This window comes from Oculina patagonica, chromosome 5 (assembly GCF_052425735.1).
Source record: "Oculina patagonica isolate OP01 chromosome 5, crgOcupat, whole genome shotgun sequence".
Lineage (NCBI taxonomy): Eukaryota > Metazoa > Cnidaria > Anthozoa > Scleractinia > Oculinidae > Oculina > Oculina patagonica.
The window spans coordinates 1,227,194-1,351,447 of record NC_135762.1 but is presented as its reverse complement, the minus strand read 5'-3'; the positions used below and the strand labels follow the sequence as shown (position 1 = coordinate 1,351,447).

The following is a 124,254-nucleotide window of genomic DNA, read 5'->3' as shown; positions in this document are numbered from 1 at the left end:
GGGGGGGGCACCCTGTATATTTTTGGGTGGGGGTGTGCCGCTGGGTATTTGAAGCCCTTGCCCTATACCAGACCATGTTCAGCTGATTTTTCGGGGACACCGTAAATCCCTACCCTATCCCAGACTTGCATTTTTTGAACTGATCACTATCAGTGTTAATGGAAAACCATCTTCAACAACGATGCTGCGATGATTTTATTTACGTTTAGGAAAGCTCTTCTCTCCTGAGTTCTTTCCTATTCTGACTAATTTGTCAAAAGCAGTTTTCCGGCAATGCTACCCTTTTCTAGACAAAACTTTCTGATTTCTATACCCTATCCCAGACTAAACTGCTTGAAAACCATACCCTTCACAGCGGCACATACCATAAGCTCATATTGGGAGTGCCCCCCCCCCCCGGGCTTCGGGACCACAAGTTGGTTTCCGTAATAGAGAAAGTCCGTAGTATCGGGGGTTATTTTCAGTAATTCTTGCTCGCTGGGTCTTCAGCTTCTAGATCTAGTGTCCGTATAATAGCGCTCGAGGACTCGAGGTGTCGTCCGCAAGGCGGGAAATGACTGAAGTCCCGTAAGAGAGTAGGCAGTAGGCTTTGGCTGTATACTCGCGAAGAAACCCGGGAAGTGGGTTGACACGGTGTTCGTCAGAAATTTAGCCTGCAATTTATGGGACCTTCCGGCACTGTAAGCCGATATGACGGCCTTTAACTGATGCGTGAAAGCTTATTGACTTTATAGTGCTAAAACATATGAAAGACACGCTTCTTTGGCCCAAGCGCGAGCAGCCGGTATCCCAGCGGATTTAGACTCCCCTCGATTTGGACCCAAATCCGCTAGGAAATATGGTCGACCCCCCAACAAAAGTAACCATACTTTACTTTCCTACACTTAGGGTCATCAACGAAAAAAAGCAAAGCTGTTTTAATTTCAATGCGGCTTGAACCTGTCTAATCTGGGGAGAGGGGTAGGGTGTGGGTGGGTGGGTTTTTTTTTTACTTATTAAAATGTAAAGAAGGTAGACCTGTGCAGTGGCAGATTTCCTGGGTAACGGAAAGGCGCTGTTATAGAAGCATGATTCGGCATGGGCCGCAAAAGGCACCAACAAAACATTTTTAGCATTGAACGTAAACGGCGTTAAAAGGCGCTCCCGCATATCACTGTAGCATTACATGGTACACTCAATCCTCATCTTAAGTGTAATTCTTTCAAATACCCACCAGAATACGGAGACAAACAACACAACTACTTAATATTGAAGAAAAGCTAGATAGCAAACAGAAACATTTATTTTTTTTCACTGACGTTCTTAATTACACTATTTCACAGACTAAATAAATTACAATCTTGAGTCTGGTTCAAATAAATGCAACTATTATCAAACTTATATTACCAATTGTTTCAATTAGGTTTATTTATTTCCGTGCCAATAAATATGATTTTTTTTATGAAACCTATTTTTTTATATAATAAAAAATGCCCAGTCGGGGAGCCAACTAATCTAAATCTTTTCCTTAATTTTTTTTTTTTTTTTTCAAAACAGATAGCCTGAACACTTTTGTTTTTCGCCTAGTTTACGCGCATTTGGTAAAAGCTACATAAGCGTCGGGTTTGACTTTATAGGTCGAATACAAAAAGATCTTGCGAGTCCAACCAAATTTCTTGCTTGATGGATTATTTACGGGAATTCACGGGCAAAATAATTTTAAGATCTCTTTGAAGGATTATTTTCTGCGGGGCGGAATCTAGTCAGGTTAGCTGTTCTGGTTCCCGCGCTCGAATGAAGGATCATCTGTTATCACAAGTCCATCTTCATTCATTGCCCGAGCTTGGCTAGCTTCAGACAAAGTAGATTAAAAAATGCTGCGACTTGAAACGTAATGAATACGTAAGTAGATTGAGTTAAAACGCATTTTTTTTCGCAAATATCCAATTATAGAAGCAAGGCTCTGTAAATGGTTAAATAGGGGAAATTTATTCTTGCAGAATATCAAGAAAAACCCAAACTTCGAGATGCCATTTGCTTGACTTTTCCTCTGTAACAAAACGATCTTGCATTAACAGCCGTTGAGAGATCTTTTTTATGGTGTCACCCTTTCTTTACCCCTCACCCCCAGAATTCCGATAGAAATAAAATACTGTATATGTTCAGATATTTTGCTCATTGAAGTCATAAAGCCAAATTCTTGTACAGTTTCTACATGCCTTGTGTAAGTAGGCTTGAAACAAAATTTTATAAGCTTCTCACAAAAATTGCTTAATTTTTTATGGGCATGATTGGTGTTGAACTGTAGCGCGAATCCTATAAAAATTGAAACTATCTCAGTGGCCGTTTGTGACCAGATAATAATAATAAGCAGTTTAACAGTCATGCATGCATACCGGACCTACCTACCTATGATTCATGTTCTTATTAGGGTAACTCAAAACAACATGTACTGCGGTGGAACAATTTTAAAGCACAGTACTACATGTCAGCAGCAAATTTTTGTTAAGATTTTAAAGAAAATCAGGGTGTATGAATATTAACAGCAAATCAAGTACTTAATTATTTCTGCACTCAATTTGACAGGGTATTTTAATATTAAAATGACAGTGAGTTAGAAATTATATTGTTCATTATGCTCTCGATCCTGACAGTTCCAATCAAAGGAGAAAAGAACAATTCCTCAGCAGCTCGCTGAGTCAACATTCGTGTGGCAGGAAGTCGAAGAAGTATCTTGGCAAATCGTTCAGGGCTGCATGGATGTTGTTTTTCAACATAAAGCTTGAGAGCGCAGTGTGCCTTTTCTTGGAGCCTTTCAACTTGCTTAGGATTCTTCAGACTCGAGCAATCTGTACGAAAAGACAGATAAGAAAAATGTCAATAACAATGTTAAAAATAAGACAGTTTTTCCCAGGGGGGACTCCCCAATAAAAATGACAGGGGTGCTCGCTGGGAAATTTCAGAAACACTCCTAAAAGGTACCAGAATCTCATTCTATGGGCATGGCCCAAATTCATTTTCAATCTGAAGAGGTACCAATTCTAAAAAAACAAATTAACTGGCACTGACAATTTGATGACTGGAAATTATTTCTCGTTCCTGTCATATTTCAGATCAATGAACTAAAAGGTATTGTGTCAACTCTAGCAGAGGTTACTTTAGGTTTTAACACCCTAAGATGAGAACCAATCCACAAATTTTACCCCTAAAAGGTACGATGAGCACCCTCAACCCTCAACCTGTACAGTTGAATCCTGGACCCCCAATAACTCGAACCTCCCACTAACTTGAACCATTTTTTGATCTCCCTCAAGGCCACTTTTAACTTATTTTACCCTCGATAACTCAAATCCCCAATAGTGCAAGCCAGTTTTTCACTCCCCTTGAAGCTTCAACATATCAGGATTCAAATGTAGGTTACAATGAAGGTAATTGACTACATTCGGGCCTAGAGGCCCATCAGGCCAGAGCTTACCCTGATTTCCATAGCATTATGCAACTACATCTAGAATGCTAGTCCATTGGTTTTTTATTTTACCCCAAATATTAAATGTGCCAGTACCCAACCCTGGGTTGAGGGAGTTGGCACTATGAGAGTTAAGTGTCTTGCCCTACAGTACTTTCAACAAAGATAAAAGAAAGACCACATGATGTGTACATACCGGAATTGAAAAGTACAATTGCCTTGAGTAATGCATACTCCACAGAATCCAACTCAAGCTTCTCAAGACTGAACAACAAGTCCTTCACACTCATTATCCTCTCAAGCATGCTCGGCTCTTTTGGCAACACTGGCGATTTGTGATCTTCGCTGCTCTCACTGCGTTCCATTTGAACTGCGGCAAGTGTCAACAACGGCGACAAGGGGAAAGAACTAGAGCACTGTGCAACTCCAAGCATGAAAAGGTCTGACCATGTACTTTGTAGCAAGACTAGTTGATCTGTATTTTCCAGACTGCGAAAGGCCTGAATGCTTCGTGCCCAATCAACTGTAAGGAACAGAAGACGAGTGGCAATTTCATAAACATATTCCATTGATAAGGAAGACACGCCAAGGGTTGGAGGATTGAGTTTAAACTGGAGATGTTCAGAGCTTATGATGCAATCATACTGGTCTGTGGGAAGAAAACCAGGAAGTGATATGTGAGAAGGGCTTGTCGGGGATGAAACTGACATTCTGTTTGGTGTGAGAGGTTGTACTTCTGGCTTATCCTGGTGAACTGGATAAACAGAATGATGCTGATCAGGAGACAAACTTGCAGCTCTCGGGTGGTTTTCATTTGTGCCATTCTCCATGCGTTTTGTAATAGGCTTTCTTTCACACTGCACAGCTGGGGAAAAGAGAATTAAAGCAAGAACTGAAGACATTGTACAGTTACACTAAACACTAGCTTATATTAGCAAGTCACCACACTATTAAGAGCAAGATGACTCGGGTACTTTAGCAAGGAGTCCTCCTGAGTCACACAAATGGCTTATGGCAAAATATTCATTGCTATCCAGGGCTCGAGACTAACGGTAGCCAACTAGCCAAAGGCTACTAAAATTTAGGTTTTGGCTACCAGGTTTAGCATTCCTACTAGCCATTTGGCTAGTGAAAAACTCGGAAAAGTCAACTGTTCTTGATAGAAATCAATATACCTGACTAGTGAAAAATTACTTTTGGCTAGTAAAATCTGACATGTCACTAGCCAGTAAACCAGTGAGTTAAAAAGTTAGTCTCAAGCCCTGCTATCCATAACCCCTTATATTTTCACTTTTTCTACCAATTAACTATGCTAAATAAAGTGAGACCTGATAATTAAATGCCACTCCATATCCATGTAACTAAGCCCCCCATCCCACAAAACAATTTATAAGTTCGCTGACTTAGCAACCACCGATCTACTGATTGTGTGGTTGACCCAAACATATATAACCTGCCACTCAGAAGGTCACTGGAGATTCCAAGGCAGTGGCCTAGTGTGGGGTCTAAAAGGCCAAAACTTTTTAAGGAAAGTATGAGGCTAAACTGAAATTTCTGGAAGGGTGTGGTGGAGGGCAGTTTCAAACCAAAAACCATTCCGGCTGTGGGGGAACACTCGGAAATTTTCTGGAACAACACATTATTAGCCCCCTGTTGTACATGTAGGGCTTGTGTCTTTTCTTAATTTTATGCGGTATGCTCAGAGACTTATGACATTCATCGTGACTGCATGTGTTTCCTGTTTCATATAATTTGTCATGTTTAGAGATTTGTTCCTTATATTTGCAGCACTCTTACAAGTATGCACATAAAGTTTTTCAGATGCAAAATCCTTTCCTATACAAGCCTGTGCCAAAAATAAGCCAAACAAAAACAATGTTGTGAACAAAATATATAAGCCCCAGGATTTACACCAGATATTACTTTATTCTACCTTGGCTTTTCTCTGTTGAAAAGCACACAACTCTCAATTTTTTGTCATTTTGCTGATTTAAATGAATTACCGTATTTATTCGAATAAACGCTGCATCATAATGAGGTGTTTACTTGAGGGCGGCATTTATTTATATATTTGCGCTAAAATGCAGCCTTTATTCGAGGGCGGCGTTTAATCGAGGGCGGCGTTTATTTAAAATTCAATTTATTTCTTGCAAATAATAGCATGGTATCTGAACATTTGAACTACAAAAAACAGGAACATGTTGTAGTGCTGGTCTCAAAAGTCATTTTCAATTTCTTAAAACATTGTTACAATCAAGGAAAATAATTATTTCAGGCTTGCTCAAGCTTGATAATTACTGGATTTGCTTATTGAGTCTATTATTTGAATAAACGCTGCATCATGATGAGGCGTTATTTGAGGGCGGCATTTATTTATATTTTTGCGCTAAAATGCGGCGTTTATTCGAGGGCAGCTTTTAATCGAGGGCAGCGTTTAATCGAATAAATACGGTATTTCAAAATAACAATTTATTCTCCCCGAGAATTCAGAGAGGGTAGCAAAGGGATTATTAAATTAGACCGTTGTGCATGAAAATAGGCCAAAAATTCAACTGTGACGTGTGAAAATAGCTAGAAAAGACAAGTAATTCGTGAATTCTGCTGTTTCAAGTATACGTGTGCGAGAAACTGGATCACAATCCCCGCTTTGGTACCCACTTCAGAGAAACATAAATTTTTGATACATGCATTGTGCTGCACTTTTCTTTTCAAGAGACTAATAAGACCCTGATGCTTGACCCATTAGCCATCACTTATGCAACTAATAAGCTGCTCTACTCTGAACATCACCTGTCAGTGTTCACCAACACGTGTTGCTTGCATATACATGTAGTTATTTTCATGTACTTATTGTTATGTAACATCTAGTATCAGAGATTGACCTTTCAGTCAACCGCATAAACATTATCCTCCAAAACAGGTGTTTATTTTTATCATGTTGTGTCATTTATGAAACGGTGTAAACAACCCAATGGACGGGATTTAGGAATTGAAGCATAACTGAACTTGGGCAGTTATCACGAAAGTTGGAAATAAAATTATTCAGCTCAGTGTGTGAAACCTAATAGCAAGAAACACATATTTATACAACGAGCCTACAAGATATACCCGTTAATAAATATAGTCATTTCAGTCTTCAATTTTTTTTTTCATTTTAAATTCTCCAAAACAAGCCTTGTTATAATTTATTGACACGTGTTCAGGGATATTGTCACTGTTCCTCAGGCAGAAAAACACATGCAACATGTGAGCAACTGTCATGATGTTTGTGTCTTACATGTGACTGTTATGTAAATTTGGACCCTAGCCTGTAGAACTCTGACTGTTATGTAACATTTAAACCCTGCAGAATTTTGTTTAAATTGCACAAGGCAAAGAGTTTTCTGCAGCAGCACAGAAATTAATTACTGCAGTAAGTTTTAAAAGTAGCCCACAGGCTGATGTCGCTTGGATGGGTTCTTTAAATCTACAACACTTTTCTGTAAGACACTTCTTAGGTTCGTGACTCGCTCGCGCAGAAGAAGAAACACTCACGCAACGCTAACACGTGCGGAAATGTTCTGGGCTTCAAACAAACTTATGGCCTTACACGTGATTATGCAAATTAGCCTATGACACAAAAGTAGTTTTGACAAAACCCGATGAAAATATTCTTCCTTTAAAGCAAAAACGTAAAAACAGCTATAAAACATTTCGCTTTACTCGCTAAATATTGCAATTTTGAAGAGCTATTAATATTTTGAGTCAATAAAAAGAAAATTTCAATGAAAACCTCATGCAAACCGATCAGAACACGTGAATACCTTACCACCGGCCACGAGAATTAGGGCTGTAACATTTCAAAGTTGGCGTGATTTTTTGGCTTTTGAATTTTGATTTACCAAAGAACGTCCTCGGCACGAGGAACGATAGAATCTCAATTCTCGAACCTCAACTTCTCGAATTTCCCGGTAACTCGAACAAAAAGTCGTTTCCATTGACCGCTGCTCTCAGTCAGTCAAACACTAGATTTCCGAAACCTATTTTCGCTTCCCTTGGAGATTCAAAAAATCGGAATTCCACTGTAACAGCCCTATAGATGGTGTTGGCCTGGAAAAATTTGAACTTTTCTCCTTTGAATTACAGTTCTGAATCATGCCAGGCATTATATAAAATTTTTCGACCCTGCGTTCCGTAGTTGAGTGAGTCGTTTCTTGTTAATTTTTGACAATTTACCCTGAAAATAAAATCACTGTCAAACTTCAACTTGTTTCATTTTTCTTATCTTTAACAAAATAAAATGACTATTTACATGTAACGCTTTCTAAGGGCCGAATCGCACGAAAGCCTTCATTAATACTTCAAGAGTTTTTTCGTTCGTCAAACTCAGTCAATCTTTGAGGTCAGGGAATTGTGCCAGTGCTGACGTTGGGCAAAGCAGAAAATACTGTTAATATATAACTCCTTAAATTAAAATCAGTTACCTTCCTTTTTCATGCCCATGGTAAGACATTTGTTCAGTCGACATCTTTGGCACCGATTTCTGTGGATTTTATCAACTGGGCAAGCTTCATTCCCCTGGCAACTGTAGTTCAGATTTTTTCGCACGCTCCTCTTGAAAAAACCCTTGCAGCCTTCACAAGCCACAATGCCGTAATGTTTTCCAGTACCACGGTCTCCACAAACAAGGCAGTCTCCCCATACTTGTTTTAAAGCTGTGTTTGAAAGAACTGGGCTGCGCCGAAAAAAATCACTCCTGAACGACTCTGCATATTAAAAATCAAAACCGAAACGTGAATTTTGTAATTTTACTGATACCTACACGAGTGTGCGGTATAGTATGAGAGAGAGCTGGCGTTGGTGAAAGGCGAACAATTATTTCATTAAATCTTCAAAAGAATCAGGTATATTCATTAGAAAAATTACCCTGAGCTTGAAATTTTCAGTCATTGCATTATTAACGTTTTTACTGTCATGAAACTGTTCACACTGGTGTGAAAATATTTAAGGAAATGGCACAGCATTCCAGTCATCAAGGCAAAACACCAGCGAAAATGTAAACAAGAATCTTTTTTCTGTTACACTACACACATAAACGCGAATTCCAAAATAATAAAAAAATTGGTTTTGAAATAAATTACGAGGAACGTTCGAGGGACAGAAAGGCGAATAATTCGCTGATTATCGTCGCTAAACTTACCGGCGGTCATAGTTCACCAACTCGCTGAAATACGAACTAAATGAATGAATTCCCGCCAACGTTCACTTTCGCCCCACTTCACAACAACGATTGAGGACGATTTGAGGAAATATTCCGCGTGTCGACGCAGCCGGCCAAACAGAAAATTGCTGACGGACGAACTACCTGTGCAACTTTCGTTCACATCTGTTGTCCTTGGCCTTTTGTAGATCGAACACGCTTTTACCTTTCACTGCACTTGAAGGTCATCGCGCGTGAGGACAAAGGCTACAGTTGTTCATTACTATTGAGCGTTCTGATTGGCTGAGTGAAAACAATTCACACCAATCACGAGAGGGTTTAGGTGCGGTCACGGTCGCAGTCACGACATTTCACGGGAAGCTTTAATCGAGAAAACGTGAGTCGACACGTGTTTTGAAACACAGACTCCCGCCAAATACCGCACCGGAAAATTCCGAAAACAATGCAACCCCACCGAAAGAAAGCCCCCACGGCACAATCAGCTTTCAAATGTCGACCGCAAAAAAATCCTTCTAATTGAAAGGGCCCTATAATATTGTTTTGGTCGTTAGAATATATATGCTCTGATTAGGCAAAGAGACAAAATATCTTGATTCAAGTTTACACCCATGGTAAATCAGATCTTTCAAAACTTTTACACACAACAGCCGGATAACACCGGTGTTTTAATATAGACCTGCCGACAAAAGCCGTGCCGCGATCGGCGCCGTGCTAAAGCGAAACTTTCACAAGTCAGTTGAATTTTAATAGTTCCGGAATAGTTCTCACGGCCGTACGGCGTTTGAAACGGGCCAAAGGATGTACAACTGAAATTCGTTCTTGGGCGTCAGGCTTTCTCCGTTAGGGCCAGTAGTGAGTAAGATAAATAGAGGCCTATAATACAGTCAGAGCGCGAACTCGGAGAGCAAAGCGCGGACAAAGAAGTAGTTCAGATGCTTGAGTCCTTGTAGAACTTTCGAGAACTTGTTTTGTGTCTCACTGACCGACATTATCGGTTTAGAAATTTTACTAACCGGTGCGTTATTCAAGTTGTACGCATGTATATCCCTTTCAAACGACAACAAGACTTTCCAACCCGATATTAATAATCCCCTTCATATCCCACAAGAATCAGAACACCAGAAAATCGTTTAAAACAAATATAAGCCCAGTTCTAATAAAACCCGCAAAGGTTCTGGATATCCCGCATGGGTATCTTTTCAGTACTTCTGGATCTAGCCTGTGAGGCTGACGTTTGGGAAATTTACGCGCGGCGAAGAGGCTACAGCGAGCGGCGCCTATCCAGGGTCACCTCCCCGCCGTATCGCCTAGCTCGTGGAAGCGCTCTTCACTTCTCGCGCGTGTGACCGTAGTTGAGCCAGCTCGCAGGCTATCCTGTATCAGGCCCTACTGTCCTTACTTAGTGCCTTGCGTCGACTTGTGCTTTTCAAAAACAAAATATTATGTAGTGTTAATTTTTTTCTCCCGGTTCCCACCATTTTAGACAAACATACACTCGTGGGCAGAACTATTACATAACAGCGTTTTCTTTATTTACGTTGTTCGCCCTACGGCCGCGGTCAAGAGATCTAAATATAGTAAATAAAAATTCCGCGACCGAATATCTGAAAACACCACTGTTTTCATGCACACATTCGTTTCGAAGTGATGACTTCGCATAAAGAGTTGAAAAAAAAAGCTTAGAAAGCGCTCTTCCATTTTGTCACGCATAGGATGTAAGACGCGGAATGGTCAGGTAAGAAATCCCAAGTTGCCAACTCTAGCTAATTCTGATTGACTATCAGGTGCTTACACACGAGGGATATGTTGCAGCGACATGTAGCAGCGTAGCCTGTGAGCAGGCTCTCTTATCTTTTTTCGAGCGCCGAACACGCGAATCCGCGAGTGCCAACCGGGCGCCAGTTTTGGGAGTGAAGTAAGGCGCTGGGCGACCGAAACTCGCGCCTTCGGCGCTCGAAGAGAGATTCACCGTTGCACCCGAATAGAGAGTCTGCTCACAGGCTTAAGTAGCAGCGACAAAAATATGTGTAGTTCACACCATTATCTCTGTTTACACTGTGGAGACATGTAGCGGCCGGGACGTGTAGCGGGGACATGTAGCAGCGACAAAATCACAATATGTACACACAAAAATAAAATGTAGCGGGAACATGTCAAAGGAACGTTAACTTGTCGCAGCGACGCGTACCCTTGTTTGTGCTGATAATTTCATGCAACACGAATTTTGCGGCAATTTTGTTTCTGCGGCATGTTACACAGAGTTCAGTTCGTTCAATTTCGGATCGGAGGGACATGTCGCAAGCACAAAATGTTGCAGGGATTCTCGTGTGGACGGTTTTGCAACATGTCCCTGTAGCAAAATTAAGCAATAACGGCGGCGACACCGATGCAGTAGTTAACATCTAGGAAAAAAATTAATCTAAGTCTATTAAATAAATAATATATTTTTAGTTTAAATGAAAGTTTACTTTTTTACTTTTATTTTTTAACAGTCTTCATCAAAACCGATCAAAAGCGATCTCGGCCATATTTTCAGAGGAAAGATCCACAGAAACTTTTGTCACTGAACAATGATTGGTGACAGTCATAGAAACTGTTACAGAAAGTCAAGGAAGGAAATTGATTTAAAGGAGTTCCACGGTACGCAAGATCGGCCAAAGAGTAGTCGATTAACAAAATAAGATCTATTTCAGTATCAATTTTGCAAAAAGAATTGCTTCATTTTCGTTTTAAAGGTTTTTAAAGATGCAGAGCATATGATAGTCTTTGGTATTTCATTCCAGATGTTAATTATCTTTTCCGGCCCTAGTGGAGTATTTCCCATAGTTTGTTCTGTTAAATGTCTTGTGAAACTGCTTTGATCCTCTAGTATTATAGCTATGCACTTTAGAGTTCTCTATGCAGAAGTCTTCAAAATAAGGTGGATTTGCTAGTAAGGCTGAAACTGATTGAGGCGATAAGTAGATCATTTATTTGGTGTATATTCAAAATATCTAGTTTCTTAAAACGTTGAAGGGATGGTGCAGTGTATGATGAAAAGGTTATTAGTCTTAATATTTTCTTCTGTAATTTAAACAACTTTTCCAACCGCGTTGGATAAGTCAGTAGCCCATACGATGTTTCCATAATAAAGGTATGGGTATATTAAACTATAGTACAACATTCTCAGGAGTGGTTGACTAATGTAAAAGCGAATTCTACAAAACACACCTGTAGTTGTTATGATCTTTTTAGTGACATAATCGATATGGTTTTCCACGTCAGGTGTTGGTCAATTATGATTCCCAGAAATTTGGTGTGTTCAACCCACTGTAGCATCTCGTTGTTTAATTTTAGACTCATATGTTTTTTCAGTTTCCTTTTATGAGATTTGAAAATAATAAAATTTGATTTTTTTACATTTAGAGTTAGTTTATTTAGCATTAGCCATTCTTGGACATGAGCTAATTCCTCATTTAATAACAATTCTAGTTCTTCTAGCAGGTCTTTACCTGAACAAAAAAGATGAGTATCATCAGCAAATAGAATAGTAGATAGTTTACTGGTTGAGTCGGTAAGGTCGTTGATGTATATTAAAAATAGTAACGGTCCAAGAATAGATCCTTGTGGGACCCCACAAGTAATTATCTTTTCTTTTTGACCTTATGTTATTATATTTAACAATTTGTTTTCTGTTGGAAAGATTATCTTTGATCCAAGCATGACATTTGCCACGAATACCATAGAAATAAAGTTTTTTTAGAAGGATATTATGATTTACCGTGTCAAATGCTTTTGATAAATCAAGAAATATCCCTACTGTGAATTCGTTATTTTCAATGGCTTTTGTTATCTTATCGACAAGTTCAATTATCAGAATTATCGCATGATTAGTAGAACTTTTACTTCGAAATCCATACTAACGATCAGTAAATATTCCATTTTTATTTATATAGTCAGTCAGTCTTTTATGCATTAGTTTTTCAAGTATTTCTTAGAAAAAAATGGAAGTACGGAGATCGGTCTATAATTCGAAAATACATTTTTTTCGGATGCCTTATACACTGGTGTTATCAATGCTACTTTAAGATCATTTGGGATTTCACCGGTAGAAAATGTCAGATTAAAAATGTGAGTTAATGGAACAGATACTTAAAGAGCCACATATTTTATAACTTTGCTTCTAATTTCATCAATACCACAACTAGATTCTCATTCTAGTTTATCTATTTTTAAAACGGGCTATTGAAGTTGCTACTTGGGGGTCGATTCATTATGCCAACGATAATATTTTTACATTTTTCATTTAATATTTCAATAAACAGAAATTCAGTATTGCTATTGTTCTCTTCATTGACTAGATCATTTCGTAATTTGATTTTAATATAATCCCTAGTAAAAATACAAATCCCCCCTCCACCTTTATTTTGCCTGTTAACTTTAGTTAAGTTTTACCCAGGGATTTTAAAATTGTCACCATACATATCATTTAACCAAGTTTCAGTACGCGCAATTATTGAGAATTTATGGGTTAACAAATGTAAGTAATTTAACAACGCGTCAAACTTATTTCTTATACTTCTAATATTTAAATGTAAAAAAGATAACTTGTTCTCAGTCAGTTGTCTTTTTGCGACTAAACTATTAAATCAGTCAGGTGATGTGTAGAATTGAGATGTAGAATTTGGTACTATATCTCTGTCATTGATATTCTCCTGGACTTCTAGTAGATCATGTTGATATGGGCTAAACACAATACCGTAGAATTCCGGTTATAAGCCCTGGGCTTATACAACTTCGTAAGGGTTTTTGGGTGGGCTTATAAGCGGAGGGGCTTATATTCGGGAGGGCTTATAAGCGGAAGGAAAAAAACGTTTCGAAACGAGCTTCGGGAGTGTTGTTCGAAATACGTTTTTAAGTTAAAAACGCACAAAAAGCAACATTTAGCCCTGTTCAATACTGTCATCCGGTAGAGGGGGGCTTATATCCGGGGGGGGGGGCTTATAACCGGATGTATTTTTTTGTTTTTCCAGGTTGATGGGCCTATAACCGGGGGAGCTTATAAGCGGGGGGGCTTATAACCGGAATTTTACGGTATTTTCTATCCTGCTTTGGTCAATTAAGTAAAGATATTCCATTTTCGGATGTTTCAAGAAAGCTGTCTATCTGTGCAAGACAGATTTGTTAAACGTAAACAATGCCTATTATTATGATAATAGTTATTGCAGATGTTGCATGCTATCGACCTTTGATCTTGGGTTATTTCGCAATCGCAAAAATTACATGATTTACTCTCGTTAGTAACAGTGATTTAGGTTAAAATATCAAATAATATATACATAACTAAGGTTTTAGTTTGTTAGAATAAGGATCTCTAAATTAAATGACGATTTAATCCAGACTTAGCTTGGTCCAGTGACATTCATCCGATTTAGAATCAACTCTTCGTTGGCTGATGTTCCCCTGTAGCGCTGGCCATTTATATAAAGTTTGTCTTTAATAAGTTTTACAGTGTGTCCTTCATTTTTTGCTTTTTTCATCTTTCCATCACTGCATTAAGTTTTATTTTCCGCCATTCCCAGTAATTATGTTTTACAAATGAGTAAATCCCGACCTAAACGGCAACGCAAGTATCCACTTGCGTCCACTTGCGTCTTGCGTGCATGCACTTGCGTTGACTTGCGTTCACTTTGGTAAAGATCAAATTTGCATTTAAGTTAACGCAATTTTTTCCCCATTTGCCCACCCATCGCAAGTCAACGCATTTTTGTAGTCTATTTCAAATACTAAATTCAGCACTTCATAACATTTTAAATGACTTTTTGCAATCTTGCAACTTAACTTGCGTGTCCGTTTGGCCACCCAACGCAAGTCTGTACGCAAGTTGAACTTGCGGCTACTTGCGTCCACTTGCGTTAGCGTTTGGTCGAGGCTTCTTTACTTAAGGGATGCTATATTGGGAAGTTCAGTCCTCACGAAGAAAACTTGCGTCCACACAGGCGGATATGAGGCAACTGGAGATCACTAGAGTTTTGAGCTTTCGCATTCAACCAAATCTTTCATCCTCAACAACATGATCTTTTTCACTTCTTCAATCCCACACTTTAACTCTTCATCGCCATTGTTGTTCAGACGTGCTCTGATCTGCCCCATAACGGCATCTTTCTTGTTCAAACGAGCGCAAATAACAAAGGGAAAGCCAAACTTCTCTTTGTATAGTCGGGTATAATGTTTCAATTGCTGAATGTCCTTGATGTTCAGTGTTCGGATACCGGCTTCTGTCTGCTCTTTCTGGGATTCACATGATAAAGATTCCCAGCGGACAACCAGATCAAGGTAGCAACGCAAAATCGCTGCTTTTCCATCGTTGGGGAGATTGTCAATAAACTGGCACATCGCTGCCGCGAAACTGGTAAAGGACGAGAAAGGCCTTTTAGTACACACCGCGGCCGCACAAAGCGGTGTCTTCTCAACAACATTGCCAAACGTTAAGATAAAGTCATTATAGTCAAGCTCGTTGACAGCGCGGATTCTAAGTTTAGAAGTCATAGGACTGAAAACGGTGTCTTGTCCAGTGCTAAAACTGTTAATGTAATGGTAGCTATTTGTCGGTTACTACCTGGAAACCTAAGTCCCGTTTCTATCGAAACGAAACTCTTTCAATCTTGCCGCGCATAAAAATAATTTCCAATTACGTGAAGATCAAAATTCGGCCGCTTTTGGTCCCGAGTGTTGGATCTTACACCTGACCTGTTTTGGTCCCTTAGGAATCTCCGTAAGAGTTTGGGTGTCAGTTAGCATCGGATTACATCACACAGATAGCATAAGCATTTTTGTTTACTTTATATTCAAATTTTCAGCGTCGTTAACCGTCAGTTTCATCTTGGTGTTCACCGTATTGTACGAGCGCAGATTTCTGCAGTTTTCGCCTGTTGTTTCTACAGAGTGACATTTCGCAGCCACAGCGCCAGAAAAATGTGAGTATTATGTTTTCGCCTGTTTGCTCGCTACTTGTTAATTTGTGTTTCATAGTTTTTTGTTTATGTTGTTTTTCAGTTTAAACCTCAACCATGATTTCAACCTCAAGTTTGATTAAACTTCTTCGAACTGTTTGAAAGTTTATTATTGCTGTGTCTGGTCGCGAACTGGATACGCGTTCAGAGGCCGCGGAGCGTTTTGAAACGGGGTGCTAAGACTTTCCCAAAACCAAAAATACTATGCAGGTTTTCAGATTTGAAGCAACTCTTTTCCGTTCTAGCAACTTTTTGTTTTCTGGGCAGTTTCTTGACCGAAGATTTCCGAAGATTCTCTGATCGTTGTTCGAAGGCCCTACGAACATTTCCGATCATTTTCCAACTTTTCCGAAGATAAACCAGTTTCCGTCATGTAGTAATTTCAGGAACACCGGAACACCCCGGAACACCCGGAACAGTATGAAAAACCAGGAACACCCCGAAACACCTTCCAGAAAACCCCCGGAACACCTTCCAGAACCTTTACATACCTCAACAAAGCCTAGAACACACCCCCAGCAAGGCGTTATTATCACCATGCTACCATCGACTTACTCAACTAATGTTATATTAATCGAGTACCAATATAATCCGTGAAAAACACCAAAGACATTTTTTTATCAGAGCTTGAGAAAATGAATTTGAAAGTTCACTGGAAAAATTCGTCCTTTGAGCGATTCAGTGGGTATATTGGAGCTTAAAAATTTATTTTCGGTGTTTGGTGTCGTTAGAAATGAGTTTTAAAAAAAACGCAGTTAAAACAGTAACAAGTTTGCAATAAGATGTAAAAAATGCTCAAAGGCCTGGCATAATTGTTCAATGCCGCTTTCGTGAACACAACTTACCTGTTCTTGTCAATTTTTAAATATGTCAAACGCCATATCTTAGAAACGCAAAGCTTTGTGAAAACAAAGCCCGGGGTGGGGGGGGGGGGTACTCCCATATGTGGCCTATATAGGTATGTGCAGCCCGATAGGGTATGGTTTTTGAAGTTCTCGGTCCTTAAATAGGGTATCATTTTTGCCCCTTTTGCCAATGTGTTCCCGCTGTGATCCTTAGATAGGGTACCTTAATTCTATTAGCTAAAATAAACGCCCAGCTAAACGAGAAAAAGATATCTGAAAACTGAATTTTCTCTTCAGGTATTAGTAAAGCGATTTTATAAAGATTTGTGTCTTGCCGTGCACGGTTAGCCGTTATTTAGGTCGTCACGGAACGCCTCTCCTTCCCTTGAATAGGGTGTCATTTTTCGGTTTTGGGCCTTAAAAAGGGTATCAATTTTCGCTTTCTTTATCCTTAAATAGGGTCAGGGTTTAAGAACCTTGACGGCACACCCCTATCCGAAATTTATGGGAGTACTCCCCCCCCCCCCCCGGGAAACAAAGCAATACTGTGTTTGCCACTATTTCTTCAAAAACATCCTGTTAGCCGCTGCATTCAGATTTTAAAAAACAGAGACGGCCAACTAGATGTAATCGTGTGGGGAGTAATCAACGAATAACATCGTCACTAAAAGTGGTGTGGAAACTTACTAGGTAAAGAAACGTTCAAGAAAAAAAAACAACATTCCAAACGTGGTGAGCACAGATGAGAAACTCAACAATATAAACAAGAAACGCGAACTAGATCGGCAGTGCCAGAAGAAAGGGGCTCAGAGCGGAAACGGGTCGCCTAGCTATCCAGTGTCCCAGTCAAATGAATCAAATCTCACTGGCATCGAAACCAAACTCTTGCTCGAGGTAGGTTTTATGGCATTCCGTGAGGGGCAGACTCTTGACTCTTCCCCAGTCGTATTTTGAGTCCGTCTTGAGTCAACTGTTGAACACGGAGGGAATCATCCCAATTTTCGCATAAGAGACGACTGGAGACGAGTCAGGGGCAGACCTACAGGGATTAAAAAAGAGTGCAGAATAAACGAAGGCTCTTGTTTCTGAATACACGCCAGGCGAAGATGGCAGTGTTCATCCGTTTCCCGAGAGGGGGTGCTGAGCAGCCCTGTTCCACGGTTCCTGAATGATCGCCGTTCCTTTCGGGCAACACAAAAATCAAAAGGAGGACTGCAAATCGTTCCTGATGTTGATTAAAGTGACCCTCTGCACCCTTGGCAAACTTTTATGTGGGGGTGCATCTCTTTTAAAAAGAACGGTCTTGCATTGGGCAATGGTTCAGAATGATTTTACGGGTACCCGCTCATCGATAGGTATTCTTGGCTGTTGGTCAACAACAACAAGCTTTATTTGCATGACTGTAAATTTGTTACAATATTGCAAAAGCGTAAACTTATTTAGTAGTAATAATAATAAAAATAATAAAATGATAATATATAGTAAAAAACAAAAATGATTCATATAAAATAAATTACATTGATAGTATTTTGTTACGTAAATCAAAACAAGATGATATAAATTTAATAAATTGAATGGTCACAAAATGATCGGAAGAATTCATTAATTCTAAAATCAAGTCAGGCACTGGTAGTTGGCTGACATTTAAGATGATAGGCTGTATTGTCTTGTAAAAGTTATCTCTTATTGTTGTATATTTGGAGCAATAAAAGAGAAAATGAATTTCATCTTCGGTTTTATTACAATCACAGACCGGGCAGAGCCTATTAAGTCTGGGTGTATTGTTATATCTGCCTAGTTCGATCATTAACTTATGATTACTAATACGTAATTTAGCTAATGTTCTCCTACCAGAAACTCTCCTAGTTAACTCTAGATAATTGGAGGTAGCATATTCGTTCTTAAAAGATCTATAAAATTCTAGTTTTTGGGAATGCTGTAGAGTATGCTGCCAATACGAAATATATTTCTGTTTCATTGACTGCAGAAACATTGTCACTTTTGCGGTGTCTACTAAATCAGGATTAAAATTACCAAAATTAAAATATTCGGATATCTTCATAAGATTAGAGTAAAAACTATTTTTACCAGCGGTGTGAAGTTCTAATGAAATTAAAAAAGACTGTCTAACAAAAGAATCCGGTTGCTTTTCTTGGAGATATATCAAATAGTTGAGGATTCTTTGATTAATGGTGATAAGGAGAGGAAATCGACCAAGCTCAGCTCTACATGCAACATTAGAAGCCTTATTACTTACTTCAAGGTAGCGTTTACAAAACTGTAGATGTGTTCTTTCAATTTGTGAACCATCCCAGGCCTTAAAATCAGATTTTACATAACCACCCCAAATTTCACTATTATAGAGCAGAATTGGAGATATCATTGTATCAAAGATTTTACAGGCAAGAGAAGGTTTCAATCTACTAAAATTTGTGTGTCGTCTCAAACTAAAAAGTGCATGAAGTCCTTTCTCTTTTAGGTGATCAAGTGAGATTTTAAAATTTCCTGTAGAAGATATTTTGGTTCCTAAATAAGTATAATCTTGTACAACATCAATTGTTTGATTTCCTATGTAAAATACATGTTCAGTACATTTTTTCGCACGTTTTTGAAAAATCATTATCTTGGTTTTTTTGGGATTTACGCTCAACATCAACGTGTTGCAGTATGTGTCTAATGTGTTAAGACAGTTTTGCAAACCTGTTTTCGAACGTGATAAAATAATTAAATCGTCGGCATATAATAGAGCGTTTAATTTTGTACCGTTTGGTAGGACAAAAGGATCAGACAGAATATTTTCAAATGAGAACGGTAAATCGTTAATATAAAGGTTGAAAAGTAGTGGACTTAAAACGCAACCTTGTCGTACACCTCTCATATATTGAAAGGGTCGTGTCTGATACTGATCAATTTTTATCGAACAAGAAGACTTAGAATAAAGGCTTTTAATTAAATTGTAGAAGGATCCTCCTAAATTAATTTGCAATAACTTACTTAAAAGCCCATTATGCCAGACTGAGTCGAAAGCTTTTCTAAAATCGACAAAGCAAGCATAAATTTTGCCATTGTGATTATGGACGTACTTGTCTATCAAAGTTCGGAGTGTGAAAACATGGTCTGCTGTTCGATTGTTAGGCATGAAGCCGATCTGTGACTTGTGTAATATATGATTGGTGTTGAAATACTCGAGAAGCCTTTGGTTTAAAATAGAACAAAACAGTTTACCCAGACAACTCGAAACGCAGATACCACGGTAATTTGACGGATCACTTCTTCCACCCGATTTATAAATTGGCGTTATGAGACCACCACACCATGTTTGAGGCATGGAACCTGAATTTAGAACTCCATTGAAAAGTTTGTAATATACGGGCATAAGGTCGTTGATACTTGCTTTAATCATTTCATTTTTAATTTTATCTGAATAAGAAGATTTGTTGTTCTTTAACTTTTTGGCAGCTTTTCGTATTTCAATTTCGGTAATCAAGTGATCTAATGGCCGAAATTGTTTTTTCCGGACTTCTTCTTCTTGAAGTTCGTTACAGATTTTCTCTTGAATGGGATTAAGTCGATCATTGGAGTGAAGAGATTCAAAATATCGCAGCCAATTTTCTTCTGACACTAAAGGAGTATCTTCTTTTTTAATAGTGTCATCCATTGATTTTAAACATTTCCAAAAATTAGCCGCATCTGGATTGTTAACTGCTTCCTCCAAGTTATGCAGCTTGCTATTACAATAGTCGTTCTTTTTAGATTTAAGTAAACTTTTGTATTGCATAAGAACGACGTGGTAATTTTCACGTAAAATTGAGTTCAGGGGGTCTCTGTGTTTTTGGTTTGCCAATTTCCTCAATTCATGTCTTTTTAATCTACATTCCCGATCAAACCATTTTTTGTTTGACGATGACTGGATACGCTTACGCTGTTTTGTAGTTTTAATCTTTAAACATTGTCTTGCAGTTGTGTTAAAAATATTTTCTACTTTATCAAGGGAAGTGTTAGCATCGTCAATATGTGCTCTTTCGTCTATGTAATCTTGTATGAGAGTTTGGATAACTGGAGAGCGTAAAGCATCTTTGAATTTCTGTGTAGAATCGCTTTCCCAAACAAACTGTTTTGATATGCGCGTTAAAGAGTTGATGTTATTATGCGATCCTTTTTGAATACATGTATCAGAATTGGTCGAATTAATATTTAGCCAAGTCACTATAGGGCTATGGTCTGATAATGACGTGGGCTGTTTTACTATAAAATTTGAAACATTTAAGAATAAATCTTGATCGCACAGTGCGTAATCAATTACACTTATACCATTTCTCCCGTGAAAGGTAGCTCTCCCTAAAGAGTCACCACTGACTCTTCCATTCAATATTCTGAGATCGGCGCTTTTACATATTTCAAGAAGTCTTTTTCCGTGATTGTTCACTTCATTGTCAAAGCTATTTCGCTGAGTTGGATTAAGCGAAAGTTCAGATCGGTCATTTGGAATAACTTTCGACCCTTCTTGACAGATACTATCCGAATATTTCCCTGTTCTTGAATTAAAGTCGCCCATAAGAAGAACCGATCCATGGGAGGAAAAAAGTGCAATGTCCGTTTCAAGTTCTTCAAATAATTCATTATCAAAATATCTCGAGTTGTGCGGAGGAATGTAAAGTCCACATGTATATATATCTTTGTTGGTTTTAGTATAATCTTTGTTGATCTTAAACCATAGAAAATTTGGTGATTTTTTCACAATTGAAATCCAATCATGTAATGCATTTTTGTAAAGTAAAACAATACCACCGGAGTTACGACCACCTTTTCTCGAATTAATAGAATCTTGGATTACTGATCTATAACCTGATATTTCAACATCTGTGCATTTCCAAGTCTCGGAGAGAATTATGAAATCAAAATTATTAATCATATTTAAAAAATCTGTGTTCTGTGATTTGTCCCCAATTGATTTAGAAGAAAACCCATTTATATTCCAAGCGAGAAAAGACAATTTGCCTGTGTAATGCAAGCAATTGGCCATCGTCCGCGAAGATCTATCGATTCTTTGCTAATCGGATTATGGCCATTCTGGTAAATAATTTAAAGCTAAATAAACGATTTAATGAATCTAAAAAAGGATATTAGTTCTCTTGGAACTTCTACAGATGAGTCTTTATTCTGAGGATGAACTGAATTGTTTATTACGGGATTGTTCGGTGATTGTCCATATAAGCGGTTCTCTTGCTGTTGAGCCTGTGGAACCATGGGAATGTAAGGTCCTTGTTGATGGCGAGGCATTTCTGTGGGAAAGCCCTTGACTGCGCTGCTGTATGAGGCATATGTTCCAAGAGGTACTGTTCCCGGGATTACTCTGTTTTGTTGACGGGGCGGGGACCTTGTTTGGCTGCTAATTAATCGTGCTGGTTTCGTTCTACCACGAATCGCTTCTACTAGATTGACCGCAAATAAACCAATGTGACGTCTTTGTAAATGTTTATTGTCATATAAGACAGCTGGGCCTTTTGCAAATACGTTTTCATGAGTGACCAGGCGCACATTTGGTAACTTTGAGCATTGAACGCAAATTTTTTCGTTAATGTAAGCAATGTTTTGAGATGAAACATCTGCTCGTGGAAGCAGTGTTGAGTAGATAATATTACTAGAGGGAAATTTTGTTGAGGCTTCTGTAATCATAGTGGTAATTTCAGATATCAGTTCATCCGCTGTGTGTGTCAGTTCTAGATCATTTGTTCCCGTGTGTATGACGATGAGTTGAGGAGAATCAGTAATTTCGTTTTGTATCAAGGCCCGTGCATGCTCAATCTTTGGGCAGCGGAAGTATTGCGCAGTGTATGAGGGTGGGAACATCTTTTTCGTGTTTAAAAATCTACCGTTGGAGTCACACAGGATGACTGCTGTGTTAGCTGCGTTTGGTGGTGTACCATCACTAGCTGGTCTACGAGGCCGTAATTTGTTGTTGTTGTTTTGCCGTGTTTGTGTTGTTCCATCGCGAGTGTTGTTGTCATCAAGATTGGCTCTTACATGACCTGGAGTAACTGTATTTGACTTGTCATCGGAAACATCTCTTGCGTGACTTTCCGGGAGAGGCGGCGGGAGTGTGTTTCTGCTGTTTAACTCTGGGGTTTCTTCTTGCAACAATGAAAACCGGTTCTCTGTGGGCAGATCTACAAGAAGGAGTTCTTGTTCTGCAGTTGCTGGATTCGAGAAGTGCTCTTCCTGAGTTGGTTCCCTTGAATTGTGACAGAGTTGTTTGTCGTCGGCGTCAGAAACCGGAGGGGGTGCCGATTTCTGCCATAAGGCTTTCATTTGATCTTTAAAAAAGGCGACGTCAGTCTCAAACTGGCGGTGTTGTGCCTGTAAAGCCGCATTTGCCTCTAGTAACTTTGAGTTCTTCTTGTGTAGTGCGATATTTTCTTCTTGAAGTTTCTTCATTTGTGTTGAGTGTTGAGTGTTGTTAGCTTGGGGTGAGATCTTTTAGACGTCGAAGGGACGCTTCCCTTTCTACCAGGATTTTTAGGCATGTCAGTTGTTGCTGTGTTAGAAAGTTTTGTGCCCCTCGTTAAGCTAGAGCGTGATTGTTGTGTTTATTAAAACGGCATTGAACAATTATTAAAAACAATATCATGGAGCACTGGGTACTTTGGAGGTGTTTTGGGGTTTTCTAGAGGTATTCTGGGTATTTTTTTTATGTGTTTCGGGGTGTTCCGGGTTTTTCATACTGTTCCGGGTGTTCCGGGGTTTTCCGTGTTCCAGTGTTCCGGTGTTCCTGAAATTACTACATGCCAAAGTTTCCCGGAGACTTTCAAAGAAGTTTTAAAGATGTTTGAGCTCACTCACGAGACGCAATATCTTGACAGACCAGTATTTACGCTGTGCACGCAATATTTTCAACACCAAAAACGTGGGAAGGGGGGGGGGGGGATGTGCCCCCAAGATTTTTGTTTGTTTCCCCTGCTCTTCCGCCCATGGCGTTATGGCAGTTACACCGTCTTAGCCAAACGATAATAATCGGTACCGGTTTATCGATCGATTAAATCCCACATATGCTAATGGCCACTCTGTTTAGAGTTTTTTTTTTTTTTTTTTTTTTTTGGCATTGCTGAACATGAGAACATCGCATACTGCAGTTTTTTCAAAAGGTATAAAGGTTTAATGGGATACCTTTTGTCTATGACGTCACATTATCATCGCAATGGTATCACAGTTTTTGAGATCCGCCATCTTGGATCCACTTTCTTACTGAAGTTTTGATACCCGAAAGCTGACGAAAATCAGTAAATAAACCTTCAAATCATTTCAAAACGAAATGAATTAGTATAAAATGAACATATACTGTACACTGCAAAAAGCAGATTGGTTAGGTTATAAAACTTATTCAAAGTATGTTTCTTTTGCTTCTGTAAAACAAAAACAATATTTTGTTGCCTAGCAACACAAGCTAATAAATTCTATTTAATTACAATGTTCAAATTATGCCTAGTCTTGGCATATGCTAAAAATTCATTATTTTATAGTTAACCAAAAAGATAAGTCTATGACAGTTAACTGAGATTGTGTTAAGATTTGAATGGATATTACGCAACGAAGAAGAGATTTTTTAGGACGGACAACGGCAGCTTTCTCCTCTAAGGACGGTCAGGTTCAAGACTTAGTTAACGACGTGTTGCCCAGGTGACTGTTTGTCCTGCTATTAGTGATCCTGAGCAACAGTTTCCATCCAATCCACGATCGAGCCAAATGTTGGTCGCTTGTATGGGTTCTCCTGCCAACACTGTAGCATAAGATTATACCTGCAGCCAAAAAACATGTATTAATAATAAATAATAATAACAATATACTTTATTATAATGTTGAGAGAAACATATAGCAGAAATAACTACCATTGATTGGTGGACACTACGGTCTATGACATGTAGAACATGGAAAAATGTGGACGATTTGTTAAATAAAGTCTCGTTTGATTGATTTGATTGATTGTTTGTCATTTTAAATCGTAGTAAAACTAAACATGTGACCGAAACAGAGGATAAGTGACCACAGGGAAATGTACGAAAAAAAGCCCATATTTTGATCAAGTATTTCGGTACTGAACAGAGAATGTATTAAACATACAATTCTGAGGTCATGGCTGAAGTCTTTGGCAACCTCCGGCCACTTGCCACGTAGTTAAAAACGTCTTCCCCTGTCATTCCTTCGTAAAGTCTTCCACCTGTGAAGAGTAAAACCATAGGTCAAGTTAGGTTCTATTGTGTTTAAATTGCAATTGTAACATTAATCGTAAAAATAAAAAAAGACATTTGGCTACAAGTTGACCTCACAGAGCGCGAAGCGCGAGAGCACTGGGGCCGACTACCACCAAACCGGAAACGAGAAGCGAACGACTTTGACAAGTCTAAGCTTTACACTATTGCTTATCAATGAAGAGCATCCACGTTCCTTGTACATTCTGTTTAGCATAAAAACTATAAACGTTATAAAGGGTCTTCTCGGTCGGAACACGGTTCTTAAGAAACACCATTGCGTTAGACAATTCTTGGTTTTCACGTGACATCATCAAAAATCTAAAACCCATAATCGTAAGCCCCTTGAGTTTTTATCCTTCACTGGCTACAAGACCTTCTTACTTTATATCCTGCTGAAGGTTTTTAGCTCGATAGCATTCGCTGTCTTGAAAAAGGGCATTTTGAATTTCGGAGTTTCATGCCACACAAGATCAAAGATGGCCGCCGGAAGGCTGTTACGTTTTCTTTAAAAAATGCCTAATCCTGCGATTTTTTACAATCTGGACAGTTGAGGTTTTTCGAGAAGTGTTTATCTGAATGTTTACTTGTTCATGAGGGTGATTTGACCGCTTTTTGTAGCGCCATGTTGGAGCCCAAGCAGTTGGGCTCCAACATGGGGTTTCCATACTGTGCTCTCTAAGTTTGTGTGAAACATTTAACGGATAACTGGAGAACGGAATAACGTACAGACCTGAGACTTGGACAAGTAGTTTATGCAGTATTTTCTACAACCTGTAATATTCCATATTTTGTTTTACTCATTGCAGTTTTGGATTTATTTTTTCGCGGCGTGGCAGTAGTGTGACACTGAAAACCATCTATTGTGCTCGAAATCCTTACTTACCAAGCGTAAAAATCTCATACAAGACAATGCCGTAACTCCACCTGAGAAACAAGAAGAAGATTAGATCAAATCTGTATCTTCAATCCATCATAGCCCTATCTTATGTAAGGTCCGATGACAGAGGTCGCAGAGCGTTTTGAAACGTGGGTGCCCATCGTACCCCTAGCCAGGCGACTACCCCCGCCCCCCCCCCCTTTACCCTCCCTGAGGGGGCAACATACTTAAATTTCCCGAAATGTCTTTAACAACGGTGTGTCCGTAATCTATGTGTAACAATGCATAACTAGGCAGTTTAGATGATCCTGCTTCATGGTGCTTTTTGGTTTGTTCTTTAGACGTACGGGCGTCGGAGAGCAGAAAATACACGCTCTGATGTCGCAAATGCCACAGGTAATATCAAATACAATCTTAACAGATTGCGGACCTTTCTTAGAACCGTTTTGAGAAGAGGAGTTTGGTTGAAAGTCCTACACCATAAAATCCCGCCGAGCATGATCCTGGTAAAACGATTTGTGTCTTGAAAAACCAATTTAATGCTGCGCTAACGATACTTTCGGAACTGTAATGTGGTAAAGGGGGCTAGAGCATCCCTGTCCCCCCACCCCTGCGCCGCCGTCTATGGCTGACTCAAACAAGCAATTACTTAATTATGAGGGTACAGGCTACAATGGTAAATGTTAAAAATAAAATTAGAATAACTTACACATCACTTTCTGTGGTGAAAACCTGACTTGTTAATGATTCAACTGCCATCCACTTCACAGGCATCAGTCCCTGCAAAAATAAAAAAACACAATCACTCGTATCCTTAGTGCGCGCAGAACAGTTCAAATAAACATTCCGTCCTGAAACCACTTTTTCTATGCTGGAAAACAAAACAAAACAAGCACGCTTGCAAAATAATGGCCTTATTGGTACATCATGTAATAATTTTCTACAACGAACGTTAAAATGCCTCGGCTCTGCTACATTTCTAGATGAGAGCCAACGCTTCCACTGGTCAGCGACAGGGAATCTGTAAATTCGGGCTCAGGGCCCGGTTGCATAAAAATACTTAAGATTACGGGCGATTTTCTGCAAGAGCTCTCTGCGTTCCGGTGAATGTTTTCAAAGCGTTTAGGTTTTTTTCCAGTGCTCTTTAGTACATTTTCTCCCGATTTAACCTTATAAGCAAGGGAGAAAACCCCTTAGAGCATAAGGAATGGCTGCAGAAAATCTCACGGGAACGAGATCATGAACGAGGAAGCTCTGGGAACGAAATTGCGAGGCGGACACTTACCGCACATACGTACTTACATTAGATCTCCTGACGTAAATTTCATTTTTCCCCAGGTCTCTCGCCATCCCGAAATCAGTGATTTTACAGCTCAGGCCTTCGCCAACCAACACGTTTCTAGCAGCCAGATCTCGGTGAATAAGCTGTGCGCAAATACAGAATCAAACGTATGTTAAAAGTCTTATGGCGTGTTAAACATTTACTGCTGAGGGGCCCTTTTAGTCCATGGCGTGAAACTGCTTGGTTAGGTTACCAAGCAGTTTATTTAGCATTCAAGGGGAGGATGCTCGTTGGAAATTTGAAAATAAAATCACACCTACAAGATATTAATTAAAGTTCATTTCAGGAGTGTGGCTTAAGTTCATTTTTGCTACTAAAGGACGGACCATTATTTTTTGAGGGGAGGGGGGTGAGTTTTTCTGGGCAAGATACCTTTTTTTCCTCATGCCTTCCCTTGCACGATTTGTTTTTCAACCGTTTTTTCTGTGCAGGATTGTTTTTGGTAATTGCCTCACCCTCTCCCCCCTTCAAAAAAATTATGGTTCGTTCCTAAGAGGTACCATTTTAGATTACCTATCAGTTTTTTTATGAGTGATATGTGCCACTGGATAGTCAAGAGCCACGCCCACGACAAAAATCATTTCTAGACAGCTATTTTTTATTTTACCATAATAAGAAAGTGCAGCATACCATCAACTGTGAAAATGTGAAAGCGGACTCCCCACGTGGCACCAAAACATTATTTCCAACCCCTAGTTGAGCGGCGAGCATCCTCATCAGTGACATATAAAAATGTTCTTCATGGGGTACATGATTGTTAGCATTTACCAACAATTTTGGGGACTAGTTTATAAATTGTCGTGGAACAGTGATAAGTTCTATGGAAAAGTTAATAAAATGAGAAAATGGGGAAGATATTTGGCAAGCTAATACCTTGAAACTACAGACCTGGTGAGCTGAGATGAAATCCATTCCTCGAGCGATATCACACGCGAATTTGTAAAGTTGATGTTTTGGTATTTTGCGTGAAACTTCTGCGCTTTTCAAGCTATAATAATCATCTGTTTCTCCTTTGCTTTTCTTTAAATATCCCAGAAGATCACCGTGAGGAACAAACTCGAGAATGACAAGAGGCGGCCCTGTGTATAAAGCAATATATAAAAAGTTAAGGCCAGATACGTTGTGTAAGGGTTTTGAAAAAAGAGGATCGTCCCGATGGGTTCCTTTGGCCCTGGTGCAGACCAGAAGGATCGCGGGCTCTGGAGATGAGAATGTTTTACGGAAGGATGAACACGCAACGAGAGACGTTATCTTTACGTATACGGCTTACGGTAACAGACCATACACATCTAGCGCGCAATCACGGTGACGCACAACTAAAACATTTTTTTCTTTGCAATATTTATCAGGGGGCTGGTCGATGTTATAAACAGCATAAAGGGGAAGGAGCTCTGAGGTTGAGTGCAAATTAATAAAAACTACTAATAAACCTAAATTGAGCAACAAAACTTAAAGGAATCTTTTTGAGCCCGGCTTGCAAGTGTGACGCAAGCGTGAAAATAAAGATATAAAATAAAGACGCAGTTGAAGTTTTTTTTCCAAGATGGTGGCCAAGTTACGCTTTGCTTGCTATCGCTTGCGCTTGCATTTGCGTTGCAATGTTCACACGTGAGACAAGCGTAAATGCAAACGCAAGCCAGGTGCAAGAAAAAAGACAATTCTTCTTTCCTTGCGCTTGCATTTGCACTTACGTTTGCGTTTACGTTGTGCTAGTTCACACATGATGTTATTCCTTGCATATGCGCTTGCATTTTGCGTTTAGGGTTGCATGGCTCGTGTGTGAAAAAGCTTTGAACCGGGGCGACGCAAGCACGAGCACAAACGCAAGAACGAGTAAGCAAACAATCACTCTCTTATGCTTATGCTAAAAGGCTCCCTCTCTTAATAAAGGGTTAAACACAAGGTTTATTCTCCAGTCGACTATTGTTTTATACAAGTTGAATTACAAAGTATGCAAACTTACTAAACTCGCGCCCTCCTTTGCATCGAATAACATCCTTGGTCAAACATCCCAGCAACTGAATCACGTTGGGATGAGGTTTAAGTTTCTTCAACACATCCAGCTCAGACAAAAGATCTTTAAGATCTGAATTTGACGAATTTTCTGCAAGAGAAATATCACGACTACTAATACTGACATTGTTACATTAAACATGATTGGTTTAGTATTGCACTTACTTAATTTATTTTTTGATGCTTTCCTGTTTAAGGTTATTTTTATCAACCTCCAAACTTGTACCAAAGCTTGCCGTCATTGTACAACTCTCTCTTAGTTCCTTGCCCCCTGGTGGGGGATAGGGCCGGACATCAATGTTCGCCATCTGTCCCTATTCTTGGCCACAGCTGCTGCTGCAGCCCACGATGTTAGTCCCAGCTCAGCGCGTTCCTTCTCCACCGTTCTCCGCCATGTTTCCCTTGGCCGTCCTCTGCTTCTTTTCCCGCTTGGTGCCCAGGATAATGCCACGTGTGGGTTTCGGTTTGGTGCCATACGCAGAACATGTGCTACTTCCCACCGCCAAAAAATTAGGTATAGTAATGTCATTCACTAATGACCCTAATACTTTACGTCGTTTTGGCACATCGAGAATGTTTTATTGAACCAAGCATCGCATCAGCCTCGCCGTACGTAATCTTTTTTTAATCTCTTTCCTTGCTCCATTTTAGCTTATTTTGAATTCCTTGACATTTTTGCGCTTGAAAACTGAGTTTTATTTTATGCAACCTTTTATTTTGTTTGACAAACACGAACACATGTTTACATCATTCAATTTTAATTACTTACCTTTTAACATTTTAACAGCTACGATTGACCAGCCTTTAGCACCAGCCACGTCAAGCGCAGCGCCCTTCCACACCTGACCAAACGAGCCACCGCCGATCCTTTCAAACAACGACAAATGATCACGTGAAACTTCCCAGTTAGTGTTACTGAGCACGCGCGTGTATGGCGACTCCACTCTGCCAGCGGGTCGCAATGAGTTCTGGTAAGGAGCCGTTGTCATTGTATCATTCTGATAACCGTGATGCTGTCCGTGGCGAGTTTTCGTTTGTGGAATGAGGTGATTTGATTGCTCAGCAGGTTTGACGCTTGCGCACTGTTGAGCTGCCTCTCTGTCATATAACGGATTTGGTTCTAGCGTATCTGTGAATTGCAAGCTCAAAAGAGTTCCGGTAAACGTAGAATGTTTGCACTGAAATAATTTGTCAGTCTCTCGTTTATTCAAAATTTTAACTCTTGGTTTAGGCTGAGGGCGATTGTGAGTTAAGCTTTGGGTTTTCCTATCAAACAATTTGGCACTGCCCGTGTTTATAACAGTGGATTGCAAATTATTGTTGTCCACTGGTTGAAGGTAATCTTCCGAATGAGTAACTCTTTCGAATGTGTCGGTTCCAGTTCCGTTTTGTCCGTAGGTATCAGGTGCTTGGAATTTTGTGGTTCCTTTTCTTCTTTTTTGGCCGTCTTCCTCGCGGACTGTGCTCAAAACTGCAGTAGCTTCGTTTGTTTCTTTGGTAATTTCATTCTGCTCTTTAGAGGTAGAAGTCTTGATTACAGGCATATCGATATCTTGATTCTGTATGCTCCCTTCACTACCCCTGTGAGGAGCGAATGGTCTCAACAATGAGGGCACCTCGTGTGACGTAGATCTTGGTGCTATGGTGTTCATTTCAGGTCGAAATGCCGTCAGCACAAAGCATTCTCCTGTTCTTAGTTGACTGCAATCTCCTGGTACGTTTCTGACCGATGTTGTTGGTTGTTCTGAATTCAAGGATGATTCTGGCATACTTAGTGAAGATTCTGCTAGTATTACAGATCCTCTTTCATCGGGTGTAACTTGAGCCTGCAATAAAATATTTTTCTGAATGTCTCTAAACTTACAAACTGAACTTGTGAGCAACCCAAAAAGGAGGGAAAATTTAAAGACAACATTCAGAACAGAAACTCATAAAACATCCAAACTCACCCCAGCGATTGCTAAACAAATAATACTGACATCGCTTAGTAGTAGATAAAATATGAGCGGGAGATCTGTATGGGCGGTTACAATGGCGAGCCGATAGGCGAGCCATTGTAAACGCCCTTACAGATCGGACGCGAATATTTTATTCTACTTGTGAAATGAAAACAATAAATTGAATGCAAAGTATTGTTATGCGAATCAGTAGAGATCTGTATCAAAAGTTATGAATACGAATTAGCTGAGCAGAAGTCTGTATTAAAAGTTAATTCTATTGTTTGATTTGTATTGGGGCTTACAGTTGTGTACATGTGATCTGAAAAGTGTGCTGGGATTGGTTTGCACCCTCATGAATAATTAATGAATTTTACAATATAAATTAAAAATATCCCGATGGCCTACCTCTTCAGAAAAGAGGTCCTCTTGCGATGTGAACGAATATGGAGTTATCCTGTAAACAAATTAATCAATCAGTCTATTACTACATCAATCATCAAATAAATTATATATCAAACCTCAGTGGTTTGTTATGTTTTTCGTTGTTTACAAATACTAAAATTTGTGACATATCGATTGCTGTATCTGGCTTGATGGTTATTATGCCAAGAACATAGTGCTTTAAGCAAAAACAGTGTTTAGTTTCATGTGTATCAAAATAATACAATTACAAAACAATTCACTAATCATGAAAAAGGTCTTTATTTTTTTTATTAATTTTAACGTTCAGAACCTACCCTGTCGGGTCTTGGTGTCCTGTAGAATTAAGACACAAAATTTAGAAAACTGCCATTGCACCTCGTAATGTTACCTATAAGGATATTGAAGTCCTCTCTCGCGCTCCTTCTTCCCTCCCTCCCTCCTTCCTTCCAATCCTTCCTTCCTTCTTTTTTCCTTCCGTCCGTCCCTTATCCCTCTTTCCTTCACTCTCTCGATCGTTCGCCCGTTCGTTGTGTCCCTTTTTGGTGGGTTGGTTGGTCCTTTGGTTCACTCGTCGGTTCTGCCAGTCAGTCAGTCAGTCAACCATTCAGTCAGTCAGTCAGTCAGTCAGTCAGTCAGTCAGTCAGTCAGTCAGTCAACCATTCAGTCAGTCAGTAGTCAGTCAGTCAACCATTCAGTCAGTCAGTCAGTCAGTCAGTCAGTCAGTCAACCATTCAGTCGGTCAGTCAGTCAGTCAACCATTCAGTCAGTCAGTCAGTCAGTCAACCATTCAGTCAGTCAGTCAGTCAGTCAGTCAGTCAGTCAGTCAGTCAGTCAGTCAACCATTCATTCGGTCAGTCAGTCAGTCAACCATTCAGTCAGTCAGTCAGTCAGTCAGTCAACCATTCAGTCAGTCAGTCAGTCAGTCAGTCAGTCAACCATTCAGTCAGTCAGTCAGTCAGTCAGTCAGTCAACCATTCAGTCAGTCAGTCAGTCAGTCAACCATTCAGTCAGTCAGTCAGTCAGTCAGTCAGTCAACCATTCAGTCGGTCAGTCAGTCAGTCAACCATTCAGTCAGTCAGTCAGTCAACCATTCAGTCAGTCAGTCAGTCAGTCAGTCAACCATTCAGTCAGTCAGTAGTCAGTCAGTCAACCATTCAGTCAGTCAGTCAGTCAGTCAGTCAGTCAGTCAACCATTCAGTCGGTCAGTCAGTCAGTCAACCATTCAGTCAGTCAGTCAGTCAGTCAACCATTCAGTCAGTAAGTCAGTCAGTCAGTCAGTCAGTCAACCATTCAGTCGGTCAGTCAGTCAGTCAACCATTCAGTCAGTCAGTCAGTCAGTCAGTCAACCATTCAGTCAGTCAGTCAGTCAGTCAGTCAGTCAACCATTCAGTCAGTCAGTCAGTAAGTCAGTCAGTCAACCATTCAGTCAGTCAGTCAGTCAGTCAACCATTCAGTCAGTCAGTCAGTCAGTCAGTCAGTCAACCATTCAGTCGGTCAGTCAGTCAGTCAACCATTCAGTCAGTCAGTCAGTCAACCATTCAGTCAGTCAGTCAGTCAGTCAGTCAGTCAGTCAGTCAACCATTCAGTCAGTCAGTAGTCAGTCAGTCAACCATTCAGTCAGTCAGTCAGTCAGTCAGTCAGTCAGTCAACCATTCAGTCGGTCAGTCAGTCAGTCAACCATTCAGTCAGTCAGTCAGTCAGTCAACCATTCAGTCAGTCAGTCAGTCAGTCAGTCAGTCAGTCAGTCAGTCAACCATTCAGTCGGTCAGTCAGTCAGTCAACCATTCAGTCAGTCAGTCAGTCAGTCAGTCAACCATTCAGTCAGTCAGTCAGTCAGTCAGTCAGTCAACCATTCAGTCAGTCAGTCAGTCAGTCAGTCAGTCAACCATTCAGTCAGTCAGTCAGTCAGTCAACCATTCAGTCAGTCAGTCAGTCAGTCAGTCAGTCAGTCAGTCAACCATTCAGTCGGTCAGTCAGTCAGTCAACCATTCAGTCAGTCAGTCAGTCAGTCAGTCAGTCAGTCAGTCAGTCAGTCAGTCAGTCAGTCAACCATTCAGTCAGTCAGTAGTCAGTCAGTCAACCATTCAGTCAGTCAGTCAGTCAGTCAGTCAGTCAGTCAACCATTCAGTCGGTCAGTCAGTCAGTCAACCATTCAGTCAGTCAGTCAGTCAGTCAACCATTCAGTCAGTCAGTCAGTCAGTCAACCATTCAGTCGGTCAGTCAGTCAGTCAACCATTCAGTCAGTCAGTCAGTCAGTCAGTCAACCATTCAGTCAGTCAGTCAGTCAGTCAGTCAGTCAGTCAACCATTCAGTCAGTCAGTCAGTCAGTCAGTCAGTCAGTCAGTCAGTCAACCATTCAGTCAGTCAGTCAGTCAGTCAGTCAACCATTCAGTCAGTCAGTCAGTCAGTCAACCATTCAGTCAGTCAGTCAGTCAGTCAGTCAGTCAACCATTCAGTCGGTCAGTCAGTCAGTCAACCATTCAGTCAGTCAGTCAGTCAGTCAACCATTCAGTCAGTCAGTCAGTCAGTCAACCATTCAGTCAGTCAGTCAGTCAGTCAACCATTCAGTCGGTCAGTCAGTCAGTCAACCATTCAGTCAGTCAGTCAGTCAGTCAGTCAACCATTCAGTCAGTCAGTCAGTCAGTCAGTCAGTCAGTCAACCATTCAGTCAGTCAGTCAGTCAGTCAGTCAGTCAGTCAGTCAGTCAACCATTCAGTCAGTCAGTCAGTCAGTCAGTCAACCATTCAGTCAGTCAGTCAGTCAGTCAACCATTCAGTCAGTCAGTCAGTCAGTCAGTCAGTCAACCATTCAGTCGGTCAGTCAGTCAGTCAACCATTCAGTCAGTCAGTCAGTCAGTCAACCATTCAGTCAGTCAGTCAGTCAGTCAGTCAGTCAACCATTCAGTCGGTCAGTCAGTCAGTCAACCATTCAGTCAGTCAGTCAGTCAGTCAACCATTCAGTCGGTCAGTCAGTCAGTCAACCATTCAGTCAGTCAGTCAGTCAGTCAGTCAGTCAACCATTCAGTCGGTCAGTCAGTCAGTCAACCATTCAGTCAGTCAGTCAGTCAGTCAACCATTCAGTCAGTCAGTCAGTCAGTCAGTCAGTCAGTCAGTCAACCATTCAGTCGGTCAGTCAGTCAGTCAACCATTCAGTCAGTCAGTCAGTCAGTCAGTCAACCATTCAGTCAGTCAGTCAGTCAGTCAGTCAGTCAACCATTCAGTCAGTCAGTCAGTCAGTCAGTCAGTCAACCATTCAGTCAGTCAGTCAGTCAGTCAACCATTCAGTCAGTCAGTCAGTCAGTCAGTCAGTCAGTCAGTCAACCATTCAGTCGGTCAGTCAGTCAGTCAACCATTCAGTCAGTCAGTCAGTCAGTCAGTCAGTCAGTCAGTCAGTCAGTCAACCATTCAGTCAGTCAGTAGTCAGTCAGTCAACCATTCAGTCAGTCAGTCAGTCAGTCAGTCAGTCAGTCAACCATTCAGTCGGTCAGTCAGTCAGTCAACCATTCAGTCAGTCAGTCAGTCAGTCAACCATTCAGTCAGTCAGTCAGTCAGTCAGTCAGTCAGTCAGTCAGTCAGTCAACCATTCAGTCGGTCAGTCAGTCAGTCAACCATTCAGTCAGTCAGTCAGTCAGTCAGTCAGTCAGTCAACCATTCAGTCAGTCAGTCAGTCAGTCAGTCAGTCAGTCAACCATTCAGTCAGTCAGTCAGTCAGTCAGTCAGTCAGTCAGTCAGTCAGTCAGTCAGTCAACCATTCAGTCAGTCAGTCAGTCAGTCAGTCAGTCAGTCAACCATTCAGTCAGTCAGTCAGTCAGTCAACCATTCAGTCAGTCAGTCAGTCAGTCAGTCAGTCAACCATTCAGTCGGTCAGTCAGTCAGTCAACCATTCAGTCAGTCAGTCAGTCAGTCAACCATTCAGTCAGTCAGTCAGTCAGTCAGTCAGTCAACCATTCAGTCGGTCAGTCAGTCAGTCAACCATTCAGTCAGTCAGTCAGTCAGTCAACCATTCAGTCGGTTAGTCAGTCAGTCAACCATTCAGTCAGTCAGTCAGTCAGTCAGTCAGTCCACCATTCAGTCAGTCAGTCAATCAGTCATTAGCTGCTTTACGCCACAATGCTATATAACGTAAATCAATTATTTAACAGCATAAATTTCACGGGGCCACGCCAGTAAAAAGTGACCACCCTGTCATTAGTCTGTCATGGAATTTAGGATGAATGTATTTTGCATAACAAACAAATTTGAATGCTGTTAAAAATTCAATTTGAAATTTGCATTAAAAAGTCACTTACTTCTGTTACTTTTATCGCTTCTTTTACATTTTGTTTTTATGACCCCAACCACAAGCAGTAGCACACACAAAATAAAAGATAGAGTTATGTACAGGATAAGTTCAGTTTTCCCCATAAAAACACTTTTCCTTTTGCTGCTGGACGGTATTACCGATGTCTTAGGCTCTGTTGAAACAAAACGAAAACGATAGAGTGCTGTTTCATGGAACATAGTCGGGTGGGGCATGTTACGTGTTCTAACCTAATTAAGTGAAAAAGAAAACAAATGCGCGCAGTAGTGATAACCGCAAACAAAAAACTAACGCAGTGAAAACAACTGGAATTAAAGTCATTTTATTCCATCATCATTGATCCGCACAACACAAACAAAGCAATCAGGGTGGGCGTCTCCATCGCTTATCTGTAGTTATTATTCAACAGATGCGCGCGCTGCCCATATATGGTCAAAATGTTAACGATATTTGTCATCCGTACATAACAGATATCCTGTGATATACGTAGGTTGCGAAGATTCGCCCAAAATCTGGTTAAGCGCTGCATAATTACAGTTTTTCAATCTGCAAAATGTGTTTCGTTGACAATTTGTTGAATAATAAAACAATTATCCTGCTCAATTTTGCGGAATATCGTCTGATTAAAGCCAACTCGGCCTACGGCCTCGTCGGCTAAGTATCAGGCGATATTCCGCGCGATTTCGCAGAATAATTGTTAAATAGACTACATTTGATATGCGCACATAAACAACTTTCTAATGCATATTTTCTGCCAGATAAAATTATTGGCGAGGTAAGTAAACATTACCAAAGACGCTGATGAATTATTTCATGTATGCGAACCAAAATGCCCACATGTTCAAACGTCTTTATACCACAGTGGTTTAAAAGTTATAATAACTGTTAAGCTTCAGTATCCGGTCCAGATCCGAAGAACGTCGGGATGTACGTTATACTACAGATCTGAGGTATTGATGACATACATATCATGGCACAGATCTGAAAGAAGTATAGATGTTATACCTCATCTCTAAAGGTATGGATGTCTAAAGTAAATCGGACGTTATACCGTGTTATACTATTTGAATTAAAAATGTTCCTAAACAATCTTTTAAAGATATCTAAATTCTATCAAATTAAGGTAAGGTGATAAAGTATGGAAAATCTGTCACTAAGTCCAGATACGTTTTGGAGATCAAGTCTATTGTCAAGCTACCAAGTTAGTGTTCTTACCTGTGTGAACAAAAGTTGTTGGCTTGTCCATTTTCTTCGTAACTCTATCTGGAAAATCGGTTGATATGGACAACATGTTGTCGCTTTCCAATACACTTTCACCCCATCTGTTCCAAGCAGTTACCGCAAACATGTAAGACGAATCGGCGGTAAGTTCTTTGTGGTACATTAAACCAGTAACGTTCTTTTGTAACCATGGTTTCTCACGTATCACGCTTTCGTTTGTCACGTGTACAGCCCGGTGCCAGACTGTATATAACGTCACCTTTTGTCCTCCACTGTAAACTGCTGACCATCGCAAGGTCCAACTGGCATTGTGAACTTTCTTGTTTGTGTTCAATATTTTTGGGCTTTCTGGGAGAACTTTGTTTGCAGGCGGGAAATGAAGAAAGTTATAAGGGAATTAGTCTTTTAATTAGGTAGTAAGTGTACCCAATATCAGTAACTCTAATCACGGATAATATCTATATATCCACACAGCGGTCAAACGCAGCGCGCGTGCGCAGTTCATGTGTAATTGCCGCCAAAATTTTCCATACAAAGTCTTAAATTTTTCCGTAAACGTTTGCTTTAAAGTCAAAAGTTAACGCCTTCCCTGGAAAGTTAAGGTTTTTATGCCGCTTATGGATTGCAAATTTCATAATTCATCTCCACTGAGTGTCCCAGCTTGAACTGTTCTTTCACCGTACTGTTTCTTTAACAATTTCTTGCAAAAGTTTGCCCACTTTCTAGTCAAAAGTTCGAGGCGGCAAAGACCGGATGTGACGTCAATTTTTGCGTTTGACCGCTGTGAACTATATATCTATATTAAGAACGTAAGAATGTAAAAAAAAGGTGAAAAGTAGGCAAAGATGGCACTTGCGTTCACTTATTTCTGAATGTGTCGCATATTATGAATAATAGAAACAAAAAAACAGACAAAATGAGGATTTGAGAAGTGACACTAAGAAATTCTGCGCGAAATGATTAGAAAGGGAATTATATTAAAAAATCTTAGGGAAATACACGTTTCGTGAATTTTCTCAACAGATATCTCTGACAAGAAGGTACCAACATTTTTCTTGTTATGCTTTGCCCTTTAAAACCTATAAAAGTTACTTACCTCTGAGAATAACACTCCTCTTAACTTCTCCGTCAGAGTTTTTCGCGACACAAAGAAATTCACCCCAGTCTTCATCTGTGATGTTCTTCAGCGTGAACACCGCCTTAGAAACACCACTTGCCAAAACCTTATGCCCCCTGTACCACGTGACATTAACAGAGGTCAAACTGCTGGCCGTGCAATCGAGTCTCACTTTTTGTCCTATCCTGAGCAGAGGTGGAGTAGTGACGTAGGTGATCCTTGGAAGATCCGCAGTGGCTAGAAACAAATTTAAAAAAACCTTGATCAATCTTTAAAACTATGTATTGATGACGTTGATTGAATGTAATTCACTTTAATATAGTGCTGCATTTATTTCTTAATCAAGTTCGCAGAGACTATAAGCGTAACAGACGGTCAAAGAATGTTCTTCAAATCGATAATTAACCAGTTATCAAAGCTATAATCAACACAAAACCGGTTTGAATTATGCTACTTACGTTTTGCCTCAACTTGAAGCTGCACTGTGTCTGTCAGCGGTGTATTAAAGTCATACTCGACGTTCATCCCAAATACCTTATTTCCGTCTGCCGGCTGTACATTATAAAGAACAAACACTGCAAGGAAAGATGTCAAGTTTCCTGCCCATCTAACTTTTGATTCATATCCTGGTCTCACTTGAGCAAAACCACTTCCATTGACTGCCACAAGCTTTTTCTTCAGTGTAGAACTCTTCCAAATACCAAGCACCACCTCATAGAGTTTGAAATTACTTGGATGGTAGAAGCGCCACGCTAAAGAAACATTCTCGCCAATAAAGACTCGGGTAGGCTTATCTGGTCTTGAACTTAATTTTTGTCGTGGATTACCTATAGCATAGAGATCATAAAAGTCAGAATGAGAGCAAAGGCTGATTTACATCTAAGTTTCTACGTTGCGCGTGAACAGTGGTAGTCTTAAGTCAGCGGCCCAGCCTATGTGCCGTACGCAGTCTCAAATGCAATTCGGCTATCAAACAAAAGCCAACCGATCACGGTGCTGTACCAAAACGGTTTTTGTCTAACTTTGAAATAATCAGCATTACTTATAAGTGCTATTCGTGAAATTGAGTTACTAAACAGCACTAAAAACATAAAAACAAAATTCCACTTCAACTTTTTTATATGTACCCAACCAGATGTACGATTTGAAATAAACCCCGTCTCTAATAAACCCCCTCACTATTAAGCCATAAGCCCTCCTTGCCTCGACTTACCATCTATTTAAGAAGGGAGTGGCAGTTGAATAGAGGCGGGGCATATTACAAAATTTAACTTTTAGAGGGGAAGGAGGCTTAAAAGAGAGGGGCTTAAAAGAACTGTTACGGTAATTGTGGTATCTGCAACATGATAGCCTGGGTTGACAGAATTAAAGAAAGAAGAGGAGGTGGTGATGTTAGAGGAGAAGCGGAAGAAGAAGAAGAAGAAGAAAAAACACAACAACAACAACAAGAAGTTAGCTCGACTGGTTTCTGATGGCAAACTACTTATGCATGACAGTTAAATACTTGTCCTGCAAAATACCGTTAATTTATATAAAAAACAATGTTTTAAATATTAAAATCAATGTTTAAACTTCGAAATACAGGCCTGCAATGGTAAACCGAAAGCGGAACAGTTGTACAGCGAATGTTGTTTGTTTGCCTACACATTTTATTGTAACTATAATAAATTCTTGTTGCTTGGCATTTTCAGACATCAGGTATCATTAAAAGATATATGCAAGCATTATATCATTTTGCCGGTGCAAAGGTTCTTACACCAATTATGTCAAGTTTTCAGTTAGCAAATGTCAGTGCTTCGGTTTCTGCGTATGAAACTATCGCCCAATCAATCATGCATATAATTATTTAGTCAGAACGTTTCTTTAGATCTTAAATAGTAAATGTTATATTGAATTGAATTAAGCAGCACAATATGTGGATTAAATTAGCTAATAAACTAAAGTGATAAAGACAAGCTTACGAAAATAGAAAAAGTCCGAGCCCGACAGTGCGAATAGTTAAGGGAACTTTCTTTGCAATAAAGTGAAAGTAAGTGCATCAAGGAAGTTGAAGCAGGACGAGCAAAACAACTCATCAAGAACAAAATGCTAGGTCAGTAACTAAGACTAAAGCTTGAGCTGCCTGAAAACTTTCAATAAATCTATACTAAAGACCAAGAATTGCAGCAAAATATCAGCACCAGTTAAAGCGACGGTTAATCAAAGACCCTAGAAAAGCTCAACTGTACTTACGCTAAGTGCTAAATCAAGCGTGATATCAGTTATTAACGTAATCAATTCCTACCTGTGGTAAATATTGACGTTGGAAAGTTACTGCTAAGTACAAGAGCTACGAGTATGGTGAACCTACATCTGAGCCCCATCATAGAAATCCAGCTATTTTGTCTCCAGTTGACCATGGTTAATTCGGTCTAAAGAGCTTTAAACCTCTTGATTTCCAAAATAAACAGTGTCATTAGATTGCTAACGCACATTAACTGATCGTCTGGCATCAGATCATCTTCCTTATGCCCTTATCAAGAAGATTCAATGGATTTATCATTAAGGAACAGCCAACATTTTCCAAGTAATGGCACCTGGAAACCGCACGGTGGCTGAGCGAAAAACCGGGAAATGCTAATTGTGAGCTTTTACGGATCTTTGCATGAGACAAATTCCAAGAACAAGACGCTCGATTGCTTGAGCTTTCCAGGAAAACAAGAGGTCAACTTTACTGAACCTGTAACCGATTAACGCTTAACCAACACTCTGGGGGTTGAAAAATTCAGCGTCACGCTTCGTGACACTTCATGAATGTTTTTATTGATTGAGCAGTCCTTATCGATCACTTAGATGTTAAATAATTTTCTATTATTAACAACAGGATAGACTTTTAATTACTCAAGCAGGGAATGCGTCACTGTTACCCTCGAGTTCTATTGCTGAATGTTCCCGGTCATTGAGTAGTGTCAGGTTTCTGGTAGTGTGTCTTGGATTTTTTTGGCACTTTGTCAATTCGGTGATGGATAAAGACGACACTGACAGGTGATGTTCCTGTTCTTTGTTCTGCAGGACATCCTTCGTTTAAATATATTCTCTGAATCAAACAATCAGCGACAGATGATCAGAAAGAAAGCCCGCGAAATCTGCGTTAGGGCGGGGGAGAGGGGGGTAATGACGACAAAGACCACGACTACGACCTCAGTGGTAACGACGACCACGTCATGACGACGACGACGACGACGACGACGACGATGACGATGATGATGATGATGATGATGATGATGATGACTACACAAGGGATCGGAGAAGCATGCAGGGACGGAACAGCTGGCGAGAACCCTCGCCTCTCACCAATGTGGTCCGGGATCGATTCATTCATTTTAATGTGGGTTGAGTTTGTTGTTGCTTCTCGTCCTTGCTCCACCGTTTTTTTCTCTAGGTCCTCTGGTCTTCCTCCCTCCACAAAAAACAGCACTTCTAACAGTGGATATGTGGATATGCCAGTGGTAATTCCTATTTACTATACAATGACGATGACTTTTAATGACATCGCAGAAGACAAGAAAAGGATAAGGGGTGGAAGCGGCAATGTGAAATTCAAGGAAAGAAGGACAAAAGAAAGAGAAACAATTGGATTGACTAACAAATGATTCTCGATGATTCAAATATTATGATTACTTATCCTACCTAGTGCAGCAACTTCCCTTTTCCTCTTTTTTTATCTCTTAAGACTTAAAAAAGACTTCAGTAAACATAAACCGTATATTGAATTACCGGGAAGAAGGCCAACACAGGAAGCTGTTCATTGTGAGGAAGCCGCTTTTTATGGCCTATAAGGGCCGAACATATGTAAAATCGGAACACATGACAGTCTTGTACTTACCAATTGCTTGCCAATTAGCTGTACTACAAACAAATTCTAAATAAGAGATTACAATAACAAGGGATCGTAATTATATTTATGTGAGCGGGGTCACTTCTACAAATTCCATTGGAAATAAATGACTTACAAACTATTTACTATGTGACAGAGTAAGGGACCCGGATTTTAAAGTGTGTCGATGACAGTTCATCTTACCTGAACTTCTAAGATCCTTTGTTGCAAGAAGAAAAGGAAGTAGTAAAGCAACTTTTGGCCAACAGCGCATTTTCACGGCCGGGATTTACTATTAGAGACATTCAATGCATCTAATAGGCGACGTAACGGGGCAAAGGCACCCACCGACGACTTACACGGCTCGATTGACTGTTACGACTTCCACGACTCGATTGATTGTTAAATGACTTTTTCAAACAATACTAGCAGCGAAAGATAGTGTTGTGGACACTTGAGTCAATTGAATCTCATATTTTTTTGATGCCTAGTTTTAGAAAACAAATCAACGAAACGCAAAGAAACTTAGACAAACGAAGCCGAGTTAGAGGACAGTTCCTGGAAGTGTGTACCCATTTCTAATGGCGCACTCAGTGGGTTTACACGGGCGTGACTGACAAGCTTTGACGACGTACACAATTGATCAAATTGCTCTTCATCTTATATTTCCTTATTGAAAAATTCTGGTTCAGATGCCATTACATAAACAGTTTGTTTTCTTAGAAAAGTTGTAGGGTCACAACCTTTGCATCACATCTCGGTGCGCGCGTTATACTCGGAATGAATGGTTCATGCTGTCTGTTTGGCACAAGTTCAAGTTTCGGTTTAACTGTAGTCACTAGTACTGTCAATAAATTGAGTGTTAAGTTGAGGTAACGGTTAAAATAGTTATCTGGTATTGGTTTGAGTTCTAAAAATACCAATACTTGCGCATATGGGTATCCGGTCACCTCGCCACCAGGGAATCTCGCCACCAACCAACTCGCTACCAAAACTGGTGTATTCCTCGTTCTTTAATCCATGAGCCGAGGTGACTTCGCTTGGTGGCGAGTTGGTTGGTGGCGAGATTGCTTGGTGGCGAGGTGACCGGCATTCCGCATATGACATCCGCATTACTTTAACCAGTTAACTGCAGCGGACAAAAAATAATGTATTTTGCATGAGCAAAATGTAAGATGTTAAACAATTATAAGGGGACACTAATGCATCTCATTTTCTTAAAGTCACTGTGTGAATGTTTTTGAAACAAATGTCCTACATTTTATATTTTACATTGTTTTACCCAGTCCGCTGCTCATGCCAGTACCGATTGAAGCGATATAACTTACGATGAATGGAAACGTTAACCAAACAGAAGTTTAGATTTTAAACAATCTATATTTAGTTCATGTTCAGTGCAGTATTAGTCTAGTTCCCATTTGCAAATGAACTTTCGTTTCAAAGAACTTACTTGGGAACTTTCCAAAGTAGGTTTTGGTATTGACTGGAAATATATTTTGCGTAAAGGTCAGTGAATGAAGGTATATATGATATGTGGTGTGAAGTATCATTTGGTATATCGTATAACGGTACATGATGTAGTATATGGCACGGTATGCTTAAAAATGTCTAAACTATTATCATTGTGCTCCATATATATAGTAATTGGCATAGTTTTGTTATTTCGGCACATCTGACGTCAAGTACGCTACGGGCAAAACAGGTAAAGGTGTGTCACACTTCTCAAGTGAACCAATCAGACAGTATCACAGGAGTATGAAATGGATCATGAGGTAAATTCCATTAATGAAAATGCTTGATGGGCGCTGTACCTAACTTGGTTGCTGAATACGTTAACAATATAACGATTAAATAGCAAACTTTAACACTAGCGTTTTCAATGCTACAGAATACTCTATTCACACGAAAAAAATGTAATGACTGGAAATCCACACCAGCCTATGTTAGAAAATTGGTCAGTTACTACTATGATAACACAAGGCGAACGACATTCGAATAACAAGTACACTGTTTTTCTTTTTGAAAGAATCCCAGTTAACGTTGTTTGCACGTGTTTTGTAACTAAAAACACCAGTTGTGCGCAGTTAACATTTGACAACTAATAACACTAACTCATTGAATACTGATGTAAGCAAGAAGCGGAGGATATTCATTTTTAAATGTTTCATGGGGAATTGCCAGGAATTGTTAATTATACTGTTAGTAATATATTGGCATGCGTGGTCACTAGCGCCTTTAGTATAAATGCACATGATGTTGATTTTATTCAGTTTGCCCTAGGGTCGTTTTTCTTGTGTCTATTCCTTGTGATCTATGATTGGCTGTTGGTGAAACCTGATATCGCATGTTAATTGGATGAAAACAAATGTGTCGTTGCAGGGCTTTTTCTCGGAAAGATTGCTTTTGTTCGTCACATTTCTTGAAATAAAGAAATAGTCAGTATAGCTTCATGATAAGTCAAAATATATATTTCACAAGTAACTGAACGAACCTGTTTATATCACCAGCAATATTCAGTGGCGTTTATTGAAACAAAAATGGCGAGGGACGGATCACAATCCAAAAGCAAACCGTCCATGATTTCGTTTTACCTTATTGTGGCTCTCTGCGTCTCAGGTAAGTTTAATTAATTTACAACACTCCGCTTAATATTGAAAAAGGTTAGCACGGCTGATTTCTTTCTCTATTTAGCGATGAGAATGCATTTTACTGTTAAGGGTTAGTCGGCGATCGAAAGAAATGAGGAAAACCCGGAAGTACGGCAGCTCGGTAGCTCGCGCCCACGATCAAAATTAATAAAATCCCGAGGGAACTACAAACCAACCACCTTAAAAATTTCCTACATAAACATAAAATATAATTTGGAACTACACAGGAGCAGAGGATAAGTAAGTGGACTCTCTTTTGCAGCGCCTAAGATGCAATTTCCTTGAACGCGGAGTGAAAGTGAAACTGAATAACAAGTCTCCTCCTAGCAGATGTTTCGAGATGTTTTATCAAAACAAGATTTCTAAAATCCTCGAATTACTACGAAGATACTGAATTATAAAGGCACTAAGTTTCATATCACTGATTGAGACACTAATAAACGGTTGTAAATTGACAAACAAAGCGAATAAGTGGGAAATAAAGCGAAGGAACGGTTTTGTGCGTACATTTCGCAGGTCTTGTTTATTGTCCTCCAGTAGAATGTCTGCTATAAAAGAAAACGAAACAAAATACATCATAATTTATTAAACGACCAGACGTTAGAACTCGGTGGAAAATAGCTAGTTGTTTTGCCAGAAACAAAACTTAAGCTAAAATTTAGACAAAGCGTTAAATTTCCACGAGTTCCGGGAAATGTTTTCGTAAACTAAACGATCAGTTTTCTGAGAATGCGCTTTCGGCGAAAACAGAGAAACAATGGTAACCTGGCGTGACACATGTTTTGTCGTCCTGTTTTTCCGAGAAAAGCTATTATTGGAAGATAAAAATATCAGTTTACGGCGACCATAAACCGTGTTTGACGGGTGTTCTGGATACAATGTCAGTATTGGCTGATTTCCAGCATTTAATAATAATTCCGTCGACACCTTGAGAGATAAACACGTTGGTGGGTTGGAAAATCTAGAATCCTGGATTCGGAATGTGGAATCGGAATACGCGGAATTCTCGGCAAAATGCCTAAGCACTTGAATACACCAATAAGAAAACCCTTACCGGTTACCGCTTTCCTAATAGTTTTCTTTTCTTTTTATCACTTGGTTGGGACTGTGTTATGAAAGCATACGTGCACATCTTTCGGAAAGTGTCCCGAATACGGGGTTCTCGTTTTTTGATTCCATAACTGAAGATCCATTTTAACATAATTCCCTTTTCTATTTCTTTCTTTTATGAACGTTGGACAGTAGGAACCCATTTCGTTAACGCAGATCGCATTGCTGTAATTGTAAAGACCTTATTATAAATTAGTCTTTGACAATTTGCTAGTATCATTATTTTGTTTCATGCCAGTATCGTGCCAACAAAGGCGACCCAGGATTGTCTCCTGGCCAAGCAATCCTTTTATTGGAAAAAGCAACGGTGATGCGTCGTTGTACTGGTCGTTCGTGCTGCTGCCCAACGAGACATGGAACGGGAGCATATTTGAAGTGGTCTTTGGGGTCTGGAGATATCCAGGATATCTAAAGAAAAAGCTAATGGTCATCGACACACGAGGCGAAGTACTGATACGACGAAACTATGAGAAGAAAATCAGCTGCAAGTTCAACATGTCTCGTCTTCAAGTGGCGTTCACACTTCACAATTTAAGCATAGAAGACGAAAAACCTTACGGCCTTCAGGTTGAGTTTGACTTGGCGCGGTCTCCCTTAACGGACACTGTTACGCTTCGTATTGAGGGTAATACTCAGTTTGAAGTACATTATGGTATACAATCACTTTCAAGCAGCATAAGATCTCCAAGTGTTTTATTTCTAACTTTTATTTCTTTTTAGTTTTACAATACCAAGACGATAGGTCATGAATATGAGGAAAATTATTGTTATACATGCATGTCTCAACATCGCTAGTTAAATTCGGTAATAACAGAAAGATCCGATGCACAGAAAACCAGTTGCTGGGACGTTTCCAAAACAAAAGTTTGATGGTGCTTCGGAGACTGCTTGCTTGAATAAAAATTATCATCTTTCTCTACTATTTATTGCTTGCTTTGCAGATAGTTGTTTATGGTTGTTTTAGGTTTAAATTGTTAGAAGCATCTGAAGCAGTAACTGGCAGGAAATTTGCATGCTCAACCATTTCGATTTTCATTAAGTCTGGCATAAATCTTGGTGTTATTCGTCCCTTTAAACGCATTTTTCAGTATATAAAATAGAAATACGGTAACAACGATATTCTAATAAAAATGTAAAATCACTTTAAACAGATCCACCCAAAATTACCAATCCACTACAGAGAAACCTTTCAGTGAGAACTGGAGAAGACCTGGATTTAAAATGCCAGGCCAGTGGAGTTCCCGAACCAGTTGTTACATGGACGAGACATGGACGAGTTTTTAAAAATCAAACTCTGTATTTAAAGCGGGTGACAGCAAGTGACAGTGGACTTTACCTGTGCAGGGCTAATAACCAGGCTGGGGAAGACAGTAAGGAGATTGTCGTCACAGTCAATGATTATAACGATAAATCTCCACAAACCCCAGGTAAATTACGCGTGTTAATCTGTTTGGATATATCACATACTGCAAGCATTTATTAAATTAATTCCATTTATACAGTTACAAGGGTAACCTACCTATGTCAATCTACTTACCTTACTTACCAACCTAAACCACCCACCTACCTACCTACCCACCTACCTCACTACCTGCCTATCTACCTACCTCCTTTAGGGCTTTCCACAAGTTGCTCGGCAACTTTTTAGCAACATATTTCGAGCAACTTTTTCCCCTTCGAGCAACTTTTTTTCCTCTCGAGCAACTTGTTGCATTTTGAGCAATTTCCAGACCGAAGATCTCCGAAGATTATCCGAGTGTTGTTCAAAGGTCATACGAACGTTTACGAAGATTTACGAAGTTTGTCGAAGATTTTCGAGGAACATCTGAAGACGTTTCAACTTTCGGCTCATTCTGCATTAAAACATTACAAAACTCGTCAGGAAACATGACGTCATCGATATATTCACGATTTTTCTCTGATCCTTTTTTTTTGCTGTAAAATTGCAGAAAACTGGTTAAAAATCTAACCCTCAAAGGGAAGTTAGCATATATTTAGAGAAATTCTCTCGATTAGAAGCAGCGTTTTGGATTTTTTGGAGCAACTTTCGAGCAACTTTTATTATCAGAAGCAACTTTTTTGGATATTTGCAGCAACTTTTGAGCAACTTTTTGAGAAATAACGGGCAACTTTTCGGGAAATCTCGAGCAACTTGTGGAAAGCCCTAACCTCGTTACCTACAGACCTGATTAACCTACTTACCTACCTACCTGCCTCCATACCTGCCTACCTACTTACAATAAAGTACCAATCTAGAAATCCACGTTGGCGTTTTTACTATTTTTATACCTTAAAGATCTATCCAATTTGAAATAAGTCATTTTCTTTGTTATTTAATTTCACGGTTCGTTATAAGTGCACAACATTTTTATATTTGAGTGAACTACTCCTGACAATTCATTTCTACTTTCCAGTCCCCAACACGCCGGCACCATCAGAAGCAGCAATCAGCCCTGTGTGGATAGCACTTGTGGTCATTTGTGGATTACTTATAATAATAGCACTGATAGTGTTTCTATCTCGCTCTCGAGTACGATATAAAAGAAATACACCTTATGAGCCGCAGATTGATACAAAAACACCCAGTAGGCACTCCATTCCTGCAGCCATCTAACAAGTTTCCCAGTTGAGACGTCAAATTTTTCTTATGAAAGCTAAGGGGAAATAAGCACTTTAGCTCACTGTAAAAGTCAGGCGACTATGAGTAGCATCGAGCCTTATGCCTTGAATACTGCACAAAGGTTAACAAACGGAGACATGTGCCGACTAGTTGATGACAAGTTAACGCTTACCACTCGCCTAATGAGGCAGCACTAAAAATGATTTGGAATTAACTCTAAATCAGATGCAATCAAGGCAGATATTAAGTAGATTTGGCTACGTACTGAGTGAAATTTGACTTTTTTTCTGGGTCCAACTGGTAGTGACACATCTGCCGACTGTGTTTCACTCGTGTTAAACGTTTCTTTACAACATTATAAACAAATGATACATAACACCACTTTTCTGTACATAGAGATAACTAAAGTAAAACAAAACCAAAACAATTGTAAAGACAACGCGAACAATATTTCGGTTAATTATCCTGATTGCTGTTGGACATAATTTACTCCCTTTTAAGTGTTTCGGATTGCAGTTCTTATAATTAGTCAAGGGAAGTTCTTTTACTTTATTAATTTTATCAACGTTTCCGTTGAGTTGAAAAAAAAACAACTTCAGAACAGATGTAGAGCCTTGCATCACTTGAACTTTACTTCTTTATTTCTCGTTGACATGCATTTGCAAGCAAATGGTAGAATTTGTAAAAGATATATAATATTCATTTCTGTGAAATGACTTTACATCACAGCGTCGTGCATATACATCAAGTCATGGTAAGTGACCTTTATCACTGTGAAAAATAAAATTGTTTTTTACGATAAAGAGCTGATGGTTAATACCATTTCTTTCATTAAGAATATGAACATAGACCCTAGTTTCTTTTGGTCAAATTTAATGACAAACATCCATCCTTTTGTAGGCGTAAGCAGGCGCTATAACTTTGAATATTGTCAGACAAAACTTACTCACAGGGGCGACGCGGGTTAGAAGACAAGGACCATTGTTGGTACAGTTGTCTTAGTGGACAGTGGCAGTGACAAACTTCCAATAAATTTAAGTTTTTTAATGCCAAATATCACGAAAAGATGTTCTTTCAAGAGCAACGCACGCGCGCCCGATCGAACCATGCAATCGACTTTGCGAATTTGCACATGGGCTGTTGATTTGCAATAGTAGCTGTGATTTGTTTCTTTTAACATAGGTATATATGTTTTCATGAGTCTGTTGTTTATCACTTTCACAGATCAATAGTTGCGTGGAATAAGCAGAAATTCCGAAATCAAAGAACGCTTCATATCACTTCCTCCTTTTCGCGGAAAATAAGACAATTGATTATTGCACCACAATGACTCATCAGATATTCAATTACTAAAAGACGCGCTTACTAAGCATATTTTTTGCACTCGATTTCATCTTTAGTGGAAGCTATGCTTTATCGATGGAACGCTACGTTCTTTTTTATTTCTCTGATTTACATTCTTGCACCATTCCCAGGTAAGCTTTCACTGTAAATGAATACGTATATTTAAAGATTTTCATTGTTTGTTAAAACGGTGCTACTGGACCCTGGCACACACATGTATTAGGTTGCCAGTGATTCGAGTTGATCAAATAGGAAATAATCTGTTAAATAAGTCGCTTATTGCGAGACTGTCAGCAGCAAACCCGTCGCGTAGGCTGATCTGAGGACTATTTAGTTCACAAACGTGTTCAAGAAAACAACTTACCAGGTTAATTCATCTAGAAACATTTCGTCAAGGATACCTGACCGTGTCACGGTCAGTGTATTATGTAAATATTTTTTTGTTTCAAAGCAAAGCATTATTTGCAGTTCGCTGAACCATATCACACAATGCTTTTCTCGGAAAAATGAAATAAATTAGGAACGTAATATTTTTCACAAAATGCCATATATGCTAATTTTTTGGTTTATCAGTCAAACAAATTCAATCGGACACTCTGTAAAACTAGCGATGCTATTCTCCTGGAAAGCGTCTCAATCAATTTGATTTGCTTATTTGCATTTTTTCTGCAAGGTAATATAAGTTTTTCCGGTCGAATGAAAATTTCTAAAGCGCTGGCCGGCCTGGAAAGCGAAGAGTAGTCGGTGTACTGTAGGCATTTTATTGTCTGACGATGTAACAGTGCGAATGCATTAATGTACATTTGCCAAATCCGCGTTATCATGGTTTAGGTTGGTCAACTGATCAGTTTTTGTTCCATTATTGAGAGCTTATTTAGATGATGAATTTTCGTCTCACGACCCCATTCGAATTCCACGTCTCGATACATTACTTATAGCTTTATACTGTTAAAGAAGTAGTAAGTTTAGTTTGAAATCTATATTTTGACCTTAAAATGGTGTGGATAGGGTGATCTGATCCCTATACGTTCACGAACTACTTGTCTGACTCCAACTTACAGATTTCTAACTAAATTGAGAACTAAAATAATTGATAGTTTACTGACTTTTTATCACTTCAGTAAACAGTTCAGTGCAAATTAAACTTATCTCGTCAGAAACTCTTACACGATAATAAATTCTTATAAAAAGAGTGAAAAATAAGTGATCTGTTCGTTACTCTAATCAATGGGCATCCGTGGCGAGTTGCAAGAACCGGAATTCGGGTTATCGGGGTAAATTTGACCCAAATTTTGATCAAGGGAAACGAAATTAAGTTCAAGTTAGCGGGTTTTTCCAGTTATCCGAGTTCGAATTAACCGAGTAAAAATGACTGAAAAGTGGGCTTAAATCCAAGGGAGATGGAAGTTTGTTCGAGTAAGCGGGGTTTTTCGAGTTATCCGAGCTCGAGTTACTTTTAAGTTGTTAAAACAACTATTCACCGAAGTGGAGGTGGCTATATTTACCGATAGCCACCTCCACTTCGGTGAATAGTTGTTTTAGTATATATTCTAATTTTAACAAATATGTGTCTCCCCTTCTAAAATGTAATTACTACATTTCTGTGGATTCATTGGCGTTAGTGAACGGTAATTTTTGACCGAGCAGCTACGCAAGCGTGACCCAATTCCATTTTAAAACCTAAAAACAATTCAGACTCTATCACTGATGGGTGTCAAGAGAAACCACACTGACCGGGCAAGAGCCACGCCTAGATATTTTAACACTGTAAGTTGAGTAACGCGCGCAAAAACGAGAGCTTGGAACGAAAGCATTAACAAGAATAAGAGGTGTGAACGAGCTTGAGGCAGGATCTTTTGGGAAAGAGAAAACGTAGGAATCCTTACTTTTCAGTCAATTTTCCATCTTTCCCCGTTTCTCCACTTTTCCCCGATGTATTTTTTTTTCTTTTTTCGCGCGGGCGAATGGGAAAAAAAGTGGCTAAAAGGCTGATAAATGAGCATCAATTGCAATTCCTGACAAGTAATTCTTTGCGGATTACTTTAAAAACGTTTTCTCCAAGATACTAGGACATGAAGTCTGCAAACACGTCTATACATTACAGACTTTTGTTGCGTGACAGAATTTGCAGTGCATTTTGATGTCACATACCTAATAACCTTTATAGAATGTGCAAGAAAGTGCCTCTCTACATCTCTGAAATAAATAATCCTAACATGCGCCACAACACAAACATTACACTTGTGTTAAGGTCGGGACACACTAGGCAACATGTCGCAGCGACATATATTTGCGACAAGTTGCTCCGTGTGTACTGCTTCAAAGCAAGTCACTGCGACAAGGCGCTTTTTTGGTACACACGCACAAAGCGGTGTCTTCTTAACAACATTGCCAAATGTTAAGAAAAAGTCATTATAGTCAAGCTCGGTGACCGCGCAGATACTAACTTTAGAAGTCATAGGACTGAAAACAGTGTCTCCTTCGGCGCTAAAACTGTCAATATGATGGTCTGTTGCTACCTGGAAACCCAAGTCCCGTCTCTACCCGCGCAGGCACGTGACGAAACTCTTTCAATCTTGCCGCGCCTAAATTGCCAGTTACGTGAAGATCAGAATTCGACCGCTTTTTGTCCCGACGTAGTCAATCGATAAAAATCGGTACCGATTTATCGATCGATAAAATCACACCTATAACGGCCACCCTGTTGAGAGTCTGTTTAGCCTGGGTTTTTTGGCGTTGCTGAGCATGAGAACATGGCACACTGCAGTTTATTCAAAATGTATAAAGGCTATGATCATAAAACTTGAAAAATGTTTACTTTTAATGGAATACGTTTTGTCTATGACGTCACATTACATCGCAATGGTATCACAGTTTTTGAGATCCGCCATCTTGGATCCTCTTTCTTACTGAAGTTTTGATGTTTCTTTAAAACCTTTGATAATACCGAAAGCTGACGAAAATCAGTAAATAAACCTTCAAATCATTTCAAAATGAAGAGTTTTTAGTAATTTACTTTAAAGTAAATATTTCTGAAAGCGAAAAAAATAATACATAGTTTATTTCACTGGAACAGTATAATTCCAGTTATAAAATGAATATACTGTATACTGCAAAAAGCAGATTGGTTAGGTTATAAACCTTATTCAAAGTATATTCGTTCTGCTTCTGTAAAAAAAGACAATATTTAGCGCTCACTTATAATGAAGCTTATTTTTAACCTATCACCGTTGCCTAACAACACAAGCTAATAAATTATATTTAATTACAATGTTCAGGCTTTACCTATAGTCTTGGCATATTCCAAGAATTCATTATCTTAATTTAATACTGATTTGACAGCATAAATCTTACTTACAACGGAATTCTGTTCTCAAATACACCGGTCTGGCCGGCCAGTTCTGACTAATAGAAAGCGCCCTGAGATTGGGTTAAGATTTAGACGGAATTACACAACGACGAACTTGAGATTATGCGGACATTTTCTTAAGATACGCCAATCGCGAATTACTCGTTTAATTATGCACAGTCAGGTTCAAAATCTAGGCACCGACATGTTGCGCAGCTGACTTTGTTTCCTGCTATAAGTGATCCTGAGTAACAGTTTCCATCCAATCCACGATTGAGGCAAATGTTGGTCGCTTGTATGGGTTCTCGTGCCAACACTGTAGCATAAGATTATACCTGCAGCCCAAAAACATGTTTTTTTATGTTTTTATGACTTTTTTAAAATAATAAATAATAATAACAATAAACTTTATTATAGTACAGAAAGAAACACATAACAGAAATAATTCATTACATGTAGAACATGGAAAAATGTGGTCGATTTGTTAAATAAAGTCTCGTTTGATTGATTTGATTGGTTGTTTGTTATTTTAAATCGTAGAAAAGGTAAACATGTAACTGAAACAGAGGACAACTGACCACAGGGACATATTACGAAAAAAGCCCATATTTTGATCAGGTATTTCGGTATACAACAGAGAATGTATTAAACATACAATTCTGAGGTCATGGTTGAAGTCCTTGGCAACCTGTTACCACTGGCAACGTAGTTAAAGACTTCTTCCCCGGTCATTCCTTCGTAAGGTCTTCCACCTGTGAAGAGTAAAAAACATAGGTCAAGTTAGGTTCTATTTTTTATAATATGTAACATAAATTGTAGAAATAAAAAGGACATTTTAAAATTCTATTTGAGCCCCCGGGGGGGGGGGCTACTCAAAAAAGTTTTGAACGTTATGTTACATATTATACAATTGCAGTTAATGTGAAGTTCTATAACGAGTGTTTGACAATTGTGCTTAAATCCTTACTTACCAAGCGTAAAAATCTCATACACGACAATGCCGTAACTCCACCTGACAAAAAAATTAACAACAACAAGAAGAATAGATCAAATCTGTATCTTCAATCCATCATAGCCCTGTCTTATGTAACCTCCGCTGACCATCCCAACCAATTATCCTCAATTGTAAAGGGATAGTTAACAATTGTAAATAATAATAATAACGATAATAATAATAATAACAATAATAATAATAATCTTTATTCTTCTTAAGATAAAAATACATATCTCAAGTAACATAAAATACATTAAAAATGTACATTTAAAATATACAGTGCAATCGCTCATCTTATTTTTTAAGTGTTTTAGACTTGATGGCCCAAATTATATTTCCCAGTTTTTTACACCTAGGTTAACTAATTATAATTTACGAGGTAGAGGCTCAAATGTTGTGCAGCCCCCATAAAACAGCCTTGTCATGCACAACTCCATTCTGTATTTTAAAATTGCTCACTTGTGGAACCAGTTGCCAGCTAACGCCAAATCCTCGACCACCTTGGCACATTTTCGAGCTAGTTTAAATGGCATGAAGTTTGCTGGGTGCCAGTGTATGAACTGTATATAGTTTATCTTGATTTTTTTTTTTAATATTAGGATTAGTTGCTTTCATATTTTAATTCTATATTTATATCAGCATCTCTTTTAAATTCTATTTTTAATGATCACAATGTAATAGTAATGTAATTAATTTTATTGTAAATGGTCGTGCGTTTTTAACATGAGCCCCTGGCTAGGGAGATTGGGCAACCACTCCCAACGTTTCCGACTTTAAATAAAATACCTTAAATACCTAAATACAGAAAGACAGGAAAATTAGATATAATATTTAAAAATTAGCTTATTTACAAATACATTCTTAAATCTATCCGAATTTATTTCCGGACGATGGGCGGTTCTATTTCTAAATTAAAATAACTTACACATCACTTTCTGTGGTAAAAACCTGACTTGTTAATGATTCAACTGCCATCCACTTCACAGGCATCAGTCCCTGAAAAAATAGAAAACACAATCACGCGTATCCTTAGTGCGCAGAACAGTTTAAGTAAACATTTCTTCCTGAAATCACTTTTTTTTCTGTTGGTTAACAAAACAAGCACGCATCAAATATGGCCTTTTAATAATTGGTACGTCATGAATAATTTTCTTTTAACGTTTAAATGCCTATAGCTGCCCTGCTACATTTCGAGATCGGTTACAATGCTTTCACTGGCCATGTACCAGCGAAAGGAAATCTGTGAAGCCGGGCTCTGGAAACGGAATAAGGAATAAGGAAGCCCTGAAAAAGAGATTGCGAGGTGGACACTCACCGCACATGCCTACTTACATTAGATCTCCTGAAGTAAATTTCATTTTTTCCAAGATCTCTCGCCATCCCAAAATCAGTTATTTTACAGCGCAGGCCTTCGCCAACTAACACGTTTCTAGCAGCCAGATCTCGGTGAATAAGCTGTGGGCGAATACAAAATAAAAAGTATGTTATGACTCTTTGCTTGTGGCCTATTAAAAATTAACTGCTAAGGGCCCTTTAAGTCCATGGCGTGAAACTGCTTGGTTGAGTTACCTACCATTCAGCATTCAATTGCAAGAGAAGGATGCTCGTTTAAAATTAAAAAAATAAAATCACACCAAAAAGGTATTATTAAAATTCATTTCAGGAGTGTGGCTTATGTTCATTTTTGGCACTAAGAGGTACCAAAATTTGTAGACTACCTATCAGTTTTGATGAGTGATATGTGCCACTGGATAGTCAAGAGCAACGCCCACAGCAAAAATCATTTCTAAGCAGCTACAGTAAAAACCCACATATAAAACCTAAAACTTAAGAGCCTGTAAGGCAAAAAGTTTCATTTTAACCCCCTTTTCATAAGAACCCTATTTAGCCTAAAATTTTCAATAGGTTCTTATTTTACAAAAATGAAGGCACAGATGAAATACAGGGGGAAAAATTTAGTCTAGAAATGCATGCTAGTATTGTTTTTATCATCTAAACTGTATTCTAGAGAACTATTTAATACAGCAATATATTCCATATCACACTAGTATGCCATGTAGTAGTTATGTGTGCTGATCGCTAGGGCCCCTAGCTATCAAATAAAGAACCTATTTAGGCTAAGTTGGAAAATTCTAGGTTCTTATATATGTGGGTTTTAACTGTATTTCTTTTTTATATAGTGCAGCATACCAGATAATAGGAGGTAGTATAATATGTAGCATCAACTGTGAAAATGTGAAAGCGAACTCTCTACGTGGCACCAAAACATTCTGTTCAACCCCCAGATGAGCGACGAGCATCCTTATCGGTGACATATATAAAAATGTCCCCCTATGGGGCATGCATGATTCAGTTAGGATTCCCCAACAATTTTTGGGGACCAGTTTAAAGATTGTCGTGGAACGGTGATTAGTTCTATGAAAAAGTCAATAAATGTGAAAGTAGGGAAGATATTTGGAAAGCTAATGCCTCGAAACAACAGACCTGGTGAGCTGAGAGGAATTCCATTCCTCGAGCGATATCACACGCGAATTTGTAAAGTTGCTGTTTTGGTATTTTCCTTGAAACTTCTGCGCTTTTCAAGTTATAATAATCATCTGTTTCTCCTTTGCTTTTCTTTAAATATCCCAGAAGGTCACCGTAAGGAACAAACTCCAGAATGACTAGAGGCGGCCCTGTGTATATAGCAATATATAAAAGGTTAAGGCTAAGTACGTTGTTATCCTAGGGTTAGGAAAGATGATGGGTCCCTTTAGCAAAGGATGAACACGCAACGAGAGGCATAATCTTAACAAAAACGGCTTACGGTTCATTCAGTGGGCTGGTCGATGTTATAAACAGCAGAAAGCAAAAGGAGCTCTAGGGGTGAGTGCAAATTGTTCAATAAACTGATAAAAAACTACTAATATACCTGAATTGAACATTTGCACATGAAAGAGAAAAACTTAAAGACCCGGTTTGCATGTGCGACGCAAGCGTGAAAACAAAAACGCAGTTGAAGATAGCGGATAAGTTACGCTTTGCTTGCTTTCGCTTGCGCTTGCATTTGCGTTAGCAATGTTCAGGCGTGAAGCAAGCGCAAATGCGAACGCAAGCCAGGAGCAAGAAAATGGACAATTCCCCTTTCCTTGCGCTTGCATTTGCACTTGAGTTTGCGTTATGCTGATTCACACAGGTTATTCCTTGCATTTGCGCTTGCATTTTGCGTTTAAGGTTGCATCGCTCGTGTGAACCAGCTTAAAACCAGTGGGCGACGTAAGCACAAGAACAAACGAAAACAATCACTCCTTTATGTTGTACCTGAGTTTTTGCTTATACTAAAAGGCTCCCTCTCTTAATAAAGGGTTAGACTGAAGTTTATTCTCGACTATTGTGTTATACAAGTTAAATTACAAAGCATGCAAACTTACTGAACTCGCGCCCTCCTTTGCATCGAATAACATCCTTGGTCAAACATCCCAGCAATTGGATAACGTTAGGATGAGGTTTTAGTTTCTTCAGTAAGTTCAGCTCAGACAAAAGGTCTCTGAGGTCTGATTTTGACGAATTTTCTGCAACAGAAATATCAGGACTACTGATACCGATATCTTTATATCGTGGGTGGTTTAATTTTGCACTATTTTGTTTACTTTTATTGTGATCAGCCTCCAAACTTGTATACGTTTCCAAAGCATGTTGTTAGCATGCAAAAGCATTGGCCTAATGTACCACTTGGTACCAAAACTATAGGTATAGTAGTACCTTTAAAACAAATTTAGATTGATGATAAAAGTGCAAATTGACTATAAGCGGACGTTGTTTTATCACATCTACAAATTCTTTGTCGAACATGCATCGGGTCAAGTTTCGTCGTTCGTAATCCCTTCTCAATCTCCCCAATCTTAATAACCAACCTTGTTCCTTCAGTTTTTGGCTTACTTTTTACCTCGGTATTTTTCTACCTGAGATTAACCATCATTTTATTTTATTTGACATATGCCAATACATGTTTACATTGATCTTCCTTACCCTTTAACATTTTAACGGCCACAAATGACCAGCCTTTAGCACCAGCCACGTCAAGCACAGCGCCTTTCCACACCTGACCAAATGAGCCACCGCCGATCCTTTCAAACAACGTCAAGTGATCACGTGACACTTCCCAGTTGGTGTTACTGAGCACGCGCGTGTATGGCGACTCCGCACTGCCAGTGGGCTGCAATGAGTTCTGGTAAGGCGTAGTTGTACATCTCTCATTCTGATAATCGTGTTGCTGTCCGTGGCAAGTTCTCGTTTGAGGAATCAGGCGATTTGATTGGTCAGCGGGTTTGACGCTTGCGTAGTATTGAGCTGCCTCTCTGTCATCTAACGGATTTGATTCTAGCATAGCTGTGGATTGCAAGCTCAAGGGTGCTCCGTTGACCGTGGAGTCCTTGTATTGAAATAATTTATCGGTCACTCTTTTTTTCAAAAATTTGATCCTTGGTTTAGGCTGTGGGCGGTTATGAGTTAGGCTCTGGGCTTTTCCATGACGCTGTCTGGAACCAGCTCTGTTTATAACCTCGAATTGCAAACTATCGTTGTCCACTGGTTGAAGATAGTCCCCTGAATAAGTAACTCTCGTGAATGTGTCGGTTACATTTCCGTTTTCTCCGAAGGTGTCAGGTGCTTTAAATTTCGTTGTTCCTTTTTCTTCCAGTTGGACAACTCCCTCGCAGACTGCACCCACAACTGCAGTAGCCGCGCTTATTTCCTTGGTAATTTCATTCTGCGCTTTACAGTAAGCAGTTTTCATTACAGGCATATGTATACCTCGCTTCGGCTCGCTCCTTTCACTACCCCTACAAGAAGTAAACGGTCCCGACGAAGAGGACAGTTCGTAAGGCTCGGGGCCAGATGTTGTGGTGTTTATTTCAGGTCGGAATGCCGTCACCTCAAAGCATTCTTCTGTTCTTTGTTGATTAAAATTTTCTTGCATGTTTCTTACTGATGCTCCTGGTATTTCTAAAACCAGGGGTGATTCTTGTGATGACATACTTTGCAAAGATTCCGCCAATATTATGGATCTTGTTTCATTTACCGCATCCTCTTCCTGCAATAAATCATGATTCCCGTTAGCGGGAAGACACTGGCAGGTATATATCATTACTAACACGGTTTGTGTTTAAAGCTAGAAGATGTGGGGCCGTGTATATGAAACAAATACTGAACAAATATAATATATTAAATAAACATAACATGGTTAAAAATTCCAACTGGCAGGAGACAGACCAGTTGGCTATTTACAACCATGACCGAGGATTTGAACTCGGGACGACCGAGAACAAATCCAGATAGTGGTCAGAACGGGACTTGAACCCGGGACCTCCAGATTTCAAGTCCGGCGCTCTAACTACTCGGCCACGCTGGCTCCTCCAAATTAACATGGACAAAAAATAAAGAGAAAAAAATTAATAGTGGAAGACAATATTCAGTGATAACATAAACGAACAGAGAAGTTTATGGAACATCTAAAATTATCCCATCAATCACGAGACAAATTTGATTAATAAACTGTTTTATACTCATGATTAATTAATTACAACTTTTTTGAGCACAAGTACGGGAAACATTTCCCCAAAGCTCGAGCTCACCAGTACTATTAAGTGAATTCGTGCCTGGATTGGTACGGTAAAAATGCTATCGGAAGTACAGCCCTTCGTTAATTGTTTTGATTGTAAAGGAACGTGAGGAGGAAGAACTGGTTACCGATTAGATACAGAATCGAATTTAAAATACTTCTAATTATTTTTTTAGCGCCTTCTTATTTATCGTCCCTTATTTCTCTTAGGCTCCCCTCCAAATATAATCTCAGGAATTCTAGCGATAACCTTTTACTTAGCTATCCACGTTTTAAATCAAAAGCCACACTAGGTGACCGTTCTTTTACCTGTGCTGCGCCGAAACTTTGGAACGCGCTTCCATTTGATATAAGAAGTGCCAGCACTGTTACTATTTTTAAAGCTAAGCTAAAAACACACCTTTTTCGTCGTTCATTTTTATCATAGTTGTTTTTAAATTATATTTTACTTTTAATAATTGTAATTTTAGCTTTTTAAAATCATTGTAAGTTTACCTTTAATTGTAGCTTTAGCTTTTTAAATTCATTGTAAGTTTACTCTTAATTGTAATTTTAGTTTTTAGCCTTTTTTTTATTCCGTTTTTAATCTTGTAATGCGCATTTGAACATTTTATATATGAAATTTGCGCACTATAAATGTTATTATTATTATTATTAAAGGTAAGGGTGGAGAAAAAGAGGGGTGGTGGCTTATTTGAGAAGGGGAGGGGTGTTTTCTAGAGGATTTACGGTAAAATGTTGGTATTAATAAAAAAAAAGGAGATATTACGCACTGCTTCAGAAGTACGATCCTCTTGTGATTTTAACCAATGCGGCGTCATCCTGTAAATCAACCAATCAATCAATCAATCAATAAAAAAAAACTGAACCAGGCAATAAATATTTTTAATAATTGCAGGGTTTTTTTTGTTTGTGTGGTTGGTAATTTTAAAGTGGACCGTAGGTATGTTAGATTGCGATAGCTACTTAGTATAACGAATACAACGCAGCTTAGACCAAGTGACTACATGCATGTAATAGTAAAATAATTATTTTTTGAAAATGAAGAAAGTTTGTTATTAAAGGAAAAACTGTTGATATTCCGTTACTGCGTTTTAAAGGATTATCCGGCAAGAGATCATGAGAACATCTCTACTTATATTGCCCCCATTAACTTGTAGGTTCTACTGCTGTTAGGGAAAATACTTTAAATAAGTACCTCAGTCATTCTTCAATAATTTGGTGTGAGATTCTAGGATAGAAACTTTGAAAACCAAGTGGCTGACTATTGGCAAGTCGCAATCTGATGTATGGCTTTGCAGGCTCCTACTTCATTCATCGAGAGGAGGCCCTTATGGCACACGCCCGATTTTCCTTACATTATGGCCAAAAAGAATTGAACAAACCGTCAATAAATCCGTTTTATCCATAGTCCATGGTTTTAGATCATATGTAGTATGACCTAAAGTCTATTTTTTTTAGAATTTTCATTCTTACAGTAGCTAGTTTCTATCGACTTTGATGGTTGAATGGGAACTTCACCCCATGCTAGCTATCGAATTGTTAAATAAATACGGATCAATATTTCAATAGGTTACTTTCACCCTCCCTAATCAGTTTGGTTAAAACCAGCATTTTTGGTTCGACCAGATTGTCACTGGACTGAGGCAATGACATAGCGCTACAAACACTTCAAACACTTCTACTGTTAAAACTATAGAAGTGTTTAGTTTTCGTGTGTATAAAATGGTTTGTGTACAAAACTTTTCATTTAACATGGATAAAAGACTTTTTACTTCATGACGATCAGTACTTACCCTATCTGGTCTTGGTATCCTGCTGAATTTAGACATGCACGAAAGTTAGAATGCGGCCATGGCACCTAGCTTGTAATGCTACTATGAACATTTCCTAATTTTCTTCCATCCCCTTCCCTCCCGCTTTCCTACGTTTGCCCGTTAACTCGTTAGATGGTTGCTGGGTTGGAGTGGGTGGGTCGGTTGGTGGTTTGGTGGGTGGGAGTCTTAATTGGCTGGTTGGTTGGCTGGTTTGCTCGTTCATTCCACCAGTCAGACATTATTAAGCTGCTTTACGCTGCAATACCACAATACATAAATTGATTATTCGACAATTTAACTTTTACGGGCGCACACCAATACTGAGTAAAATGGAAACCCTGTCTTTAAGTGTTCCTGAAACGAAATTTTCGTATCTGAGAGTTTTTGCACATTAATAAAGTTTGAACCGTACTTGCAAACGATATAACACTTCAAATGTATAATTATTGCAGTCAGTGGAATTGTGATGTTGCTGGAAAGTCAAAAACGGTTCTCTTAAAGAATTTGCATAACAAGTCACTTACTTCTGTTGATTTTCTTGCTTCTGTTGCATTTTGTTCGTACAAGTATGATCAAAACCACAAGCAATAGAATACACAAAATAACGGATAGAGGTATGTACACTAGGATAGCTTTATTGTTGTCGCTTTTCCTGTTGCTGCTGGACGGCATTACCGATGTCTCAGGTTCTGTTGTATTTAAAAAGAGAAACGAGTGAGTGCCAAATTAGAGAGCCCCCTACCACCTCTGGCCAGTTTGACGTCGTTGGGTGTCACAGCTATTGACCGGTTTGAAAGAAGAAAGCAAACATGTTAGGCGCATTCAAGCGAAAGATGCTGACAAAAAATGGTAGCATAAAAAAACTGTAATATATACTTAGTTCATTTTCTTTCGTCATCATTTTTCGAACAATAAGGGTAGGCGTCTTAATCGTTTATCAATATGATAGACTACACACAGGATCGCACACGCGTACAATACCAATAATTATGTTAGTACTACGGATCTTAGGTGCGGATGTCATACCTGAGATCTGAAATATGATTGTAATACCAAAAGACTACCAAAGATCTGAGGTACGGATTTTATAGCCAGATCTAGAGTATTGATGTTATACCTCAGGCCTGACGTACGGATGTAATACTACAAAGCAGGTCATCGAGGTCTGATAGTGATTTAAAATGACTCCCAGTGAAATATTGTCAAAACAGTACAAGATAAAAAATTTATGGTCATACAACAGAATTGATGTCACGATACCTACAGAGATTTACCAGATTTTTAAAGGGGATACGTCGCAGGGATTTTGCAGATTTTTGGTCTTAACTGTTTGGAAATCAGTCCAAAGGAAGATATGGCCTTAATTTGCAGATGGAAATAAATCTACGGCTATTACAATCGCTTTATTGAAGACATAACTTGAAAAGTTAAGCCTTAATTTTTCAAATTGCAATCCATTTCCATCCGAGCCATCTGCAGCCATTAGGACGCTTGTTAACAGTTTCAGTTCTCTAGTAGCAATTTTTAATAAAAAAGAAATCATTATTTCTCAGGCTAGGTTTCCTACGACACAAATATAAATTTAAGCTGCATGTTCAACATTGTTAAACATCATAACAAAGTGAATTAAAATTTTTCAAAATTGATCGTCCGAAAATACTGTTTATTATAAATATATGAAAATGCGATCGATTTGAGGTTAGGTAAAATCCGTCAAACGAGTTAATATATATGCGCTTTACTGATCAAGTTCTTTTAAAATGATCAATCTACTGCTTTTACCTGTGTAAATTAAAATGGTTGCTTTGTCCACTGTTTTATTCTTTTTATCCGGAAAGTCAGTTGATATGGACAACGTTTTGTCTTCTTCCACTAAACTCTCGCCCCATCTATTCCAAGCTGTTACCGCGAACAAGTAAGACGTGTTGGCAGTAAGTTCTTTGTAGTACATCAAACCAGAAACGTTCTGCCATAACCATGGTTTCTCAGGTGTCGTGCTATCTTTTATCACGTGTTCAACCCGGTGCCAGACAGTATAAAACGTCACCTGTTTTCCTTCACTGTAAACCGCTGACCATCGCAGAGTCCAGCTGGCATTGCGAACTTTCTTGTTTGTGTTGATTATTGTTGGGCTTTCTGGGAGAACTTAGCGAGAAATGAAGGAAGGTTTAAAGGTGCTATTACAGTCAATTTCACATAACTTTACCGCGCCGCGTTGCAAAGTTCGTTGGGAAATTGGGAACTACATTTCGAAGTAGCCAATTACGTTGCGAGTTTGACAATCAAATTGCGAACTTCTGAACAAAGTTCCCAACTTTGTTCCCAACTTAATAAACGAAAATACAATATCTGTAGGTGCATTGCGTACACATGAATAAAGCCGTTATATACTGAGGACCGAAGAGACTGCGAAACATTGGTATAACCTTTCTTGGAAAACGCCATTTTGCGAAACTTTTCAACAGACATCATTCGACCCCGGGGGGGGGGGGGGGGCACCCCTTTCGTATACCTTTTACTGAAAATGTACCCCTTTCATTTTCATGTTTCGCTTTATAAATTAAAATAATACAGCCATAAAGTGCGTCTGTTCAAGATATTTTAATTCAAGGCCCTTTTAAAACCTAAATGACGGATTTACATGCCGTTTCATATACTAAACTTGTGAAATCCCTACCCTTTTATATACCTGAAGCCTGAAAAAGGTACCTCTTTCAGGCGGAGCCTCCCCGTACCCCCCCCCCCCCTCACCGGGCATTCGACATAAAATTTCCCAAATTATTCTTGAGACGGTTTGAAATGGCTTCCATGCAGTCTGAAATCGATCTTACTCACCTTTGAGGATAACACTCTTCTTATCTTCTCCGGCAGAGTTTTTAGCAACGCATAAGATCTCGCCCCAATCTACATCTGTGATATCCTTAAGCGTGAGCACAGCCTTAGATATACCACTAGCTAAAGCTTTACGCCCTTTATACCACGTGACTTCGACAGGAGATAAACCGCTGGCTGTACAGTTAAGGCTCACATTTTGTCCAATCCTGAGCAAGTGTGGAGTGGTAATGTGGTAGATTTTTGGAAGATCTGCAATGGCTAGAAACCAAATTAAATGCTCTAAGATCAATCCCTCTTTATGAAATGGTGATGATAATTGTTATTTTCGTTTATTCTGCTGCTTATTTCTTAATTCAGTTCTTCGACTGAAAGTCTGAAAGACGGTCTGGCGGACTGAACTGCTCATTTCCAGAGATGTTTTTTTTTCTTCAAACAAGATCGGCCAATTTTGTCGAGTAGCACTTAACTATCATCCTAGAGATCCTTATTACGATCTCAGAATAGGAACTTCATTAGGCAGCGGATGGTCATTAAAGGAGAAGTTCATTCCAAAATGAAATTTTTTTCTTCACGCCAACGAAAAGTTAATACAAAGCTACGTTACTCACCAAATGTTCAGCTTCCGAAGAGTATTCAAACCCTATGAAAATCCTTGTCTAAAGTAATCCGAAAATTGACAACCAGCCGCTACCATTTTGGCGTTACTTGGTAGCCTGGCGATGTATGCGTGACGTCAAAGCACTCAACTTTTACTATCTCTTGGAGCTTAGTTTGTGCAAAAATGATGCTGTACAAACAGGCATTTCGCAAAATAATGATAATGATAATGAATTTATATAGCGCATTTTTCATGTGTATATGTTCAAATGCGCTGTACACCAGACCACAACACCGGGAGCCTCGTGCCCTACTCTTTTCGAATAGTGTGTGGGTTCTTTAACATCCCCTGTGATAAGACTGAAGATACAGGAGACGGGACCTACGGTTTATCGTCCTTTTCCGAGAAGACTAGAATGTCTAACCATTTGCATATGTAATTACAAAGGCAGCACATTCTCCTCAGTTATTTTAAGACCCTGAGTGTTGGTCCGGTCTGGGGTTCGAACCCACGACCTCCCGCACAGCAGTACGGCGCTCTACCAACTGAGCTGAACAAGCCAATACAAAAATAACAAAGAGAGTCAAGTATTTAAGAAATGTTTAAACTTCCTACCAAACTACCAAACTTCAGGTTGATCTCTTTGAAGTCAGACATACATCGCCAGGCTGCTAAGTTACTCCAAGATGGCAACAGTCAGCTCTCAATTTACGGACTACTTCAGACAAGTATTTCATAGGGCTTGAATACTCTTCAGAAGCTGAAATTTTGGTGACTTATATATATCTTTGAATTACCTTTTCGTTGGCGTGAAAAAAGTGCTATTTTGGAATGAACTTCTCCTTTAAGAATCTAGAAAGCAGCTGCTAGGCATAACAACCATTCAACGATTAAACAACTGAATCTAGTTTGCATACGGGAACATCCATTTGTGTAAATTTTCTAAAATGCCCAGGCCTTTAATTTTCTTGAAATATCATTCCTTTTTATGCAAAGAGGACAAAAATGTTCGACTAAAGTGATTGAATAGCGTTATATATGCTTTGGAAAAGATGAAGAACCTTCTTACTAGAGCTATACTCATCATTAAACTAAGTTACTTACGTTTTTCCTCAACTTGAAGCCGCACTATGTCGGTCAGCGGGTTATGTGCGAGACCAAACTCAACGTGCATCGCAAATATCTTATTTCCGTCTGTAGGCTGCACATAATAAAGAACAAACACTGCAAGGCAAGATGTCAAGTTTCCTGCCCAACTTACTTTCGACCCATATCCACTTCTCACACTAGGAATACCATTTGAATGTACTGTTACAAGTTTTGTTTTCAGATACCCTGGACTCTTCCAAATACCAAACACCACCTCAAACAGTGTAAGATGACTCGGTTGGTAGAATTTCCAGACTAACGAAACATTCTCGCCAATGAAAACTCGAGTGGGCTTGTATGGAGTAGAAATCATTCTCTGTTGATCACCTGTTGAATTGAAACCCTTACGATTACATCGAGGATATACGTCATATACAGCAACTGAATTTTATTTGACTCCCTGTGTCAGTTATGGTTTGAAAGGTATTTTGCCTTGGCACAATGAGCGACTTCATATTAAGTCGAGGTCTGGAGAGTTTGGAGACATTTTGTAATTGTGTCAAATTCTATTATTGGTAACTAATAAAACGGGTATTTTTATTGGCTATAGACTAGCTATGACTGGCTATGTCGATAAACAGCAGATAAAGATACGTTTGGGGTAGAGGCAATAATGATGTCAAAGATGGTAATAATGACAGTGATGACATGGTGACGAGGACGATGAAGAAAATCCTGGCGCAGAGAACCGAGTTCCAGGAAATAATTACAAAGAAGGAAAATATTTGACTACCTAATGATCACCGGTGGTTACAAAGTAATATTATGACCAATAAATGTTACCAAATGCAGTTCAAAACTTTCAGTTGTCGATTTTGTTTTCAAAACTCCAAAAGATTCAGTGTATCTCATTGTTTATAATTGTATGTCTTAATAAGTCTAAATAACAGATGACAGTAACAAGGGATCAAAGTTTTGTTCAGGTAAGCGAGGTCGCTTGTGCAAATTCTATTAGCAATTTTAAAAGGTCGCGCAGGACCCTTGTAATCATCATGTACATGTATGTATTTATTTAAAGAGTACGAACTGCGACGACTGAAGCCGAATAACTAACAAAATATTCATGAGAATTCTTTTCCTAAAGTTCTTTGTATAAGTAATTACACGTTATTGTTCTCAGCTTTGTGCCCCGTGCAATGGAACAGAGCGAATTATCATAATTAGATCCAAACATTGACTCGCCGGTCTTCGGAAGCCTCAAAACCTGCAATTTTGTGTCCAAGTCTTCTCCGCCGATATAGAATTTCAGGAAATGATTCGCGAGGAACATAAACTTGGTATTCTCCATGTGTTCTGCCAAAAGCAAATTTTGAAACGTCCTTCTCGAAATGAAGATAGCACGTTTCAAAGTTAAGATTTCACATTTTTACTGTCTTAAAAACCATTAACTTCTAGCAGTTTTTGAAATCGAAAATTTCGTTCACAAAAGAGGTTATGATTTATCACTAAGTTATATAATTATGGGTTAGAGACTGTTGTGAGTGTTTTGTTGACAAATACACGCACGCACTGGCCGCACAATGAACGAGAAATGCCTTCGGCTTCGGCAGATAACAGAAACTTTGGCCTTGATAATTATCGCTATCATGCTCAACCTCATCCAATAATTGTTAATTAACGTTCAATTCGGTGCGCTGTTTTAGCTAAAACTTGGATACAACATCGCATTATCGGCAGTTAAACTTTAAAGAGCTTTTAACATCACAGTGAACGGTCATCTCCCAGGAATAGGACAATCATAATGTAATTCCATCATCCCCTAATATCCTTGATAAAGTTTAGAGAAATCGAAGTTCGCAATGTAGCGAATTTAAGCTTTAAAAGATAATTTAGTAAGGAGCAAGGGTCCTGCGCGACCTTAATGCTATTGCGACAGCCTTTGTGATTCCCGATATTAAAATATGCGGCGATGACAGTTCATCTTACCTGAACTTCTAAGCTCTTTCGTTGCAAGAAGAAAGAAAACTAATAACACAATCTTTGGCCAACAGCGCATTTCCAAGGCCGGGATTTACCATTCAAGGAATTCAGTGAGTCTAACGAGCGACCGGGCAGAGGCACTTACAATGGCTAGAATCCTCGGCTAGAGTTACTAAAGACCACTATACGGAGTATATGATGACTTTGTACACAATTTGACCCAGCAAGAGAAAAATTATGGCAGCTTATGTCAATTGGAGAACTCTTGTTCTGATGCTTAGTCTTTAAAACGCATCGACTGTAAACGAAACGCAAAGAAACAAATTCGAGCGGAAGCGAATTAGGGGGCAATTTCTGGAACTGTGTTCCCATTTCCAGTGGCGCCAATCAGTTGGCTTTACGGGCGTGACTGATAAACTCGATGGTGATACAATAAATAACAATGATAATTTAATACTTAACATAATTTTATACTTAAATTAACATCTGCATATGATCAAATGCGCATCACATATATTGAATCAATCGCTCTTAATCTTATACCCTTAATTGGCAAAACCTGACTGAGAAACTACTGGTTACCCAAACTGTTTATTTACCCAGAAATACCGCGGAGTCATAACCTTTGAATCACGGCTTAGTGCGTTATACGCTTGATTGTTGTCACGCTTGGCACAAATTCAAGTTTCGGTTTATAAATGTAGTCAAAGGTCGCCAAGCTCAGTATGTGAGCGTTGTTATCACATCAAATTGCGACACAGCACTAGACAGGAGCACCCAACCAGGAAATTCAGTCAAAAGACTTGGAATGTCGTTGTACTGTTTTCCGATCGTTTAGGGCCTTTTCATGGGATGTTTTTATGAGCTGGGTAGTTTTCAATCCGAAGAAAACAACGCCGCTCAGAAAAATCCTTTAACCGCAGGTAGCTTACCTAAAACGCCCTAAAATCACAAGAAATGGCAAGAAGATGGTGAGTTCAAAGGAAAAACTTTATTGCTAATTTGATTTTCGTACATTTATAGTGACAGGCATATTTTCCATACAATCTCTCACAACGAAGCAATGACTAACTAGTTATTTAAACTACGAGACGCTACACAACCGTACAGAACTCTAGTACTCTTATATTAACTGTCTATTCCATGCGATAGCAACGTTTACATACAATTTCTTGCAACGAAGCAATGACTAATCATTAACTTCGAGAAGCTATATAACCGTACCGAACTCTAGTACTCTTTTATTGACCGTCGCTATTTCATAATGTGATGATATGTTTATCATCTTTTCCTCGTGATCAAGCTGCCATTGGCTGGCTAAGTATTTTCATGATTGGTCGGTTAATGAAAACTTTCGCTTGTTGATTGGTTGGCGAAATATGTGTCGCTGTCATATAGCTTTTTCCGAGAATTGTGCTGGTAAATGTTTATACCGCATTTCTAGAATTGAAGGAATAGTTTTTATTTTGGATCGGTCTTGAAGGCATATTTGACTAGTAAAGTGCCTGTTAAGAAATCACCAGGATTATTCAACCGCATCATTGAAGCATAAATCAGCGTGAGTCACGAATTACAGTCCACAAGCAAACGTTCGATGTTTTCACTTTGCCTTATTGCGACTCTGTCGATCTCAGGTACGTTTAACAACACCCTGCTCATTACTGGTTGGTTTGTGTGATTTCTTTGTCTATTAAGTGAAGATAGTACTTTAGTTTTACGTACTGTCAAGCGTAAGTCGACGATCGAAAGAAAATGCCGGGAAGATGTTAGCTCGTGCCTATAATCTAACAAAATCCCAAGGAAATTGAAATGTCCATGCAAGGCGTACATAAAAAACAATAAGGAAATATGGAGGACAAGATGATAAGTGAACTCATAAATAAGCAGAGTATCTTTTGCGGTGCTTCACATGTAATTTTGTTTTAGCGCGACTGAAGGAGTAAAAGTTTAAATTAATCTAACAAGCCACTGCTAGTCAGGAGCGTCAGGTATCAGGGCAAAATTCTCGAGTTACTAATGTCATGTCGTGTACACTGCGACTGTATTGAAGTTAGAGGGATGGGATTCACATGACCCATAACTCACTGAGATAGGAAAACGACAGCTGTACAGACGTAGCTTGACGAGAGAATCGAATAATAGAGGAAGAAGCAGCCAAACGGTTACTGCATATATTATGCTAGTATGGCTTACAGTTCTGGCTTGCCCTCCGGTCGAAGTCTGATTGGCAAAATGTAACAAAATATATCATAATTGTTCAAAGACTAGAAGATAAAACTAAGAGAGAAGCTGGTTGCTCTGCACCAGAACCACAGTTAGCATGTGTCCAAAGAGCTTTTTCACGATTTTCACGTGCACGTTGTTCGTAAACAACGATTCTTTAAGGTCTCCGCACACGTGGGGACATGTCGCAGGGACATGCATGTTGCAGCAACATGTAGCAGCGACAAAATCATGTGTTGTTCACACTGAGGGGACATGTAGCAGGGACGATTTTGCGGCATGTTGCAGGGACAAAATGTTGCAAGAATTCGTGTTGCACGCGTCGCTGCGACATGTCCCCGCTACATTTTCTTGCGTGTGTTCACATTGTGATTTTGTCGCTGCTACATGTCCCCGCTACACGTCCCTGCTACATGTCCTCTCAGTGTGAACAACATATAATTTTGTCGCTGCTCCATATCGCTGCGACATGTCCCTGCGTCGTGATCCTACGTGTGCGGAGACCTTAAACTTAATATGCTGCTTTCCGCGAAAATGAAAACAATGAAACAATAGAATAGAGGAAGTAGCACATGTTTATACATCCTATTTTTCCGAGAAAAGCTATTATTAAAATTATGACAAACAGCTTTTGGCAAGGCAAAATATCTGGAATCCTGGATTGAATTTGGAAGGTGGAGTTGGAATACCTTGAAAAATAGGAAACTGCACAATGACTGAAAATTACTGAAAAACGCTTTACTGACTGCTAAATGCTTTCTAAAAATTACACAAACACACATGAAAGAACTCATTCAAAGATTGTTTCGAATCGTGTCTTCTGTCGTCCAATAAAGAAAATTGAAAGTGCCTCCATCACCGAATGTTTCTTATCAACCGAAGTTACAAATTCAAAGAACGATTAGATCAGTCAAAAATCATTATCTGATCTCGCTTTAGAGCGGCGGACAAGAGCTTTCATATTCGCTAGGAAATAACCAGCTCGTCTTCTCATGTTTATTGTTTGTATTACATTTTTTATTTTCTTAAATACAGATTTAAATGTTTTCACTTATTCTTTATTGATATGTCAGTATCATGCCAACAAAAACATCCAAGGATGGTTTCTTGGCCAAGCCATCCTTTGATTGGCAAAAACAAAGATAATGTGTTGTTTGACTGGAAATTTGAGCTGCAGCCCACAGAAACATGGAAGGATAGCATATTTGAACTGATCTTCGGGGTCTGGAGATCTCCAGGATATCTGAAGAAAAAACTCGTCGTCATTAACAAAAGAGGCGAAGTACTGATACGACCAAAGTATGAGAATAAAGTCAGCTGCAAGTTCAACATGTCTCGTCTACAAGTGGCTTTCACTCTTCACAATTTAAGCATGGAAGACGAGAAACATTATGGCATTCATGTTGAGTTTGGCCTGGACCAGTCTCCCTTAACTGACGATGTTATGCTTCGTCTTGAAGGTAATATACTCAATTTACAACTTCTTGTAAGCACAAATAGTCCAAAGAAATTGAATCACACTTGTGTTAGAGCATATTTTATGAAATTTAAGCTTTCGCGTGAAGTAACGGAAACTAGCGTTACATTAGAGAAACGTAAACAAACATTACGCAATTCGCAAAGCAACCTTGTCACGTTAATCCTCGCACGTGAGTTGAGCAGAAGTTCCCACGAGTAAAATGATGTTATCAAAAGCTTTTCCTTTGCATGGTTTACGCTGTGTGTCGGCAAAAATAATTATTTCCTTTTCGGCAAACCCACAACTCAGTCCTGGGGATCGCTTAAACTTTAATAAGTGACCGAAATAGTCACAGGCCCAGGGCAGTGTTTGACCCGCGAGGTTAACTCGTCAAGATTGTACAATTAGGATTATCGCTACGAATATTTGTTGATTAGTTTTAGTAATTCATAAGAATAATTGTTGATTAGGGTTGGTAATTTAGCTTTTACGCCTTCTCAGAGTTAGTACGTGCACGTACGGTTTAGGAATTACGGAAAACCGCGATTCCACGATAAATTAGGTAATCTCAGTATCACCTTTTGGTCGGACCCGAAAGTGTTAACTTTATTATCCCTTCTCGGCACAGCCCGAAAATGGTTACCGCAATTTCTGATAAGCTAAGGTGTTAACGTTGTTTATAAAGTTAAGCATCACGTTCGTTACTGTTTTCTAGGCTTTTACCCCGCCAAAGCTGTGATCGGGTTTTTCAGGATTTTGGAATCTCTATTTCTTAGAGCATTTTGGTTGAGTTTACCCTTTTCAATTACTTTTCTTTGGTTTTAGAAACGCGTGCTTTGCCACCGTTGTTCCTTTTGTTTTATGTCTTACTTCCGAAATACCTTTATCGCCTAACCACAGCTCTGGTGTGTACGTGAATGCGTAGGTATTTAATCGCTAGTTCTCGCTAGATCAGTAGAGTTGTGACAGAGTTGTGAGCCGGCAACGGCTAGGCGCAGAACTCTAATAAACAAGATGCAGTGCTGAAGACTGAAGTTACGTCCTTGTCGTCCACATTCCCCCTGATTGAGAAGACTACAAATCTGTCTGGTAACACTTGTGATCCCAAACTGCATGAGTTTTTAATCCTTTCGTCTCCAACATGTGATTCGTTTATACTTTCCTGGTATCTTCACATCTCCCATTCACGAAGACAGGTCGCGAAAATGTTGCATTACAGGGGATACTCTTGACTTCGCTTTTTTAAGCAGTTAAATTCAAAGGCATGTCTGATCACTGAAAATTAGGTGCTGCAGATCGGCGCGACCACAAAAAAACAGCCAATCAGTAGACTAAGGGGTAAAATATGAACATCTCCCTCTCTGTGGCCTTGGCTTTAGGATTGCAGATAGTCTCCCTCATACTTAAAGTTACTACATGAAGAATCCGAAGTTTATAAATAAGCTGTAACTCGATACAACAGAAAGCCAACCAAAGAACTGAAACAAACAAGTGATGGTCCATCTTTCATAGTTTCACTTAGTTTGGCATGACGAGAGAATGCTTTCAGTCATAAGACATTCTATATGTTAACAAAAATTTTCATCATTTTTGATAATATTTAAAATAAATCTCAACAGATCCACCCAAAATAACCAACCCACTACAGAGAAACATTACCTTGAGTACTGGAGAAGACCTGGATTTAAAATGCCAGGCGAGTGGAGTTCCTGATCCAGTTGTGACGTGGACGAGACTTGGACGAGTTATTAAAAATCAGAACCTGATTTTCAAACGAGTGACAACAAGCGACAGTGGACGATACCTGTGCAAGGCTAATAACCAGGCAGGGAACGACAGTAAGGAGATTATAGTGACAGTCAGTGATTTTAACGATATGCTTCCACAAATAACAGGTATACTATGCGTGACTTTCTGCTTGAATATTCATTCATCACCATTTTACATACTGCTGTTAGCACGGTGTCACATGGAAGTTAGGCATGTAATTACTTGCTTACTTACCTACTCGTTCGCTTGCAACCTTACCTAGTTGTTCGTTTTAATCCGTCAGTCAGTCAGGCAGTCAGTCAGTCAGTCAATCAGTTAATCAGTCAATCAATCAGTCAATCAGTCAATCAGTCAATCAGTCAGACATTCAGTCAGTCAGTCAGTCAATCAGTCAATCAATCAGTCATTCAATCAATGAGTCAATGAGTCAATCAATGAGTATGTCAATCATCAATCAGTCAGTCAGTCAGTCAGTCAGTCAGTAAGTCAGTCAGTCAGTAAGTAAGTCAGTCAATCAGTCAGTCAGTTAGACAGTCAGTCAGTCAGTCAGTCAGTCAATCAGTAATTCAGTCAGTCAGTCAGTCAGTCAGCCAGTCAGTCAGTTAGTCAGTCATCCAGGCAGGCAGTCAATCAGTCTTAGACCAATACCTCCCTTTGGAGTGTAAGGCACAATAAAGATTTACTGTTACTGTTACTGTTAGTCAGTCATTCAATCAATGAGTCAATGAGTCAATGAGTCAATCAATGAGTATGTCAATCATCAATCAGTCAGTCAGTAAGCCAGTCAGTCAGTCAGTCAGTCAATCAGTCAGCCAGTCAGTCAGTCAGTCAGTCAGTAAGTCAGTCAGTCAGTAAGTAAGTCAGTCAATCAGTCAGTCAGTTAGACAGTCAGTCAGTCAGTCAGTCAGTCAGTCAATCAGTAATTCAGTCAGTCAGTCAGTCAGTCAGTTAGTCAGTCATCCAGGCAGGCAGTCAATCAGTCTTTCAGTCAGTAAGTCAGTCAATCAGTCAGTCAATCAATCAATCAGGCAATCAATCAGTCATTCAGTCAGTCAGTCAGTCAATCAATCAAACAGTCAATCAGTCAGTCAATCCGTCAATCAGTCAGTCAGTCAGTAATTCAGTCAGACAATCAGTTAATCACTCAGTCAATCATTCAGTTAGTCAGCCAATTAGTCAATCAGTCAGTCAATCAGTCAACCAGACTTTCTGTTTACAATAAAGATTTTATTGTTAATTTACTGAACAAATATACAGTAAAATAAATTATAAACCTTGCACTGCACTATAGTAGATCAGTAATCTGCTCTATAAGTATGAGGTGATATGATTTCAAAGACTCCTACAACCGGCTAGAATCTAGTGCAGTCAGTTTTCATTTACTCGTGCTGCTTGAAAGGATTTGTCTACCTTTCCAATTCTGTTTTGCTGAGACCTTCAAATAAAACTGACGGTATCACCACATTTAGTTTGTTAACCGTCGTTTTTGTTTTCCAGTTCACAGCACGCCAACATCGTCAGAAGAAATTAGCCCCGTGTTGACATCACTGATGGTCATTTGCATTTTGAGTATTTTAACTTTGACAGTGCTTCTTCTTTGCTCTCGAAGATATTGTAGAAGAAACAGTATACCTTACGAGCGGCAGATTGATACAGCAACTAACACCCAGCATGTACTCTATTCCTGAAACAGTCTAACATAAAGCCCAGTTTAAATGTCAAGTTTCAATAATAAAGCTAATAGACATGCACTTCTGTAGTGGACTTATCGAACGTCAGACCTTCATCAGGGGTACAAGACGAAGAGGTATACTAAGAATTTGCATTACTTATTAGATTTTTGTATAGTGAAATTCTACTTCTTTGTTGGGCCTACGTGCACTTATACTGATGTACATTCATTCACTCATCTCCTGCTGAAAAGTCCGGCCCGCTTGTAACATGGAAACAGCCGGGTTATATCATCATAAACTCGCTTAACAATCGATTATTCATTATTTTCGGAAGTTTTCAGCTCGACATGGGAGTCTTATCGCAACTGAACCACTTCTATTAGGCAAAACTTTATGCAGGAAGTAATGAGTTGATACTTTATGTAATTTATTCCGTTTTTAAAAACCTCAGGCTTCTTCATGTTCAGACTACCTTATTATAGGAAATTAACGCTTGTGTTAATTAAGGTATTTGAAATTAACGCGACTTAAATTAACGCGAATTGAAGGAAAAATTACTTCTCGATAAAGGAAATTAACGCGAAAGAGGGGGTAACATTTCAAAATGAAGGAAATTAACGCGACGTACACAACAGGAACATGTTTATTTCAACACTTGTAGGCGTATAATCTTAAACGAAAACAATGTTCGTGGTACTTTTCCCACTTTGAGCGTTCTTCACAGTTTCAATGATAGTGGCAGATAAAATTATGCTTTTTCCTTGGAGTCAAGAACATCTGGACTGTAACGAAAAATTGGGGCCAAATAATGAAAATTAACGTCATGGAAATTAACGCTACACTTAATTAACGGCGTGGAAATTAACGTTAACAAAAATTAACGCGACTTAAATTAACGCGAAAGTTTGAAATTCGCGTTAATTTCATGACGCGTTAATTTTCTATAATAAGGTATATAGTCCCGCCGTCGTGCAAACTACAGGCCATATCCGGTAAATCATTCATCTGTTATCTAGTTTTCTAGTTCAACTTGTTTAACTCTATGATAAACGTTAAATAAATCCATGTATGTTGTAATCGTATACATATATTCGACATTTTATTCAGGTAAGTGTATTGCAACGTTTGCAAGGTCAGTCAATTCAGGATGTGATAACATTAACAAATCCTGCGAACAGGCTCCCAAGTGGGGCGGGGCGACAAAAGGAAATCGGCAACCGAAGCGAGCCGAGCGGGCCACGCTCGTTGATTTCTTTTTCACCCTGCTTCACTTGCGAGCCTGTTCGCAGGCTATATTAAACAACTCTAGAATTCTTTGCGTCAAAATCAGTGACTCAACTCTGAAAGTGCGAGAATCGAATACACCCCTGTCAGTCGATTTAATAATAATAATAATAATAATAATTTTTTTTAAATAATAAAATAATAATTTTATTTCTCTATTTCTAAAATATTTACAATGGCTAAAAAAAAATAATAACTATAATTATAATTATAAAGACTTTATAATAATTATAAAGACTTAATTTAACGAGGGTACAATAGTTTACTGGTGGCCCAGTAGTTTACAATATCCCTAATTAACTACATATTATATACTAAACTACATATTATAAACTTAAGTGATAAAAATATAACTTAATTTAATACAATAAGAACTAAGGGCCTGGATGAATGGACTATTCAAAGTCATTTAAAAATAAAAGCCCTCTAAGAGGACATGTGGTTACTGTCTGCAGTAAATAAGAACGACAATGACGAGAGAGGAGTTATTAATTAAAACTTTTATACCATGCCATAGAAAATACAGCCAATCAGAATACAGGAAAGCCGTTGTATATTCGACGGTATTGAACCCAACCTTCCCATCGTGCGCTGCGATCTTATTCTCGATGAAATTTAGTAAGCGTATTTTCTATGGCATGGTATAAAATAGTTATGCAACACTTTCTCGTGGTATACTATGGAATATCCCACTTGTCACTTGTATTTTCTTCGTATACACAATGGCCTAAAGGCTCGTGTGTATACCGAGAAAATACAAGTGACTCGTGGGATATTCCATAGTATACCACTCGAAAGCGTTGCATAACTAGTATGTATCTGTAGGTTTACTGGAGAGTACCTTACTGGTACTTAATTTCGCAATTTTGACGAGACAGTATTTACGGGTGTTTTATTTTCACGATTTGGACAATAAAGATGTTACAAACATTGAAAATATGTCAAAAAACGTTAACAAATACGTTTCGCGGGTCTTCATTTCGGATAACCTACAATGCACTCTAGTAATCCTGCCACTGTTAACAGCTCCTTGTATTTGTATGGAAAACTCAATTTTTACTTACAATTGAACATCTTCTGTTTCGACTTCACCACTTGCCTTTTTTTAAACATTTTCTTTTTTCTTATTTCCTTTTCTAAGTGTCTAGTGCAACTATTGTGTTTAGCTGTGCGTGCAAGTCCCGAAAACTCATTTCAAAATCGTAGTTTGGGTTAAATTTCGTGCAGTGTGCGGTCTTGTTCCTTGACAAACGTCCCACGAACGAAGACTTTAAGACCTCAATGTCCACTTGTTCAACCGTTGAGTATTCTTCAGATTCATTTCCTTCTATATATTCTAAACTTCAAAAGATGTCTTTTAATCGTTAACGGAGAAAAAACATTGCCTTGAAAGGGCCTACAACAGACGCCATTTTCTTTGCTTGGTCAACCATGCGGTGGAATGGACATGGGAAAACGAGCCTGCAATGTCCCTTACATTTTCAGTACGTTTCGGTTAGCGGTTACACAAATAAAAAAGTCACGACGGACTAACTTACAGACCCGTCGGCATAATGGTACTGGCTTTGCTAAAAGAGCCAGTAACCACAATAAAAGGGCCAGTAACCACAAAAATGTTTTGTTAAGGATAACTACATCGCGAAGTAGGTAATTATCATGTCAAACTCATTCTGTCTGTCGCGATGAAGCGTGCACAATGCCGAAAAGCTTCCTACTTTTCTCGGAAAACCAAACAAAGGAGGAACGTCATTGAATTATTAATACTCGCCTGTTTATTAAACTGAGTTTCATTGTGTTATTTACATCTTAAAAAGACCATGATTTTATAGTTTTGAGAAATGTAGCGAAGCCTCTGTATGATGAAAGGCCAGGTTTGGGCTGACCATATACAATTTGATAGAAATAAAAAACCAGCCGTTAACAGGAGACTGAGAATAGTTTGTGACAAAACAAAGACATTACACATCGCTTCTGCTCATGCGCCCGGTTACCAAGCACGCAACTGTATTCAAATCATTAAGTTGATAAGCGAAGCAGCCGGCTCCCACGATGGAATTCACGTACTTGTTAAAAGCCATGCAGTTCTCCTGGAAAGCTTGCTTAATTACTTTGATGTCTCTTTCTGGACTGTTTCTACAAGGTATGTTCTTCTAAATAAATAAAAAACAGTAAGTTTGAACAGCTACCAGTTGGAATCTGGTTACCAGTTACCGATTTCACATTTTCAGTTACCGGTTACCGATTTCTCATTTTGCATCTTAACTTCCCTTCCTCGGTCTAATTTCTAAAAGCCACGAAAGTATTCATTAACAATTTACACGTTACGCAATTGGGAATGCTTACGCGATGTAAGGCCAGATTGCACCATCATTTCGACGCTAGCGGGACTTCGAACGCGATGTTCGACGAGTTAGCTTCACCGAAAGGTCTCTGATGAGTCTCTTGGCGGAGACGAAACATGCGTGTCAGACCAGCCACGAAAAATGTGAGGTATTGACAGGCTTTTGCCTAACACAGATACAGCAAAGAAAGCGCTAGAACGAAAACAGAATGCTAATGTTGCATCTTTTGTTAAAAATAGCTTTTCCTGTCACGTTTTCAGTGTTCGGCGTGCGACGTTTGCTAAGTTTGAAGCGTTATATCTTCGAGTAAATTAGGTGGAAAATGCGGTTCTTTGCAGGAGTGATATTTCACTCGGTGCTGTATTCATCGCAATATTTCACTCGCCGATCGCAACATATGCTCAATGTATATCAGTTTACAAAATATGGAGGACGCCTCTTTTTACCGAACGAGGTGCCATTTTTAGAACGTTATTACTTCCTATACCGGCAATGAAATTAAACAAAAAAAAACAAGCAGACACACAAATAGGTGTACTATACATGGCAACTTCCAAAATATCCATCGCAACCGCAATTTCAACAAAATAACACCGATAATTATGGCCGGAGAACCCCACTTCCGGTTCACCCACAATGGTAATCTACTTCATAGCTTAATAACTCTTCATTCCTTGAGAATATCACTTTAAAACTAACGGTATCCTTAGCTAATACGGTCTTTTATCCATCGTAAACAATCAACAGGACATCCGCACAAAAGTCAATTATATTTCAGGCAACAAAATATGGCCGGCTCAACATTTTACTAACTACATGCCATTTTCAAAAGGTTATAACTTTCTTTGTTTACATTGAAATGAAATGCAACTTCACAAGCGGGCACATAACTCGGTGTACTTATCCATCGCAAGTGTGAAGATATCCATCGCAATTACAGTTGTCGGTACATTCAGGTCAAGTAACGAAACTGTTGCTATGTCTGGAAATGGCTACTTCCGGTTCTGCTTACCGGATGCCGATTTTGTGACTTAATAACTTTTGACTCCGGCCGAATCTCAAAACGCAAAACCCGCAATCACGAGATAACAAGGTGTACCACTCATCGCAATCACCAACAAGATCATCGCAACGTCCCTCAAATAAATCTCGGTCAATAAACTACGGCCGCCATCACGCTTGACTCGTTATTACCATTTCCTAAATAAGTTATAACTTTCTATACAAATATTGAAATCAAATGTAACATACACAAGCACGCACATTACTAAGTGTGCTACCCATCGCAAGCTAGGAGATCGCTGTCGCAACAACGATTATCGATTTATTAAGGTGGTGGAAATTATCCCACTTCCGGTTCACCCACTATGGTAGTGTACTTCGTAGCTTAATAACTCTACATTCCTTGAGAATATCACTTTAAAATTGAAGGTATCCTTAGCTAATACGGTCTTTTATCCATCGCAAACACTCAACAGGACATCCACACAAAAAAATGACATGCGTAAAAAGCCGAATAAACTAAAGAGGGCTATCAAATGGACAACAAAACGTGCATTGAAATGGTTGTGTACAAACCTTGTTTATCCACTCTAGTTCAGCAAAAATTTAAGTATTTTGGGGGAGCCAATTTACACTGTTTTTGCCCCACTTGAAGGTTCTACAAAAGTTGAAAGTTTTAAGCTAGCACTCAGAACTTAACATTTGAGTCAAAAGCACTAGCTTCAACATATTTGTAACAGCTTTATTTCAAGGTCTTTCACTGGTTTCACCGCACGCAAACGCTCAAGCTATGCAAAAGCCCAACTTCTGGTCGCCCTCGCCAATTTCCTACTCACTTTAAAATGATTGCAACTGAATCAAACTGAGGTGTCACGGAGACTTTGCGAAAACAATCGAACATGATTACAGTAATTTGCGATAGGATACGAAAGCTGATAAATGAGAAACCTGAGAGACTTTTGAACCACAAAGTTCGGTATATTTCCAATACTATTCTCTGTTGATGTAGTTTGTTTTGAACGTAATTTTGAGATTTGTCGGCTTATTTTCTATTTTTTCTCTAGGCTTGTTGCCCGAATTCCAAGCATTTTGCCCAAAAAAATTTCGGTGCTGGGCGGCTGCAGCCCCCCTGCACCCAAAAGATGCAGTGAATTTCGCTATAATGGTTAAAATGCTACCCACCTCCTCTCCCTGGGTTCAAAAGCTACCCCCCCCTAACTGAAAGTATTTCGAAAGGGGCCCACATCTAAAATTGATCAACTCATCGAATACTATCACTGTGCCAAAATTGGTGCTTTTAACCCAAAGTATATGTATATGTATATGCATGTAATTGAAACTAACTCTGAAACAAATATTGTAAATGAACGAAACATGATTAAGAATCCCAACTGGCAGGAGGCAGACCAGTTAGCTATTTATAATTAAGCGTAGCCGAGGAATTCGGGGCTACCGAAAACAACACCAGCTAGTGGTCAGAACGGGACTTGAACCCGCGACCTCCGGATTTCAAGTCCGGCGCTCTAACCACTCGACCACGAGTGCGCGCAGTTAAAAATCGGCCAATCATTTTACCATATATATTGCTGGAGTATAAGCTACGTTACGGTCTAGAGTCACGTAATTAGGAAAAGGGAAAGAAAAGCCTTAAGCTTACGCCGTGGAAAAATGACAGGCAATTTAACTCTGCTACGGGATTTCCCTTAATGGTATTTAATACTTTTAATTACCAGCTTAATTTAGCCCGCAACAAACCTAAATGTGAACAGATTTTTAAAAATCGGGCCGATTTTTAACTGCGCGCACTCATGAGGCCCTGTTAGGGTTTTAGGGATAAGGGATAACTGTTAAAATAACGTTTTCCGTTTTCAAATATCCGAATTAGTTCTGGAGATATTTATAAAAAGCTTTAAGAATAAAGGTCGTATAGTGTGATCTTCCGGGTGAGAGTAGTTCTCTCCCCCGGACGATCACACCATACGGCCTACTGATACTCCTGGGTTCAAACCATTTACTGTATTACTTTAAAAATTCGTAAAATATGCAAATTAGGTGGCTGATGACGTCATTTACTCGACTCAATTTTATTTCAAGTATAAAAATAGAGCATCGGGTGGTCTGAAACCCAGTATGTTGTCATGGTAACAAAATTGTTAAGCCCATACTGTGGAACACAACTAGTATGGTGTTACTATAAAGTATCAAACATTTCCGATATAAATTGGTCGAGACCTGTCTTTCTTCATATTTGATCAAAATTTGGTTGGGTAAATGAAGTCATCATTTCGCTAATTTGCGAAAAGAAATAAAAGAGATATTTGAGAAAACTAAACGGCGTTGTTCCTTCCATACAATCTACTTGTTAATGTTTAAAAACTGCTTAGATAGGACAGATTTGAATTTCATTATTGTGTGCCCTTATGTCACTGGTGTAAACACCAGGCTTTGCCTGTCTGAGAATGATCAATGTAGCACAAAAGTAACAGATTGTTAACTTTGCAGTTCTTGTGACAGATGCAGCTGATCCTGATCGGCAAGTCACCGTACACGTCATTCCTGGACACGATGCAAACCTTTTTTACCATACAGCAAACCGTACGCTCCTTGACCATTTCGATGGATATCGTGTCGACAAGGACAACACGGTTTTGGCCTACATGAAGAACGGATCACGGAAAGGAAATTGTACCAATTCGCAATTGGCTGATTTTTGCTCGAAAAGGGTAGAATTTGGGGTGTATAATGACACCCATTTGAGGCTGCAGATAAGGAAAACCATTGTCAATGATAGTGGATGTTACGGGGTTTTCTACCATTATGTAAACCTCACCGAGGATCATAAACATGTGACACGGTTGAACATTACGCTAATCGTGAAGGAAGGTAAGATGTGTCAATCGCTAATTAGTCAATCACAACAATCACTATAATTAGTCAAAGAAAAACTGCTATAAGACCTTAACGTTAGTATATACATGCCAAATGTCCAGAATTAAAATAGCCTGCAATGCAGGCGTATTTTAGCGAGTGAGCGCATTTTGATCGGGCGAACGCCATCTTGGATTCGAACTAGATGCTTGGGAAGAGGCTTGCGGCTAAAAGGCCAAATACGCGAACAAAATAAAATGCTCGCCCATCAAAAACGCCTGTGTAGAGTAGAGCTATCAGCTAGGTCCCGAAATTGAAATATTCGCTTCTAAATCAAAGTCATTTTTCAATGCCAATCAGTAGCGATCATTTTATCCATGATTTTGCATTTCAAGGTAAATCGAGGGAAAACTTGCTACTTTCTTAGAAAACTAGAAATGTTTATGAACAAATTGATACCAAAATTGTCGGTTTTCGATGCAAATGAAATATTTTACAGTGGCTTAAAAAATGCCCATTTTTTCAAATTTCCAGAGGTTGTGGCGGACCCGGAGGGGCGAAATATTCAATGCCTCCTAACGCGGCCAGAAAATCATTTTGAAACAAACCAAATCTGTTTCAGTTCTAGCTCGGTAAAATCTTTCAGTTGCCAGAGTTTCAAGCAAAAATATTTTTTGACGCGAATTTGAGTGGGCGGTTTTAAAAAATACAGCCTCTTAAGTGTCATTGTACATGTCAGAGAAAGTGTTCCAGGTGATGAAAGTCGGGGTAAACCGATTTTGATGAAACTTTCTACTATAAAGGCTTTTTCATTTGATATGTGTTGTTTTGGCATAGAAAGTTTTGGCAGTGTGGGGTCCAGCACTAATATTGACTAAATTTTGATGAAAAAACCACTACTCAAAATTGCAAATTTTAGATGTTCATGCTAAGTGTATAAGATCAGGAGTTACCCCAATGTTAGTAGATTAGGTGATGCTTTACTTCCAAATTGGTCTATGAAGCACTAAAACGCATCTCTGTTTTCCATCCAAATTTATACACTTCCCTTGATATCTTAAAGGAAAACCTACGGGAAGCAGCACAAGTCAAGTTTCCAAGTCAACCGAAGGTAAGAACCACATTCCTGGTAAGAATTCGTCAACTTGTCAGGTGTGGGTGATTTTACGGTCTGACTTTGGTTTAGACTCATGAATTTCTGTTACTGAGGCCAAAAGAAAATTTTTGTAAGAGAAATCCCATTAAATCTTCCATTCCTGAGAGTGATTGTTATCTTATTTCTCCTTAAAATATCAATACATTGTCAAGCAAACGGATGATGAGAATAATAATAAAATTGTCATTTACTCGTGAAAATTTACTTGTAAAATAACATGTCTTTGCGACGACAAGGAGCATGATTTTGTTTAAATTAATGTTTAGTGCATCAAAAAGAACAAAACGAGAATTTTCGTCTGCTCAGGCTTTCACCAAAATTAATCCCTTTTCAAAGAGGTATTTTTTTTAAGCTCCTACATAGCTCTATATGGTCAGTTGAACATAGTAGTGTCTTTTTAGTTATCAATTTTGTATTTTTTTTTATTAATTTTATCGCTTGTTTTATTTTATTCGTTTGGTTTTTTTTCTTTTCTCTAGAACCTACGTATACCACAACTTCTAGTGCGATTTCCCATTCGGTTCCAGTGGGGACATTTGTTTCTCTATCGAGTTTATTCTATCGGTACATGTTGTAGGTATCGATGAATATTTGTTTACCTGTGGGTAAGTGGTATCATCAGTTTGACATATTTTTCATTATAATTACAGATAACTGTACAGATAACTGGCTGAAAAAGCCATAAGCTAGTAATTAATCATCAAGAAAAATCCACCGACAGATAGTCCAACAGCAAAATATACGGCTTGTTTTAGTATTTAAAAGAATGAAGGTTTGATTTATTAGCTCAGTCGATCTGCAAAAAAAGTCTAGGACGAGCACGGACGGTCAAAATTAACGAAACAAAACTAAAACGGATGACATTGAGCGAAAACTTTTTCAATTTTCCGGAACAATTTGGATTACAATATTTCGAAATCATCTTTGTTCCTTTCTAGCTGACACCTCGACAGGAAAAATATGGAGCGGTTTTTACCTGAGTGTCGAAAGTAATTTGAGTTTGCTTTGGTTTTGCATTACTATGCTTAGTGATTGGTTGAAATTTCTCAGCCAATCAGAACTAAAACGAAAACAAATCTTGACTCGCTCGCACACGTTTTCCCGCGCTTCGTGCAAGCTACATGTATTTGCTTCAAGTTTTGATTGGTTCGCTGGATTGTCTGTGTCCTTTGTGATTGGCCAGAATAATTACTTTGGTTTTGGTTTTACGACACTCAATTGAAAACTCGTATTGCGTGTAATCAAGTAAATAGGACAATCATCAAGTCTCTACCTCAGCGGGTGTAAAGAAAATGAGACTACCCTTTTTTAAAGATCATTTAAAAATGATCTTTATACATATAGTTTATTTAGGTTAAGGTTTAGGGGAGTTTCAAGAGCACACCAACCTTATATGAGCTTCATTGGCTACCAATAAGCACCGTGAAGAATTTAACATTCTGCATTACCCTTTTAAAATACATGGCATAGTACCTGACTACATCTGTAATGTTGTTAGTCGTAAAGCAGAAACTATGCGCAATGATCTAATAAAAACCTTATGATGGATATTCCAAACGGTAAATTGTTATCAACTCTGAGAGCTAGAACTTCTATGTCAGCAAAAAACACCGAAACAGTTTGCTTCAGTAAATTAGTCATATCAAGCCTTAGTCAGTTTTTTTTTAACGTAAGGACACAGCTTTTTAGACGTGCATTTACCTTGTAGTCGGCGAGGGTAAAAGGCGGCATGAGTTTGCCGAATGGCATGTGGATAGATTTTAATTTTAGTTTTATAGTTGGCGGGGCAAGCGTGTGTTTTCAATATATGCGAAATGAATCAAAGAAATAAATTAAAAAGCACGCCTTCTTCTGGCGCCAATAACTTTGTAACACACGATGCTTTCCACGCTGTTGCGTAGGGCCTGTTAATCCATGTGGTCTGATCAAACATTTTCCGATCTCTCTAAGATACATATCTTCATTTTAATATTTCTAATAAAGTACATCAAATAATGACTCATTTTATCTTTCAAATGGCCATTTTATCAACATCCATCTCTTCCTTGTCTGAGATACAGATTAAGTAGCATAATTATGTGTGATACATTTGATCATGACTGTATTAAAAAGGTGGGAAGGGTTAGAATGACATAGACACTATATACAGAGCTTATAGACAACTAAGGATGAAAGGGATAAGGCGAAAGAAGAGTAGAAAGCTTACGCTACTGGAAGAAATTTCCTCCAATTCTTCCATGCTCGATGCTTCACCATATTCAAGCTCCGTGTGCTTGGTACGACTGCTCCTTTATATTAGCGCTTTTTAATTTATTTCTTTGAGTCATTCCGCATATATTACATTTCGCATAATTATGCCATTCCGCACGCTATGCCACATGCCATTCCGCAAACTCATGCCGCCTTTTACCCTCACCGCATTGTAGTCTATAGTTTCTAGTTTTTTTTCTCGGTTTAGTTTGAAAATTGTGTAAATATAATCATCATTTTTACTTTTTATCTATTTATCCATGTAAAGCGCAATTGATTTTTTATAAGACTTTTGTTAACTATTTTATTAAACCACAATGCTGGGAGAGCATATATGATATGAATTTATTTTTCTTGTTTTAATATTTGATAAATATTTATTCTGTTGCAGTGTCCACAATTTGTAGAAATACCACATACCTGGAGACCATCGTCATCCGGCTGAAAGTTTCTGAAGTCATTTGCCCATAATGTCCTTTAATTTCTGCTTGCTTACGTACTGAATGCATATTGCACATTGTTCTGTGTAGATAGTAAAGCTGCGTTACACGGGCAATTTTTATGTGACAAATAAATATCTGATCGTGTAGATGACACAACAACAATTTGTTAGCATTATAAAGTTTAGTGCGCCAGTAATGACCTTCGATAGCAGAGAAACACACAGGGATACGCGCGCACAGTGTTCAGTGGGAGTTTGAGAGATTGGGGACTACATTTGATGACGCAATATTTGCCACATTTTAGTGACGAGTCGTCTACACGATTTCCTATATGACAACTTTTATTTGTCAAATAAAAGCTAACATGCCACACATAAAAATTGACCAATTTTTCTCCTCTACACGAGCAAATAAAATTTGTCACATAAAAATTGCTCATGTAAACTCGGCTATAGCCTGTTGGTTACTAAAATTTACATTGCCTACTCGCGTGAATGTACCTAACTCAGCGATTTTGCTTATTTCGCATGGTGACATGAGAATACACTAATAATAGGGACCGCCTTCAGTTAGAATTGAGCAACTTCGTTCCCAGGGTCTCTCTTCTGACAGGGAGAAGAGACACCTGGGAACGTAGTTGGAGATTAAGTGCGAGTACGACTATTCAAACCTAGTAATAATCCTCTTGATTATCATGTTTCAGGGCCGTAGCCGCTTTGATGCAAACCGAGGCACTTGCCTCAGTCATTTTTTTTTTCGTTTTTGTTGAAGTTGTTATTTTTTAAAGGGCGAAAGTAAATACCTAGGAAGAGAATTCAGCCATGGTCATTGCCTCAGTCATAATTTTTTCTGGCTACGTCCCTGGGTTTCATTCCAGTCCAGTCTTCTTTTCAACTGTTCAGGATCTGGGAACGTAACCAGATTGTGGTATCATGTCATTAATTTATTTTTTTTAACCAGTAGCTACTAGTGTTTTATTTAGAATAGCTTTTTAATGTTTAACATAGTTTTAAATTCGCTTGAAAACTTTACCTGTATCTCTCTAAGATTTTTTCAAGTCAAGTTGTAGCTTTTTAAATGGTGTTTTTAAAAATGGCCATTAATATATAGATTTAGGCAAGCCTAAAAGCGGAGCTCCCCAGTTAATTATTTTGCACTTTTTTGAACTCTGAATTCTGGCCATTGTAAAACTTTAAGGCTGAGAATTTTATATTCGTTTTATTTTTTTAATAAATAATAATTAATATTTTTCCTTATTTCTTTTTTACCGTGTCCGGGGTTGAGGGCGGGGGGGGGGGGGGTACTCCCTAAAATTTACTATGGGGGTGTACCGCTGAGACTCTGGACCTGTTCCAGAGACAAAAGGTTCAATTTGCGACCCTGTTCCAGACAAACACTGCAAAGTAGGTACCCTGTTCCAGCAATATCCACAATGGAAATATAAACACAAGCGTACATCACAAAGCTCTCACTTGACTTCGTCTGTGGCTTGGAGATAAAGCGATGAAAGGAGCGGAGTTTCATAGCTATACTTAATAGTGTTTAATCAGGATTCTGGGAAAACAATCAACCCTGTTCCAGAGTCAAAAGGGTGATTTGTATACCCTGTTTCAGAGTCAGAGAGGCAAAAAGCATACCCTGTTGAGCGGCACATGCCCATATAGCTCTTATATGGGAGTACCATCCCCCCCCCCTCAGGGTACCGTGTACAGCAACACCAAATAAGAGAACAAACAAAATCAATCAAAATGTTATAATTCCACCGAAAGCATTATCATTAAGAAGTCTGGATAGGAAATTATGTTGCAAAACGGGCAATTATGTTACCTTCATGTAGAAAAAAGGAGGGAGGAGTACGGCTGCATGTCGGGGTAGATAGGCATATCCCATGGCAAATTAGGCTTTTTTGTTGTTGCTTTACCAGCTTTAAAAGAAAGAAAAAATCACTTTACATTTAGAGTATAAAGGAAATAACAAACATCTACATTTATAATAAGGTTGATTTTAATTTTTTTTCATTCACTCATTTATTCATTTTCATTTTCACTATTTGCCTATATTTTAATTTTGAATGGAAATGGCAGAGGGTATAGCTTATGGTTTACAGCATATTGCCCAAACCAAGCTAACTCCAAGCAAACCGGAGTGAAAGCTAACCACAAGCAAACTAGAGTGAACGCTAACCGCAAGCAAACCAGATGAATAAAGCTAACTGCGAGCAAACAGGGGTGAACCTAACTCCGGAAACAAAGGAGTGACATTCTGTCATTCCACCGAACAGGGTCACCCCATCCCCACCCCCCCCCCTCCCCCAAAAGAAGAAGAAGATAGCACCTTATTCACTTTTACATGTCTTTTGACTCCCCTTCCTCTTAAGGGGTTTCACTTCACTTGCAGAAAAAAAAGCAAAAATTCTGGGAAGCTAGAATATTGTTTGAGTCTCAAACTCAGTTTTGTTATTTGATTACCCAGAAAAAAAATAGAATCATGTCTGCTTGTGTATAAAACTATGCAAGAAAAAATAAAACATCAATACTTTGACTACTCTTTTAAAAATTTGTTTGTATTGTCCACATTTTTATGGATTGGAGTCATGTTGCCCATTTGTCATGGAGTTCACAAAGTAAGCAAGTAAGGCACAATTTGGTTGCTACATGGTACCTTATGGATACTGCAAATTTTATCTGGCTTTAGAATATTTCACTTATTTTAAAAATATAGCTGTTCTTATAAATTGTACACAGCACACAATACATAAGAATGAAATTGGTTATGCATATTGCTTGCAATAACGGTTTTAAACTCATCTATACTTTAAAATTACAGTACCACCAGTTTCAGCATAACTAATCCAAATTCAAATAATTACATTGCTTTGTAACTCCACTACCTCCCCCAAAGATCTTATCATATAATTAGACAACTACATGTAAGTCCTGTGTACTTGCATTTGGACACTTGCAGATTTTAGCTTGGTCACATGTGGTTTCTTACCAGTCAAAACATTGAAAATAGCAATTTTAAACTACCACCATTTCTGCTGTTACTGTTTTCGCTGAATATTTTTGAAAAGATCACTTCATAATGCCCTTGTTACATCTAACAAGATGTGAAAGTGACAGGTCAATCAAGAAGTTGTTTTCTGAAGTACACTGTAAATAGGTTAACATTTAAAATCTAAATTTTGCTTATAATTTGCAGCTTTTCTTGATTTTAATTTACATGTAATTCACTAGTCTCTTAAAAATAGCATCATGAAGACACCCAAACATCGAGCTGGATTTAATCTTTCCTGTTTTCTATTTATGTCCTTGTCCTTGTCTGTTTTTGTGTCTGTGGCACTGCAAACTCTGCAACTCATGTTAACCCTGAAAAAGTCAAATGCCACAGATTAAATTAAAATTGATTAATTGGCATCAATATCAATAATTTATAAAACAAAACACTTAACTCGAGCTCGTTTAACTGAAGCCAAACCACTGGATGCAAAAGGATCCATTAGATATTTAACAGAGATGGATCAGCACAGTCAACTAAATATTTTAATAAACTCAAAGCATCGCTGCAAACCCTAACACCCCCTCTTAATTAAAAGGTTTGGCCTTTAATCAACCCCCTCCCCCTCCCGCTAGCCCTTTTGGAACTTCCATTGACCTTACATGTACATGGGATGGATCTGAATATTTGGGTTTTCCTTGGTGTAAGAACCTGTGAAATATTTCTTTGTTTTGAAGCTATTGTTTTCCTGCTCCATGTTGTTTTGAGGCTCTTTGATGCCTTGTTTCACTGGTTCATACACTGAGGATGATCTGGCCATGGATTTCTGCCATAACCACACATTGGAATTTGTGAAGAGTTTGTGAGGGGAGGTGACATTCAAACCATTTAACCTTCCACAGTGAGGCTAGGGTATAGATATTTTCTGGTACAAGATCTAGGCATTTCATGAAAACATACTTTTAGTGAAATATTAATTATTTAAATTGTCTACCAATTAATACATTGTAGTTGTTTTGAATGTCATTGAGGAGAGACAAACTAACTCCCGAGTTAGGATTTCGAGTTGGATTTTTGAGTTGGATTTTCGAGTTGGATTTTCGAGTTAGGATTTCAAGTTGGATTTTCGAGTTGGATTTCGAGTAAGGATTTCAAGTTGGATTTCGAGTTGGATTTTCGAGTTAGGATATCGAGTTGGATTTTCGAGTTAGGATTTCGAGTTGGATTTTTTTTGACAAAGCAAAACCCATTACAATTATTGAAAGCTAACCATAAAAAGGCTAACTGGAGTGCATAGTAGGCTAACCGAAGTGAATAGTAGGCTAACAGGAGTGTGTAGTAGGCTAACCGAAGGTGCATAGTAAGCTAACTGGCGTGTATAGTAGTATAACCGGAGTGCTTAGTACGGTAAGCAACTTGAAAATCCAACTCGAAATCCTAACTCGAAATCTAACTCGAAATCCAACTCGAAAATCCAACTCGAAAATCCAACTCGAAAATCCAACTCGAAATCCAACTCGAAATCTTAACTCGAAATCCAACTCAAAATCTTAACTCAAAATCCAACTCGAAATCCAACTCGAAAATCGAACTCATAAATCCAACTCAAAAACCTAACTCGAAATCCAACTCGAAATCCTAACTCGGTGAATAGGCAACCTCCATTAAGGAGTTGAATAATGAATGTAAATATTTCACAAAGTAAGAAGATCAGCAGCAACCAAATGCAGATTAAAGTAGCTGGGTAAAAAAAGAACTAAACTGAATAAAAACATATTTCAATTATAACTAAAATATAAAACTAGATACCTGATTTACTTTGCTGTTGTCCACTTTGCACAGATAATTCTATACCAAGTTCAACAAAACTTGACTGTAGCCAGTAGGTATTCTTCATTCATTGCGGCTTAATGGCAGAATATAACACTACCTAAAAGAAGGATTGACATAAAAAATTATCTATTAAAAACCACCACACTAGCTCTAATTAATGGCCCTGTTTATTAAATAATTTATAAAAAATTCCGTCTTATTTTATGGATCTCATCAAATATAATAATATTAGCCTCTTTCGTTTATACACCCAGTGTAGTGACCCTTCCTTCCTACAATGGGATATTTAGCTTTTCTACTTGGGGATTTCTTTTTAACTTAATGATAGTCAATGTATTAAAGTTTGCATACACAGCTACATACAGTGTCTAAAATGGCATGAATTACAAGTAGAGCGAACAATTGTGTTTTACAAAATTACTCAAAATAATTAACTAAGATACTTTTATGTGGAAATAAACTTTTTTTTTTTGGTTCTGCTAAGGTGTGGTAAAAACGTGTCAACGCAAGAAATTCGCAACGTATTATATACGATCTCTTGGCGTATTCGTCCGCGACTCTAAAATAGTTCGTTCAAACGAATTCCAACAGCGAGTAAATAAGAATAAATAGATGAATTAAAAAACTAAAACACTAAGCTGGGAGTTTGAATAAAAACATTTAAGTCATTATTAAGCTTATAAACAATTCAACTTAACTTAATAAAAGTTCTGTAAACCAGAACCACTAAACCGACGCAAATTCACTCATAATGCATATAATTACAGATTTTCACAAAAAAACATGGACTTAGTGTATTCAGTAAAGTCAAAGTTTGTTACCTCATATTTGAAGTCGGAGAATGCTTGTCAATTCAGCAGGGCAAAGCTTTCAACCAGCTCATATGAATTAATCGGAAGCGAAGCGGCCGCAGTTTTTGTGTTTTGCTGCAGCCGCAATGGCTGCAAGCAAAACACAGGGTGGGTCAGGGGTTTTAGGTATACGGTATACAGGGGCATTTTAAACTGGGTATACTGTATTTTTACCTCAAATTGGGGCTTTTTGGGTATATAGTATACTGTGTTATTCCCAATTTTGGTATTTTGCATGATTTTGAGGGGAAATTTTTGGTATACCGGGTACATGCTTTTCAGGTATACTGGTATACCGCTTACCCCCCTGGCCGACCCTGAAAACACATTGAGAGCTGAAGTTTGTGCCGTAAGGTACGTAAGGTGTAAGTGCCGTAACAGAGGAGAAATCTGAACTACCGATGTCAATCAAATCCATGAACAAACAAAATCGAAACCAATGAACCGTAGCGCTGATCGCATTCGAAGTTACGGGCCAAAGTATTCGAACGCAAACCACGTTGGACACGTTGGAAAACAGAAAACCGATTTAAAAGTATATCGCATTGGGAAAGAAAACAAACTGTGGCGCGACCACTCCAGTTTTATGAGAAAATTATTCTGCAGTTGTCATCATTTACGAACTGAGAGCGAAGACTTGGAACCTCGCCGAAGGTCATAAATATTTTCTCCAAAGGACCGGTTAGTGCACAGTTTGTAAACTTTCGCTTTGAAAATAAACTTACCCTCACCTTGTCTACACTGTCTACAGCATACTAGTACTGTATTAACTCTGAACTTCATATTTTAAATTAAAATGTATGAACGTGTAACTTGTCACGCAAAGACAGCTGGTGGTAGGCTGCACCGCTAATTGTAGCTGTATTCGAGCTATATAAAAGACAGCTAGAAACGAATTAATACTAGTAACATCACAATGGGAAAGAAACTTATTCAGTGGTTCACACCGTCGAAAACAAAGAAATATTAAAGGAAGTTCTCATTCACCAGATTCACTGCATCAGATGCAACATTCGTCAGTTCGTGTTTAAATGCGTGGCGACCAGTTTGTTTACTAGTTATTAAAAAATAATACGGTCTTCATTTAATAAACAGTTCATCCTTAAATTTCAGCTTTTCTACGACTGACAGGTAGGTACTATAGTATAAGCCCCGCTAAAATAGCTGGAAAGGGAAAGTTTTTTGAAAAATGAATTTTTGACTGCCACGCTGGCGCCACATGTTTATTTTGTGAAGATTAATTAAACGCCGTGAAAAATAGAATTTGATGTCCAGCGAGCCACTGCATCTTCGGCTACGCAGTCCTCAGTGAATCCTCCAACTTCACAAATTTCTAAAACTTTAAGAAAACGAACTTTCGCAGAATCAACAATTGGTCCTTATCGATCTTCCGATCTTGTTGTGAAGACACTGAAATTCGACGAGTGTTCATGCGTGAAGGGATGACTGACGAATGATAATAATTATTTGTAAACTTTCGCTTTCAAAATGAACTTTGCGTTACGTTCAACGCCGTCTTTCTGTTGTTGTACGCCGGTGCGCGTGCGATTATTTATAATTTCTGAATTTTGATCAGTAAAATTATCAGGATTGAATTAACACAAAGTGACTACAATATAGTGCAATTATTAACCTGCACACAAGTGACAGACAATAAAAGACGTTGGATTTCAATCTCGACTCACTTGTCTTTCATCAACATGTTCCCTAAGACTTTGCTCTAGCAGCAAAACACATGGACCCATTGGGGCCCTATTTTTCGTATTATTATCCAACCGCGTAGTACATGTAAGCTATAAATTATAACTAACTCCAGCACCACCGACCTTTGAATTATCCGCGAAGGTCTATTTCAGCCTTTTCCATCCGTGTAGCTATTGACACTTCTTTTTCCTTCACTTCAGTGAATTGCGTTTAGCTCAATTAATTTCCTAGAGCTGGTGGGAGCTGGTCAGCCGCCGAAACGGTAGAAATTAAACTCGCTCGCTCTCCACCTGTGCCATTTTTTCGGATCTTCCCGTAAGCCCTTATCGTTTGCCATAACTTCCATGATGTGTAAAGCCTTTAGACGGGGTAGACCGAGAAATATTTACGAAGACATTTCTTTTTCCTGCTCGGTTTCTCCTTGTGCTTCGTTCACCTTACAAACTGACCGGGTTGTTCACTTTGTCCTTCATGTAAATCTAAATGGACTGACCATGTAAAAAAACTTGCGCCCGCGGACCAATAGCAATGCTATCACTTGGTCAGCGGTCAACTTCAAAAAAACACACGACCTTGACTAGTTCTAAACCTGAGCCCGCGATATGGTCATGTGATACTGGTCAGCGGATACCTTGTTTTGACAGCTGTCAACTGACCATAAAATGGATGTCCAATATCAAAGATCTTAGTCGATTACCTCACTCATTTCGAAGGATGCAGAAGATTGTCTCCCCTGCCCCCCCTGCCTGGGTTGCCTTGGGACTCCACTCCCCCTCCCCGAGAGTCTGTACGCGCGGCGCGCGTACGCACCAAATTTTCTCGGCCTCCTGGGTTTACAAAAATTCTCTCGTACCCGCATTACCCATGGTGCTCCGCTCCGCGCGCTGGCGCGCGCTGAGGAGCTCCGCTATTACTTTTTCCTAAAAAAAGACGGCAGTAAAAAATACAACTGAAAATTTTGTTGGCTTCCTTCTCAACGACCATTTGCGGTAGGAATAAAAGAAAATTTTGCCAAAGGGAGGAGTGTATGCTCTTTATGATAGCGTTGTCAGTTTCTTCTTATTTCAATTGCTTTTGGCGAGGATGGATGTAATTTCTTTCAGACGAAAGGAGTGGGCCTGGGGAGAAGTTAAATAGCTGCCCCTCCCCCTCCCCCTGCTGCTGGTCACCCCAGCGGATTCCCCGTGGTCCGTGTTGTGGGCTCATGAAGAGCATTATCAAAATGGCGACTATGCGACAATATTTTAAGTTATAGAGGACAGTTTTGTCGATGTTTTTCCTTCTTGACGCGATCAAAACGAGTCCCCAAACGTAGGGTCACCTCCTTTATTTGTATTCCCGATAATATAAAGAAAAATATGGAATGAGTAGAAAAGTGCGAAAACGTGGGCAACAAAAACTAACAGGGACCTGAGGTGAGCGTTTCTTATTGAACAATGATTTTTTTTAGACTGGTTAAAGCTTATGTCTTCGACTTTATCATGATAATCAACTTAGCTTACTGGAATTAACTGCCGGGCTAGGCGTAAAAAAAATAGATGGTGAGAACAAGGCGATAGTATTAAATGGCAGTCATTTCGTCGAGGCATACAACTGTTATCAAGTTATGTTCGTCATCTGAATTTTAAGCTACTGTTTTCCACATTAATAAGACTCGCATCCTTTCATTATTTATACATGAGAAAATGTTCCTCAAAATATTGACCAAGTGGCCATTTTAGGCCGCAAAGAAAAATTACATAAGTTAGACTAAAGACTACTTGCAGTCAACCTGGTAACTAATCTAGACTTCAATTAAACAGTGCTACTTACGTTTTGGAATGCCTTTTTGGGTATATTTGTTCTTCCCATGATGTTTTATTGTATTGGTAAACGTAGATTTACGTTTCCTTTGCATTTTGTGGTCTACAGGTCAGTAATTTTTGGGACTACTAGAATGCCTAATGGATTACTGTTTAGTGAGTTAAACTATGGAGCATATGACATCATTTCTTTTACCAGTTAACTCCAAAAGGGACAGTAAAAATGTATTTTGCATGAGCAAAATGTATGTAAAATGTTAAACAAGGGGGCACTAATGCATTTCGTTTCCTCAGAGTCATACACTGTCAGTAAATGTTTTTGAAACAAATGTCGTACATTATATTTTACATTGTTCTACCCAATCAGCTGCTCATGCTCAAGCTCATTTACGAAGAGTGGAATCGTTAGCCAAACAGAAGTTCAGATTTAACCAATCTATTTTTAGTTCATAGCGGAGCTCCACAGCGGCCCGAAGGGCCGCAGAGCGGAGCCCCATACCCATAGAAAATTCACAGAAATAGGAAAACCATGAACTTGAGTTGTCATGGTCATCATGGCTAGCGGCATGGCTCGCGGGCGCGTACGGCGTACGGCGTACGTACAGTGTTGCGCACTTCAGAAATGGATAAACACTCATTTATTTGTTAATGGGCATCCAAGTTATGGTCAATTGACAGCTGTCAATACAAGGTATCCGCTGACTAGTATCACGCAATCATATCGCGGGCTCAGGTGTATAACTCATCGAGGTAACGCGTTTTTATAAAGTTGACCGCTGACCGAAAAATGGTTTTTCTATTGGATTGTGGGCTCATTAACTATTTTTTATTCCTACGGTCAGTGAATTCAGATATTTTAATAAAGGGCAAAGTAAATTACCGGGGAGCTCCGCTTTTAGGCTTGGCTAAATCTATTTAATATTCAGTGCAGTACAGTCGAAGCTCTCTTAACGGACACTCTCGTAAGCGGACAGCTCTACTTACGGCCGCCTTGTTTGAAACCCCGTTTTTAACTCCCATACAAACTCTGTATTTTTACATTCTCGTAAACGGACATTCCCGTAAGCGGCCGCGGACACTTTCAGAGATTACGACTTGGACTTTTTCTTTGTTTTTAAGCTCCCGTTAGCGGACACCCCATTGAAAATGCTGCTACCAACCTCTATATCTTGTTTTTAACAGTCAACTTCACATCGCCGTTCGTCACAATGATTTTACAGTAATTACAGTACCACATTTTAGTGCTTGTTTTGTCGTCATCCACGTCTGTCAGGTTATTGTTAGCTGGGCAAGCTCCCGTAAGCGGCCATATATCCCTTACACCTCAAGTGGCCGCTTACGAGAACCATTCTCGTAAGCGGCCAGCTCCAGTTACGGACACTTTTTTCGCGTCCCGAGGGTTACGAGAGCTTCGACTGTATTAGTCTAGTTCCCATTTGCAAATGAATTTTTCCAAGTAGGTTTTGGTATTGACTGGAAAAGTATATTGCGTAAAGGTCAGTGAATGAAGGTATATATGATATGTGGTGTGAAGTATTTTGGTATATCATATAACGGTACATGATGTAGTATATGGCCCGGTATGCTTAAAACTGCCTTAACTATTATCATTGTGCTCCATATAATTATATATGGTAATTGGCGTAGTTGTGTTATTTCGGCACATCTGACGTCAAGTACGCTACGGGCAAAACAGGTAAAGATGTGCCACACTCCTCAAGTGAACCAATCAGACAGTCCGTTCGAAATATCACACTGACAGAAGTATGAAATGGATCATGAGGTAAATTCCATTAATGAAATTGCTTGATAGGCGCTGTACCTAACTTGGTTGCTGAATACGTTAAAAATATAACGATTTAATAACAAAATTTAACACTAGCGTTTTCAATATTATAAAAGACTCTATTCACACGAAAAAATGTAATGACTGGAAATCCACACCAGCCTATGTTACAAAATTGGTCAATTGCTACTATGATAACACAAGGCAAACGACATTCGAATAACAAGTACACTGTTTTTCTTTTTGAAAGAATCCCAGTTAACGTTGTTTGCACGTGTTTTGTAACTAAAAACACCAGTTGTGCGCAGTAAACATGTAACATAACAACTAGTAACACTAACTCATTGAATACTGACAATAAGCAAGAAGCGGAGGATATTCATTTTCAAATGTTTCATGCATGTGGAATTGCCAGGAATTGTTAATTGCTGTAAGTATAATATATTGACATGCGTAGCGCCTTCAGTATAATTGCACATGATGTTGATTTTATTCAGTTTGCCACAGGGTCGTTTTTCTTGTGTCTATTCCTTGTGATCTATGATTGGCTGTTGGTGATACCTGATATCGCATTTTAATTGGATGAAAACAAACGTGTCGTTGCAGCGCTTTTTCTCGGAAACAGATTGCTTTTGTTCGTCACATTTCTTGAAATAAAGAAATAGTCAGTATAGCTTTCTGATAAGTTTCAAAATATATATTTCACAAGGAACTGAACGGACCTGTCTATATCACCAGCAATATTCAGTGGCGTTATTGAAACAAAAATGGTGAGGGACGGATCACAATCCAAAAGTAAACCGTCCATGTTTTCGTTTTACCTTATTGTGGCTCTCTGCGTCTCAGGTAAGTTTAATTAATTTACAACACTCCGCTCAATATTGAAAAAGGTTTACATCGGTGAATTCTTTCTCTATTTAGCGATGAGAATGTATACAGTGGAACCCCGATATAACGATGTGCCAAGGGGGCAGTAACATTATATCGTTATATCGAGGAATCGTTATATTGGGGTTCCGTCCCATACATTTTACTATTGCCGGGACATAACATATTCATCGTTATATCGGGAATATCGTTATATCGAAGATCGTTATATCGGGGTTCCACTGTATTACTGTCAAGGGTTAGTCGACTCTCGAAAGAAATAAAGAAAACCCGGAAGTACGGTACCTCTCGCCCACGATCAAAATTAATAAAATCCCAAGGGAACTACAAACCAACCACCTTAAACAATTTTCTACGTGAACATAAAATATGATTTGGAACTACATAGGAGGAGAGGACAAGTACGGTCGAGTCTCTTGCAACGCCTTAGATGCAATTTCTCAGTTGAACACGGAGTGAAAGTGAAACTGAATAACACGTCTCCTCCTAGCAGATGTATTATCAAAACAAGATTTCTAAAATCTTTGAATTACTGCGAAGATACTAAATTATAATGGCAATGAGATTCATATGACTGATCGGGACACAAATAAACGGTTGTAAATTGACAAACAAAGCGAATAAGTGGGAAAGAAAGCGACCGAACGGTTTTTTGCATACATTTGGCTGGTCTTGTTTATTGCCCTCCAGTAGAATGTCTGCTAAAGAAAACGAAACAAAATACATCATAATTTATTAAACGACAGGACGTTATAGAACTCGCCGGTTGAAAATAGCTAGTCGATTTGCTAAAAGCAAAACTTTAAATTTAGCTAGGATTTAGATAACAGAGCGTTTCCACGAGTTCCGGGAATTGTTTTCGTATCAGTTTTCTGAGAATGGACTTTCGGCAAAACAAAGAAACAATGGTGGTTACCTGGTGTGACACATGTCGTCCTGTTTTTCTGAGAAAAGCTTTTCATATTGGAGGATAAAAATATCAAGTTGCGGCGAACATAAACTATGTTTGACTATGTTTCAAGGTGCATTGTCAGTATTGGCTGATTTCCAGCATTTAATAAAAATTCCGTCAACACCTGAGAAGTAAACACGTTGGCAGGTTGGAAAAACTAGAATGATGGATTTGGAAATTTAGAATTGGAATACGCGGAATTCTCGGCAAAATGCCCAAGCACTTCAATCACTAATAAGAAAACCCTTACCAGTTACCGCTTTCCTTATAGATTTCGTTTCTTTTTATCACTTCGGTTGGAACTATGTTTTCGGAAAACATACGTGCAGATCATTCGGAAATTGTCCCGAATCCGATAAGAGTTATTTCAACATGTATTCTTATTCCCTTTTCGCTTTCTTTCCTTTATGACAATATGACAGTAGAGACCATTTGTTTAACGCAGATCTCATTTCTGTAGAGACCTTATTATTGATAAGGTCTTTAAAAAGTTGCTAGTATCTTTATTTTGTTTCATGCCAGTATCGTGCCAACAAAGGCGTCCCAGGATTGTCACTTGGCCAAGCAATCCTTTTATTGGAAAAAGCAACGGTAATGCGTCGTTGGACTGGTCTTTCGTGCTGCTGCCCAACGAGACATGGAACGGGAGCATATTTGAAGTGGTCTTTGGGGTCTGGAGATATCCAGGATATCTGAAGAAAAAGCTAATGGTCATTGACACACGAGGCGAAGTACTGATACGACGAAACTATGAGAAGAAAATCAGCTGCAAGTTCAACATGTCTCGTCTACAAGTGGCGTTCACACTTCACAATTTAAGCGTAGAAGACGAGAAACGTTACGGCCTTCAGGTTGAGTTTGGCTTGGCTCGGTCTCCCTTAACGGACACTGTTACGCTTCGTATTGAGGGTAATACTCAGTTTGAAGTACATTACGGTATATATACTGAATGATTAGAGGAAAGAAGTTACTCACTTACAAGCATCATAAGGTCTCCAAGTGTTTATTTCTATAAAACTTCTTTTTCCCTTTACTTTTACAACAACAGACGATAGGTCGTTAATGTGAGGAAAATTCAGTTGTTATACATGGACGATGTCTCGACATCACTAGTTCGGTAATAACAGAACAGGTCCGATGCACAGAAAACCTCGTTGCTTAACTTGGGCATTGCCAAAAAAAAGTTTGCTGGTGCTGCCACGAAGAAGGAACTTAAAGATTCAGAGACTGCTTCCTTCAATAAAAAAAGTTCAACTTCGTCTACTATTTATTGCTTGCTATGCAGATAGTTGTTTTAGGTTTAGATTGTCAGAAGCATCCAAAGAAGTAACTTTTTTAACTGGTTGGAAATTTGCATGTTCCCTGAACCATTTTCATTTCTTTTTTGTTTAGTCTCGCATAAACGAGAAATTAGGTAAAACGATTCTGATAAACATTTGAAATCACTTTTAACAGATCCACCCAAAATTACAAATCCACTACAGAGAAACGTTACGGTGAGAACTGGAGAAGACCTGGATTTAAATTGCCAGGCGAGTGGAGTTCCTGATCCAATTGTGACGTGGATAAGACTTGGACGAGTTATTAAAAATCAAACTCTGTATTTCAAGCGGGTGACAGCAAGTGACAGTGGACTTTACCTGTGCAAGGCTAATAACCAGGCAGGGGAAGACAGTAAGGAGATTATCGTCACAGTCAGTGATAATAACGATAAATTTCCACAAATCACAGGTAAACTACGCTTGTTACTCTCTTTGGATGTATCAAATACTGTAATTATTCATTTAGTAACTTTTTATTGACTTAGTTACCTACCTCCATAGTATAAAAAAGCATTTATTTAGATACAAGGTAACCTACCTATGCCAATCTACCTACCTACCTACCACCCTACCCACACACCCATCTACCTACCTACCTTCCTACCATCCTACCTTACTCTCTTGTCTACCTACCTACCTTACTTATTAACCAACCTACCTACCTATCTACCTACCTCCCTACCTATACCTACCTATCTCCCTACCTATACCTACTTACCTACCTACCTACCTACCTATACCTACCTACCTACCTACCTACCTACCTACCTACCTACCTATCTATCAATACCTACCAACCTACCTACCTATCTACCTACCTCCCTACCTATACCTACTTACCTACCTACCTACCTACCTACCTACCTACCTACCTACCTATACCTACCTACCTTCCTACCTACCTACCTACCTATCTATCAATACCTACCAACCTACCTACCTATTTACAATAAAGTCCCAAACTAGAAGGCAAAGCTGGCATTTCTATACCTTAAAGATCTATTCAAGTTTTAAATTTTGCTCGTTATCTGTGCACAGCATTTTATATTTTAGTGAACTACTCGTGACTATTAAATTTCTATTTCAGACTTTCCCAGCACTCCGGCCCCATCAAAAGCGGCGATCAGCCCTGTGGCATGGATAACACTGGCGGTCATTTGTGGATCACTTATTTTGATAGCACTGACAGTGCTTCTATCTCGCTTTCGTCGACGATATAAAAGAAATATACCTTATGAGCCGCAGATTAATGCCAAGACACCCAGTACTCACTCGATTCCTGCAGCTATCTAGCTTATGGCCCAGTTAAGACCTCAAATTTCTCTTATAAGAGATGATAACGGGGAGCGAAGATAAGCATTACCGTAGTAAGTTTTACGGTGTTCTTTGTGAGCAGCATCCCGTTATCCCTTGAATGCTAGACGACGTGACGGCTTACAATCGGTGAAACGTATGCCAACTATTTGATGTTAAATCAACGCTTTCAACTTGTCCGTTGACGCAGTGGAGCGGGGCAGAGTAAGGAAAAACAAGGCAACAAATTCTTCGGTTCTGTATTCTTGTATCTTCACTGGTCTTTGATTAAAAACGTAGTTCAAATCGAAATACGCCTCTACAGTAGCACTAAAAATGATTCCGTTGAATTAACTCAACTGAATTCAAATGCAGTTAAATCCGATTAAAGATTTGGTTACCTACTGGGTGAAATTTGACGTTTTTACTGGGCCTAAGTACTACCTTACACTGTAGTGACACATCTACCAGCTGAGTTCCACTTGTGTTTAATAACAACATTATAAGCAAATGATACATAAATAAATTTGCTACTCATAGAGATAACTAACATAAAACTGATATTATTTGTAAAAACAACGCAAACAATACTGGACACAGGACAGGAGAGTGTAATTACTTTTTGATTTGTAAATACGTACGTACAGCCTCCATGTAGGTGAAATAACTGGAAGTTATTTCACTTTATTAATTTTATCCGCATTGACTTTGAGTTTATATGATAACAACTTCAAAAAAAGATGAAGTTCTATCAGTTGAAGTTTATTTTTTGTTGCACTTTAAGTCTGAAATTAAACTAATGGCATAAAAAAGATAAAGAAATAAAATATAAACTTCCGTGAAGTAAATTCCCATCACAGCAAGTGACCGCCATCACTGTGAAAAAATAAAGTTCTTTTTAACGACAAAGAGTTGATGATTATAATAAAATTTTGTTTTGTGTTATTAGGGCGATCAGTGTTTGACATAATAAAATTTTGGTTTGTATCTGATCTTAAAAAAGTTGGTAAAAACGTACGTATAAAACTGAATTTTCGGTAACTCTCTGTTACCTTCATCAGAGTTAAAATTGGTTCAGTTTTTGCATAATAAGTATTTTATACACCGCCGGTCTCTAGGGATGTTCCCAATGTTAAATAAACTTGTGGGAAATTCACATGCTCATTCACACAGTTAATGTCCTGGATAGAATGTAGCGCTTCTAGGAATAGGCTTCTAGGAATTAGTTTTCTAGGAACTATATATATGGAAATGGTCCTTTTGTTTGTTTATTTGTTTTTGGTCAACTTTGATGTTGAACAGCCATGCTTGTGTAACCCTATCAGGCGCTACAATCAATATTGCGACAAAACTACTCAGGGGTCGGGTGGTGGGGCCGGGACCAGGGGGACGACGCTGTAACGAATAGCAGTGAAACTTGCAATGCATTTTTTAAGCCAAAAGGCTAAAATATTTTTCCCTTCCAAGGGCAACGCGCGTGCGATCGAACCAATCGAGTTTGCAGATTTGCAATGTGTGATTGTGATCTTATGTTGACTGCATATCGTATGTTTTTATGAGTCTGATGTATGTCACTGTCACTTCCTGCCTTTCGCGGAAAATAAAACAATTGATCATTGTCGAGCCTATCAATGCGACCACAATGACTCATCATATATTCCCTCATTAACAAGACGCGCTTACTAAGCATAATTCTTTCACTCGATTTCATCTTCAGTGGAAGCTATGCTTTATCGATGGGACGTAACGTTGAAGAACCTCTTATTGAACTTTCTGATTTGCATTATTGCCCCGTTGCAAGGTAAGCTTTCACTGTAAAGATGAATGCATTTTTAGATGTTTATAGATCTTTATTATTATTGTTGAGACAGTGTTGCTGGACCCTGCCTCGTACAAGTTTACTGATCAAGTAGGAACTAATCGCTTGATGCGAGACTGAGCAGCAGACCCGTCGCTAGGCTGATCACGGGGAAGTTAACCTCATAAACATTGAAGAAAACAACTTACCACGTTACAATTGGTTAGGTGCTAAGAAAAAAATAATTTGTCAAGGATACCTGACCATGTCACGCTTCACGGTTACTGTTATGTAAATCCGTTGTTGTTAGTATTATTTGAAGTCGTCGCTGAACCATACATAATGCCGAAAAGGTTCCTGCCTTTCTCGGAAAAATGCAATAATTTAGGACAGCTAGGAACCTCATTGCTCATGCCCAGCTGTCAACGCAACAATAGAAGAAATGACATATATGTCAATTTCTTGGTTTATCAGTTAATTAAACAAATTCAACCAAAACCTCTGCGATTCAGGATTCAGCGATGCTATTCTCCTCAGGGAAAGCGTTCTCAATCAAGTTATTTGCTTATTTGCATTTTTTCTGCAAGGTAAGTTTTTACTGCGTGGGCTATGCGGACAGTGCGAATACACGCATTTATATTTGCCACATCCGCGTTTTCATACTTTGGGTTTTGTCAACTGATCAGTTTTTGTTCCATTATTAAAGGGCCTATTTGTTCAAAGGGTAAAGCTATCCACCAGATAAATCGCTATCCAGTGGATAGTCATAAGATTTAACCGGTGGATAGCGCGCCGCGTTATCCATTTGTTAAACAACTGGGGCTAGGTCTTGATACCTCACTAATAGTTTATACTAGTAAGTTTAGTTCGAAATCTTCATTTTGATTTTAATTCCCATGGTGTGGACGAGGTGATCTGATCCCTAACTCCCTAACGTTCACGAGCTGCTTGGCTGACTCCAAACTTGAGTAAACAAGTACCCTATATAACAAGTGGCACTTTTCAGCTTTTTTTATTTATCGATGATTTTTATTTACTTTATAAGCAAGCGTGAGAAGGCAGCAGGTTTTGCGGTTCCCAATTTTGAGTTATCTTGATAAAGGACTGCATACGAACGGGCAATTTGATTGATAATTTTTTAGACTCACACTGCTCTGTAAATTCTGCCAATTTAAACACGTTTTGTAGTAAAATTTCATTTCGATTTACATGTACATGCAACAGTCATTGACTGCAGTCATTGAAGGTCACTTCAGTGTTACGATCTGACATTGGTATCACTGGCTTGTGTGTGTGTGTGTGTTACATATTTACGTACAGTTGAAGTTTTACTTGCAATTGATATTTCAGGGTTTTAACATTGTAAGTAGCGAGTAAAACAAAACAAAACAAACAAAAACAAAAACTCCACCTATATAGGCTAAAGTAAGATCGACCTACAAAAACAACTGAGCTATAGCTAGTGCAAAATATTAATGCTAACATGCATCCGGCAACAGTGCAGCCAGGCTGAAATTAATAAAATTTGGAAAAAAGGCAATCTATTTATTGTATTAAAAAACAATTCTTATATGATCAAGGACACGTACACAAGTAAAATAATGATAACTTAATTAAGTTCAAAACAGACCCATGTTTGTGACATGGCCAATTAAGTAACATTACACCGTTGTGCTTTTTTTGCGGTTATTGTATCCCAGTTTCAAAGTTCAGGCCGATCGAAAGAAACTAATGACAATTCTCTCACAGATAACTTGATAAAATTATATGATATGTCATTACAGTATAGTTGCAGTCGGTTCTAGTGCAAGTTTAAAATTTACGAGTGTTTTAGGGAATGCTAAATATTTTTCTATTAAATTAGACGGATTATGTTCATTTGATACGTAACTGTGATATTAGCTTTAACATGGTCGATGATGGCTGTAAGGGCTGTTCCCTCCAATTTTTTATCTTTTTAGCGATTATCATTCAATTCTTACACTATTACTAGACCAGCTATTATAACATTATTAGCTCAGTATTATAAGATAAGTATTATTAGAATTAGATTTTTATATTGTTATTAAATATTTTACAGAGTTAAAAAATGTAATTGTTGTTTTTAGAATATATTTATTTCGTGTCCTCAAATAAGTATGGGTTTCCTCGAGCTTAGTTTTTTTTTCTACTTGTTGCAATATTTGTTTCGGAGGTTGTTCACATTGGCCCTAAAAACCCATTCAGGGGAGTGTATATTTGTTTCATTTTATTTATTTGTATTCATTGTTGTGCTTCGTGTACATGTATATGTATATCTGCTGCATTATTACATTTCTGGTCAAACCTTTGTTCAATATAAGGGTGTTATTACATTTGTGGTCAATTATCACATTTCTGGCTTCTACTCGTAGCATCATCCATATCCTTAACAGATGACAGGCCGCCAGATAACCAAAAGGTTGAATTAGGAAAAGACGTGTCCCTGACCTGGAGTTTCTCGTACGCCAACTCGGAAGTCATCTCACAAGGTCCATGGAATGCTCGGGGTGTGCAAGAAATTATCTTTGGCACCTGGAAACCTATTGCTGATGGAATTTATTTGGACGAGAAAATCGCTGCAGTGTATAGCAATGGAACGTTTAAGGCTCGTGATGGATATGGCAGGGATGAATTGGATTGGAACTGGTCAAAATACAAATTAACATTTACGATAAAAAGCTTCACCCTTCAAGATCAAGCAAAATATGGGATAAATGTCGAGTTTAGCTCAGCACAGAAGTCTCTAAAAGATACTGTGGATGTTAAGACTGGAGCGTCATACACAGGCCAGGATGCAAATTCGACTGTGCGAAATGGTAAGCAAAAATGGTACAGTAAACACCCACGTACGAGTGAAAACCATAATGTTTTTTATTTGTCATTAATTTTGCTGTTTTACGCGCGAAAATTTATTCAGCCTTATAAAGAAAATGATACTGTCAATAAGTAAAGTTAAGAGAGTGTTGAAAGGGGGAGGGAGTATAAATCCCAATTTTTGCAGCCCAAATTTGCCCAAATGCCATCCCAGCCTATTGTTTTCTCAAATTTTCAAAATCCCAGTCCCAGTTGTATTGTTTTTCTGTCTGTAATTTTGCCAGTCACCAAATCCTAGTCCCAGTGACCCATATCACCCATTTTCACAATCAAAATTTGCTCAAATCCAGTTCCCATTTTATCCCTTCAGGTTCCTCAGTTAAATGTTTCGAGCCGAGCCAGTTTTATAAACACTTGTAACTGAATGCCCTAAAAAATGATGCCTAGTGTGATTTAATATCAGCCTGGCAGATAAAAGATTAGCTACGAGCGATCCAAATACACCGTTAATACTTATATGCTTAATTCACACTTCTAAATAGTGTCAGCGTTTGAGAATAGCTTGTAATTAAGTTATAATCTCTTCTTTTAGAAACAGCGTTTACATCCGAAACCGTTGACTTGCTGTTTAAAAGATCCGATTACGACCAAGAAGACGATTTTTCCAAGTACAGAATTTACAAAGGGAATGTTACCACCATCATTCTCAAAAAGGAACAGGACGGAAACGATCATGGCTTCTGTAGCACTGACTCGGTGTTATTCAACCAGTGCCAGAAACGATACTCTCTACGCTATGTAAACGGTACCCATGTGTCCTTCCGTTTACGAAACGTGACTCTACAGGATTCTGGTCGGTACGTCCTTCAAGCATATTTCGGGGGAGTTTCTCATGATCCAGAATACGCTGAAATCAATTTTAGTGTACAAGGTAATTCATTTTGTAAATCACTGTGTCAACAGAAGTCTACAACTTGTGATGCCCCTTTCTATCTTCTCCAGTTTTGATAGAAAGATGATGATGATGATGATGATGATGATGATGATGATGATGATGATGATGATGATGATGATGATGATAATGATGATAACTTTTTTATAAGTACCTGCCAAAATCTTACTCAAAGCTGTAATTGATTGACTTGTGTATTTAGTCAGGTGCACCATTTCGTGAGAGACTGACAAATACGGTGCAGAATGAATCAACCTTATTTTTTATGAACCTCAATCTGGAACTAACATTGTTTGTCATTGAGTTTGAAAAAAAAAATAAAATTTTTTGGAAAAAATTAAAAAAAAAAAAAAAAAAAAAAAAATTGAGAATTATAAAGCAGACAAAAAAAAATAAAAAAAAAAAAAAAAAAAATTTCCCAATTTTTTTAATTATTTAAAAAAAAAAATATAATATTTCTTTTTACAATACAAGCAATTTAAAAATTAATAAAATTTTTTAGGGAAGACAAAAAATAACACATTATATCTCGATATATTTTAATAAAAAAATAGATATGTTATTTAGTTAGCAATACAGTAAAAATAATGATAGCTCAGTAATATTTAATGGGAGGAAATAAGATCGATAATATTCTTTTTTTGTGATCTATTTTAGAAAAACCCAGTACTCATGCTCCAGTAGAACCATCTTCCACTCAAGCTTATGAAACATCAGCTCCCAAAGCAAAAAGTGGCCATTCAGGTTTGTAAATAAAGTACAGTGCAGTACAGTACAGTGCAGTGCAGTGCACAGTGCAATTCTGTACAGTACGGCGTTGTTAAGTGAAGTGAAGTGCAGTGCACAGAGCAGTGCAGTTCAGTGCAGTGCTGTGCTGCACATGCTGTGCTGTGATATGCTGAGTAGTATAGCCCCGGCGTTCAATGCTGAGGTGTAGTGTGCTATGGAGTGTTGTGCTGAATTCTGCAATGGGCTAGGAGTATTGTTGCTATTGTTCCCTTTGGGATAGGTTACCCCCCCCCCCCCCCCACAAGCGTGGTAACCTGCATGATGGTTTTGTTATTGCTGCTTCTTCTTTTTTTTCTGACAGCTTGTTTTTCGTTTATGTTTTTCAGATATTAAATTTTCCGTCACATTGGTGTTCGTGTTGATGACTTTCCAAGTTCTGTTTAATTACCTTTAATACGAAAGGTCTCGTGTTAAAAGTAGTCAACAGTGTGATATTGATTCGTTAAAGATTTCACAAATTGAAGGATCTGCCAACACGTTCTCAATTATCAAACTGGCTAAAGTAACTACAGGCTGGATAAGCATGCCATACAGAGACAAATACATAAGTGAGGTCACCATAGCATCGAACACGCACGTTACACGTGCAAATATAATCAATCATGCAGTTTTCTGACTGTTAACTGCTGTCAAATTCATCATTGATATCAGTGCTAGCCTACAACGTGCATTGTGGGAGATGTAAAGTAAAAGGCCGGAAACCTAATTATTAATTGACATTTGTGATACCTCTGAGTTCACACAGTGCAAGAATTTCGATATTTGGTGGGATATATTTTTTATGAAAAATTACAATGAACAGAAGAAGTGTTGTTAATTTTTAACTTTTGTATTTCGATGTACAAACATATTTGATATGCTCTATTGGATCCCCTCATTATCGTGCTAGACTTTAACTTCTTCCCACGTCTCACACGCCCACAATCTACTTAGTTCTTATAAACTAGTGCTCAGAAAAAAATAAATGTGAGAATAAACTGAAATTAATTTTAAAATTCTAGCAGTTGTCTTTATTGCCGAATCAGAATCAATGAATTAAAGTGAAGCTTAAGTGAAGTTTTCATCTCGCTTGATTCGTCCTACTGTACTAAGGAAATGACTTCATGTATTTTGATTTATTTTAACTGTTTTGGTCTCGCGACATCATCATGTAGAAGCAGGAGAAGTAGGTCGACCTCCCTTGAGCAGATGCAACGCTGGTAAGACTAATAAGGGAGTGGTCAAGAAGTAGAGGGTGATGGGCCGGAACAAAAAGCGCCGACCCTGTAGGTAGGAAAAGTTGACACGGCGACACAACGCAAACATTATTTGAAGGAAAATTAACTGCACTTATGCTAGAGAAAATCCCGTAAAAAAAAAGCAAACAAACAAAAACGAGAAGCATTAAAATTAACTCATGAAGCGTACATGATATTGTTGTTACGTTTTGAAAGTTTGTTTAAAAAACGAACGGATGCGTTAAAGAGAGTTTACGTGACCAGCACAAAAAAAGACTAGGTGGAGGCTGTAGTCAACTCAGGAATGACAGAAATTTGTCCACAAACCGCAATAGGGCACACAGCTTTGTTCTCGACATGCTGACCAATCGTTTTTAATTAAGTCCTTTGGTCATTCCGAGGAAAAACATCGCCTTATCATCAACAGTTAGCCACGAAACGGAGCGGCATGTACTATCGGATAGCAGCCATTACTGCTTTCATCTATAGCCTTGAAGCAGGTCTGTCAGGGTGTAAACTAGGTGAGTCATGATCATATCTATACTTGACAATTTGGAGAGTAATCACTGAGGCGTATTTACTTATGTCGGGCCTATACTCAGACAATATGACGATTTTTAGTGTAAAATATTGCATTGTCCGCCATGTCCTAACTACTTCCACCTCCGGAAACAGAAAAAATAGAAGCCAAAAAAATGATTTTACTGTTGACATGACAGTATATTTTAAAGTTTAAGTGTACAATGCGTTGGACAAAATGGCGAACCAAGGCCCAAAGAGCGACAAGAGCATAACGTTTTAAATTAAGCTTGCTGGTTAATAACTGATATAAATCTAAGAATCTCAGTAATACAGTAACCAGCAACACAGATGGCTTTGCTTGCAGTGATTTGGCGAAGAAAAATGCTGTCACGCTACGCATCAAGAGAACACGCTTGCGTGGACTTTGCTCCCAAACACGTGTGTACTTTGCTTAAGTCACGTGCACTGTCAAAAACCGGAACAACTGGAACTGATAAAATTTGCTGGCACAGCACTTCTGTGATCTGTTGTGCGTCCGATCGGCAGCCATGCGGTTCTCCAGGAAAGTTTCTTTGACCGCTTTAATTGGCGTTTTTGATTTTTATTTGCGAGCTAGAATTTCTATTGCGAACCGAGACTTAGTAGACTTGACTAGGGACTTCGTTCGATGCAACAACGTATAGTTGTTTTTCTATAAGATGATTGTTTGAGTCAGTCAGCATATACAGTCATTGATATGCAAATGCAATGCATTGAGTAGTTTGATGCAGCTCAGACTAGGCTAGCCTGATTTCTGTCGATCCAAACAGTATCGAACAAGGACTAACAAGCAAATTAACGTATTCGGCCAACCTTGTTCCCAATCATCGATCGGTCCATCGTAGTTTATTAGGGCTTGTGGAGTTGTGATCACCGAAAGTCGTATCACATGTTGTTTTTCTTGTTTTGAAAGGAAAAGATGGCAACAAAATTTAAAACCTAATTTATGTAGAATGATAACCAGCAATTCAGTTCAGTAACAACTTACAGGCAGAGACACGTAAAGCTTCTCACTGTAACTTCTGCTGGTGAATAAGAGTCAGGGCCTGAGATTTCTGCAGCTAGGTATTGAAATGTTACCGAAGGTCAGTTTTCAATGTCAGGCAAGGAACGAGCGCAGTTGTTTGACTTATCTGTACACCTTGCCACTTAATTTATTTTAAGTTCCAAGATTTTCTACTGAACGGAATGCTGTACTGGCCATGTTCAATGAATGATATCCTCAGATCATCTTCGCATTGTTCATCTTCCAGCTTCAACAAATCGAATTCGGTTATATAACGTACGTGTCGCGGAATACACTTGCACATTTTAATTTCAGTTATATTTTAGGAAGCTTTTCTGTAAATTTTTATCAATGGATGTACATCTCTCTACCATTTATTTTTTTCAGTTGTTGTGCTAGGCAACGCCGTTAATACTTCTCAAGTCTACAACATTTCTACTGGAGAAACCGCTAAGCTCTTTTGGCCCCGATCGGACCGTGAAGGCTTGAATGAGTTCAAGGAGTATCGTGCCTGGAGGGACGGCGTTGCTTTCGCCATCATTAAAAAAGGAAAGCAGAACGCAACATGCCCGGATGATGTTTTGCAACAGTTTTGCCTGAAAAAGACAGAGTTTAAGATTTGGAATATGACCCATTTATTACTGGAAGTAAACAACACCACTTTCGACGATCGTGGGAACTATACAGTCGAGCACGTCTTTAGATGGATGGAAGCAAACCATAAAGACAAGATAATTCTGAAAGTAGTAGGTGAGTAACGAAAGATAAATCAGTTGAGGTATAGACACTAGCTATTGTTATAGTTTGTAATGCCATTTCTGGGCATGATCTGCGGACCTATGTACATGTGCAGTACGTGCCTCTCCTCGTGTGTGTAGAGAATAAAATCCTTGTGTTTATCTGGGTTTGTTCTCCTAATATTTGTTGGTAAATCTTGATTCCACGGACCCAAAACAACAACACTATTATTAATCACTGAATCATTTTAAGTTTCATTTTAAGAGTTTTTATTAAATATATGTACGCCGTGTTATAATACCATGAATTACCGTGACAAAGTTGAATGTGAAACTTCCACTTGTCGTTTGCCATCAAGACCTTTTGGAATTAATAAGTAACTATGTACAAAATTTCATCTCAACATAAAAATGATGATGATGATGTTGATAACATGAAGGAATAATTTGTCTTTTATTGTTTTATTTTATTATATATATATATATTTTTATTATTATTTAGCGAAACCTACATCAACGGTAAAATCCCCAAGTCAATGTAGTTCAACAAAAGCTAAAAGCCGCACTCCAAGTAAGGATTCTAACAATTTGATGACCGTTTTTATTTTAGTGTTATTTTAGTGTTAATCACGTTACTGAGAACAAGACCCATGAAATTCTGCAATATGAGAGACATTTATAATTTAATTTAATTCTAAAATTGATCAAAATCGTATTCATCCTGAGTAATTTCTTGCGAGTCGACCTCTGTTTCAGTCAGTTTTAATGTCAATTTATTATATTTTCCCCACGGATAAGATTTAGTAAGGAACAGCTAGGAGCTCTCAACAAACACCACTGGGCTTACAAGGAGAGCCCTGTATATAACATACATAACCATATAATAGCAAAGTGTTTTATTATTTAGCAACCGTATTTCGCATTTGTATTACGCATTTTACAAATTATAAAGATACTCTTTGATTTTCTTTCCTACTGGTATGTAAACCGCGACAAACGGACAGCTATTGCTAACTTTAGCTAGAACAAAGAAAATATTGATTTGAAACTAACTAGTTTTTTTTTATAGAAAATGCTCTCATTAATATGCTTTTTTTATTTCTTTCCACAAAGTAGACCTGACCAGAACGAGCTCAAAGAGTTCTTCAGTTCAGTCAGTGGTCCTTGGTGGAACTACCACAACACTGCAAACTCACCACACATCAGGTTTTAATGGAAAATCTCACTAAATCTCTGTTAATTTAAATTTTGTAAAACAAATTCCTTTTTCTCCTTATAGTTTCAATATACATTGTCAAGCAATTGACGAGGATAAGAAGAATAGTGGTCAATTTTAATATACCACCTTAGAACTGTACTTGTTTCTTATTGAAGGAAATAATTTAAAATTTTTACTTTTTTAGAACTATCCACGACTACGACTAAACCTTCAGCCCGAGCTTCCTCTGGTGGGATTTCGTTTAACCTTGCAGGAAGGCCATTCGTTCTTCTGCTCGGTCTACTTTTTTTATCAGTTGTAGACATAAAGTCACTTCAAATGGTAAGTGCATATAATTCAGGAAAATACTCTGTCAGATTTTTTTTAAACGCGAAAGAAATTCGTTTAGCTTCGTTTTATAACATGGCAGTCAACAACGACAGAAAATACATCTCCTTCATTAACGTCAAGTGAGTATCACGTGTCCAGCTGTTTGATTGTATGTGAATACATTCTGTGTTCATATGAAGTCTTTTGTGCAGGCAATACCATTTGTTAATTCTCATCTGAAAATGCAAACAATAAAACGAACCTCGTTGGATTTTCTTTTTAGACTGATAGTCAGTTGCTTCACGGCCATATCTCACCTGACTGTAGCTAACTTCGCGTTTTCTCCTTCATCTCACAGATTACTTTATTTTTTCACTACAATTCAAGCATAATAGTGTTCTAAAGATGGCATCCGTGTAGTTAACACAGTGAACGATACTAGAGGGACAAATAAATCAACGCAATCGAACAGAGGCCTGCACGCAGTGAGAGCTCAGTAAGGCAGTGGATGGCGGACAGAGTAATCAGTCTCACGAGTGCACTTGGTCGCTGTTTTTTTTTTTTTTCAAATTGGTGAAATAAGAATCGGAAACTCTTCCATGCAGTGCCGTTACAAAGAGATAAAGTCGAACTGATTCCCCTGTGGATAAAGCTACAATCCAAGACAACAATCTTGGGACACTTGCTGTTTTTTTTTTTAAAAAATCCCTCCTCTCCCCCCTTTTCAATGTTGTGTAACCTGATAAAACAATGGCTCCCATTGCTGTCTATTGGCGGATTTGCAATATTGGAAAGGGGGGAAGGAAGAATCTTTATTTCATAGCATTCGTAACGAATTGTCACGTTATAAGGTGTGGTGTCCCAAATACCTTTGTCTGGGATTGTAGGTGTCAGGACGACGACGTCACCACCATCTTCATGACATTATAGCTTCTATTGATCACGATTAAAGAACATATTAAAATATTTTTATTAATAATATTTTGTTTATTTGCTGTTGCTGTTGTTTAACTGGTTTAGCCCATCATCAGTTACTTTACTGCTATTACTGTATCGTTTCCGAGTAAGAGAAAGGCTTTCTTGTAAGAACCTTAGTTTTGAGAAAGGACAGACTTCCGAAAATGCTCAGAATATACCCAGGATGAAGTATGGGTAAGAACTTTATTTTTCTAATACATACATGTACAGGACGAATCAACCTTTATTCAAATCCAATCTTCAAAACCATACGTTATGCAACCTATGATTTTCCAAATCATCACGAACAGGAGCCGGTCACGAAGAAGAAAAAGTTGTCGATACACATTTTTTTGTTTTGTTTTTTTAATGATCAATCACTTTGTTTTATACAACTGAAAGTATGAACGAATCTTAGATCAAACGTTATCTTGCTGTTCTCTTCACAGTTTTCCCTCGTCTTGCTTCCATCGTGATATTTTATTTTCGACTTTTCTCTACCAATAAGTTTCAGGTCAGGAGGGTATAAGTACTGAACGCGCATGATAACGCAAACGCAAAACTAAAGTATAATTTAAAAATGCCTGTAATTTTAGTACAAAGGTACTGAGATATCGAGGTCATGCTTTGTGGTATCCAGACAATGCAAAATGTAATTACACTATCATCCTTTCCGGCTTCCAACCCGTTTTCAATTTTGTAACGAAAATTGTTTACAAAAGCGCTATAGATAACGACATTAATTCACTGACGTCCTGATTGTTTTGAGATAGGAAGAGTTTGGGATAATTAGGAAGAGTTTGGGATAATTAGGAAGAGTTTGGGATAACTAATTAAGAAGAGTTTGGGATAATTAGGAAGAGTTTGGGATAATTAATTAAGAAGAGTTTGGGATAATTAGGAAGAGTTTGGGATAATTAATTAAGAAGAGTTTGGGATGATTAGGAAGAGTTTGGGATAATTAATTAAGAAGAGTTTGAGATAATTAGGAAGAGTTTGGGATAATTAATTAAGAAGAGTTTGGGATAATTAGGAAGAGTTTGGGATAATTAATTAAGAAGAGTTTAAGATAATTAGGAAGAGTTTGGGATAATTAGGAAGAGTTTGGGATAATAAATTATTTGTTTTCATCAATTCTTGCAATACCGCAATTCAAGATCAAAATTGCCTAATTGCGCGAAATACCCCGAGAATGACCGAGAAAAATTGGCCAATATATATACCTATCGTACCTTTGCCTCTCAGGGTCGGCCGTCTCGGACGCTCGCCCCGCGCCACCTGACCCCGCCCCACCCCGTCTCTGTCGTCGGACAGTTTCTGCCGCTGTCTCCCTCCCTCCTTTCCTCCCTTGTGCTCTCTCCCGGGTCGCTCCTCTCGTCTCCTCCGCGGGTCGGTGGCGGGGTCTTGCCCCTCGAGGCCGGGTCCTTTTCCCGTCACTCTCTTCGCGTGATGTGGCTTCGGCAGCGTCGTGGATATCGGACGTGTCCCTGATTGGCCGCTGGGTCGGTAACCGAATACTGCACACCCCAATGCAATTTCAATTGAAAGAAGTTGAGATGCGTCAGAAGTTGCGGTTAATTGTCCCTTTTGTTGCCAGTGAGCCGAAGAACGTGCGAGAAAAGCACGACGCATTATGCATGACTAATTTAAGCAATCCATATCGCATATTTCATTTCATCAGGCATCGGCCTTGGATATGTTCTCAGTGTGTTGGATAACAGTCTTTTATACTGCGCTCATCTGTATTGAATTAGAAACAGGCTTGTTAGTAGAAGGTAACAACGCTTTAATGATTTCTTTTTATTATTGAAGTGACTCCCGGGATCGGGAGTGACTGGATTGTTATTGCGGATAAGCCTAAGGCACCCACCGCTCTTATTAGTTAAAATATACAATGAGAGCTATCAAGCGCATTGTTAATTTTCGTCAGCTCACCATTTTTAAAGATTACAAACACAAGTTTGCACTAGATTTTATTTATGGATTCCCTTTAATATAGTGTAGAAAAGCAAAATGCTGCTCAAAAACACTTTATAGCCCCACGCCACTCCCCAAGGCTCGGTTACATTACGTCATGATTAAATCAATCCACGGTTGAGTGAAACATTAACTAACACTTTTGCGACGTTTGGACGTGCTTCGATATTCATGGACTTTGCTCGTAGATATTTTGTGATATTTGTTTGTGTTTTCAAGGCATGTCTTCATGAAGGTAGGTAAAGGCTTTTGTTGTCAATAACAACTGGTTTCAACTCCAGTTTCGCTTTCGATGTTATAAATAACAGCATTAGTTACGATTGAATCATGCTGGTCGCCTGGTGGTCATGATGCAAATTAGAAAAAATAATAATTAAGCAAATGAATGTATACGATTTGTTTTCCCAGCGTTTGAAGTCGTCCTCAGTTCAGTAGAATCATGAGTGATAGTAATTAAGTGAGTCGAGAGCGGCCTTAAGCTACAGTATTTTGCGTTTAATATTCCGGCCTAGCTTTCGCCGATCCACGGCTGATGATGTCGTCGATCGGCCTCACGGCGACTGATTTAATTACTTTCAATATGTTTTATTTTCTGTCAGTATAATCTTTCTCTATCGCTGTCTTCAAGAAACGGTTTTCTTTCTTATATTTTCTACGTAGCTGAAATCGAGTGTGTTTGAAGCCGGCGGAACAGACTTAAGAAACCGCGTGCTTTATGCAAATGTAAGCTTAAATTTTGTTGACTCACGATCACATGACAGTACCTTTTTGAAATACACAAAGCTTTCGCATGTTGTCTCAGGCGTTCGAAGGTCAGCTAGTAATTAAACTATGGCCTATATAAATCTACCGAAAAGCAAATTTCATTACAAATATAATACTTAATACGTATACAGTCTGTTGATTCCTAATATTTTCTCAAAAGGTCAGGAGGGGTCACTTGTAGATTTGTGGTTTATTCAGGAGTTAATTACTTCGGTCGTCTGTTTTTTGGCGACGGCGTCAGATCGCAGCGGGCTCGTGGCCACGTTTTCTTATTGTTGAACTTTTGAGAATATATACTAGAATACAAGGGTGTTTGTGAAACCAGGAGCATTTTTAAAACACCCTGGGAATGAACGAAAACATAAAATATGCAGTCCCTCGCATCAGTTGTCTAAATGACGGAATATATTTTTGACATTCTGACCTCGAAACGAAAAAAGAAAATTGGAGCTCCTGTCGCACAATCCGGGATATCGTGCTCGCGATTTCAATTTAAGCTCAATCGCCTGATTACTCAGGATTACTATAAGAATCAATAAAAATACAATTTCTTTCATATGTGAAGGCATCGTTGATGTCAAGTCTGCTGATATATGCGCAGCCGAAATTTGCACTGTATTAAATATTATACAGGGCCGTAACTAGCAAGAGGCAAGACGAGGCACTTGCCTCATCTAGATTTTTACCCAAAATTATAAACAAAATTTGTTTTGTTGGGAAAATAATCCCCGATTGAACAAGATTGATTTTTCTCAAAAAATACGTCATTATAAAAAATGTCTCTGAAAGAGTTTTACAGCCTCTAGAATTCGAAAAGGAGGAAGAGATACCCCAGAACCCTCTCGCAAGCTTTTGCCTCGTATATTCAACTGCTTCAGCTTGGAGATGTAAAAAAATTCTCTTCTCATGTGCAAGTCGATATCAAATTGAATTCTGGATGAGAAATTTCATATCTTAATTGATCATGTATTATTGTCCTAATTGTAACTTCTTTGAGTTACAGTGGCGGTGAAGCGTTCTCGAACGTGGGGGGGGGGGGGGGGGGTTAGGACTGTCCAGGAACTGTCCTTAAAATACTCGGCGGGTTTTCATATTTGGTGCAACTTTTCTCCGTTCCGGCTAGCAACTTTTTGTTTCCTGAGCAGTTTCTAGATCGAAGATTATCGAAGACTATCCGATTGCTTTCGAAGGACTAACGAACGTTTCCGATCATTTTCCGAAGATAAACGAAGTTTCCCGAAGAAGTCCAGGGAAGTTTCGAAGATGTTTTAACTCGCTCACGAGACGGAATATCTTGAGAATCCAATTTTACCCTGCGCTCGCGGTATTTTCGACATGTACACCAAAACGTTGGGGGGGCTGAGTCTCCCCCCCTCCCAATTTTCGTTTGGGGGGGGGGGGCTTCAGCCCTCTGCCTTCCCTGCTCCACCGCCTATGGAGTACTATATATTCATTTTTTTTCTTTTGTTTTACAGCCATATCAACTCTGTCTCATCAACAAAATTCAGAGAGAAATGTCTACAACTGTAAGTGATTCAGCATTAGATAAGAGATAAATACTTGGACTTTTAAAACTCTACAGTCAGTTAAGGATAAGCCATTAGCCAAACATTTTATTTTAGAATGTCCTTTAATCTTCCCATGGCTTAGCCCTTGCTTGGCCAGCAGAATTTTACTCTTTTCAAGTTTCGATTGGGATGAGGGACTGAACTTATTATTGTCGGGGAATAGGCTGGAGCTATGTACAAAAGGATCAATTCCATATCACTTGTTTTATTTCCTTATATTTTAAGATGAGCTTATGTTACTTAACCACCTTTGTTTAATTTTCGAAAATTTTTAAAAATGTATCTTAACATGATGATCATCATTCTTCCATTATAAAAATGGGGGTCACCGAGCTCGTTTTTAACAGATTCTACTGCTGCTATGGTTACCAGTGACGTCATGAAAGTATCCACAACTTGTAATGTTGAGTAATTATTGGACATTTGTTTGATATTATAATTGCAGCAGCAACTGATAAATATTTGTTATACATACATCAAAGTATAAGAGCTGGAAAGTGCTGGAAACCTTCTTTGCGATCCGGGAATGTGCCGCAAAGAAATCTGACGCACATGCACACAGCCTTGTAGCCTGTTCCAGGCGTTCGGTTAGTTGGGAAGCGCGGCGAGCGAAAAAAAAAAGGGGAGGGGGGGGGGGCGGGAAGGAGACCCTCGCCTTAGTCCCCTCCCCATTTTTTCGCTCGCCGCTTCCTGCGCCGCTTCCCAACTAACCGAACGCCTGGAACAGGCTAACAGCCTTGGCTTGCGCCTTTTAATTTGAGATTTAATCTTCTCTCTATAGTGACGGAAGGACAAGCTCTTTCTATTCTTGTAAATGTCACAGATACAGACCGGCGAAGCACCTTAGGGTTTTATTACGTGGCACGGGATAACCCGAATGATAGAGTCATCAAATTACCGAAAGGTGACGCTGGAAATGGCACCTGTTACAATGATGGGCCGTTCTATCAGCAGTGCGAAACTTATTTTAGCCTCAGTTATGTGGAATATTGGAAACTGTCTAGGACTGTTTGCTTCGCAATTAAAAATATAACCAAGCCAATGGCTGGTAAATACCAGCTGAGGCCTTATTACCAATGGGCAATCGGAAACTACAGTGAAGATCCCTTACTGCAGTTTACTATCTATATTCAAGGTAAGACAGAATGCTTTTTCTTTCTTTAGGATGTCTTCAATTGTTGAATATTGTTGCAGTTATTGCCGGTTCTTTTACAGATAGAACGCTAAGGATATTCTGGAATAATTACGTCAGAGTCACATGCATTCGACAAACAAAATGATGGAGGAAGTCCGGAAAATATAATCCCCTAATATTCCATACTTAAGAACGGACCTTTGTTCATATCGAACTGAAAAAAATCAACGCTCTTTAAAATCGTTAACTGCAAAAAAGTGCAGGTTGGTGAAATTATCGCATCTTGCGCTACCGGACTGACGTTCTAAATTCACAGATATAATCATTCTCGTCCCCATAGCCCTTTCGTTTCTCTTAGCCGGCTTGGCACGAGAAAACGAAGGGCTCTGGGGACACAGGATTTTTGAATTAATTCGAATTTTTGTTTGGAACAAAGAATTCCAAAACGGAAGTCGAAAACGTAACGACTCTCTCATACATTCTTTTGAAACGTCATGACTGCATATATGAAGGCCGGAAGTCCAAGAATCTAGGACTGTAAATCCTGTGTCCCAAGAGCCCTTCGTTTTCTCGTGCCAAGGCCCAGCCGGCTAAGAGAAACGAAAGGGCTACGGGGACGAGAATGAGATATAACATCTTTTATTACTTTGCAATCTACATATTTTTATTCTTCAAAACGTTCAATGCAACACTTTATGCAAAAAATTGCATAAAATAGCCGGACAACCCGGCCTAACGAGGATTCTCGGCTTACAAATTCGAATTCCGACATTCAGTTATCAATCTTCTTCTTTTATTGCATACAGTTTGGACACTGTTCCAGATAATCTTATTTTCACATTTCCTGGGTATGGCACTATTGTTATGTTCTTATAAAAAAGTGTAAACAAAGTACCGGCGAATTGTGCTATGGGAGCGGGGAATAATGTCTGCGATACATGGATATGCCCCATCTGGCCCCAGTTGTTCAAAAGGTGGATAACGCTATCCAGTGGATAGTGTAGTATGATTTATCCAGAGGATAGTGTTATACACCTTTTGAACAACTGGGCCCTGGTGAGGATAGCAATAATTTTAGTCATAGAGCCCAGAGGTTAGGGTGCGTAGCAGGCGCCTGTGTAGTTGTTTTAGCGCGTTTAAAAGAGAGCGCGATCGCAGGAAAGCCACGCGAAGAAAAATCGAGGAGCGATATAGCCTCCTCGATTTTTCCTCGCGTGGCCCACCTCGCGCCTTTCGCGTTTCCCATCATGCGCGCGCTCGAAACTATGGCGCCTGCTACGCTGGCTATCCAGAGTTAAGCGGTCTCAACGACGTGCGTACAAGCTTTTACTTATGCTTACATTTTCAGACGTGCCACATACAACACTAGAAGCGCCACAAAAAACAACGACCGGCCTCCAGAGGCCCACAGAGCTCCCAACTGAGATAAACCAGGAAACAGTAGCTCCGGTTAGGGATCAAGGATCACCGTCAGGTTGGTTTGCTGTGCAATGGAATGCTAATTTCTATGCAAGTGGTAAACGCCCCGAGTGATAATTTATCGTCCACACCAATACGTTTTCAAAAAACCTACCTTTCGTTTTACTGAAAAGAACTGGGTGTTCCTATTTTCATTTCCGTTTCGTTTTCAACTATCCTCACTAAAACGCAAACTAAAGCACTTGTATGCTGCCTACACGCTACATATAAAAAAAATACCCACAAACGTAAACGGGATCACAGGATTGCTTTCGGCTGGCATCACTCGAGAGTGTATTAATACACATTCATATTTAAAAGCCTCCACTCTTAGTGTACACAAACAAAACCTCGTACCAGGGCACTTTTGCTGCAAGTTAAGATGGACGGGCGCCCTGGGGACCAGGAGTCCGTTAGAACAAACACTTACTGTGTCACCTCATGAACACATACTACAGGGGACCCAAACGCTGTATTAGTTATTCATAATCTTAAAATAAAAATGTTCTTATGTACCTGCGTTCCTGCGTAACTTGCGACGTAAACCGCCTTCCCTCTGATTCAAATCGCCCCCAAACCGGTGAAAAAAGACACAGTAACGCAGGTAAATAAGAACATTTTTATTATAAGATTATGAATAACTAATACAGCGTTTGGGTTCCCTGTGCACATACGGCCATTTTTATTATCTAATTATTATAAGTACACGTCTTTCAGTCAATGGTCAGAGCCGGCGAGGTCAGTGAGCTTTAATAACAAGCACTGGTATATTGTGTAACTTTGCCACTTTTCTTTTCTTAATTATTTTCTATAGGCATTATTGCTTTCTCACCAGTCGCCTTTTCTATGAAAAGTGTGTACTTTAATAGACTATTGCCAGGTGGAGACGCGGGGATCCATTTAGCGTGTCAGAAATTAATCTTTAGTTTGTACATCATATAAGCACATCATGTAGTGCAGTTGAGTACTACTCTGTATTTTTATTTTTTTATAGGTGAAAAGAAAAAAACGGACAGATCACTTGCTCGCTATTTCGGAATCCCCATAGCTATTATCTTTAGCGCACTATATTGGCTGGTTATAATAACTACGTCAAGAAGAAGCAAGTCTAGAATTCTAACAAGTCAAGATGTCTAGAAGCTCCTTTGATCGCCGGTAAGACACAATATCATGTCTTACACCTTCCGAGCGTAACAGATCTTAACAGGGATCGCCATGATTTTTGCGTGAACGTGAAAACATTTTAAGAATTATTCGTGACGCGTGAAAAGCCAAATCTTTTTACGTGATTCCATTTTGCAAAGAGGTATAGGGGACCCTAATATACGCCCGTATAAACCGATTGTATTGTTTTACGAGTTGTGCTGTATGTAGACAATTAACCTGACAGGGCAAGTTAAAATACAAACAACGAGTAAAAATATGCAGCCATTCTACACACTCTTAAAACCGTTTAATAAGATATATTTAATATCCAACTGACGGCACAAAAACAACGACTTATAAGAGCCGATACAGACATCAAACAATCTGAATGAAGCTTGAGATGTTCGCATGAACAATGAGTTACAACATGCAGTTGTACTTTCTTCAATAACCAAATTAATTTTCATGCAATTTGTACACAACTGCATACACTGATCTGTTCTCCATTCTTTACAGGGAAAGTAGCGATTTGACGGGCAAGTCAAAGGGACGAAGTGGACATCTCTCGTCGTTTTTCTTTTCATATTTATTTTCACTTTTGAGGTAATTAGTCGAAAATTGGCATATGAACAGTTTTCCTGGACACGAGCTAACAAATTTCAAATTATTTTTTTGGATGCTTTTGCGCCATCTTATGTACATGATAATATAAACTGCTTTTTAATAAAAATCAAGAATATCCCTTTTTAACTTCTCAGGTTGTTTTATTTATTTAATGCACATTAGTTAGCCCAAGTAATTAAGTCAATCCTGACAAGAGAGAACATGTTTTCAGTGTAGTAGCTATTTACTGGAACTGTGTTTGCTAAAGAAAATTACATTTTAATTTAATGAAGGGTTTTCACAAGGACCGTATAAGTTGTGGTGAAACATCTAAAACACACTGCAGCAAATTCAGTAAAATGCAGTCATCCCAAGTTTAATATATTGACAAAACTGTTTAAACTTTATATTTTAATGGCTTTGACGAAACGAAAATACCTGAAACCCAAATCCCGTTACATATTACTCATATTCTAAAGTTCAAAAAATCGGCTGAAAACGCCTGTTTGGGTTTTTATTCGAAATGCCTAAATTCTGCTAATTTTTTTACTTTTTATCGTTTGTTGATGTCTGTTGTTTCAGGAGCCAGTGGCGTGCCTCAGCGTTCCCAATGCAAGATGTAGTCGATGGCCCAAAAAAAATATTATAAGACGGAAATGGAAAATCGAAAGCAAAATTCCGTTACAAACGAGTCAGATCGGAAAACGGAAATTGCGTGAAGTGAAGTTCGGCTTCCTTTTTTTAATTTCTCCGGAAAACAGTTTTGTGTTTCTAACAAGCAACTGGCAAGGACTTAGACAATCAATGCTATCAAAGACAACAAAGGAGACAAAAGAACATGTAACTAATGAACCGCTCACATGCTCTTTTCTTGTTATCCGCTATGCCTACTATACGTCACCTCTTCTTATTCTCCTATTCTAAATTCTTTACTTTCTAAGTCCTGAAGTTAGTATATTGAAAACTTGTTAGAACTATTTTTACTGGTAACTTGAACAGTGTTGCGAAACTGTGTCAAACTGAATAAATAAGATTAAAGTCGTACTCATTAAGCTGGATTAATCCTTCAAACTTGACTTCATCGGGTTCACTGGGGTTTTCCGTTAGAAGAGGAACTTTTCTCTATCTGTCACCTGTTTGCTGCGCATAAAGCTGGACAAGAACGTGCAAGCCACGTGATTCAGTGGAATAGGAAAATAGTACAACTGCTAATCGTTTGTCGCCCGCTTTGTGTCGTATTGGGAAAAAGTTCTCCTGTTTTGTTCTGCCAGCCCGGGCAGAGGGACCGTCTCTATGTCACACTCGCCACACCTGTTAGGGGTTGGAATTGTGTTTTATAGTGTTGGTTCGAGTGTTCCGATCACATTTTTCAGTTATTATGTGTACGCTTTCTTTTAGAAAGCCGCAAAAAAGCAGGAACTAGTTGTCTAGAATTCAAATTGACATTTAACTAATCTCTTTCGTTTTGGGATACATTTGGCTCTTGCCCAGCAATTGTCGACACTCATCAATAAAAGATATTTGA

The 124,254-nt window shown here is 38.7% G+C and overlaps 10 protein-coding genes, 2 long non-coding RNA genes and 1 pseudogene across 19 annotated transcripts; 7 read left to right on the top strand and 6 right to left on the bottom strand.

The window, feature by feature from the left end:
• Positions 1-2,557: 2,557 nt before the first annotated feature.
• LOC144654638 (nuclear receptor subfamily 2 group F member 1-B-like) lies at positions 2,558-8,870 on the bottom strand. Its single transcript, XM_078514835.1, has 4 exons — positions 8,625-8,870; positions 7,909-8,190; positions 3,642-4,310; positions 2,558-2,828 (listed from the first exon to the last, which is right to left on the bottom strand). Exons 1-4 carry the CDS (start codon positions 8,632-8,634, stop codon positions 2,578-2,580), a joined length of 1,212 nt encoding a protein of 403 aa, XP_078370961.1. The 5' UTR covers positions 8,635-8,870; the 3' UTR covers positions 2,558-2,577.
• Positions 8,871-14,620: 5,750 nt separating this feature from the next.
• On the bottom strand, positions 14,621-15,193 carry LOC144654138 (2-oxo-4-hydroxy-4-carboxy-5-ureidoimidazoline decarboxylase pseudogene; annotated as a pseudogene).
• Positions 15,194-23,615: 8,422 nt separating this feature from the next.
• LOC144654683 (uncharacterized) lies at positions 23,616-42,460 on the bottom strand. 2 transcript variants are annotated; one of them, XM_078514892.1, is made up of 15 exons: positions 42,021-42,460; positions 38,419-38,787; positions 37,940-38,197; positions 36,838-37,200; positions 35,612-35,776; positions 31,638-31,656; positions 31,306-31,354; positions 29,730-30,786; positions 28,911-29,051; positions 27,836-28,026; positions 26,908-27,030; positions 26,315-26,385; positions 25,612-25,652; positions 24,598-24,694; positions 23,616-24,275 (listed from the first exon to the last, which is right to left on the bottom strand). In XM_078514892.1, the coding sequence occupies exons 1-15, from the start codon at positions 42,088-42,090 to the stop codon at positions 24,176-24,178; spliced, it is 3,114 nt and encodes a 1,037-aa protein (XP_078371018.1). In that variant the 5' UTR covers positions 42,091-42,460; the 3' UTR covers positions 23,616-24,175. The 2 variants fall into 2 exon arrangements, with proteins under 2 accessions (XP_078371018.1, XP_078371017.1); XM_078514891.1 differs by lacking the exon at positions 42,021-42,460 and adding an exon at positions 40,245-40,582.
• Positions 42,461-44,200: 1,740 nt separating this feature from the next.
• Positions 44,201-48,787, top strand: LOC144654737 (uncharacterized). Its single transcript, XM_078514969.1, has 4 exons — positions 44,201-44,432; positions 45,813-46,199; positions 46,726-47,001; positions 47,989-48,787. The coding sequence occupies exons 1-4, from the start codon at positions 44,354-44,356 to the stop codon at positions 48,186-48,188; spliced, it is 942 nt and encodes a 313-aa protein (XP_078371095.1). The 5' UTR covers positions 44,201-44,353; the 3' UTR covers positions 48,189-48,787.
• A 671-nt stretch (positions 48,788-49,458) lies between these two features.
• On the top strand, positions 49,459-109,066 carry LOC144654734 (uncharacterized). 2 transcript variants are annotated; one of them, XM_078514966.1, is made up of 5 exons: positions 49,459-49,669; positions 105,889-106,332; positions 106,923-107,261; positions 107,940-108,026; positions 108,398-109,066. In XM_078514966.1, the coding sequence occupies exons 1-5, from the start codon at positions 49,603-49,605 to the stop codon at positions 108,463-108,465; spliced, it is 1,005 nt and encodes a 334-aa protein (XP_078371092.1). In that variant the 5' UTR covers positions 49,459-49,602; the 3' UTR covers positions 108,466-109,066. The 2 variants fall into 2 exon arrangements, with proteins under 2 accessions (XP_078371092.1, XP_078371091.1); XM_078514965.1 differs by lacking the exon at positions 49,459-49,669 and adding an exon at positions 103,363-103,498.
• LOC144654684 (uncharacterized) lies at positions 52,584-68,007 on the bottom strand. Of its 2 annotated transcripts, none has more exons than XM_078514893.1 (15): positions 67,806-68,007; positions 65,835-66,206; positions 64,133-64,390; positions 63,080-63,442; positions 61,822-61,986; positions 61,277-61,298; positions 60,254-60,302; positions 57,890-58,952; positions 57,292-57,432; positions 56,366-56,556; positions 55,214-55,336; positions 54,807-54,877; positions 53,859-53,899; positions 53,543-53,639; positions 52,584-53,222 (listed from the first exon to the last, which is right to left on the bottom strand). In XM_078514893.1, the coding sequence occupies exons 1-15, from the start codon at positions 67,873-67,875 to the stop codon at positions 53,120-53,122; spliced, it is 3,129 nt and encodes a 1,042-aa protein (XP_078371019.1). In that variant the 5' UTR covers positions 67,876-68,007; the 3' UTR covers positions 52,584-53,119. The 2 variants fall into 2 exon arrangements, with proteins under 2 accessions (XP_078371019.1, XP_078371020.1); XM_078514894.1 differs by having other exon boundaries at positions 61,277-61,295.
• On the top strand, positions 68,777-75,002 carry LOC144654741 (uncharacterized). Its single transcript, XM_078514973.1, has 4 exons — positions 68,777-69,433; positions 71,096-71,482; positions 73,101-73,376; positions 74,749-75,002. Exons 1-4 carry the CDS (start codon positions 69,394-69,396, stop codon positions 74,937-74,939), a joined length of 894 nt encoding a protein of 297 aa, XP_078371099.1. The 5' UTR covers positions 68,777-69,393; the 3' UTR covers positions 74,940-75,002.
• On the top strand, positions 77,893-87,368 carry LOC144654751 (uncharacterized). Of its 2 annotated transcripts, none has more exons than XM_078514985.1 (5): positions 77,893-78,348; positions 82,055-82,435; positions 83,484-83,531; positions 84,056-84,177; positions 86,218-87,368. In XM_078514985.1, exons 1-4 carry the CDS (start codon positions 78,258-78,260, stop codon positions 84,151-84,153), a joined length of 618 nt encoding a protein of 205 aa, XP_078371111.1. In that variant the 5' UTR covers positions 77,893-78,257; the 3' UTR covers positions 84,154-84,177; positions 86,218-87,368. The 2 variants fall into 2 exon arrangements, with proteins under 2 accessions (XP_078371111.1, XP_078371110.1); XM_078514984.1 differs by having other exon boundaries at positions 77,894-78,348; positions 84,056-84,181.
• Positions 87,216-95,419, bottom strand: LOC144654771 (uncharacterized). The gene is made up of 2 exons (XR_013570983.1): positions 94,587-95,419; positions 87,216-87,391 (listed from the first exon to the last, which is right to left on the bottom strand). It is a non-coding gene; the product is annotated as an uncharacterized LOC144654771 (long non-coding RNA).
• LOC144654772 (uncharacterized) lies at positions 88,256-94,274 on the bottom strand. Of its 2 annotated transcripts, none has more exons than XR_013570984.1 (3): positions 93,777-94,274; positions 91,076-91,196; positions 88,256-89,637 (listed from the first exon to the last, which is right to left on the bottom strand). It is a non-coding gene; the product is annotated as an uncharacterized LOC144654772 (long non-coding RNA). The 2 variants fall into 2 exon arrangements; XR_013570985.1 differs by lacking the exon at positions 93,777-94,274 and adding an exon at positions 91,921-92,006.
• On the top strand, positions 97,801-102,606 carry LOC144654736 (uncharacterized). The gene is made up of 4 exons (XM_078514968.1): positions 97,801-98,088; positions 99,605-99,991; positions 100,538-100,813; positions 101,492-102,606. Exons 1-4 carry the CDS (start codon positions 98,010-98,012, stop codon positions 101,695-101,697), a joined length of 948 nt encoding a protein of 315 aa, XP_078371094.1. The 5' UTR covers positions 97,801-98,009; the 3' UTR covers positions 101,698-102,606.
• Positions 109,067-109,186: 120 nt separating the features above from the next.
• Positions 109,187-114,095, top strand: LOC144654747 (uncharacterized). 2 transcript variants are annotated; one of them, XM_078514979.1, is made up of 6 exons: positions 109,187-109,809; positions 111,243-111,605; positions 112,095-112,163; positions 112,709-112,798; positions 112,996-113,132; positions 113,479-114,095. In XM_078514979.1, exons 1-6 carry the CDS (start codon positions 109,737-109,739, stop codon positions 113,521-113,523), a joined length of 777 nt encoding a protein of 258 aa, XP_078371105.1. In that variant the 5' UTR covers positions 109,187-109,736; the 3' UTR covers positions 113,524-114,095. The 2 variants fall into 2 exon arrangements, with proteins under 2 accessions (XP_078371105.1, XP_078371104.1); XM_078514978.1 differs by having other exon boundaries at positions 112,706-112,798.
• Positions 114,096-115,750: 1,655 nt separating this feature from the next.
• On the top strand, positions 115,751-122,876 carry LOC144654749 (uncharacterized). 2 transcript variants are annotated; one of them, XM_078514980.1, is made up of 6 exons: positions 115,751-115,852; positions 118,295-118,345; positions 119,169-119,522; positions 120,871-120,996; positions 121,975-122,135; positions 122,643-122,876. In XM_078514980.1, the coding sequence occupies exons 1-5, from the start codon at positions 115,774-115,776 to the stop codon at positions 122,115-122,117; spliced, it is 753 nt and encodes a 250-aa protein (XP_078371106.1). In that variant the 5' UTR covers positions 115,751-115,773; the 3' UTR covers positions 122,118-122,135; positions 122,643-122,876. The 2 variants fall into 2 exon arrangements, with proteins under 2 accessions (XP_078371106.1, XP_078371107.1); XM_078514981.1 differs by lacking the exon at positions 115,751-115,852 and adding an exon at positions 116,173-116,289.
• The last annotated feature ends 1,378 nt before the right edge of the window (positions 122,877-124,254 follow it).

Excerpts from the sequence above, each read along its gene's own strand:
- LOC144654736 (XM_078514968.1), top strand. The coding sequence starts at position 98,010 with ATGGTGAGGGACGGATCACAATCCAAAAGTAAACCGTCCATGTTTTCG. Across the intron at positions 98,089-99,604 it reads TGTGGCTCTCTGCGTCTCAG|TATCGTGCCAACAAAGGCGT; the intron begins GTAAGTTTAATT and ends GTTTCATGCCAG. Across the intron at positions 99,992-100,537 it reads TGTTACGCTTCGTATTGAGG|ATCCACCCAAAATTACAAAT; the intron begins GTAATACTCAGT and ends CACTTTTAACAG.
- LOC144654683 (XM_078514891.1), bottom strand. The coding sequence starts at position 40,359 with ATGGTCAACTGGAGACAAAATAGCTGGATTTCTATGATGGGGCTCAGA. Across the intron at positions 37,201-37,939 it reads GAGGAGTGTTATTCTCAGAG|TTCTCCCAGAAAGCCCAAAA; the intron begins GTAAGTAACTTT and ends CTGCAAACAAAG. Across the intron at positions 27,031-27,835 it reads ATTTCATCTCAGCTCACCAG|CTTATTCACCGAGATCTGGC; the intron begins GTCTGTAGTTTC and ends ATTTGCGCACAG.
- LOC144654684 (XM_078514893.1), bottom strand. The coding sequence starts at position 67,875 with ATGCGCTGTTGGCCAAAGATTGTGTTATTAGTTTTCTTTCTTCTTGCA. Across the intron at positions 58,953-60,253 it reads AGGATCGTACTTCTGAAGCA|GAAGAGGATGCGGTAAATGA; the intron begins GTGCGTAATATC and ends GATTTATTGCAG. Across the intron at positions 55,337-56,365 it reads AATTCCTCTCAGCTCACCAG|CTTATTCACCGAGATCTGGC; the intron begins GTCTGTTGTTTC and ends ATTCGCCCACAG.
- LOC144654638 (XM_078514835.1), bottom strand. Across the intron at positions 4,311-7,908 it reads CATGGGCATGAAAAAGGAAG|CTGTGCAGTGTGAAAGAAAG; the intron begins GTAACTGATTTT and ends TCTTTTCCCCAG. Across the intron at positions 2,829-3,641 it reads AATTGTACTTTTCAATTCCG|ATTGCTCGAGTCTGAAGAAT; the intron begins GTATGTACACAT and ends CTTTTCGTACAG.
- LOC144654741 (XM_078514973.1), top strand. The coding sequence starts at position 69,394 with ATGTTTTCACTTTGCCTTATTGCGACTCTGTCGATCTCAG. Across the intron at positions 69,434-71,095 it reads TGCGACTCTGTCGATCTCAG|TATCATGCCAACAAAAACAT; the intron begins GTACGTTTAACA and ends TTGATATGTCAG. Across the intron at positions 73,377-74,748 it reads TATGCTTCCACAAATAACAG|TTCACAGCACGCCAACATCG; the intron begins GTATACTATGCG and ends TTTGTTTTCCAG.
- LOC144654737 (XM_078514969.1), top strand. The coding sequence starts at position 44,354 with ATGGCGAGGGACGGATCACAATCCAAAAGCAAACCGTCCATGATTTCG. Across the intron at positions 44,433-45,812 it reads TGTGGCTCTCTGCGTCTCAG|TATCGTGCCAACAAAGGCGA; the intron begins GTAAGTTTAATT and ends GTTTCATGCCAG. Across the intron at positions 47,002-47,988 it reads TAAATCTCCACAAACCCCAG|TCCCCAACACGCCGGCACCA; the intron begins GTAAATTACGCG and ends TCTACTTTCCAG.
- LOC144654734 (XM_078514965.1), top strand. The coding sequence starts at position 103,423 with ATGCTTTATCGATGGGACGTAACGTTGAAGAACCTCTTATTGAACTTT. Across the intron at positions 106,333-106,922 it reads AAATTCGACTGTGCGAAATG|AAACAGCGTTTACATCCGAA; the intron begins GTAAGCAAAAAT and ends CTCTTCTTTTAG. Across the intron at positions 107,262-107,939 it reads AATCAATTTTAGTGTACAAG|AAAAACCCAGTACTCATGCT; the intron begins GTAATTCATTTT and ends GATCTATTTTAG.
- LOC144654749 (XM_078514980.1), top strand. The coding sequence starts at position 115,774 with ATGTTCTCAGTGTGTTGGATAACAGTCTTTTATACTGCGCTCATCTGT. Across the intron at positions 115,853-118,294 it reads AACAGGCTTGTTAGTAGAAG|CCATATCAACTCTGTCTCAT; the intron begins GTAACAACGCTT and ends TTTGTTTTACAG. Across the intron at positions 120,997-121,974 it reads GGATCAAGGATCACCGTCAG|GTGAAAAGAAAAAAACGGAC; the intron begins GTTGGTTTGCTG and ends ATTTTTTTATAG.
- LOC144654747 (XM_078514978.1), top strand. The coding sequence starts at position 109,737 with ATGTACTATCGGATAGCAGCCATTACTGCTTTCATCTATAGCCTTGAA. Across the intron at positions 112,164-112,705 it reads AGCTAAAAGCCGCACTCCAA|TAGACCTGACCAGAACGAGC; the intron begins GTAAGGATTCTA and ends CTTTCCACAAAG. Across the intron at positions 113,133-113,478 it reads ACATAAAGTCACTTCAAATG|ATTACTTTATTTTTTCACTA; the intron begins GTAAGTGCATAT and ends TTCATCTCACAG.
- LOC144654751 (XM_078514985.1), top strand. The coding sequence starts at position 78,258 with ATGGAATTCACGTACTTGTTAAAAGCCATGCAGTTCTCCTGGAAAGCT. Across the intron at positions 78,349-82,054 it reads TTCTGGACTGTTTCTACAAG|TTCTTGTGACAGATGCAGCT; the intron begins GTATGTTCTTCT and ends TTAACTTTGCAG. Across the intron at positions 82,436-83,483 it reads TACGCTAATCGTGAAGGAAG|GAAAACCTACGGGAAGCAGC; the intron begins GTAAGATGTGTC and ends GATATCTTAAAG.